We start from the raw sequence: 144179 nt of genomic DNA on the forward strand, positions 1-144179 counted from the left end.
GTTCAAATCATAGAAACACGTTACTTCTATACGGATTTGAATACTGCGTCGTGGATATCGGTGTTCTTTGGTGGTTGATTTCAATTATCCACAGATCTCAGAAATGGTCACTGTACAAGACTACATTTCACCTACACTCATACATATCATCGTCTGAAGTATAATACCTGACTGATTCCCTGAGGCTAAAAAAACCTTTTCTTAAATTTTACCTTTTTTCCCTGATAGGAAAAAAAGGTAATTTCATATTTGTCTGAATTTAGAAGGGTTTTATCAGTGGTAAGTGTTGACAGTTTGTTTGGTGTTTAATTTTTAATATTAACTGAAATGGTTAATGAAACTGCAGTACAGTTGGTGATGCCTGACCTGTTTTTATAATAATTTTCTAATTCCTAAGCAGAAATAACAGTGTTTTAATAAAGAACTTTTATTTCAAATTTAGAAATTTTTAAAATAAAATAAATTTTATTGCATTATTTATTATTAATGAAGCAATAAAAATAATTCAGCGATAATAAAATTCAACAATTTTTGCTACATTCAACAGTTCTTAATATAATATAATCTTAATTCTTCCAAACAAATTATCAAATCTGCCGTTTGGTCATCATAAATAATGGTTGAACCTACATGAAAAATGTCATATTTCAGTTTCAATTATTATTAATTTTATTTCACCAGTATTGTAGAAAATCATTTAAGTTAATATTCAAAATGTTGAATGCTGCCTTATTTAAAGATATACTTTAAAGAGTAATGTGTTTGTATTTAAAATTCTGAATATATATATATATATATAATTACTATTTTTAACCTATTCACATATATTTTTATTATTCCTACCTGTGATATTTTATTCATAGTTTTGTCTTTTCTTTTTTTTTTAAGTGTCCCTTTCAAATATTAACATTTGAAAAAGATGGTGAAATCATTCCTCTAAAATAAGAACAATTAAAATACAAGGGTGTGACCTCTAGCTATTCAAATTTGAAACCATTTATGCTACTATTAATAATCTTCTTACTTATCTATGTATACACATTGTATATAAGATATGCTTTTTAACTATTTAACAATTAGTTTATATTTAGCTGTTGTGACCGGTAATTTATTTTCTTTGTTCATAATCTAAAATTTGTTTTTCAGTCAACATGATATTTTATATAGTTCTTGTTATATTTATTTTATTGATATACATTGATACCAGGAAACCTGCTTATTATCCCCCAGGTAAATTTATTATTTTTGTTATGAAAATTTAATAAATGTATATAACAACATACATATAGATTTTAATTTTTTGTCAACATGAGTTAATTTTCTGATTTAACATTGGTTTAAGCTGTTAATAATTATTAAAATAGTATAACCAAATACATGTTAAAAACTGTGAACCTAATATCACAGGTTCATAGAAAAGTTGCATAAAAATAATGTGATAAAAAAGGCTAAAATGTTTGACATGCTCTTTTGTATATGTATGTCCCTAGATTTAGAACTAAAAAATTCCATGCATGATTGATAGTTTTATTTGTAATAGTCTTTGTGTAGATTCTTCCTTTAATAGTTGGAAATAATTGATCAATAGTCTTGTTTTCAGTTGAAACTAAAAAATAAAGCCTTTTTGTTCCTGAAACCTGTTTTTTTTCCACTTCCTGATTCTGTATCTATGATGCTGGGATCATTCTGTCCCATATAGGAATCGTGAATGCTAGAGATTTTCAGAATAGGCTTCCTTTTACAATTATTCTGTATAATGCTGGCAGATACATTTAATGTATATAGTTAGTGTTAATTAAAAAAAAAGGATTTGATGAGTTGGAATATTTAGAGTGTCTGAAGCATAATTAATGAATTAATAATACATTACTTTATTACCATTAGTCAAATGAAACAGGATACAAGTTGTTATAATTAAAAATAGTTTTATTTAGTGGAAAAATTAATTAAAAATAGTATTTTTTATCTATCATGCCAAATTTTACTGAATTTTATGTGATTAAGTAACAATCCTTCTTGTAGCCTAATGCCACTTCTGACATCAGTCTAATAAAGGGAATATGATATAGAAGTTTAAAGCATTTAAAAAATCAAGTGATAGGGTTCTTAACTGAATCTTCTAAAATTATAATTTTTACATTGAATTATTACATTGAACTAGAATTCTAATGTTTTGTACACTGAAAAACAAGATTAGGATGTTTACAGGCATATGTATGTAGAAGAGGGTTAGATGCAATACAGTATGAAGACCATTTAAATTTCAAAAACAGCTTGAAAGACATCCTTAAGACAAAGCTGTCTACATAGCTTTTGAAAATATTGAGATATCAATTAATGTAGAGTGGAAAAACTTTTCAAAATTTTATGAAAAATTAGTCTGAAATATAGGGAAAGAGGACTATGTAGTTGGTTGAAGAACTACAAGGGTAAGTCAATTATTATCTGCAATGTAGTTAGAAATCTTATTGCAATACAAATAGGAAACTTACATGTATATCATCTTTCAACATATTCCCCTTGCAATTCAATACACTTGGTCCATTGTTGCACAAGCTTCCTGATGCCCTTATAAAGGAAGGTTTTCGGTTGAGCTGCGAGCCAGGAATGCACCGCCTCTTTCACTGTTTTGTCCGAGGTAAATAGACGCCCCTTAATGCCTCTTTGAGTGGACCAAACAAGTGGTAGTCAGAAGGGGCAAGATCAGGACTATACGGAGGATGGGCCAGTACTTCAAAGTTGAGTTTCTGAAGCGTTTCAGCAGTGCGGGCAGCACTATGTGGACGGGTATTGTCGTGCAACAACACAACACTTTTCGACATCAGTCCTCGGCGTTTGCAGGCTTCAGCTTGGCAGTAAGCATCTTACTGTAACGCGCACTGTTTATTGTCTTGCCCCTTTCCTCATAATGTTCCAGTACTGGGCCTTGTGAGTCCCAAAAAACCATAAGCATCAGTTTTCCTGTGGACAGTTGGGTCTTGAACTTTTTTTTGCAGGGCAAATTTGGATGTTTTCATTCCATACTCTGCCTGCCGTCTACTCTCCGACTCATAATGCTGGATCCGTATTTCATCGCCGGAGATGATTCTGTCTAAGATGTCCCGTTCATTACCACAGTGATCCAAATGTTTTTGGCAGATGTCCAAGCGCGTTTGTTTATGCAACTGTGTGAGTTGTTTTGGGACCCATCTAGCACAGACTTTATGAAACCCAAGTCTGTTATGGATGATTTCGTAGGCAGAACAGTGACTAATTTGCAGATGATGTGCCACTTCATCAATAGTTACTCGTCTGTCTAAGAAAACCATGTCACGTGCATACTCAATGTTTTCCTCATTTGTGGCAGTAAACGGTCGTCCGGCTCCTTCATCGTACGTAACACTTGTACGACTGTTTTTGAATTTTTCAATCCATTCGTAGACACTCTGTTGTGGCAACACACTATTCCCGTACTGTACCGATAGTCTTCGATGAATTTTGGCCCCTGATGCACCTTCCGACCACAAAAAACTGATCACTGAATCTTCTTTGGTGCAAACTGAAAGCGGAGCAGCCATGGTTAATGGCAGGGCAGTGATAATGGAACTAACCTATGTTGTTATGTCTGTGCAGGTTTGATGCACAGACATAACAACAATTAAACCACGCATGCGTCATCTACGCAACATGACAGTACTATCAACATAAACAAAAATATAACTAAATTGCGAATAATAATTGACATCCTCGAATATAGTAATGATATGAGTATAAAATGAAGACAAATTTTGATTTGGAAAAGAGTTAGATGTATATAAATTGCCCCATTTGTTTCTCAACTGTGTGTAAAACCAATATAGGAAATTGAAGGAAACTTAATTTTAAACTAAAATTTGTTGATTATATTATTTTGGGGGGAAAAAAGTTAAAAGAATTCCTGAATGAAATGAATTTATTGCTAGGATCCATTTAAAATTAAGTAAGATTAAATCAAAGGTAATAAAATGTGTTAGGAAATATTTTAATAAAGAAGTAAGTGTAAAGAGAATGTATTGTACCAAAAATTATAAAATATTATTATTTTGGTAGTCAAAAGATGGATAAAGTAAGGCAGGCATTGAAATCAGAATAAGACAAGCAAGGAGAGCTTTTCTGCAAACATTTTTTTTAGTAGAATGATTCAGGGAAAGTTAAAGAAAAAGACATGCCATTTATGAATACAAATACAAAATTTATTTATTGAGATCACATCTTGTAGGTGAGCTCCATCTCTGCGTAGACATTCCTCCCTCTCTTTGTGAAATTGCATGGTTCAATGCAACATTTCAACAGGAATTTAACAAATGTTGTTTGGATCTTTGCTTTTAGTTCTTCTGTTGTAGCAGGTTGATTATATCACACACCAGACCATGTAATGTCACCAGTTCTTAAAATTATACAGTTGCCAAAAAAATTGGTGTACAGAAGCCATCGATATTCATGTTGTGCGTGATGTTAATCCATCATGTTGAAACCAAATGATGTCAATATTTATGAAATGTTTTGAGTTTTTGTGCAACAAAATTTTTCGCATGACAATGTATCAATCTGATGTGACTGTAGTCATGAAGCCATACTCATTTTCAAAAAAAATAAGGTCCTAGTATTACACCACACGATGAAACTGCACATTAAAGAGTAACCTTGAAAATTGCTGTGTAGGATTATCTTGTGCCCAAAACCTGAAGTATAATTCATTAACAAATCTGTTAAGATGTAAATGGGCTTCATCTGACATCCAAAGTTTAGTAATTGACCTCATTTCTCTTTACAACTATTTGTTCAAATAATTGATACCACATTTTACGATTGTTTGGTTTCTCCTGGCAACTTTGTACAGATGGTAAAATAAATACTAAACAGTACTTTTCAAACACTTTTAACCATTATGGTAATCTAGCATAGCAGAATTTCTCTGTTGATTTTCTGTGTATTAATTACAACAATTTAAAGTGTCCAGATTTTATATAACTGTAGATTATTAATTGTAAGTTATATTTTCTTAATCTATTATAAATATAAACAAAAAAAATTACTGAATTAACAGAAGAAAATTACTAGAACAGAGGTTTTCAAATTTTTTACAGTTCCATTCAATCTTTAGAATTATAAATGGTTCACTGTCATTAGTCTGGAAAATGATTATACGTAGTATTTTTCATCTTATGTAATGCATTGCGTCTCAACAAAAATGAAACAGCCAAATAAGTATGATAAATGTAAAAACATCAGAGTACAAGAGTTACTAGTCAGAATTATTTTCTTTGAGAATAGTATTCATTATACAGCCAATATTTTGGTGAACATAATGAAGCTGTCACTTGTAGTGTTGAATATTACCTGCCGTTTAATAAACTTAGAATGCTGATGTACAACAGTTTATTGGTTCATCAAAAAAGGTAATGGGAAATCACTTCACTTGCCACTTTCTGTAGAAAACCTGTGATGGGTTGCTTATTGTTATTGAAAATGATTACATTCCTTAAATTCAAATATTTCTTATGTCTCATGCTATATTGCCTATAGACATCTTTTTCTTATTTTGCATGAGAAATGAAGTGAATCCCTACAGTTACTTAGAACTTTTACGCATCTTTTAACCCAAAGACAAATAAAAAATACTAAAAAAGCAATATAGAATTAAAAGTAATTTCATTACTTTTAATAAATAACTTTATTTCTTGGATGTTTATTATTACATTATAAACATCAAAAGTTTATTATCCCATTAAATATGTACATGAATATTTTATAACAAAATTTGAACATTTATCAAATTATAAAAATTTGATAAATTAAAAAATTTGTTATTTTCTAAATGAATTATGAAATTAATAATTAAATGAAGAGTTACAGTAAATATATAAATACATATAACATTATCTTTTAATGTAGGTAATCTGTGAGTTTCTTCATCAATGAGAAATGTATTAAAAAAAGGGGGGGGGAAACAGTTGAAAGCGTTTAGAACATAGTTATGATATTCTACCATAAAGAATTCCAACATTATTATAATTTTTTGACATTTCACTTTCTCAGTTTTTAACTTTTATTTAGTTTTTAACCTTTAACCATTTTTTAACCTTTTCATTTATTAAGTTTAAGTACTTTTGATTATTAAAATATTGTATATGAACAAAGAAGAACAGAAAACTGGCTTGTTATACATTTAAAAAAATTGTTATTACTTTATTCAGAATCTACTGAAATTATTACTCTTTGCATGGTGTATTTCTATTCTAGAATTGTGTATTTATTTTAGGACCTCAATGGATGCCATTGGTTGGTAATTTTTTGCAGTTTCGTCAATTACTAAAACAGTATAAATTGACTCATCGTGTCTGGGAAAAATTAGCAAGCAAGTATGGATCATTACTTGGTTTGCGTTTAGGTTCTGATCGTCTAGTTATTGTATCTGGTTATAAAATGATCCGTGAAGTACTTAACAAAGAAGAATTTGAAGGAAGACCAGATGGATTTTTTTTTAGACTTCGTGCTTTTGGTCAAAAACTTGGTAATATATCTATCTATATACATTTTTTTGTTACAATTTATAATAACTGTTTTTTTTACAACTATTTTTTTACAAATTTGTTCAATTTCAGCTCATCTACGCTATTTTAACTTCATGCTATAAAATGTCACCGACAAGATTTTATCAGCTTTTAACTATTCTTGCATTATTTTTTTTATATTAATAATGTTCAGTTCAGTAAGGACTCTCTGAGTCCTTACATAAGGATTGTAACACTTATGTAATGACGCTATTGGTCTTAGCAGTCAGGTGTTTTCAAAAAATATATAAAATTGGCTTCCTCCAATCCTAAACCTGACTGAGTAATGGTTTATAAATTACAATACTGTGGAGAATAGTAATTTCATAAAGTACATTTTTATAATTTCAGATAATTTTTATTATTATCTAATACTATCATCATTCTCTAAGCTACAGAATCAAGATTTGAATTTTTATCCAGTTTATTCTAAATCTAATTGAAAGCACACTTACTTTTGATTTTAATTGAAATCTAATTAATGAAGTAACTTCTACTCTTGAAGCATTTGGATAAATACATTCTGACCCCGTAGGAGAAGACTGCCTTGTGATGTTCTGGTCACCACACCACTCCACCCCCTCCATTCTTAGCCTGATGGGCTTTACCAAAGGTCAACTTTTAGACCCTCTAAACCTGATAACACATCACAGTCATCAGTTTGGCTTCTGTCCACTTATGCAAATGCTTCTGCAGATATTTCCATCAGTGTAATTACACAATTTACTATCACCTTTGTATGGCCCCTTTCAACCATGACCACCTGTGATAACTTACAACCGTCAACAATCAGATTAACCAATTAACAGAAGTGTGATCCTCATGCTTTCCTCTTACACCAAAGGTTTCACACAAAAACTCTTCCCATATCTGTCGAATCATATGCCGCCTTGGTTCAATACCTCGATTAGGTTTAATTATTCAAAATATTTTATTATTTGGTGGTTCATTCAAATAATAAGTCTTTATTTCCTTTATAATATAGATTATTTTTATTATAATCTTTGGACTTGTAATTCATATATATAACATAATTATATTAATTAATATACATTACATTCGTAACAAACACAAGTTGAGTCTTTGAAGGGTGGAACAACATTGATTAAAAATAAAGCATTAGACAAATTCAATTAATAAGAGCAATAAAAAAGGCGAGAATTTAAAAGTCCTCCTTTAATAAAATTTAAAGTTCCTCCTTTTAATAAAAAAGGAGCAAATGAAACCTGAGTCTTAACATGCCAAAAATCATATCCTGCCAAAAATTACATCATATTAGTAGTTTAACATTATAAATGAAACTTAAATAACACGAATCATATGAATTTTGCAATTATAATAAGTTACATACTTGATACAATCCATAATGTTACAATTCAACAGAATAACAAACAAGTTTAATTATGAATAAATGAACAATAATATAATTAAATTGTTAATACTTATGTTTAGTGAAATGTTATTTACATTCATTTGTGATCTATTAATAGTACTCATATAAATGTATAATAAATTAATTAAAAAGCCATAATAGTATTATGAATAATAATAATCAGCATATTGCTTAAATAAATAATAATACAACTGAATATTTTAACCTATAATAGTTTGAAATTACATTCACATTAATCTTAAATAATAAATAAATCTAGAGAACCTTAATCCTCGATCAGTAAACTATTACTGTTGTCTTATTGCACCTAATATATAAATCCAATACATAATCATATAATGTGTAATATAAATGTGAAATCATAATTAAATTAATACAAAATGTAAATTAGGTTATTAAAATATTAATAAATATTTAAGCATGTTAAATTATATTATAAGAATATAACTCAAATGAAATTACAAGAACAATAGTATGAAAATAATTAAATCAATAAAAAATATTACTTAATATTATTATTTAAATCAGTCATTTTAAATTGGTAATAGACATAATTTATGCACAGGTCTTTTTAATCAACATTAACTACAAGTAAATCAACAACCCTTACTAGGTTGTCAGAGCCTAGGTAAACCTAGGTGATAATTCCATGTTTCCAATACATGGGTGAAGAATTTTCATTGGTAACTAATACTAAATTTCGAACACAAAGATTGCGAGATGGAAAACGCCATTTATTGTGTTGCTGTAAATAATGTAAATACTCCTTAGACCATCATCTCCAGATAGATTGTATAGATTTTTGGAATAATTGCCAACAGCCTGAGCAATTAATTTTAATTTATTGGTAATTGGGTTCAGGCAGGGAAGTGAGCGGATATCCTATGAGAAAGTGTCCAGTGGATAGAGATTCTGGGTCTCTATGATCTATTGAAATAACAAAGATAGGATGCAAATATTCCTCAAAATTAAGGATTGTTTGTACAATTACACGATTTCATTAGTATATTTTTGGTGCAACAGAAGTTGGAACTTTATCAGAAAAGACTTGAATGGGAATACCCCTAGTGATATAAATCTTTTAAATGTTACAGTAAATGACTGTGTAGTCATATCAGAAACTAATTCTAAATGAATAGCTTTAGTAATGAGACATATGAAAAAAGCTGTATAAGATTTACTTAAGGTCTTAAACCTCTGCCTGCCATGACAAATCATAATTGGACTGCTGTAGTCTACTATGCATGTAGAGAGAGAATGATCAGGAAGGAATAACACTGGAAGATGGTAACTGATCAAGCTGTTACCTAGCTTTTTGCATTATATCAAACGCATATCATACATTTACAAATGATAGAAGAAATAATTCTCTTACCAATAATTCTATTTAAAATCCAATATTTCCGACATAAAGAGTGATGTGTTAATTGAACACTCGATTGCAAAAGAAGCAAACGCTCAGCATTATAATCAGTTTTGTAATATTTGGATGTAAAATAAGAGGATGTTTAACATGATGATGTAATACAGAATGTTGAATCTGTCTCCTACAAGAAGTAAGCCTACATTATCCAGAAATGGATCAAGTGATATAAGTTTGCTATGACTAGAAATAGTTTGATTGTTTCTAACATTATTTATTTTGTTACTAAAATGCATGTGTTGTGATTGCTGAATAAAACAATTAAAGAGTATGATCTAATTCCTTTGTAGTTAGGGAACTAATGATTCGTTCTATTTTAATTGATTTAGTATTATGAAAAAATCTAAAAAAAAAACTAAATGTGCGAATTAAAGTGTGTAATGAAGAAAATTGTTCTATGTAATCGAATACAAATGTAGTAAATACATGTATGTAAATACAAATGAAGTTACTAAATTTTTGCATTTTTCTATTAAACATTGAGAATTCATATTACAGTTTAATAAAGTAATATTATTTTCTGGCCAATGGAAAGAAGATTGTGAAAGACATTGAGAACCATGTCATCAAAGTGACATGTCAAGTAATTTACTTGGTGTACAACCTTCCAATTAGATGGTTGTTCGTGAATCCAATGTAGTGCTGTTGTAGAATCTGTGTATATCTCATCAAACTGTATGTTTAAGTCAGTAACTATCTTAAATAATAAATGACTAAGTAGTAAACAACCACAAAGTTCATGTCTTGGTAGTGTAATTTGTTTTAAGAGTGCTAATTTTGATTTAGAACAAAGTAAATTGGAAGAAGTTGTGTGGTTGGTGTATACAATTCATATATAAATGCAACAGTCACAGCCTTTTATAGAGGCATTGGAAAATCCATTTATTTGAATAGAATTAATTCTATATTCAAAGTTAGGTTTGATGGTACAATCTATTTTAATTGTTTCAATCAAATGCAGCTGATTGTATAAATTGAGCCATTCTGTCAGTAACGTAATATTTCATCCCAATTAATTTTAAGTTGCACAACGATTGCATAAAACATTTATGTGAGAAAGCCCTAAAGGATCAAACATACTTGCTGTAATGGACAAAATATTTTTTTAGTGTTTTTTTTAGGATGAGTAATTTGGAAAAGTAGCATGTCTGAAGAATTATTCAGTAATAATTTAAAAATATAAATTTTCAATTGAATAACTTCATTTAAGTTACCTGAACCTGTTATGAGATCATCATTAAAATCATTTCAAATGGCCTTAGTGGTTTGTGGAAAATAATTCTCATTTTCATTAACCATTTGAATTAGACATCTAGTGGCTAAATATGATGCACAAGTGGTCCCATACATAATGGTTTGTAATGCAAAGTATTTTATTTCTTAATCTGAATTACTAGGTTTAACTAATACCTATGATACATTGTAGCTATGTCAAACGTAATTATGGATACTCAATCTAAGCAACGTGGAAAATAGGTCTTGTTGGATTACAGGTTCAACCAATAAAGTATCATTTAAGGGATAGGCCATTAGTAATTTTAGCTGAACCGTCAAAGACAATTCAAATTTTAGTAGTTGAATACTGGATAGTGAGGTAAATAGCACACATTCGATTTGTTAACAAATCATTGGAATTGAGTAATGACATGTGACCTAATTCTAAATATTCCTGAATGAAAGCAAAGTAGTCCTTTTAAGGTTGGCGGCATTGTTAATTAGTTTTCTATCTTAAGATAAGAATCTATTTTTAGTATTAACAAAAGAATCACCTAGTTGAATGTTACTATCTTTGCACAGTAACAACATGACAAATTTGCGTTGATTATTTTGGTAGTGTTGGATTGAACATTTTTTTCACATGTAAAGGTTTCATTAACTGAAGAATTTTTCCCAAAATTCTCGAGTATAGTTGGGAGATTTTTATGAGTGTTACGAGCAAGAAATGATGTGACAGTATTGTTGCCTTTACGTTATCAGTAAGATGACCACTACGTATTTGTCCTAATTTAGTTTCCTTAGGATATCTGGAATTTTGAATGAATTTCCAGGCAAGATAAGACTCAAATAGAATTGAGCTCCAATTAGTATGTCAATGTTATTTTCTATGTTGAACTTGGGATCTGCTAGAAATATATTATGAGGAAGATTAAGATTAGAATTGTCAAATGTGGTTGACGGAAGGCTTTCTGATATATCAGATAAAATAGCACATAGCACTTTGAATGAAAGTTCTTATATCAAGAGTGATGTAAGTGTAACATTGTGTTTGAATTGAGATAATGAGTTATTTATGCCTGAAATGGGGAGATCATTTTTAATAAGTTTTAGGTCCTAATTTTCAGGTAAATTTATATGTGCAAAAATTTGCCTGGCTACCAGAATCTAATAAGATTCTACATGAATGGTGAATCTTTTTTGAATCACCATTGAAAAAAGATTCTTACATTAATTCTTAAGATTCCTTACATTGCTAAATTTTGAATAAAAAGTGACATTATTTCCTTTAAATTGCTTGTTATGATTCAAGATAAAGCATTTGTTAAAAGCTTTGGTTAAATTGTTATAACACTATTTTTGTTTTGTTTTCTGTTTTCACTTGGATGTTTGAAGTGAATGCATTAATATTTTCGATTGTGTGGAATTAAGAAATTCGATAAAGTCTTTAAAAGCTGGAAATATTTGATTTGACAACTTTTCCTTCCATAATTTTGAGGTATTGTAGTCCAATTTAGATGTTAGAAATTGGACAACAATAAATTCATATGTGTTTACATGAAGTTGCATTGCTTCAAGCAAATTCATATACGAGGAAATTTCATTAATAAATTTGGATAAAGTATCTATGGATTCTCTTTTTATAGAATCTGACCCTTAAAATGCACTCAGCATTATGAAATGCAATTGTATATTTGTTGTCAAATCGTGTTTTTAATAATTCTAGAGCATTAACATAATTTTCACTTGTTATTAACAGATTTTTAATGATAATTAAGACTTCATCCTTCAAAGAGGAATGTAAATAGTGTAATTTCTGAATATTAGATAAATCTCTATTATGTACTAAATCAATAAATATATTAAAATAGTGTTACCACTCTAACACATTACCTCTAAATAAAGGTATATTAATGGGTTGTAATTGTGTTTGTTTAAATGTATTTGAACTAAATTCATGATTAGATGATTTTTTACTATTGTTTATTAAATGTTGCAATTTGGACTTTACAGTTCAATGGACTTTACATTGTGTACAATGCGAAGCTAAAACCTTATCAACAAATTCCAATTTAATTTCTGATTGAATGATGTCATATTTGCTTTCCAATTCAAGAAGATTCCTTATTTTAATTTGTAAGGTGGGAATTTCTCCTTATGAAGAATCATAATTATGAGTAAATGTGACAATCCTAGTTATAGCGGCCTTTATTAACCCTCTTTGTCTAATTAATTGTTCCCTATCCATATTAATAGTAATAACTTAAATTATTAATATTATTAAGTAAATTAAATATGAAATGAATCAAATGATATTACATAAATGATGAGACAATGTAAATTAAATGTATTAATAAATTAAAAAAGATATTTATAAATTATATAGATCAAATTGCTGCGAGCCCTATTAATGTAGTAATTTGTTGAACATTAAAATTCTTCAAAATTTCAGATTTTATCCATAGTTCTGGAAGACTGAAATGATGATTCTTCAAAGTTACAAATTATATATGTCCTGGAGAACCATAAATGTTGAATAAATGCCACTTTGGTTTAATACCTCAGTTAGGTTTAATTATTCTAAATATTCTATTATTTGCTGGTTCATTCAAATAAATAAAAGTCTTTATTTCATTTATAATATAAATTATTTTTATTATAATCTTTGAACTTTTAATTCATATATATAAAACATTATATTAATTAATTATACATTTGTAACAAACACAAGTTGAGTCTTTGGAGGATGGAACAAAAGTGATTAAAAATATAGAGCATTAGACAAATTCAATTAATAACAATAAAAAAGGTAACAATTTATAAAGAGTAACAAAAAAAGTGAGAATTATAAGTAAGAAAAAGGTGAAAATTTTAATTTTAAAATTTAAAGTTCCTCCTTTTAATAAAAAAGGAGCAAATGAAACTGAGTCTTAACACCAACTTCAATTAGACTACACACTCAGATCATTACTTGATGAGTGCTTAAACACTAAAAATCCTATCCTCATTCGAACAAAACAAGTTTTGATTGCAACAACAACAATTTTGTCCTGCAATTCAATTACACAGCCCTCTTGATTTACTTAAAAATCAAAAAACAGATTCACAAATTTAATAAGCCTCTAATGAAAACATAGCCTACTTATTTCTACTTTGGTCTACTTTAGGGAGCAAGGTCAGTGCCTAGACCCTCCCATATCACAGCTCCTTCACAGGGTTCTTCACATATCTGTTCTTATCCTAATAGCAAATATCTCCGCTAACTGGGACTTGATGCCAAAATACCTGTCTTGGCAAAGTAAGCATCCAGACAAGCCCGTAGCCACCCATATATCTATTCTATCCATACATTTTGTAACAGCATCAGACCCCTCAGTCATACTCCACAAGGCTAAGAATCTAAGGAAGCCAGTAACTACGTTCCATTGCCTTTTGGTTTTCTAATTAGATGAATACAACAAAAAATGTGGTAGTCGCTGAAAAAAACCCTTTCCTTTATAAAAAAAACAAACAGTCGCACCTACCTGTAATGTACAAATAAAACAAAAATGTTAATGAAACATTCATGTGAATACATATGAAAACTTTGTATTGTACGAGTATAGTATGTTATTATAGTATATTAAACACCAAAAATACTTATGATGAAGTACAGTCTATAAATAAATGATATATTTTAAATTAATAATAAATAATACATATTTATCTATTTAATAATGCATACTGCTAATCATAAAGTACTAATAGAATTAAAGAAAGAATTGAAAATAATTTGGTACAAAATCTAGACAATGTGGTGACCATAAACAAATGTTTTATTTAAATTCTCTTTGTTTAGACAATCCTGGATCTCTCTAGATTAGTGTTGCTGTACAGTAAGAATAATTTTCAAGCCATAAGTTCTGGATATTTTCATTCAATTTTAAAAATTACTTTTTAATTAAGAATTTACAATATTTCTCAGCCTTAATTGTAGTTCCACAGGTGCATAATGTACCAGTTAAACCCTGTAATACTTTTAAAACATATTTTCCATATCATTTGTTGTCTGTATGAGTCTTGTTTGTTTAGGAACTATTAGATGTGTTCCAAATTATACTGTCATGTTTTGTTCTGCAAGTTGAATTTCACACCTGAATTTTATTTACTAATAACTATCTCTACATTCAAGCATGTTTAATCGATACATTCTGTTCTTTGTTACTAGTAATCATCACTGAGTGAACATTGTATCCATCTCAGGCAATTTTTTCAGTAAAATGATGGTTTGTCAATTTTTTTTATGCTAAAGCACATATTATAATCTTAAAGGGTATCTGTAAAAAACATTTCATATATAACAATTTCTTCAATATTGAGAACTTCAGAAATGCCTTCATTTACAACTGTCATTACTAGTTCCTACTTCTTGCATTTTATTTCTTAAGTAATTTAGATTGTATTTATTAATTTAAAATATTATTTTTGTGTTGTAGACTATTTGTGAATTTAAAATTTCACAAGTGTGTCAAAGGGCACAAGTTGTTTAATAATCTGTTCACTTTGTATTTTATACACATCTGGTATTTATATTAAAAAAAAAAAACTGCTGTATGATGCAATGTAATTTATAAATAAATAATACAATATATTTATCACATATTTAATACAATATTTATTTATATATATATATATATATATATATATATATATATATATATATATTTATATATATATTTATATATTTATTTATATATTTATATATATATATATTATATATTTATTTATATTTAATACAATATATTTAATAATATAAATATATTTATATTTAAATAATACAATATATTTATCTGTGTAAAATGTACTACTAACCGTAAACTATTATATATATAATAAGTTTGAAGGAAGAATTGAAAATCTCTTGGCACAAGATTGTGGACAATGCAGTGGACATAAAAAATATTTTATTTAAATTTTCTTAGTTTAGACAATTCTGTATCTTTCAAGAGAGTGTTTCATAAATGCTGATTGAACAGAAATATTCATTGAGTATTTTATTTAACTAATTGGATCTGTTTGAGCAATAAAATGAGATCTAAGAATATTCTAGATCATAGAATATTGTAAGATCTTGCTAAGACTTAGGGAAAAGAGAATGTAGCTTTTTGTAAAAACGACACAGAAAATAAACAAAATTTTCATAAGTTATCTCAACGAAACAAGGGAAACATGCATAACTATAAGTAACAATGTGAAAATAATAATAAATAACAAAGGATACAAGTTTGACACACATGCGAAACTTAAAATATATAAATAGACTATAACACATAAAAATAACATTTTAAATGAAGAACTACAATCTAACTCTAAAAGTACTCTCAGTGGCAGTCTCTGAAGAAGCTTAACCTAGAGTAAAAACTAATTCAGACCCAGGTTAAGTTTTTCAACTTTCACATTTAGCAAAAGGTGCAGTGGAATAGATTTAAAAAGTTTCCAATCATATTTAATTTTGTTTAGGTGTTGCATTTATTGATGGGCCTATCGGTCAAGACCAACGTCGTTTCTGTTTACAAAATTTAAAATCATTTGGATTTGGAAGAAGTGCAATGGAACAAAGGATCATCTTAGAAACATCAGAGCTTGTTTCATGGTTGAAAATAAAATGCAAGGTTTGTACATTAATTCCCATATACACAAGATTTCTTCAACATTAATATATAAATTATAAAGTAAATAATATAGGAGATATACATACTTGAATAAAAAAGTAAACTACAAACTTTAGCATCTGATGTTTCATTATATTTGTGTAATGTCTCTAACACTTATTTATTGTCCTGGGAGTAGCCTTATTCAGAAAAATAAATATTGTGTAAAGACGAATGTCAAGGCTAAAATTACTTTTAATATATTTCTATTGTGATCAGATCTAGGCGATAAATAAAAGTGGCACATGAGGTCTGTAAATAAAGTCATGAGACTGATTCAGAAAAACTTTTTATTTATGATGGACTCTATCACCTTCGAAATAGTTCCCTTGGGAAGCGACACAACACTTCAAACAGTTTTCCCACTCTTCATAGCAGTGTTGGAACTCAGAAACTGGAATATCCTTCAGATGGTCAGTTACATATTTTTTTTAATGTTTTCTACTGTTGCAAAATGGTGTCCTTGAAGTGTTTTTTTTAAAAGTTGGGAACAGGAAAAAGTCGCAGGGACTTAAGTCAGGTGGTTAAGGTAGTTGAGGAACTACAGGAATGTTTTTCTTTGTCAAAAACTCATTAATTGAGGGTGCAGTGTGACAAGGTGTATTGTCATGATGCACCATCCAATTATCTTTTATGGCTGATCTCATGCAGGCAACTCTTTTCCACAGTCTTTCAAGAATTTCTTGGTAAACACATTAATTTTCTGTAGGCAAAAACAACTTATGGACAATGCCATTACTATCAAAGAAACAAATTAACATGGCTTGATTTTTGAATTGCTCATTTTTTTTTTTTTTTTTTTTTGCTTTTTTGGTACGTGGTGAGTTTGGAGTATGCTACTTCTTGTTCTGACGTTTTGTTTCTGGGTTATACTCAAATATCCAAGATTCATCACCAGTAATAACATTTTTTTAGAAAATCAGAATCAGTTTCAATTCACCCTAGAAGATCATGGCACATTTCCACCCTGTTATTTTTCTGTTCAACAGTGAGGTTTTTGGGATCAATTTTGCACAGATTTTTTTACGTCCAATTCATTTGTCAAAATTTGATGGATTGTGGTATGGTTAGATTCAATTGTTCTGCAGTCATTCTGACAGTTAGTCGCTGGTCGTACCATATCAAGTCTCTGATTCACACAACATCGTCATCTTTGACGTTAACGGTCTTCCAGAATGTGGATCATCCGCAACTGATTTCCGGCCATCTGAAAATGCTTTAAACCACCTAAAAATATGGTCTTGTGACATGAGTGTTATCTCCATATGCCCTTTTCAATTTTGAAAAAGTTTCAGTAGCATTCTCACCGTAACACAGCTTGATTGCACAACACTGCTCATAATTGGTATCACTCATTTTTATAACGTACAACAAAAACTCATTTCATGAAAAGTTTGTTTATGTCTCACATGGCAAAAATAGACTAAAAATATTAATACCTAATATAAATCAGCTGTTCATATAACCATATATTTACTTGTAACTTTACAGTGTTGCCACTTTGGCTGCCAAAAAAATTTAGTCTCATTACTTTATTTACAGACCTTGTATATGCTGCTTGTATATGTTTCTTATAATAATAGCAAAACTGATATGATAAGCAGGTTCTTCAGCCTTGACTGCTACTGCTACTGCTATTACTACTGTAACCATCTTTCCTTAAATGTAAAGTATTTATTGTAATAAATTACAATCATCAATTGCAAGGGAGCAGTGTTATTAAGGTAACAGATATAATTCCCTTGCATACTTTCTGAAAGATTACTCTACACATTTCTCAAGCACATTTTGCTTTCATACTTTATTAGTGAGGGGGAGTGGCTCTGTCTGTGGAGCTGTTTCCTTCTCATGAAGGGAGTACAAATTGTAATTGTAAAAAAGGTAATTGACATTTGTGACTAAATGTAGTGGAGGTCAGTGTCTTAGCTGATGTAAGTAGATGCAAAGGTCAACCATGATGATACTCCATGGCTGCCATTATAAAAATCAATATGCAAGAACACATAATTAGAGCATTTAATTGATGTTCTAGAGGTATACAATATGTAACTAAGATCATCCTGTAGGTTTGCTGACTTATTCTCTCAGACCCCTCTTCAACACTTCATCTCATGCATTGTGTAAGGTGGAAGTATTATATTCTTGATTCCTTAAATATCAGTTTGTTTTTTAAGTTATAAAAATTGTTATGATTGAAATATCTATTGCGTGAGTGAGTTTTTTTCTAAAAACTAATCTAAGGTAAAAATTCACACCTAATCTAAATAAAATTTATCAGAAATTAAGGAGAATAAATTTATTAGAGAGTTCTCACTAATGATTCTAAATAACATATTAACCATTTAATCATTAGTCAAAGACTCAAAATAGGTTATTGGTGAATATTACCTTCCTTTTTCCTGTTTAGCCTCTGGGAATTACCATCAGGTATTACTTCAGAGGATGTTATGTATGACCAAGTACCACCATTTTTTTTTCATCTTTTATGATGGCAAATGATCACTTTAGTCCGTCCATTATCCAAGTCCCTTCAAAGGGACTGTTCCGGCCTTGCAAACCTACCAGTACATTTTCATACATTCCAATCTCCATGCGCTTTTTGGTGTTGAAAATATTCATGTTGTATGAGTATCTTTCTTATGAGTATGAAGTGATTGTTTTTGCCCTTGATTTTTTCATTTAATTTTATTTTGTCTGTAGTGTTTTCTGGTTAAGGTCAATTTCCTTCAGATTCTCAGTTATTTCTCTGATCCATCTGCATCCTGTCTTGGTATTTTTTGAGTTGAGATTGTACTGTACCTGCTGTTTCAGAAGTCTGGAATCTTGCGTTCTCATGATGTGTCCAAAGAATCCTAGTCTCCTCTTATGCATGCTATCAGGATGAGTTCTAATTCTTTGCACACAACTTTGTCGGGCACGATCCACCACTGCCTGCCTTTTGGTACTTTTTATTGATGCAGGTTCTTCCAATTCTTCTTTTAATTTTTTGGAGTTTGTCGGTTTTTGATTGTTTCTTTAGGTGAAAGAGTGTTTCCGCTGCATATGTGGCTTCCACTTTTATAACTGTGTTCTAGTATCTTATTTTGGCATTTCTGGATAGACTTTTTTACTCTACGTGTACCAGGTTAATTTTTGTACTTTAGCTAGTTTGGTTGTTCTGGTTTGGACTGAGGTTATTTGTTTAGGTTGTTTATTATTATTTTTCCAAGGTATTTAAAGTGGGTTACTATTTTGATTTTACTGCTATGTTTACTTCTTTTAATTGTGTTGGTTTTTGGGGCATAATTTCTGTCTTTTTGAATGATATTTTGAGACCAGTATTATTTGCAATGTTTTGAAGTTCTTATATCTGTGTTTTAGCTTCATTGATGTCATTTGTTAGCATTAACTGATGAAGTTAGTGGCAAGAGTGACTGAGATACTGCTATCATGTAAGGTTTGAAAACATATTTATTGAATGGTTTAATATATCATTTAAAATTTATAGTTTTAAGTAATTAATTTTTACTATTTTAAATAGTAATCTATATTGCAATTCATGTCTTATATGAAAACGTAAAACCTAAATTAAACAAACAATTATTTTATTAGGATGAAAAGTCGCTAAGAACGGATTGCATGTTTGGAACATCAATTCTTAATACAATCTGGACAATGTTAGCTGGTCAACGTTATGACCTGGATGATGAACGTTTGAAAGAACTGTTACTCAGTATCACTAAACTTTTTCGTATAGTGGATATGTCTGGAGGTCTTATAAATCAAATGCCATTCATCCGTTTTATAGCACCTGGAAAAATGAAATATTATGAATTTGTCAATATTTCAAACAAACTAAATGGATTTCTAAGGGTATGTATTTTAATAAATCACTACATGAAATTATAATTAGAGTTGAAGTTATTCCAATCATAATATTAATTACAGGATACTTTAAACCTTTTACATTCATTTACAAATGCAAAACTTATCTTTGTCCATTAATGTAATTTTTTCTCTGTAATTTTTCTTTTTACATACAGATTTTCTTGTATAGATTTAAAATCAAATAATCTAAAATTTAGATAAAATTCTCTTTTATAGATGTAGTCAAAAATCTTTTTACTATTAAAAAAAAAAAAAACGAGAATGAAGTTTAATAGTTTTTAGAATTTTCAGTAATATATCATAATTTTGATTATCTCATAACTAATAAAAAAAATTAAACATCAAATATAAGCTTTTCAGACAAAAATCAGTCACTACTGATTTCCATAATGCCTTGGTCTACTGATTTGGAAATTGGGAAGATGCTGTTTTGGGATTTGGATATCCAAGAGAAGGAATTTTTATAAACTCATCCCCAATGCATTATGAAGGAATGATTCATTTATTCCATTCATTGGCTCAGTTCTTAGGCGATTTTTGTTATTAGTTGATGTTAAATCCTTTGTACCAGTTTAAGAAACTCTCCTACCAATAGATTTCTTCATTTCATACAAATGTTAAACTGCATCCAATTCCATATTGTTGACTTAATTTTTGAAAATGCAGCATTTTTGACGCTGTAATCTACAGTACAAATGATATTTATCTCATTATTACAGCTATAGTAAAGAGTACTTTTATTCTCTTTGAATGGAGTTATGGAATGGAGCATATAGTCATACCAGCTAAATCTACCACCCTTTACTCTATATTCTTGTTTTTACTTTGAATTTGTATTTTATTCTATTTAATTAATGCACACTTATCATTAGAAAAATTACTTTTATTTAAAAGCTACTGTGTTAATATTAATAAATCAGAGAGTTTTAAATATTAAATTCATGTGAAATTTCTCTTTTCAAAATGTAAATAATGTTTTAGGTTTGTATAACAGGCAGTATGTAATTTTGATATCTTATTATTACAAAACTGCCCAAAAAGGAATGTGATTATTTAGGGTATATGTACGAGGGTTATTTTTTATTCAAGATCCGTTCGGTCACAAAATTAAAACCACAGTGAAAATAAAAAAATTTTTTATTTGTAACAAGTACTTACATAGTTACGCTATTTCTCTACATAGTCACCACTCCAATTTAGAAATTTGTTGTAGCATAGTACCAACTTTCCAATACCCTCGTCATAGAACGGAGCCGCCTGTGTTTTCAGCCATGTTTATACGCTGGTCTGCAGCTCAATATCTGTGCCAAAATGTTGAAACGCTGGCTAGGAGAGAACTTTGTGAAAAAGCCACAATTCAGAATAAGTGGAGAGGAATGTTGTCTTCAGGCATTGTCTTTCTCCATGACAATGCTCGGCCGCACACTGCAGCTGTAACAAAGAAGCTTCTGCAGCGTTTTTGTTGGGAAGTGTTTAATCAGCCATCATACAGCCCAGACTTGGCTCCATCTGATTTTCACCTCTTTGCTCACATGAAATGCCGGCTAGGAGGACAACATTTTGGCACAGACATCGAGCTGCAGACCAATGTAGAAACACGGCTGAAAACATAGGCGGCTCTGTTCTACGATGAGGGTATTGGAAAGTTGTACCGATACCCTCATGAGGGTACCTTCTATGAGGGTACATTTGTTGTTCCATGCTACAACAAATGTCTACCACAACAAATGTTGTACCACTGTACAAGCCCAATGGCCGAACAGAATTAAATGTATGACTCCGCATTGGAATCCTTACATTATAAAAAGTGTCACAGGCTATGTAAATATGTATATATATTTATATATATGTATATATATAAATATATATGTAGTAGTGAAGATTTTCCGGTTGAAGCACAAACTTTAATGAATTGACTTAATGAACTCTGAGTCTCTATCACTGTGTTTGCTGGGTATGAACTGAATAACTCAAATCAATAGAATGAATAATATTATAAAAATAATAGAATTAAATTGATAAGTAAAATAAGACAATATTAAATAAATTAAAAGAATTTCTGTTTAATAATAATCGGCTCCCGTGAGGACTGCGTGTGAGGCTACAGGGGTAAGGTGATCTGAGCACCTCTTGAGAGGCTGACTGATCATCATCATCAACTGATAACAAATGAGTTGCCTCTGAGGCGCTATTTTGGGAGGTGCTCTTATAATATCTCTGCAGTCACCTAATTTTCAAAATTTGAATGGTGTTTTTGCTAGTATAATACAAAATCATGATTGAACCAAACCTGAACAAAAATTAACTGATATACTCAGAGAATTTGGCCCTCACTATGTCAAGACCAGCATGACATTGATGAGCTCACACAAATGATCTGTGTAGAGTTTGATGACAGTAAGATTAGAGGTAATGCTGTTGTCATCGGATTGAGCCCATATTGTTGAATTTGATGCTTTAGGGAGACAGGGCAAAGTAGAACGGCATATGTGCCACTAATATTGTGCTGGGCTGTGACTGTGTATAAACTAAAAGGGACTACCTTAGATAGAGCTGTCGTAGATCTGAGCACTCGCATCTTTTTGCCACGGGCCAGCCTACATAGCACAGAGTTGCATGAGACAATTGGAGATATTAGCCATTAGTTATTTGGATTCCAGAAAATTGCTGTGTAATCCGCATGGTAAAAGATTTCTCAATGAACTCACTCATTTGAGAAATCTGTAAGTTTAAATTGGTATATGTCAATTAAATAAATAAAGTGAAATGTTTACAATTCTCTTATTTTGCTCAGAATGTTAATACATTATATCCAAAAGTTTTTAAACTGTAAATTTTTCTCGATGATAACTAAACAGTATTAAATAATAAAAACAATTATAAAAATTAAAAAACACAACTACCAAAAAATAAAAAATAGAGCTATAAAAACAACAATAAATTGAACTAAAAAAATAAAACAAGGTGTGAAAATAAAGGACTAAATATTATCATAACCAGGATTGCTTCAGAGGATGAGATCAATGATATGTAGCATCTGAAAATGCCATGCCTGACTGGGATTCGAAGTCCCGGGTTTGAATCCTGATCAGGCATGGCATTTTTACATGCTACATATCATTCATCTCATTCTCTGAAGCAATACCTAAAATGGTGGTTCTGGAGGTTAAAAAAAAAATCATCATGCAGTATTTAATTAAATAAAATAATGGGTAATCAATCAACATTCACACAAATTTAATTTGTTTAAATATATTTTTCATGTTGTAGAAATAGCAGGTTTTAAGGTTGTCTAATGATTAAGTTTTCACCAGGTCTTACATTGATAAGAAAATTCTTTCCTTCAACAAAAATATTTAAATGCAGTTGGTAGGCTCTAAATAATAATTTTAAAGAGCTCTAAATAGTTGTAAAGAGTTCTGAATAGTCATTATTTTATATTAAAGAGCCCCCTGACTACATTTAAATATTTTCATTGAAAGACAAAATTTTCTTATTGATGTAAGACCTGGTGAAAACTTAATCGTTAAGACAACTTAAATGACTGCTATTTCTACAACATGAAAAATATATTTAAACAAATTAAAACTGTTTGAAAGTTGATTGGTCACCCATTATCTTATTTAATTAAATACTCCATAACAATTTTTAGTTCTTTATTTCCACATCTTGTTTTCTTTTTTTTAGTTCAATTTATTGTTGTTTTTTAATCCTATTTTTTTTTTTGGCAGTCGTGTTTTTTATTTTTATAATTGTTTTTATTATTTTATTTGCATAAAATAAATATGAATTTGCTTAATACAAGTCACGGTCATGGAATAAGTACGTTTGATGTAGAAATCTATTATTTCTTTATCCTTTCTTCTTTTGATGTAATCTATTCTAAATCAGAAAATGAAAGCATATTCTATAGCTGAGTTGAAATCCCATAGCTGTGAATGTACTCATTTATATTAAAGTATATAATTGATTACTTGTCCCACGATCATGATTTCTGATATTTGCCCATGATCTTATGTTTTTGTTTGCCTCATATCAAAAACACTCCTTTGCATACTCGGTTTATTTGCGTAATATACACCATTATTTATATGTACTATGTTATATGAGATAACAGTCTGGATTCAGTCTGTAAAGATACTGCTCAGAACTAGTTAGTACATGTCCAACATTGGAAAACATCTCTGAAAATAAAAAATTTGATGTAACAGATAATTCCCAGGTAACCAGTGCATGAATTACCGACAATTGACATCTTTTCATGGAGAAGATCCAGATTTTCAGAAATTGTATGATGTACAATTAATAATATTTTACATCATGCAATTTTTGCTAACATCTTTTAACTGATAAATCTAATAATTCTAGTACACTGTTTGAATTCTTTAAGCCAGTAATTCTTGTGTCATGTTTATAATACAGATTAATAAAATAAAATACGCCAAAAGAAATGTTGACAGGAATTTATTGTGTACTTAGTAGAAAATTCACATCATGGTTAAAGGAGAAAGTATAGTTTGCCAATTTCTTCTGGTAGTTAAGAATGATTAAAAAAAGATTTTTGATTTCAGTGAAAAAAAAAACCAAAATTATCAACAAATACGTGCTATTTCCAACAATGCTAAACATAATGGTGTACATAGGAAGCATTGATTTTATAAGACATGATTCACTTTCATTGAGAAGAATGTTTAAAAAATATCACTTATTTGAAAATTACAGGAACTTTTAACATTAATTAATCATTATAATAAATTTTAAAAAAGTAGTGGAATAAGGAAATACACATTGAAAAAGTAAATATAGTTATTTCTTTTAAATTATAGCAAATACATAAGTATGAAAGCATAATATTAGTGATAGGGGTTGGCAAGCAAAAGAAATGACAAAGAATAAATTATTACCAAAGTTTTTAATTTTTTGCAGATAAGGTTAAACAAGAAACAATGTCAATACAAGTTAATAAAGTTGTTCAATTGTTTTTCTTCTTTAATGTCAATAGACTTGATGAAAACATTCATGAATGTGTAAGAGCATTACAATTACAGAAATTGTAATAATTTTAGCCTGATGGTTGGTAGGGGTATCTTTAAAAATTTTTTTTTTTTTGAAAATTTAATTAATTTATAAGTAATGATTTAAAAAGAATAAAAAAATTAATTATCATGTCATTTTATACATTGAGCAAACAGTGTAAAGCAACTATACTAAATATGAAATAATTTCTTTAAGAGAACGTAAAAATGTAACATGCTATCATACAATTTCTATAATTTACATAATTTTATTATTTGTAGTATTTGATACTATAAAATTTTATAATTACAATTCATAATATTTGTTAATTTCAAGGAAACAATTGAAGAACATAAAAGAACATATAAACCTGAAGAAACAAGAGATGTGATAGATGCTTTTCTTCATGAAATCGAAAGGCACAAACATGAAAAGTTTACAATATACCATGGTATCAATTCTGTTCTTTCATATGTCTCTAATTTTAAATATTCCCTTACAAATGGGCACACAGAAATGGGTGTACTAATCTTTTTCTTTACATTATCTACCCCAGTTTTTCTTATGCAAGGAAATTATCTGCTGTATAAGTGACAGTAGTCACTTGTACAGCAGATAATTTGGTATTAATGGGATTTATTGTAGAGATATCAGAGTATCCACCTCATTGCTGATGGCTTTTGCATGCTGATATGTTCTATGCATTAGGTTTTGTGAAGAAGCCAGTGGAAACCACTTCACTTCTTACTCCCTCTAATTAGCTTACTGTTAAATTCTTGTTATTTTGGAAGTGCCTATGTTATTTGCATGAATGACTTGATTTGAGTTGTCTGCACCTGCACCTATTAGAGTACAGTACCTGATATACACAAAATTGACAATGTAATTATATTTAACAAGCTAATGATTAAAAGTTAAATTTTCAACTATTTTGTAATATGTACCATTTTTTCACATTAAAGAACATGTATTAAATGTCAGTACTTTACAAAGACAAGATAAAGACTGTTTATATATATATTAGCAGGAGCACTTACTTTTGTCTCTGTGACAATGTGCTACCATCATCACTCATATAATCTGTGAATATTGTTCTTGGAAAAAATTTGTAAGTACAAACTAATTTCAAAATAGAGTTTTCATAATGTATGTTATATACAGTGAAGGGGTCATTTTAATTTTTTTTTATTGGAGAATGTCCTCCCAGAAATATTTTGTCAAAAAAGGATACACTGCAATCATGGTTTACGATTTTAAATTTGAGTTGGTCCTATTTAAATTTTATAACAACTAGTATTATGGTTATTAGCTTACAAACTATCAGATAAAAAAAAATTAACTAATTGAAATATAAAAACATATTAAATATCAGACAAGAATATTTCTTGTGGAGAGAAAAAAATAGAGCTTCTATTACCAAATTAAACAAATCTCATAAAAATTAAAGAAAATATAAAACTGCCTTAATAGAAAGGAGATTTTTTCTAATTTAAAAAAGGATTTTTTTTATTGTTCAATGAATTTTTTACATAAATTTATTAGTTAATAATGTAATTGAAATATTAAATTTTTATTTTTCACCAAATATTTCATGATTTTTGTTCAATTGTTTAATGTATTTTGACAGAAGGAAGATAGTGCTAGTTCATTGATTCATTTTTTATTTTATTGAATAATACATTTTCAGAGATACTTCATCAGTAGTCATCATTATTATTGTTATAAATAATGCTATTGCAAAAGAATACAATTAATGGACAAAGTTGACAAATTAATATGGCATTTTAAAATTAAAAGAAAAGCTGGCAATGAATTGTATGTATTCATTTTTTCACTTCAATCATTTTAAGCCCTATTTGTATCCTCTTCCGTCCCATCCATATTATTTGAAATTGAACATATATATATCTACATAGATCTGTAGATATATTTTTCCATGTAGTATATTTTATCCATTCATAGACCAAGGAGAGAGATGGTCTTTTAATACATCCAGTAAGAGTAAGTGAATGATCATAGTTTGGCATCCAATAAGAATAAAATTCTTTCAATCTGTTTTTTAAAGGCTTAATAATACAAACATCTAAAGGTTGAAGGAGAGTAGTTAATCATCCTGTTACAATTACTAATTCAAAATTATTTTTTGATAGTGAATTTTTCACATTTTCAGTTAAATGTCCCCAAAAGCTGTCATGGATGAGCATAGATTTTATGTTTCACAAGCTTTTGGGTCTATGAAACCACACCGGTTTCAACAATTCATCCATTAAATGAATATCCATCCATCCATAACTGCAAAACAATTTTCCATTTTTTTTTTTTAATAATCAAACACAGTTAGTTGTTGCTTTAATTCAAGGGATTTTCTGAATTTCAATTCACAAAACGATTGTCTTTTTGAATAATCATCAAGCAATAAATCCTTTTTCTTTTGCAAATCTTGAATGCACAACTTATTGAATATTTCAGCTACTGACACAACATTTAATTTTTCAGCAATGGTAAATGAACAAAGTTTTTTTTGTTTGAAAACATAACTTTTAATCAAAAAATATTAAAAAAAAGAGAGAGGAATGTGACACATTTACAATTAATAGATAAAAAAAAAATAAATAAATAAAAGGAGTAATTTTAAAAACAAAATAAGTTAACAATTATAAACTAATCACTAAATAAAGGATTTTTTTCACTTTTGAAATCAACTGAATACTGAAAGGTAAATGAAAAGCATGAAGAAGTTAAAACTAAAAACGAATAAAACTAAAAACTACAATGTACCATACTTCCAGAAACCTGTTTTATTCTATGTACTTTGTTACAGAAAAAAGAACTAATAATGGACACATAACAATATTAACCCCTGTTATTATTCTTCCTCTAAATCAATACTTAAATTTTAAAAAAATTTTTGAAAAATTAAGAAGATATTTTTTGTTACTCCAGACCATTGGAGTTGGATGGCCAAAAAGATTTTATGAAGAACCTGTTGGTTTGAAGACCTATTTATGTAGAAAATATAGATTTAAAAAACTCCCTTTACACCTTTTCTCAAGCATTTCAAAGGTAAATAAGTAAAAATATATAGTCATTTTTCGGGGAGGGGGTGAATATTAAATAAAAATTTTTGGCAATTTGTGATCTTGATATAAAAAGAAAACTTTTGTAAGAAATTTTTTTTTTGCTATACCACCCAAATAAAAATTTGAAATTTTATTTTATTAAAACACCCTCACCCCTTTTCCAGTTTTTGCAAAAATTTAATAAATTTTCCCTCAAACAGGATTCAGAGTTACAATATAAGCCAACATAAATATGTACAAACGTCCATCTGACAAAAATAGATTTTTTGGACCTGGGAGCATTGGAATAAAAAATTTTTCATAAATTATTTACAGTTTACTTAAATGTACCTTTTTGTTAATTTTTTTTTAATGTATCCTTAAGGTCAAAACTTAAAACAAGACCTTCTTTTACTGATCTACATATTTCCCATTAAAGCTATAGCAGCAATAACTTTATAGCTGGGAAAGTAATGTAAGTATTTTTAATTTCAAAATTTGTCATGATTTGGATATGTTTACATAATATTTAATAAAACATGTCCTATGAATATACCAAAATAATGCTTTAACAGAATTATTGTGCGTTTTATATATATATATAAAACATGCTTGCACATGCATAAACATAATTTGACCTTTTAAAATGTAGTAACTAAATGACTGTAGGTGACTTGTCAGGAGTCATGAATCACATCTGAAAATAGATTGTAGCAGTTCTCAAGAAAATGGTTTCCAGACATATAAAGAATAGTTAGAATTGAAATGGTTCCCTGCCATCCTCACCTATGTAATAACATTAGTATTTTCAAAAAAATAATTTCTTAATGTATTCAAATTCTTTTTGTTTTATTTATATTAACAAATGCTAATTTTTCTTTCTTATTTTTTCAGAAAACCAACTGGTTGTGTTACTTCTTGATATGTTTATGGCTGGTGCAGAAACCACCAGCAGTACACTATCATTCGCAGTCCTTTATATGTTACATTATCCTGATGTACAAAAACATGCGCAATCTGAACTAGATATAACGGTTGGCAAAGGAAATCAACCCGTAATGCAACATCTTTCAAGGTTTTTAGTATTATTCATTATGAAATCTAAATAAAATATGTTTAATTGTTAGATAAGTGGTTAGTTAAAGGCAGGCAGTGGTTCCCAAACTATGCCCATGGACACCTTTTTATAGCAAAAACCTGACCATGAATCCCGAAGTGAAATAACTACATAACTGTGTAATAGAAAAATTACAAGTTTAACTTTGATGTCTTGAATGGTAAATGGTGATGTATTTATGCAAAAATAACTTATTAAATAAGTATTATAACTTATTATATATAAGTTATATATTATAACTTATTAATAAGTATTATATATGCAAATTATAACTTTTGTTTTAAAATATAAAATCATATTTATTTTTTTTGAGTGAGATGGGTGAACCTGATGGGATGATATGAGATTATGTTTAGCTCTATGTTTGTGATAACAGTCATAAGTCTCCACGAGCTCTAATTTCCAATCGATTTCTTTTTTTTGTGATGAGGATCATAATTGCACTAAATCCACGTTCTTCTAAATAGTAAGGTAGGAAAACAATTGACAGCTTCTGTATTGCGACCCATAATGTAGGATGTAAAGTTATCTGTTTTTGTAACCAGAATTTGTGGTATCCTTGTTCAAACATTGATTTCAGCTTCTCATTTGTGAATAATTCAATAAGTCCCTCTAGTATTAATATGGATTCATCTGAGTTTGTGGATCTACTTGCAAAAGGATTTAGCATCCAATTGGAGATAACCAAGTGAAGAATGTCTTAAAATTTCTGGCTGGAGTCAGAATGAAGACCGTTAAGTTTTGATAATAAGTAAGCAAATCTTCATCTTGTTTTTTGCAATTTTGAAAAATTTGGAAACTGAAAGCATTCTCCTCTCCCCTAGTTTTGTTTGTATAGAAAATGTTTTACAACAAACGCAGATATTATACCTTTAGTTTTAATTAAATTTAATTGATGACTTATAGCTTCAAATTGGTTTTGTTAAATCTGGCAAATAAGGCAGTCATATAAGCTATGTAATTTTTCAAATTAATTAAATTGAGCTATATATGTAATTTTCAGGAATTCCAACAATGAATCAAAAAGTGTATAAAATCTATCCAAACATGCACTTTTAGATAACCAGCAAACTTTCGTGGTAAGTAGTAAGTAAATGACTGTAATCTTCATTATTTTCCAAACAAAGTTGAGTAAATAATCTCTCATTTAAGGCATTCCTTTTGATTTTATTAACTGCTCTAATGACATAATCTGGTGAGCCATGCAAGCGTTCACTAATATTTTTGGCTAAACATTTTTTTTTGACTAAATGTTGTTGATAAATGGCATAATGTACAGATAATACATTTGGTATAAATTGTTTTAAGTATGCCAGAAAGCCTTGATCTTGTCCTACCATTGTCAGAGCACTGTCACTAGCAAAGGAGAGGATATTACTCAAGGGTATAGCTTTTACATAGAATAAGTTGTTGAATTCATTAAATATTGTTTCACCTTTCATATCAAGTTTCCAAATATTTGGCGGATAACAATTCTTTGGAAATTTTTTCTTCTTTCACAAATCTCACATAAGCTAAAAGTAAAGTTTCATTTCCTGGCAAAGTTGACTTGTAAAGCTGTATAGGGAATTCAGTTATTAGACTTATATAAAGAAATTTTTACACACTGAGCCATTTCATCAATCCTTCTTTGTACTATATTATTGCTCAGTGGAATTCTTTTTAAAACATCAAAAGCTGGTTTATACAGCACAGTGCATATTACCTCATTTACAGCTGGTAGAATAAGTTCTTCACCGATGGTGTGCGGCTTTCTGGACTTTGCAATCAGTAAAGAAATATTACAAAAAGCACGCAGTCCATCGTCATCTCACTCAGATGTTGTCGCAATGATTGTGTTTTCAAATATTTTTCTTTTACTGTTTCAAAGAAAATTAAATTTTTTTTTTTGTCGCTATAGACTTTTGTCTAATGTTCCTTATGCTTAAAAGGTTTCATTGATTTGTTTGATAATGTTTTATCGCATAGAAGGCACATAGGTAAAGTACTATTTCCTGATAATGGAATATAGCCATATTTTAAATATTCAATACTATATTGTCTGCATTTTTTCTTCGGCTCACTTATACTCTTATCTGTAAAAAAAGGACACAAATTTAAGATACAAGAAAATAAAAGAAATTATTTCTTTGCAAAAAACCACTATTTATTAATTTTTTGTTTTATTTTGAAAATGAGATTCTATTTGTGTTCAAGCCTGCAAAGATATATAGATAGATGGCTGTGGTCGGCTCGACTCCCACCATACAATATTTGTCATTACTGTTATTTTATGTACCCATCTATAATATTTTACTCAGGACATAAAAATTGCTACCAATTTATTTTAACTTTTATAATAATGAAAATGGGTTACAATTATTTTACTTTATATTAAACCTTTCACGAACCCCCTGATGTTGTCCACACACCCCCACATTAATTTTAATTTGCCACAGACCCCCTCAGCAGTCAAAGGACCCCAAGGGGTCCATAGGAACCAGTTTGGGAATCTACGGTTTATGCAAACATGTTTTAATGAGTCTGTATTACTCACTTCATAGTGTAATTATAATAATTAATTATTGACAATATGTTCACAGGACTCTCAGTTAGCTAGCCATTTGTGGTAGCCAACTCCCAATCCACTAACAACAGTAACAGATTAATAAAATGTTTATTATCAGTAACTTTTAGAAAATTTATTTATAGAATTTCCTTCTAAACAACTTTTTAAATTTGAAATGTAGATTTTCTCATCTTGTTTATTTCTGGCTGCTTACAATAATGCAAAGTTCAATAAAAAAGTATATATGATAGGAAGTATGTTCTTGTCTATGTTAATCAATAAACTAATGAAATTATTCAGCATTATTGAAAACCATAAGTGTAGCCTTTAAATTTCATTACATATGTAATTCAAGTTTCATTGAGTTTTTCAACTGAAATATCTGCAATGACATGTCCAAGATTATCCAGCATCCTTTTGTAAATCTCAAACACAAGTTCATTTTCTTTAAAAAAAGTAAGCATTATTAGTTAAAATTTAACATACAGACTAACACTTTTAATTTGTATATTTTTTAATAATGATTTTACACTGATATGTATATTTCTTGAAAGTTTTACTTTTGGTGAATATTATCTCTTTCTATATTAATATAGAATTATCTGTTAGTTTAGTATGTTTTTATTACATATACATATTTGTAATTTATTTTTATTTTTTTATTCTCTATATTTTTTTTGCATTTCTCCAGAACCCTGTTTCAAATTCAATAAAATATTTTATTTTTAGCAGGATTTTGATTCACCTATTATCGTGTAATTTGATAGTTTCGGGGTTCAACTCTCAGAAATGTTGTTCACCCTAAAGATCACTATTTCTTTCCATTTTGAGGTTGGACAAAAGAAAATTCAAATTGGGTTTTCAGTCTGTTATAAAGCAGAATAATTTTAAAATAAAAAAATTTAAGTCACCTTATTTACATCAAAACAATATATTAAAAACCAAAGTGATCCCAGGATAAGATTAAACTGCCTCACAACATTATCACATTTATAACATTTTTGCTATTGTTTCATTAGTTTTATATAACATATTAAATTGTAGCTAAAAAATAAAAATAAACTATTTTAGACAATTTTCTTGTTAACAAGAACACATAATTTTCTACAGTGTTTTAAGACTTTTTTTAATAATATGTACGTAAATAATCTGTAATTTATAATAGTATTATATTAAATTTGTATTATTCTGTTAAAGATTAAGTTACATTGAAGCTATAATAATGGAAGTTCAAAGAATTTGTAACATTGCACCTATAACTGCTGCACATCGAGCAAAATCTGACACTAAAGTATCTGGATATATTATTCCAAAGGTAATGAAAAGATGTTATTTTTTTTCTTTTATATTCATTGTCTCCAGATTTTTCATGCTTCTACAAGAAGGACCTGACAAAAACAAGTTGAATAAGAATTATTACACTTAAATTTTTGAACAATTTTTGTCTCAGACTTCCTTTTAAAACCACATTATAAGGAGTATTTTAGATAAAATTAAAAAAAAAAATTTCTCAGCAATAAATTTTGTAGCTTAGGTATTTTAACAGTGAAATTTTTTAATATATTTTGCACATTAATGTAAAACACACTATTTATTTGTATGCATTTATACAGAATGTATCACAAAATTCTCCTAGAACTATTCTATTCTTGAAAATAATGAAAAAGTTCATATAAATATATGTCCTAAAATGCTTTGCTAGTGAAAAATTTAGCTCAGGTTTCAGCTACCCTGGTGAAATTAGGTTGTACTGAAATTTTTAGGACATTAATTAATGGGTAGAATTAATGATTTTTCATGGGTTTTGACCTGAAAAATCAAATAAAATAGGTCCCAGAACCGTATCTGCAGTAGCTCTTGATAAATCTGGGGTCAAGACCAAAAATTAGGGTAAAAAACCTTGATTTTTATGTTTGATGTACAATAACTTTGTTAAATGGATGATAAACATATAAAACCTTTAAACAAAACTACTAGAGAATTTAATTCTAAAATAGTTCATTGTTTTGGGAGGACTTTCATGGTTTTAAGTATAATATTCTATTATTTAAAAAATTCAAACTTTAAAGAAATGAGAAAATGTACTATAAATAAAATATACTATAATAAATAAAATGTACTATAAATAAAAAAAAAAACTATTTTATCTTTCCTTAAAATATGGTAGGCCTACAAAAAATGCTTCCTCTATGAAAACAAACCATTAGAAAAAATAGAAAGGTCAGACACTTTTGTGTCTTGATAACAATAAGAAAAGGAGCAGAATAGAAAGAATATTTTTTTAAAAAATGTTTAGAAACAAAACAGTGTGACTGTTACAAAGTGTGAAGTAGATCCTTGGAACCCGTTTAATTTTTTACTCATAAGTTAACTAAATTTTCATGTAAAAGTACTTTGAATGTCTTCAGATCTAACAGACAGACAATATGACTTTTTGTTTCCATTTTAAATAGTTGGAACAACTTATAATAGGACTAAGTTAACAATAAATATTTATTTTTAAAAAAATTACAGTTGAATTGAGAACTTTCTCCTTTATTGAAATCAGTTAAAACAGCAATTATTCATTCTGCCATACAGTTTAATAAATTAAAATAAACTTTATATGGCATTGATTGATATAGTCATTAGACACTAATATAATAATATACCTTAATTCCTACTCTTCAGTTTCCAGAATTCTATTTCCTAATACATTGTAGATATTGCAGAAGACTTATCAGTTTCTACGTGGGGTACAGTCTTTAATAATACTCAGGACCAAATTTCTTATTTAGAAACTCATGTGTTTTTTATTTTGTTTTTACTCATACATTATACTGTTATGTAAACTATTGTTCATTTACAGTTATTACTATTATTTTTAAATCATATTAAAATTATGATTCTATGTTTAATTTTGAATATTTTTTCATTAAAAATAACTGCGGTATTAAATAACTCCAATTTTTAAAATGCTTTAAATATTGGAGTATTCTTTTTTATTAACTGCTGAGTGTGAATTTGAATGTTATGCACTCTATACATGCAATATTTCTTGTTACATTTATATATGAGTATCTCTCTATAATAATTATTATTATTTGTGTTTTAAAAGAAAATAAATTCATTTTTATAGAACTCTATGGGCATTTTTGGAAATATATGGTTTCTTAGGAAATTAATACAAATTACTATATATATTTTATATCAAGTGATTGATATTTCTGTTCTATGCTAATCTTCTCACCTGAACATATTTACTACATTGTACATCAGTACTGTTTTATAAAATACAATGTCTTGATGTATGACTCATTAACCTAATTCATCTTCCTCATAAGATTCTCAGACAAATTTTTCTCTTCTCTTATTCATTTTGAATTTATCGACAAAAGTTCATTTGAACTTTATCAACTCAGATGATTTCCAGCATCTTCCTATATATCATACTTCAAAGACTTCTTTCTATTCTTGGTCATTAATAGTTTTCCTCTTGTCAATATTTCAATACCATAATACTCCACAGATATTTTATAAAATTTCGTTGTAATGCTTTGATTTTTGTTTGCTAATAAAAATGTCTGTTCTCCTTGGAAGCTTACCTAAGGTTCTGCCAATCTGCTTTTAATGCCTTCCTTACTTTAACCTTTAAAATTTTACTACAAAAAAAAATAAAATTCTGTAACTTCTAATATAATATTTAATTCATCATTATACTTCTTTCCATACATGTATATAATTTTTGTTTAATATTGTTTATTTATTTTCAAATTAAATTTCTTTCCCAGAAATAATCAGTCACATTCAAAATTTTTTTTAAATTCGTTTTTGGTTGCACAAAAAAGAAAGCAATATAATGAAATATAACAAGTTTATTTTACCTCCTTGAAGATAAAATTGTGCATACCAAAAATCAAGATCCTGCACTGTCTTTTGAATATACAAATTGAAAAAACAAAAGGATTGTCTTACCTTTTAAATTAGGCTTGCATTTTTTGCCCTCCAATTTCAAAGTGTAAGTTAATAAATTGTAAATAATGTTTCATTCTAGTTTATTTTGTTAGCCTAAATAGTTTATTTCGTTTTATAATCATGGCTTCTCCAGACCTACAAATGCCATATAAACCTTAGTCTTCTTATGCTTGCTTTTCAAGATTAATCCAAGAGCGAAATGGCCTCCCTTGTACCCTTGCCCTTTCTGAAAACCAACCGCTCTTCATCTGCTACTTTTAACATTTTATCATCATCTGTAATCTAACTATGTATTTTTGTATGTGTTATTAAGACACAGTAATCTGTGCTTCTTACATTAATTATTCCTGCTTTTAGTAGTTATCAATAATTACCTTTTTTTAATGTGAGAACACTTTTCCTGTCATATAAATTACATTTACAAATATATACAAACTAATCTGTACAGTTTTATTTAGTCCTACTTTTGAATACTGAATTTTTTTGCTGCTTCATCTTATTTATTCACACTATGTTTTATGTGATTTGTGCTTCAGGGTGTATTTTACTTAACAATGATTTGGCACTATATGTTATGCTTAAAAACAAAATTAACCAAGTTTACTTCTGTATTTTCTTTCCTTTTTTTTAGGATACAACAGTTTTAGCTAGCATCTATAGTGTTCATATGGATAATGAACACTGGGGTGATCCAGAAAATTTTCGTCCAGAAAGATTTATTAACAATGAAGGAAAAATTATTCAAGATGAGTGGTTTATACCGTTCTCTTTAGGTAATGTATTACCTAAACAACAACAAAAAGATAATATTCTAATCATTAAATTAACTTATGGACATGACATGACATATTTTACAATTTAAACATTAGATACTGGTATTTTTTAAGAATATTATATTTTAAGTTAGACTAAACAATCTTTTGAGGGAAAAAATAAGTAAAATCAACTTAAAAAACCAAACTGAAGCCAGCCCAAATTAGAGGTCTGTAAGTTGTAGGGCATATTTGTTTTTAATTTGGTTTCAACTACAAAATGTCAAAATTTAAACAGTTAAAAAAGTACTTATTATTTTTTAGTTTTAGTGTTTTTAAGTTGATTTTATATTTTAGGAATTTTGATTTATTTAATATTTGTCAATTTGTACTAAAATTTATATAAGCCTACAAAAAAAGGGGATAGAAGATTAAAGAGGAATAAAAGGCCTGATGAAAAAGTAATGTCTGGAATAAAAGATAAGAATTTACATCTTGATAAAAGAAGGAATACCTAGAAGTGGCCAGAAGTTGTCTTTTTCACTCAGCAGTAACTGAATGTGAGCTAACACTCTAGAATGTATAGAGTTTTTTGAAAACAAAAAAAAACCTTAAGTTTATACACATACATTCATATAAAATACAAAGTGACAAATATTTTTATTTTTATTTCTAATATTATGTTGTAATCTGTTTAACTAGTGAACAGTAAGCAACCTCATCATGGCCCAATGAGATGAGGATGATCTGTGTGATATGTAATTGAGGTGTATATTTTCATACTCAGGTTGACCATTTCTGATACATATGGTTAACTGAACCCCAACCTCGGCCTTTCATCCAGAGGTCCCAGGTTCAAATCCTGGTCAGGCATGGCATTTTCACATGCTACAAAAATTGTCATTCATCACATCCTCTGAAGTGACTACCTAACTGTAGTCCTGGAGGTTAAAATAAAATCCACTTAAGTACACTGGTATCCACTATCTAGTATTCAAATCCATATAAAAGCAACTAACTTTTACTAGGATTTGAACCTCAGAACCTTAACTTCAAAAATCTGTTAAGAACTGATTTGTGAAGACTAATCGGTCTTCACAAAGACTAATCTTTGTGAAGATTAGTAAAGTTTGCTTAGTAATTGCTTAGTTGCTTTAAAGTTAATTACTAAGCAACTCTGGTGGGATATGATTTTCTTTTTCTTTTTTTTTTGACTGAAGGTTTAAATCTCTTTAAATATATTTTCATCAATTCAGGGAAATTGATGAAATTTTCTTTAAGTTTCATAAAAATACTTGAAAATATCAGTAATATCAGGCTTTAAATCAATAAGGCTTAAATACTATCAGACTTTAAATACAATGCTGCAGCAATACAATATTAAGGTAGCAGTCTGACAAAAAAATTTTTTTATGGAACCACAAACTAAAAAAAAATCATCAAAATTATTAAAATTGGGTTGAACTCATAAAAAGAAAAAAAACATGGGTTAAATTGAGGACCTCCACTTCTTTTTTGAAGAATTCTAGAAAATATATTTAAAAATGTTCCCTCCTGAGCAGAAATATATACGTAGTACATAGATTCCCAACAGAAAGTGAAACATTAATTTGATGTGTTAGTTTACATAACCTACTTTTTTCATCGAGACAGTTGTAAATTATATGAGGTATATGCAGTAATATTTGGATTTTTTTTTAAACAATGATTTTCATTATGCAGTCAGTCTCTGAGTAGAACAAAATGAACAATCACAATCATTTCCATTTTATGGCCAGTATGCTGTTACCAGCGTAAGCCTGGTTCCAGAGTAAGCCAGGCTTACTCTGGAAAGCCTTAGTGGGATACTTTTTCTTCCCGGAAATGAGTATACATTTGTCATATTATTTTTTAAAATTAATAATCAATTGAACTGTTTCAGGTAAAAGGCGATGTTTGGGAGAGACTTTAGCAAGAGGAAGTTTGTTTTTATTTTTTAGCACTATTTTACACAATTTTATTATTTCATCACCACCTGCTGAACCTCTTCCCTCACTCGAACAAATTGATGGAGCAACACTTTGTCCTTTACCATTTTATGCCGTTTTTACACCACGATTTTAATTAAATTTTAGCTTCTCTTTTTAAAATAATTCAACGAAATGTTAAAGTATTTATGAGTATTAATGTTTATAATTTTATGAGAATAATCTAATAATAAAATAATTACAATTTAACTTTATGGCATGTTAATATTTTTTGTTTGCTATATTAAAACATATTATCAACATATTTATATTAACATATTTTTTGGAATATCTCTTAATTTTAATTTGTTGAGTTTGTAAAGCAATTCAGCCTTTGATAAAATCTTTTCAAGAACTGAACTGATAAATAAACAATTAGAATTTGTAACAAGATAAAAATTATTTTTTATGTACATGTTTCTACGTAAAATACAGGACAAAAACATTACCTGAAGTACGTGTTGACTGTTGAATGAATTGTTTTTTGTTAATTAACAGCAAAAGCTGCCTAAGCAAGTGTAAAACATGCAGAAGTAAGTATTTCTAACTGTTTTATTTAATTTTTTAAGTCAAATTTACCCATCATTTTCATGTTCTGGAAGGAAAATAATTCATTGTTAAGTGAAAATTTAGTTAACACATCTGTGGTTTTTCATCATTTTTATAATTATAAATGATTATAATGATTTTTATAATATTTGATTGATTAATTTACCCCCTAATTTTGGGAAGGGTTCTTTTTTTGAAGTAACTTTAAGTTATCTTGATTTTATTTATTTTTGTTACAAAAAGACGTTAAAAAACTATTATTTTTACATTAAAAATAAAATACAATAATCTCCTCAATATATTTTTTTATAGAGCTCAATATTATTGTACAAAATACAATGAGATTTTAACTGTCAGAAGAAGTACAACCTAACATTTAAAAGTATTAAGTGATAAAAAGTTTGTTGAATGATAAAATTGTATAATAAAAGTACACAGCAAAATCAATACAAAAATTACATTAATGCATTTTTATAGAGGTCAGTATCATGGATATATATAATTTGGTTTACATTAAAGTTATATGTAAAATGTACAGTAGGATTAACACAGATGAAGTTATATATCTTAAAAAGCATTGAAAAGGTGTTAGAGATTTGTGTCTTTGAAAATAGTTTTTTGAACTCACTAAGTTTTACATTAAAAAAAATCAATCAGCCCAGCCTTTGAAATCTAGACAGAAGCTTGTTCTAAAAATACTGGTTTTTTAATATTGGTGGAATGTTTTTTTCAATTAACTTTCCTACTACATAATTACCCATTTCATATTTAGTACAAGTATAGATGCAATTGCACTATTCTTGCAGTTAAACAGTGTTTAAAAATGGTTAAGTTGAGTATAATGAATCATCCACCAGAGTCGTTTTTATCTTCTTCATCCTCCCATTTTCTAAAATTAATTTTGGATTGTGTATAGCTCTAACTCTGCTAACTTTTTCAAACACCTCTACTATGAATTCCACTTAATTACTTTCTCTATCACATTACCAATAAATAACCTCTCTCTTGATTTCTTTCTTTCAGTGAAGATTATTTGAATAAGTATGTGAGTTATAGTTTATAGATTCTGTATTGGAGAATTAAGAGGAGAGTGGAAGAAGTGTTAGGAGAAGACCGATTTGGTTTCAGGAAAAGTATAGGGACAAAGGAAGCAATTTTAGCGCTCAAATTAATAGTAGAAGGAAAATTAAAGAAAAACATACGAACATACATGGCATTTATAGACTTAGAAAAGGTATTTGATAACGTAGACTGGAATAAAATGTTCGGCATTTTAAAAAGTTTAGGGTTCAAGTATAGAGATAGAAGAACAATTGCTAACATTTACAGGAACCAAACTGCAGCAATAATAATTGAAGAGCATAACAGAAAGAAGAAATAAAAAATGAGTCCAACAAAGATGTTTCCTGTTCCTGTTACTTTTTAATATTTACGTAGAACTAGCAGATAATGATATTAAAGAACAATTTAGATCCAGAACAATAGTGCAAAGTGAAAAGATAAAGATGCTACGATTTGCTGATGATATAGTAATTCTAGCCAAGAATAAAAAAGATTTAGAAGAAAAAATGAATGGCATGGATGAAGTACTTCACAAGAATTACCACATGAAAATAAAAAAGAACAAAATGAAAGTAATGAAATGTCGTTGAAATAAAGTAGATGGACCACTGAATATATAAATAGCATGAGAAAAGACTATGGAGGTAGAAGAATCTTCTTATTTGGGAAGTAGAATTGCTAAAGATGGACAAATCAGGAGCAATATAAAATGCTGAATAGCACAGGTAAAACAAGCTTTTAGTCAGAAATATAGTTTGCTTACATCAAAAATTAATTTAAACATCAGGAAAGCATTTTTGAAAGTATACGTTTGGAGCGTAGCTTTATATGGAAGTGAAACTTGGATGATCAGAATACCTGAGAAGAAAAGATTAGAAGCTTTTGAAATGTGTTGCTGTAAGAGAATGTTAAAAATCAGATGAATAGATGTTGCGGCAAATTGATGAAGAAAGAAGCATTTGGAAAAATATAGCAAAAAGAAAGGAGAGACTTCTATGCCACATCTTAAGCCATCCTGGATAGTTGCTTTGATATTGACAGGTAGATGGGAGAAATTGTGCAGACAGGCAACATTTGGAATATGTAAAACAAATTGTTAGGGATGTAGGATGTAGCCAAGGGATGTACCGAAATGAAACGACTGGCATTAGATAGGGAATCTTGGAGAGCTGCATCAAACCAGTCAAATGACTGAAGACAAAAAAAAGTTTATGCACTAATTTGATTTTTGCACTGTTTACATATCGCAACACAATATGTACATATGGTGCATTGATTATTGTTTGTATATTATTGAATAGTTGTCAACTTCTTTTTTACAAAATCTTGAATTTTAAACAATAAATATATTTAAATAAATAAGTAACATGTTATATATCTTTTAAATAAAAAATTAACATGTTTACACTGGATTTTCCTACAATTTTAAAGGAGATGCCTCAATCAACATTACCATCTAAAACATGACTGACAAAAGTTTTGCATACAGTTCAGAAATTTGTCTTACAATTTGTTCAGAAATTTACATGCAATCAATGAGATTTGTCAACTATTAAGATTTAACATTACTGTGTATATAAGATAAATACAATAGTATTTGATACATATATAATTATATCAAATAGGTAGTAGGTAGTAACACTACCTATCGAGCTTTTTTGTAAAAATATATTAAATAAAAAAAAAAAAAAAAAAAACATTAAGAATATTTAATGTTACACCTGTTCTTAAAATAAAATAAATGTGCTTCATTCTGATGTTGAGCATACTAAATATATTTTTGAATTCTCAACGAGAACATCAAGAATGATCAACACAGAGCAAATCATACCTGCTGTAAAAAAATGTCCACTATTACAATTTTTTTAAATTTGTAGTTCATGTGTGTATGTGAACATTACAAAGTTAAGTGAAAAAGATCTGCCAAATTTAGGTCATAGGACATATAATTTTTTTTAATAACTGATGATATAGAATCCCCCATCATTATTTATTGCTTCTGCATGATTTGTAGATTAGATTTTGTGGAAACTGGTTAGTGGGGAAAGTACTAACAGAGCAGGAGTAAGTAGTCTAAAAGGTATATAAGAAAGAGAGAAAAGACAATCTCTTCTCATAGTGAAAGTGAAAGTGTGTGTGAAATATCAATTTTATTCCAGCAAGATCAAGGAAACATTGTCCATCCATCAGGTAATTTTAAATGCTATAAAACCTTTTTTTTTACCATTCATAAAATTATATTAATAAAATAGAACAATACATTTTTTTAACATCATATAATTATATTTTTTTATAAAAAAGAATAATAAAAAAATACAATACAAAAAGAAAATAACTAATATAAAAAAGGCAGTAAAAATTATTTATAAGTAAAATTAAAATATAATAATAATAAATAAATAAAATAGTTGGGCAGAAACTATGAAAAATTAGCTATAATTTTTTTCACTTTAATATTTATTTTCTAAACTGTTTTGTACAAACAAGCAAAGTTGAATAAACAATTAAGTCATAAGAAATGCTCAATAATTTTATATTTTGTATTTGTACACGAATTTTCATGTTAATCTCTACCCAAAAATAAAAGAAAACACTATTTTAATTGAGTTAAAATAAACAGTCACTTTGGTGTAATAATTTTCACAAAAATTATTTTATTTTATTCATTTAATTGTTTATTATTATAAAATTTTAGTTATTATTAGAGTACTGAATTTGCTTAAGTTCAGAACGGAAAATCCACAACTAATACTATGTTACAAAATTTTATTATATATATATATATTTTTTTTTCATTAGCCACTAAAACAGAAAATACATAAAACTGTACCCATTGTTTAAGCACAGTGATATATGGAAACCAGTTTATAAAATATGTCTTAGGGTAATGAAATTTACCATTACTTTATATTCTTCAATTTCCAGAATGCTATACGCCATAACGTTTCAGTTATAATGGAGCTATCAGATCTTAATTCAGATCCCTAAAAGTTGCCTAAGTTATTATTTTCTGGGTTTTTTCTTTAAATAAATAACGTAAATTTTCTCTTACTCTTTTATTGAATAAATGTAATAACTCAAAAGTCTCCAGTGTATTTCTACTACAAAATTTTAAATAAATTATTGAAAATAAAACAATTAAACAACTATTTATTTGAGATGTAAATAAAATATACATTTTTATGAATTCTTAATATGAACATATCAGAGACATATTCATTCGGTAGAGTTTATTCTTGTTTGGCTAATCATTTGGAAGTGCATGATGCTGATTTGGAAAGGAACTGGCCATAATAACCCATAATTCTTAAAGTAGAGCTTTCTACCTATTAATAATAATGGAACTTTATGATGGATTATTACCATAAATAAATAACATTAATGGTATTAGAATAATGTTTAATTCTATTGTATTTTATCATTTTTGTGTAGAGCTACATATTAATAAATTGTGTATTATTACAAGAATGATAGTAAGTTTAGATGATTCCACATGACTTAGGTTATTAACTTAAAAATTATATTATAACGGCTTTTAATACCTCCACAGAATTTTTTATTTTTCATCAATAAATATGTAAGCTTAATCTTAAATGTTTATTTTATGAATATAATTTTAAAGAATTTGAATGAGGTATTAAACCTGGTACAATTTACTTTTAAGTATCGTATTCAATTTCATTAATTAAAAAAAACAAAATTATACATAATTTTGTCTAAGCTCAAAAAGAAAGGCAGTTTTCGGTACTGTCTATTTTTTTCTACCCATAACTTCAGAAATGCTTATCGATTTGAATTAATAAGATTTTTTGTTATGCAAAAAGGATGCATTTCTCTCTTTTTCTGGATCTCAGGAATCATTTGTTTTTATTTTCTATTTTTATAAAAATAAAATTGATTTTAATTTTTAACATTTGTTTGTAATTTCTGTTTATTTTAATTGTGTATATAAATACTTAACTGGAGCAAATTATAACGTATGGCATTATGTTGGGAAATAATTTATTAAATACACATACACTTCTTCAGCTCAGAAGGAGAAGTAAGTAAAATACTAATAACAATTTTTTTTTTTTTTTGTCTTCAGTCATTTGACTGGTTTGATGCAGCTCTCCAAGATTCCCTATCTAGTGCTAGTCGTTTCATTTCAGTATACCCTCTACATCCTACATCTCTAACAATTTGTTTTACATATTCCAAACGTGGCCTGCCTACACAATTTTTCCCTTCTACCTGTCCTTCCAATATTAAAGCGACTATTCCAGGATGCCTTAGTATGTGGCCTATAAGTCTGTCTCTTCTTTTAACCATATTTTTCCAAACGCTTCTTTCTTCATCTATTTGCTGCAATACCTCTTCATTTGTCACTTTATCCACCCGTCTGATTTATAGCACCGCATTTCAAAAGCTTCTAATCTTTTCTTCTCAGATACTCCAATCGTCCAAGTTTCACTTCCATATAAAGCGACACTCCAATCATACACTTTCAAAAATCTTTTCCTGACGTTTAAATTAATTTTTGATGTAAACAAATTATATTTCTTACTGAAGGCTCGTTTAGCTTGTGCTATTTGGCATTTTATATCGCTCCTGCTTCGTCCATCTTTAGTAATTGTACTTCCCAAATAACAAAATTCTTCTACCTCCATAATCTTTTCTCCTCCTATTTTCACATTCAGCGGTCCATCTTTGTTATTTCTACTACATTTCATTACTTTTGTTTTGTTCTTGTTTATTTTCATGCGATAGTTCTTGCGTAGGACTTCATCTATGACGTTCATTGTTTCTACTAAATCCTTTCTACTCTCGGCTAGAATTACTATATCATCAGCAAATCGTAGCATCTTTATCTTTTCGCCTTGTACTGTTACTCCGAATCTAAATTGTGCTTTAACATCATTATGTGCTAGTTCCATGTAAAGATTAAAAAGTAACGGAGATAGGGAACATCCTTTTCGGACTCCCTTTCTTATTACGGCTTCTTTCTTATGTTCTTCAATTGTTACTGTTGCTGTTTGGTTCCTGTACATGTTAGCAATTGTTCTTCTATCTCTGTATTTGAACCCTAATTTTTTTAAAATGCTGAACATTTTATTCCAGTCTATGTTATCGAATGCCTTTTCTAGGTCTATAAACGCCAAGTATGTTGGTTTGTTTTTCCTTAATCTTCCTTCTACTATTAATCTGAGGCCTAAAATTGCTTCCCTTGTTCCTATACTTTTCCTGAAACCAAATTGGTCTTCTCCTAACACTTCCTCCACTCTCCTCTCAATTCTTCTGTATAGAAAACAAAAATTAATTAATGTATAGATTAACAAAAATTAATTTTAGAAAATTTTGTACACAAATCTTGTACTGTAAACAATTTGAGAAAAACAATAAAAATAATTAATTTACATGAAAAATAAAATTAAAGTCAAAGAAGTCTGATTTGTTAACTTTAGAAGTAATGTAGCAAAAATGTAGAAAGAGAAATAGTTTATATATTAATATATATCAGAGTTAGTCGGTTAATATAACTATTTTGGTATTATAACTCAATGAAAAATTCTACAACTTATTAGTTGGCACTTTGAAACTCTTGATTAAAATGGTCATAGTTGATAAGTTGGGTAAGCAGTTTGTGTAATCAACTATTTTTGATGCTACAAGTTGTTCATTTAAATCCAATTCTTACTAACTGGATCTAAGTATCCATATCACTAGCGCAGTAGTGCAGTATTGTTGATCAATGGCATTCAAGTAGCAGCTCTGTTTCAGTAATGATGGCCAAGACCAATTTTGATATGTAACTGGGCTCATAGCTTCTTGTGTTATGCACGTAGTTTTAATATATTAAGAAATAAATAAGCAATGTGCTTGCACAGGTTTTGATCTGTAAATTCCTTATAATTAATATTTTAAGTTTATTAAAATAATCTACTACAACAAAGTATTTCTAATTACACTGTCTGTATATGAATTATTTACTGTACTTATTGAGTACTGGGGCCTTGCTTCATTCAGTTTGTTCATTTTTGCTAGAATTAAAAAGTTATAATTTTAATTTAATTATAATTTTCTAAAAGTTTTTCTATTAAATGTTATCATTGTTTGAAATTAAATCAATTATTTTCTTTTAATTTTTTCCCAGTTATCTAATTTAAAAAAAAAATACTTATTTTAAGGAGGTAAAATTATGAAAATAAAAATATCTGATGTGAACGTGACTTCCTTGTTCTCCTATTAAATTACATTTACACATTTTTTTAAAAACAAAAGTACATAAAATTTTATTTCATTAAAAACTTCTAATATTTTTTAATATTTTTTTTTTTGTTATTAAATAATTATTCATTGTAAAAGTTTTTTTTTACAATAAGAGATTAATAATTATTAATAAATCAATATATTTAAATTTAAAAAAAAGAAGTCTGATTTAAACCGATTCGCCTTGTAAGATCCAAACATCTCATTAACTAAAGTTTTATTTGGATATAAGTCTGGAACCAATGAAAATAAGTACCACTTATGATATATCGTTGAAAAGCTCTCGATTAGGGCTTATTACTGCAGTTAAGAAAAAATCCAAAATCCAATTTATTTTTAGATTTTGGGCAATTTTAGTTCAGTTGATTGTGATCAAAAGGGAGATGCACAACTAGATGTTACAACAGTCATAAATCCAAAATATCAACATACTACGGCTAATCATTTGTGAGTCATGGGAGATACATACATACGTACAGGTATCAGCTGAAACTAGTCAAAATGGATTCAAGGATGGTTAAAATGGATATTTCCGTTGAAATCTGAAAACTAGAATTTTTCGTACTTTACTTTGTACAAGGAAGTAAAAAAGTATAAAATTAAAATTACCTATAACTCAACAATGAATAAACCAAGTTTACATTTCTTCTCACTAGATTATGTAAATAGTTTATAAAAAAAAAAACAAAACTTTTATTTTTAAAGAAGAAAACCATTTTATTATTCCTGCTGATGGGATTCACTAGATAAATTAAATTTTTTCGCAATATTTAATCAATTAAACATTTTATAATAAAAATAATTACACTTATGAAAAATACTTAAGTTATTTACAAAAATTGTTCATAGAATTCTGTTTATAAAACATGTTCCTCAAGTTCTAGCTGATAAGTAACTAAAATTATTTTTATGAATATAATTTATACTTATTTTCATAATCTTTATCGTCTGAACAAAGATATAATATACCACCTTCTTTTAGTTTAGAAATATTCATTCTCCAATGGTGTAATATAATAATGTAATCTTCATGTAAAAATATATTATCTAATTTTCAATCCTTACAGCAAAAGATAATGGTAACTGGAAGAAAAATTATTTTTAATTTTGTGGTTATATAAAATCAACTAAAATCTAATTACAGTTCAGCATTTGGTCTTGTCAATTCTATAGCCAACTTCTTTTGAAATAGTAACAGTAAATAGTTTTGATGTATTAATTTATTTTTAACAAGTGATAACAATTTTTTAATATAACATCCAATAATCCTCCATAAGAAGTATTTCTTTCTTTTTCCTTTTTAGCCTCCGGTAATTACCTTTCAGATAATACTTCAGAGGATGATATGTATGGAGTGTAAATGAAGTGTAGTCTTGTACAGTCTGAGTTTGACCATTCCTGAGATGTGTGGTTAATTGAAGCCCAACCACCAAAGAACACCGGTATCCACGATCTAGTATTCAAATCCATGTAAAAATAACCGACTTTACTAGGACTTGAACGCTGGAATTTTCGACTTCCAAATCAGCTGATTTGGGAAGACGTGTTCACCGCTAGACCAAACCGGTGGTTTCCATAAGAAGTCTAATAAAACTATTTATACTTCACTTAGAAATGTCCATATCACATAATTTTGGGGATTGCCTAGGGCTTTTCCTTATTAAACTTTCAACTATGATAAGCTCAGGCTTCCTCAAGAAGATTCAAAAAGAAGAAAAAAGGATGTGCAAGATTGTCTCTTTTTCCTCATTCACCTTTCATGGCCTTTCTGGAGCGACCATGAATCTAGACAAAAATAATAACCCCCACCCAAAGAGAGTTTAAGGAATGAGCATATCTTGTTCAGAATCCCTCAGGAGATGAGATATTTTCACCAAGAACAGCAACACAACAACCATTGACCAATGATTTTACATTGAACAGCTCAAATATATGTTAAACTGTTTTTCCTCTCTAAATTCTTTTCCCAAAAGGTGCAAGTGAACCATCTGGGGACAATATTTTGATTTATTTATCTGAAAGAAGAACACTATTTTGGAATGTGTGCTTGAGCTGTTTAACACAGAATAAGTAAATCAATAACATGTTGCTTTCTACATAGGGATAAAGATACCCTGATCTCCTGAGGATTGTAAGTAACCAGACTTCACGGCATTGAATCGCTAGTTTGAATGGTGTTTTTCATAATTGTGCTAAAGATAGATTGCTCCATTCTCATTTTCATCATTAACAACAGAAAATAATGGACATCTTCTTGGATACCAGCAGCGGCTGGCCATCCATTGCTTATAAACCTATATGAGGACTCTTTTCCTGTCTGTGAGCCTTACAAAAACCCCAACCTACAGTTGAGATGGTGATTCCATAAAGCCAGGTTTACAAATTCCTCCTAATTTATACAACATCCAACGGCTTGTTTAAACAAATACGGCATCACATTACATTTATTTATTTTGGTGATATGAAACCGTACATATGTGTGGATTTGTGTGTAGAAATTCATTGGGACATTTCTGAATGATTTTTATCTGATAAAAGTGTGATTTGATTGACTGCTGGTTATCGGTATACCAATTTTTCATTGCCTTATTACAAATATTAATGCTGAAGGTTAAATATGTACTTTTCTTTCACGCGCAAGTTTTCTTGATATTTACAAATCTCAATTTGAAAGTCTATTTTTATTAGCCAAAACATATATTGACTGATACATTGTTTTATCCGCAACTCTACGGTAAGCTAATTTCATCTAAAGTTTTCTTTTTATCAAAATTCATTATACTATAGGCAAATATGTTCAATTCAAATTTAATAGACACAAAAAATAGCATTTTGGATGCTTGTTCACGATCGGTTGACCTAAATATTGCCAGTCTTAGCGCTGATATAAAACAGAAACAAATCAGTTTTTATTAAAAAAAAGTATAATAATTTTATATTAACAATCACAATCTAAATTTTGACCAAACGTGGAGATATTCGGCTTTGGAAATAAACCTCTTACAAATAATTGTGAAAATAAATTTCTCGGAATTATGAATAAATTAATATTGCAATCTAGAGATCGGTAATAAGAGGTATTTACGAAATTCCATTAAACAGTATAGAAAGTGAATTTTTAACCACAAAATCATTCGATTAAACCGCAATATAATAGAATGTAGCAATTACCTTAAAGAGCACTTATCTTAACGGCCGTTGATTGAGAAATGCGGAATATCTATTTATAATTGGTGAACCGACAAATACCGCGTCACATTTCATTTATTCTGGTTATATAAAACTTTATCTATCTATATATATATGTGTCGAAATTCATTGGAACATTTGGTGTATTTTTATTATAGGTAAACAACCAACCTCAGTCGTTCCCCAAAATTTACGTTTCATTCCTGCTTTTGGAAGTTTCACTAAAGTCCGGTTTTGTCCCCCCCCAAAGGGGGGGGGGACAAATCCCTCAACTGTCACAATGAATTTCCTTTCTGAAAGAGTATATGAGTTTTTAAATATTTTTTTTTCATAATTTTTATTTATATACATGAACTTTTTAAAAAAAAAAGTAATAAAAATACAACATTCTATTATAAAATTAAACCGACTAATGAAATATTTAGATTCGGTATATTAAGGTAACGGATTATCCTCATCTTGATTATGTTATTAAGTATCACGCAGTAATAAAAGCACTTAAATTTGTGTGCTTAATTACATAGTACAGATTTAAAAATTTTTAATAAAAAAAGATTAATAAACTACAACTTTTAAGAAATCCATTAATTACGAGTAACATCAATGTATTTTAATTCCATAACCTTATATACGTAAGATATATGACTAAACTCTGTATTCCTTATTCAACGTGAAATGTGTCAAATGCATGAGTATATATATTCAAGCGTAGTTTTAGAGAATCGGTATAACTGTAATTAAATACTTCCGAATTTTAATTAAATGGAAATGCGAAAGAAGTAATATATATTTTGGAGAAAGAACAAAAATAGGATTTTAATTCAACGATCGATAAATTTCTAGTAATCTACCGATTCAGTTCGGGTTAATCTAGATTATTTCTAATTTAGATTATTAGAGGGGGGTCGGATTTTAAAAATGGCTTTTATAAGGCTGAAAATGCTTATAAGAATAGCACATGCCCGTATATGTAAAGAAGCTCGAATTCTGTCGATTCAGGCGACTTCAGAAAGAGAGAGCTGAATGATAGAGAAACGGAGTGGATTAGAGAGAGGTAGAGAGAGAGTGAGATAAAAATACGCGCGTCTCAATTTGTAGATTATTCCATCGTCCATCCACTTGATAAACAAGTTTTGTTCTGTTTTCATTAGATAAAAAAACTTCATAATGAAAACATGTGCTATGTAAAGATTATATTTTAAGACGATCATTTAAAAATTAAAATATAGAAAGTTAAATAATAAAAAAAGTAATAAGTTTATTATTTTAATTTAGCTTAATAGCTCTTATTTTTTAAAGAATAAAATCTAATAGTTTTTATTATTTTTCAGAGGAAAACAGTTTTTTTAAAGATAAGCTAATATTAGCTAATTATTAATTTGTGTTCTTATGTAAATACTTGTAAATAAAGTAATTTTTACCGATTGTATTGTTTCTAAAATGCAAATTAGCTTGATAACGAAATTTTTTGGTTTAGATAGACGGGTTAATAGCCTTCAGTACAGGTTATAATAAAAATAACCTTAAAAAATACATATTTAATGCTTATGAAAAAGTTATTATGTTTATCTAGTTTGCCTTATAAAGAGTATTTGAGATTACATCGTTATTTAAAGTTCTTAAATTCTGTAGGTTTTTACAAATTTTTAATATAGGAGGCGCGGTTCAAAAGTAACGGCCAATCGATAACAAAATGAGAAAAGTCGGAAAAATGAAAACTATTAATAATTTCAAATACTTATATATATTTATTTTATTTTTGTACATAATTACCGTTTCGTGATATCATCAAACATAATCACTGTATCACGTAATCACCAAACGCTTTTGATATCGAGAAAAAAGCTTCTTTAAACCCGCTGCATAAAATCCTGCCGCCTGAGATTGTAGCACTTCAGCACCGAAATTTTCAATTCTTCACTTTCCTCGAATCGTTGAGACGCAAACCAGTTTTGGGGTGTAGGAATCGAGATGGTAATCAAAGGGGGAGAGATCAGCACTGTAAGAAGAATTATAAAAAATCTCCCATCCGAATTTTCGAATCGTTTCTATCGTGCATGCAGCCTTGTGTAAACGTGCATTATCGTAAAGAACGATTCCTAATCTCAGCATTCCCCGTCGTCGGTTTTGAATGGTACGACGCATTTTGCAAAGCGTTTCACAATAGACTTGCGATGCGATGGATGTTTCAGGTTTCATGAAATCAATCAAAGCCCGACCTTTTGGTTCCAGAATACAGTTCTCGTGATTTTCTTTCCAGATTGAGCTCGTTTGAATTTTTTCAGTTTAGGTGAACCGGAATGACGCCACCTCATGAACTGTTGTTTCAGCATTGACATACAAAATCGACGGTTCGTCGCCAGTGACGATATGGAGAAAAAAAATTCGTCCCCCTCATGGTTAAAGAGGTCGAGAAAAACACGTGCGGATGTCATTCTGTTAATCTTTATGAGCACTTGTCAACATTTTCGATTCGTACTTACTCATGAAACGTTTAAATAAAACAGAAAAAAATAATAAAAGAAAAACTCTTAAAGGGTGATAATATTTTTAAAAGGTATACATATATTTTTTAAATTATTGATTTAAATATTTCTTAATTTATAATTTAAAAAAAGAAAGGAACGCGTAAAATTATCGTATTTCTCTCGTTTAATAATGGAGTACGCTCAATAAATATTTCAAATTAATTCTAAGACATTTTTAAGAAAGTAGATATACTTTAATTTTACCAAAAAGTAGGCTTTTTATATGAAACCCTAATCGACTGATATTTTATAGTAGGAGGCAATGGATTTTTTTACAAAAAAAAAGAAAAAAAATCAAATTAAGCCTGTTGACAAAATTACTGGGTTCAGATATTTCTTACTATATTTATTATGTAGTTACTTATACAATAAAAATCAATGAATTTTACAGTTTAACAATTGTGAGGTCTTTGAAAGAAATTAAATTACGTATCTTTTGATAATCATAAAAAAAGAATCCACAGTTGAAGGTCACACAATGAATCACACCTTCCTTATTGATTCTCATTAAATCCTATTAATTAACTGAAATAAGCCTACGTATTTTTCATACTAATATTAGTAAGAATAATAATAAATTCATAGTCATTTTTAAAAGAAATCACTCTTTAAAATACAATTAATTTTATTATTCCAGACATTCTCTATTCTAAAATTACTAAATCTATGATTAAAAAAAAAACAAAAAACATTTTTTTACTGCTATGTTATTGTATTTAGTTTTTAAACAGTAATAGCACTTTCTAATTTACAAAAAAAACTAACAGTATAAAAGTTAAAACGGGAAGTTTATTATAGTAGCAGTAATATAACCGTGATATTTAATACAACATTTATTCTGCTATATTGATATTTGTCATTTATTCTGCAAATAAATATCAAAACCATTTTCGTTTTTTTTTAATTTCGATTTTGTAAGAGGTGCGACGGTGCACGGTGCGGCGGCTCAACCAACACAGCCACTGCCACTGTTACTATACGTGCAACGCGACTGGCTGTACCTGCCTCCGGTTACTTTACTAAAAAACAAAACCTCCTAGAAGTGTTTGTCGTAGACAACGCTCACAAGCGGTAAAAAAATATTTTTACCCGTACTTCGTAGGGGTAACCAGTTATAACTAATATTTTTAAGATGGAGGTCGACTCTTTTGAAACCAACATTCTTAGATCGCTCAAATTTAAGGCTTGCACTTATTTTAATATTTTAAGGGGTTGAAAGAAAAATTATTTTTTACATCTGCCGTTTTATGCTATTTATTCAATCTTTATAAATTTGGTAACATTTTGATGGTAATTTACGTTTGAAATTCTGATTATGTATTTCGTGAATGAAGCCGCGACTGGAAATCTATAAACCAATTAGTGGGTCCTGTACTGACCGAACTGTTGCTTAGAAGAAATTGCAACAAAAAAATAAAAATTAAGTTTTTTTTTTAAATTTGTTTATAAAATTCAGTTTATAAAAATTTACCTTTAAATTAAAAACCTTTAATTTTTATTTATTATTATTATTGTCACAAGCAAGAATTTAATAAACCCAGGGGTTCGAGATGGTAAGGGTGTTTAGCCCTGACCGGTTAATCAAGCCCCGACCGTGACGAGAAACGCAAGTAACCCTAAAGCGCAGGCGAAGCCGCGACGGAGATGCTAATGTATAGATAAATTAATAATAAAATAGTATTTTTTTGTTAAAGACTTCCTTTAAGAATAACAATTTCCAATTTAAGAAAATGTTTTGCTATTTATGAAATGGAAGAATTGCATTTCAGAAAAAAGTTTACTTAATTCAGGATATGAGACACGATGAATAAAAGAGAGAGGGATTTCCCACTTATTAGAAATCCGAATCGTATGTAAGAAATTATTTCACAATTTTAAAATTAATATGAAAATTTGATTTAAAAAAATAAATTTTTTGACGACTGATAAACCTCGTTGTCAAATTTATTTTTAATTTATTCTCAGCTTAATTATTTGCGTTAAGAATAAAAAGCATTTTACAAAGATTAAGTGATAAGTACATATATACGTGATGGCTATACCGCTTCCAAATAAAAGACCGTATAAACGTAGAGAGAAGAATAATGACTTTTATGCTACGTAACTGTTTCAGAAGAAAATTATGTGTTTCAGTGTAAAAGAAAGTTAAAAGATAGTCGGAAGGACAAAACGATCGGAGGGATAAAATACTGAGCTGTTGGGAGAGTGGGATATCGAGGTAGATGGAGAAAGCAGCTGCTGTTATATTACTTGTATTATTAACGGCTAGATACCGAGAAAGAGATATCCGGAAATGACCCTGCGTTTGTATATAAGTATTTATTTGTATTAGTGTTATTTATTTTCTCCTTTGACGTGCAATTTTTCTACAAGTTTCATGTTGTCATTTACAAATTATCTATTGCGACCTCTTTTCAATTTTCGATGACAAACGGCTATTAAATAAATTTTAAAATTTAATATTACACGGTCACGAACGGAATCGATCATCTTACATCAGAACAAAAATTCCGATAAATAAAATAAATATTAATCGGCATTATTTAAAAAAATATATATAATTTTTAAATACTCTGAACCTGCTGGTCTCCGTGGGGCGAGTGTTAGCGTCTCAGCCTTTCATCCGGAGATCCCGGATTCGAATCCCGGTTAGGCATGGCATTTTCACACACGTTACAAATCATTCATCTCACCGTCTGAAGCAATACCTGACGGTGGTCCCGGAGGTTAAAAAAAATAATAAATAAATAAAAATACTCTGAATCTGATTTAACGACAATTAGCGTGGCGATTCAAAAACTTCTCGTAATTATTTTTATATCTTAACCGAATTAGAAGCGATTATTCAAATTAATAACCTAAAAAAATTGCCGAAAGAACTTCACAATTTCTTTCTCAAAAACCAAAATGATGATTAGCCACAGAGAACATCCAAAAACAGTAGAAACAAATACTTTAAAGTTAAGATGATTAACCGTTTTAAATATTTAGGAAAGATTATAAACATTAATGAAGGAAACAAACCGACATGGAATCTAGGAAACTGAAACTAGATAAACTAAATTTTGCGACTGAGAATATTTATGACAAGAAAACCCTGTTCACCTACGTCGAGATCAAACATCACAGGCCCGTAAGTTAAGCCAGTAATCCTGTACGGCACAGAGGCAGTCGGCTTACCCGATCTAAAAAAGAATCTTCTAAAAATCGAAAGAAGAATATTGAAAAGAATCGAAGGACCCAAAATCACAGAACAAGGATATCGCTTAAAATCGAACAATGAAAAACTAGAAAATCTGGAAAACCACAATGCGAAAGAGAAGAGTAATATTCTACGAACATATGGTTAAATGAGTCCTTCCAGAATCAACAAAAAGATTTTTTTTAAATTATTCAACATGAAAAGTATTGGAGATTACACCAAACAAATCAAAGAATTTAAAAAACTTAAAATTAATTACGACGACTGCTTAAATATAGAATTTAGAAAACGCATCAAAATAATTAAGAGATTTTTGGGAGATAAGAAAAAAAAGCTGGTAATAAACGGATTGAAGAAAGGAAAGTACTTCAGTCTTAAAGAATGAAAAACCTGTAGAAAAAGAAAAAAGAAGCGAAGAGAATCAAAAGGCGTGCTCCCTAGTGGCCTGTTCGCACAAAGCAAAAAGTATTTTAAAGATCTTTTACGTAACCATTTTCGTTTTTAATTTACTAATTGAACAAATTGCAACCGATATTATAAGGATAAGTCTTTTTAAGGTCTGTTGCTTTTAAGATTGGCGAATCAGTCATCAATTAATATAATCTTACAAAGTATTCAAATAAACTGATTAAATTTACGCGTTAATTTTAATTATTTAAGTTTTTACTTCATTATTTTAATAATTCATTGCAAAAATAACTCCAGTTTTTAATCTGATCGAATTGCTTACGAAAATTGATTGAAAATTATTAAACTACTATCAAAAATAAAAAACTAATTTGTTTTCTTTTTTATGTAAAAGAATTTGATATTTTTATAAATAAAAAGCTTTCTACGTAAATTCTCCCTTTTTGTATTCCTTCTTAATATTTTAAAATATTTTCTTCCATGACGGCCGACGATAAAAATGACTTCAAACTATAAAATTAACCCAATTTCATAAAAAAAGCCGTGAAATAAATTATTAAAAACGTTTTTTTATAACTTTTCCTACGATTTGTTGTCTCAGATTTTATTTATTTTTTTTTGTCTTCAGTCATTTGACTGGTTTGATGCAGCTCTGCAAGATTCCCTATCTAGTGCTAGTCATTTCATTTCAGTATACCCTCTACATCCTACATTCCTAACAATTTGTTTTACATATTCCAAACGTGGCCTGCCTACACAATTTTTCCCCTCTACATGTCCCTCCAACATTAAAGCGACTATTCCAGGATGCCTTAGTATGTGGCCTATAAGTCTGTCTCTTCTTTTAACTATATTTTTCCAAATGCTTCTTTCTTCATCTATTTGCCGCAATACCTCTTCATTTGTCACTTTATCCACCCGTCTGATTTTTAACATTCTCCTATAGCACCGCATTTCAAATGCTTCTAATCTTTTCTTCTCAGATACTCCGATCGTCCAAGTTTCACTTCCATATAAAGCGACGCTCCAAACATACACTTTCAAAAATCTTTTCCTGACATTTACATTAATTTTTGATGTAAACAAATTATATTTCTTACTGAAGGCTCGTTTCGCTTGTGCTATTCGGCATTTTATATCGCTCCTGCTTCGTCCATCTTTAGTAATTCTACTTCCCAAATAACAAAATCAGATTTTATAGTTGTAAATAATACTTTCTAGTTTTCCAATTAATTTATCGACAAGGGAAAGAAACAAAAGTAAAATCTCCGCAAAGTTTAGTAAGACTTTCAAATGAAATTTACAATTTTCTCGCTAAATTATAAACTAAAGCTAAATTATTTCTAAAATTTATTTAATAAAATATTATACGCGAGAACTATTTAAATAGCAAAAAAATAAAAAATAAGTAATAACCTAGACGTTTTCTACCACGGAAAACGTAGTTTTATGGAATCGGTGACAAAACCACTTAAATTTAAACACACAGATTTATACGGTGGATATATCAGACAGATCCAAATTTGTACGTACACACACTTTATTATAAATAACACTAGTTTTATTATAAATAAATAGTATTATCTAAATAGTTGCAAATATCTTACAAACATGACGTTACTGTCTTATTGACGTACGAATTAATTTTATTCTTGACGATTGACTATTATGAACATAACAGTTTATTTTAAAAACGATTATTGATTTGAATTTAAATTAATATCTTTTAGAAAATCCCTGAAGATGGAGTAACAGCTCTGAAAGTATTAGGATTTAAATTTTTAAATTGTTGGTAAGTGGAAATTTAATTTATACAATTGTATTAATACCAAATGCTTAGTAAATTAAATCTGAACAATATCTGTGTCAAGTTCCTATCATATCTGATGGACACAGTTTATTTATTCATTCGGGGATTTGTCTGCGTCTGTAGAACTTTGCAATGGACGACGATTGAAGTTCACATACACGGATTAGTACGGTAGACAGATCCGCAGCACAAAACATACGAAAATGATATCTTAATTTCTTATCAAGATCAACAAGTTTAAAACGTACTGTAAAGTATTTTTGTGTGTTATCGGTTCGACAAAATCGAGAGGTTACACATTTAAAAATTTTTGCAGATTATTCTTTAGTAATAAATAATTATTTAATCTTGCTATTTACAAAATAAGTAAATTATAAGTAACAAATAATAATTATGTTATGAAAGTTACAATAACAAATGAAAATTTATATAAAATTTAAGAAGTGATTATACTACAGTGAGATTACCATTATAAAATCATTAATAAACTTTATACAAGTATTATTTACAAATGATTCCTAATAAATCCTTTGTCAATGAACAATGCCACTTTGCCTCCTGTTCACAACGAACTCACCGAACAGCTTCTCATACTTAACCACGGACCAGCGTGACGCAATCTTTGTTTAAATGCCCGATTGTACCCCACTCGGAACGAAACATATTAAGTCGGAGGATTGTTTAATCACCTTACTTATCGTAAAACCTGGACATTCCAACGTTGCTGCTGGATTTTTCTAATTAAATGGCGGCTATTTGTTATTAACTGACGGGTAGAAACTAAGTTTTTTTTTTTAAAGGACAGAATTTGGCATCGGGACCCGATCCTTTTTTAGATCGTATGATAAAAATTAATTGGGTTTTTTTTTTGGAAGCGTTGCAAAATTTTTGCGTCCTTTTCCCGGCACTGATCCTCTTCAGTCCATCTCTAAGATGGAACCTTAGTTTTGTGTAGGACATAACGCATTCACGTCATAAAGTTCAGAATTTTTTTCTCCACACGCTGCCCTCAACGCTATTTAAATCCCCGGACCTAGGGGTTGCTCTGTCATATTAGCAACCGATCGCCTTGTTTATTCAACTTCATTTTATTCATTCAACTTCGCCTTATTTATTGTTCATTCGACTGATTTTAAAACATCTAACTGTCTGAAATCATTACTCTAAAAATTATTTCCATCGTTCCCCTTTGTTACTGTTTCTGTATTTTTCTCTTTTTAAATCTATTTCTCGCTTTACATTCTTCATTTTCTTTCTCGTTTTCGCATTTTTCATTACAAGGAGCTTCTCTACGCATCACAGTTATGTAATTTTCTTAGAACTTTATTATTTGGGTGAGGGAATTGGTTTTTCACCAGCACGCTTATATCAAACGTCAACTTAACCGTTCAGATTAAAGAATTATGCGCCCGATTAAAATAACTCGTCTCCCTTCGATCTTAAATGGCTTTTTTACACGTTTTAAAATAGAAACTTTACGACTACATTTCAAAGCCTTCATTTATTTTTTCTATAATTTCTCACACGACTAGTAATTTTTAAATCTTTTCTACACATCTACGTGAACAGTTTTATATTTATCACTTGAATGTGTTCACATTGTTTTCGTTAACTAACGATTTTATTTAGTATAACAATTTAAACGTAAATTCTCTTTTCTCCTTTACAAATGCTTAAAAGAAAGTCACAAGATTTCTATTCATAATATTTACCATATAAGTTTACTGTAATTAGATCTTACATAATTTTTATTATTCTTATATGAATAGACCAGGATGTATAACTACATATATTTTAATAAAATACCAAAAAAATAATTCTCAGGTTTAGTAATGACAATAAACTTCTATTTTTTGTTGATATATAGAACTAACATTATTTTGTGATGAAATATAATTAGATATTTGTAATATCGGAAGTGAAAAACCGGATGTAAAGGATTTTTTTTACTAAACGACTTTTGTGTCATTTGAAGAATTAAAATGTAATACCAGTATAATCTTTTAATATTATATACTCTATAACTACTGTTATTTCCTTCCTGTTCTTTCTTTATCCTTGAAAAAACCGGTTTTACTACCACTATAATCTCATCCGTCTGAACCGGTCTCATATAAAAAAAAAACGACACCGAACTTAAAACGTAGACAATTAATTAAAATTTAGAATCTGACCCGCTTCATCGAGTTTACGTTTTATTATTATTTCACAATATTTGTTTTATATTTATATATTTACTTAACAAATATGTAATGGAAGTTAAATAACAAATTCTTGTAATCAATCGAACCAGAGACAATCTGTTCTACAAGTTAGAGTAACGATGTATTAACCGGTTAATTGATAAAAAATGTAGTACCGTAAAATCTTCTTATTCGCGGGGGTTAGAGATCGTAAAAATACCGCGAATTCAGAAAACCGCAAATATAAAATAAAACTATTACTCGCTTAAGAAAGAACGGTTAGGTTCTACGTAAAATGAAAAAATTAATGCGTACTTACTTAGGACGATGTTATTGATGAAATACAGACGGCAACATTAATTATAAGCACTGGTTTAGTACAGTACATAGATTCACCGGCAAAAAAATATTTAAGAAAATACAGTATATTCCTAATTTACTCGTAAGCACTAACTGAACTGTTTGATTTAAAAACTCACTACAGTGCTTATAGTATGTACTGTATTAGAAAACGGTATTACATGTTCAAATTGTACTCGGTAATCGCCTAAAACAGTACTTAAAAAAAACTAAAATTACTGTAAAGGAAATTTACAAAACTAACCTACAGTATTTTGGATTGCACTTACAAAAATTTGTAATTTTTCCTTGTCTCGCTCTTGTTTTTAAATCCGTGTAAAGTTTTGTGTATCGTTGCACGGCATCATCAATTTTGCGCTTAAAGATTAAGCTTCTATTCAAAGATCGATCAGCATCTATAAAAAAAAACTGGATAAGATCACGAGATAGTTTAATGTTTTCGGTAAGCGTTTTGACAATTAACTGTTTTCCAGAGATCGTATCTTTTACCTCTTCACGTTCATACTCTACCTGCGCCGTTAAATCTTTTAATATTTTTATTTTTTCATGTCGCTACATAATGTAATGTACGCGAATACGGAGAAGTTTAGCCGCGAATATAAAAAAGACATATCAAAATATTGCACCGCGAATAACGAAGTCGCGAATAAGTAGATTTCATTGTATATATAAATATTTAATAAAAATTATCGTTGTGTGAAATAATGGTACGAAGGAAATCAGCCCGTTTGAAGTCTCTTAACAAATTATCAAAATACGCAAAAACAGATGAATTAATTTTAACGAAATTTTTGCGTGCGCTTAAAATATTTCCATTAATATTGTTTTTCTTTTTATTTCGATAAACTTTCTAATTCTTTTATTTTGACTCTACCTTAAATCGCTACAGGATTATGAATTTAATCGACTAAATTTCTCAAACTGGAAATTAAAATTTTCATATTTACCCATCATTATATTAAAAGAATAGATTATAGATTCATCAGCTGTTATGTATAAGTTGTAACCTCAATAGCATGATGAACTCCATCCCTCATTCAAAGAAAAAAATGTAAATAACGCTGCATTGAAGATCTTTTCAGTTAAAATTTAAACACGCAAAATGTATGTATTTAAATGTGGTAAAACAAAAAACGTGTTAAATTTGAATTATTTCTATCTTTAAGTATAGTAATGTTAGGTGAAGTATTTGTATATATGATAATTTTACTTTCCCGTCTAGACAACGCTATAGCTCTAGATTGGAAAGTATTGCATAATCGATCCGATTTTGACATATGCGGTTCTCACCGGATCTTGACACCTAAGGAACTCAAAAAACCGGATGGAAATTTCCGGATATTAATGTTCGTATATACGCGCGTGTGCGTGTGTTCGGTGTTAGCCTCTAAATCATTTTATATATCCAGAACTACTGGACCTATTTTAACCAAACTTGGTCTGATTACTTCTGCATACGGGGCAATTATGCCATTAAATTTTCAACTTAAAAGGTCAAGGGGATGAGGCTGAAAAGCGAGGTCACCCTCAGTATCATGAGATTTCACCTAGTTAATGGCATATTTTTCTTAGGCGCGTTAGTTAAAAATTAAAAAATAACAATATCTGTAAAAACGTTTTTTGTAAAATCGCATTTCCACCTAAAAAAATGCTTTAAATTACAGGTATATTATGACGTCACAGGTGAGCTATAGAATTAAATAAATGAATAATATTTAAAGTGTAAAAAAGTAACTCGGTCTGGCGGGGTCTCGAACTTGATCTTGCGGTCGACTAGGTATCCGGTGCGTTAAGCCTTGCGACTACACCGGTCTGGCAACCGTGTAAGCGAAATTTATTCTATGTAACTTGTGAAATTACATTAGTATAGTTAGTGCCGACAGTCGCCGCTAGTATCGTCACAACCACACAAATTAAACACGGTATGCGCGCGCGCTTTAATTAGAATTATTGAATTAAATAAATTAAAAAATATTACATTTAAATAAGATGATAAATATTTTTAATTAAGTTGTACGAGTAAGTTTTGCATCAAAAACAACCCACAACTGTTGGACTTAAAAAGTTATAAAATTTTATAAAAAGGTTCTACAACGGTGTTGTCGGTTTATTAGTCTATGCTTTACGTATGTAAGTATATTACCGTGTAGTCTGTTTTACAAATATGTGAAATACACATTATACATTCAGAATTTTTTTATAAAACTGTATCATTCTGTGCCATAAAGAAATTCAGAAAAATGGGACAATACGGATTTTAGGAAAAATTACATAGTGGATTACTGGAGGACACTCGGCTAAAAAACAGAATTACACCAGAATATAAAATAAACTGGCCTGATTATATAATATAAGTTCTACATTAGGTTCATTCATGAATGATATATATATATACTCGTATATTTAACCAATTTTATACAACAAAAAATGTTATAAAAATCCAGATTCAGCATTATTAATTAATTTGTTACAGGATGTGGTTAGCAGTGGTTTTGTTTTTGATAATTCTTGGAATACTTGTTTATTTGGATACAAAGAAACCGCCAAATTTTCCACCAGGTTTGTTTAGAAAAATTAAATTTTTTTTTTAGTAAATTTAATTTTGAAATTATCCTAAAATAATTTAGTTTAATGTTTGCTCAGTAATTGTCTCGGCTTCAAATATGAAAATTAAACAAATGACAATTAAACGAAGAAATAATTTAACAAATAGTTTAAGTATTGGTTTTTATTTTTTTTTGTTTTACATAAAATTTTTGCGTAATTGTGCTCATTAGTATAACTTATATAACATTTATAAAAATCTAAAAATGAAACCAAATAAAAGATTTATTTATACGCGTATGTAATTTCCTAAATTTATTATATATATTTTTTAACTGAATTATTTTGTTTATCTGTGTTTAAGGTCCACCATGGTTACCGATAATCGGAAGCGCTTTAACTTTAAATAAAATGCGTAAACATCTTAAAAATAATGGAGGTTTCCTTAGTCATGCGACAACAACGTTAGCAAAAAAATACGGGCCTCTTGTTGGAATGCGTCTAGGTAGAGATCGACAAGTTATCGCGTGCGGCTATCAAGCGGTAAAAGAAATGTTAACCAATGAAGATATCGATGGCCGTCCTCAAGGTCCTTTCTGGGAAGTAAGAACATGGGGAAGTCGAAGAGGTTGTTCATCATTTATTTACAGTAAATTAGTTATTAAGAACTGAAATGTAACTTCTATAACGCTAGAACATTTTACTGTTATTAACAGGGTGACCGAAGGGCTTGTTCTGAAAAAAAAAATTGAAATCATTCCATTGGAAGAAGAATAAAGATCTGAATGTAAATAAGAAATAAAAGTTATGCGGTGAAAACTTTATCATTTTGTTTAGTCGGTTTAGTTTAAAAAATAATAAATATTAAATTTCATGTTTATTTTTTTGAAAACTTACTACCGCTTTTTAAATTCAAATCGTAAAAAAAAATCTGGAAAAAGTTTTATTTTGTTTGCAAAAATATCAAAAAAAGAAATAACGGGTTTTTTTCAAATTAGGCATCCAATATTACAAAGTACAAAATTGTTTAATACAATCTTAATTAAAAGTCTGCTTTGTTACTAACCAGAACTCAGAATTTGTGTACATAAAACTACATTAAACAGAAAGAAAGAGCGATACAATTTTATTTTAATATTAAATTATATATTTTTTATTACAGTTTTATGCAAGTCATACAGAACAAAAAAGTATAAGCAGTAGATAAGATTTTGAGTAAGCATTTCTTTGTTAAGAAGAAAAAGTAATAAACTGCAGATCTTATAACTTGGAGGTTCTACAATACTAGAATACTTAACAGAGTTGTAATGCCTAAGAAAATAAAACTTTCATACAAGATAAAATTTTTATCTTTACTTTATTAAATAAAAATAATTTATTCAAAATTTTAATTTTTCAGTTTCAGAAAATTTTTCAAGACCGATTTGAATAATAAATGCCAACGGTCAAAACAATATTTAAAAACCTAGTTCCTTAACAGCATCAAAGTTAAACAAAATCGGGTGCATTTCCACCCGGCTGGAAAAGAGCACTTTTAGCATTTTAACGATCAATACCTTACAAAAAAATTAATTCTTGAGATTCCTTGGATTCTTTAGTTCAGTTAAGGAGAAGTGCAGTTTAGGCGTTTAATAATTGTAGCTTCTTCAGAGAATATAATATTTCATTTGTTCGATTTTTTATAATTTTATTCTGCAATTTGTACGTACAATAATAAATAAAATTTTTACAGGACTTTTATTAACCGATGAAGATTTATGGGTCGAACAAAGACGATTTGTTCTTAGACATTTAAGAGAATTTGGTTATGGACGTAGAACCATGTCCGGTATTGTTGAAGAAGAAGTGATAGAGATGGTCACATTATTTAAAAAAAAAGTTGAAAAAGGAAATGGTAAAATAGTTATGGAAATGGATGAAGCGTTTGGAATATTTGTAATCAATACGTTATGGAAAATGCTTGCCGGTCTTCGATACGATCCGGAAGATAAAAAAATGAAAAACTTACAATGTCTTTTAGATGACTTATTTAAAAGTATTACCATGGTCGGTGCCCTTTTTAGCCAATTTCCAGTACTTATGACTATCGCACCGGAAATCTCAGGTTATAAAAAATTTGTCAGCATTCATCAGAGCATATGGGTGTTCTTAAACGTAAGTAAATATTTTTTTTATAAATATGTTATGTAATTAATTAATAGTTGAAATTATATTTACCTCTACCCACGAATAATGTTTAAATTGTTATCAGAGCACGGTGCAATATGTTCATTTATCTGTCTGATATATAAATAATGAATGAAGTATACATTAAATGTAAATACATACTTCTGAGGGAGGAAGGAAACTAGCATCTATCATATTTGTATTAGTCCTGGTTCGAGACTTTTTTTTTGCGTTGTCTAGCTTTGTATAATCGATTGAAAAATGTAATCGATCATATCAGTGGATCGTTGACCAAATAACTGAATTTACATATTGAATTACCACAATACTATATTTTATACAAACATTTTGTGATGTATTGCAAAATATCTAACGGTTTGACTAAACTGTTGTTTCTCAAGAAACAAAAAACGAACTGTTGTTTCATTTTGGTACAAACTATTTTTTCCTACCCAATAGTAATAATGCATAGCAAACATGTTGACTCAACAAGCAGAGCTATTATCTCACGCTAATGAACATTAAGTTAACGAAAATAAAATTGAATAAACTGTTTGCTGAGAACAGGTTATTTGCTCAGCAAATTGTCATTTTATCAATATTAAATACCCTGTAAGTCTAAGATTGAACAGTTTCAAAAACCATACAAATTTTGTATATGAAAATAACGTAATATTAAAGTGCAAAATAAAAAGGTCTTAAAACTGTTAATCTTGTGATAAAATAATAAACGGTATTTCCCAGAGACAACCAAAGCAGCCTGCAACCAATGCCTTAAGAAAATTATTAAAATGAAACTGTTGTTTTTAAACGCAAAAAACATGCAGTTTAACAATGTAATGGAAGAAAGAGTCATGAACATTAACAGATTAATAATTCAAGCTGTTTTTTTCCCAAAAGTTTGTATGAACAGTTGTTTTTTTTTCAAGGAACAATTTGTTTTCGTTTAGCAGAAACAGTAGAACTGCTCACCTCTACAAACATTAATCAAAAGGTTTTTGTCATAAAGTCTGCAAGACACTATTAAAAAATTACATTTTGTTTCAATTTTAACTGTTTTTAATGTGATAAACTAAAAAAAGTATCAACACCCAATAAATAATTAACTATTTAGGATACCCACTCTGCTTGAAGATTACGTAGAATACATTTTACCTGAAGATCAAAAAGAATTTATTATCGTATAATACAGACTACACAAATATTTGTAACAACACATTCACTGATTGATTCACTCTTTTTAAAAAAATAGGTAAAAATTTTAAAATAAATAATGAATATAAACAAATCACAGCCACACCAATATGCATTAAAAAGATTCAGAAAATTTTTTTTTAAATTCTGAAAAGATTCAGAAAAAACCATCTATCAGTTATGGAGCACTTTCTAACATATACAGTACAGTCCACTGAATTATATAAACTGCAATCCACTGGCTGCATAAAGTTTAACATTAAGCAAAATAATAATGAATATTATGACTAAGCGACCTTCACAGTAAACAGACAGTTTGATTCAGTGTCATTATAAACCTTTAAATTTCAAACCCCAAAATTCTAATTAAACAAACAATTTTTTTTGTTCCAGTAATTTTTATATTTTGTGTGGTAAAAAATGATTAATTCATTATCTAATGGCATGAATAACAGTACAATAAAAGCAACTGTATGCTTTTTATAAGAATCTCTGCATGCTATAAATAGAAATACAGCATCCTTGTCTAAATAAACTACAGTTTTTCACATTATTCAACATGAAAAAAGGGATCACTTTTAACATACTCAGCACGTAGCATTATAATTTCAATGATAACTGCAGTTAATGTAAAACACAGTATTAGTTTATTGAGGTCTCTAGAGCGATTGAGATCATTAAAAAATATGTAGTAAATATTATGGTGAGTGTATAACATTCATACTAGTATTTTTTAGCAATAATATCTGTGAACAGCCAGTAAATAACACTAAGCACTTCAATATCAGTCCAATTAGATGCATAGTTTTAAAACAAATAAATGTTAGTTGTTTACATTATACATTATTAAATATTATTACAAAAAAATTTATTAAAACACTTATTTATTTATTTTCATTTACAGAATGAATTACAAAATCATAAAAAGTCATTTAATAAAAATGAGCCAAAAGATCTAATGGATGTGTATCTTCAAATTCTTAATTCACCAGAAAGAAAACCAAGTTTCACAGGTATAAAATAACTTGTTACTTAACTGTATAATAAAAATTTTCGTTTAATATATACTAGGGAAGGAACAATAAAATATCATATTCTCTATTTAATTACTCCATACATCAATTAGTTTATTTGAATAGTTTTATAATTTTTTCAAAGGTATTATTTCTAGGAATCAGGTAATATTAATAGAAAAAAAGAATAAATACTCAAAAATTGAGTATTATCAAAATGGCTGAAAGATGCAGATGATCTTCTTTATATTACAAAAAGAAGAAAAAAACTTTAAATTTTAAATCTTTTTTAAAAATATAACTTATCTGACAATAGTAATCATTATTACAAAAACGTTCATGAGTAAGAACAAAAATCAAATAAGTAGTAAGGTGAATTGTCACTGAAACAATATTTCTAGTGCTATGTTGTTATTATAACTTATTCATAAACAACATTTATAGTAAATAAACAATATTAAAATTCTTGTAATAACCCTAGATAATTAAGCAAATTTTTTTCATTCTTTGTTCTAGAACCACAACTGCTTGCTATCTGCATGGATCTTTTTATGGCAGGATCAGAAACAACTAACAAGACATTAGGTTTTGGATTTTTATACTTAATGTTAAATCCACATATTCAAGAAAAAGCACATGAAGAAATCGATCGAGTGGTTGGAAGAGACAGACTTCCATTACTAAGTGACAGACCAAAGTAATTCAATTATATTTATAATTTTTTTATAAAACATTTCTTTCCAACGTTTTACAAATAATCTTATTTAAATTTTAAAAAAATCATTAGAATACATCATCAGTTTTTAAAATATAAAAATTCTGATGATTAAACTACAAACTTAGTAGCTTATTAGAAAAAAAAGTATCATATTAATTAGAGCTGTAAATAACAAGACAACATACTGCAGCAATAACTTCTATGGTTAATGAAATTTATGAGAAGGGTTCTTGAAAAGCTAAGTATAGTCATTCTATTGCTCTTCTTTTCCTTGTAGAGCTCAATGTATTATAATCTATACATCTCGAGTCTAACCATTAACAAAAAAGATAAAACAGTACTGGATAAAAGTAGGGAATTAGTACTGACAGAAATTTTTTTTTTAAATTTCTCATTTTTCCATGAACTACAAAATTTGATTCTTAGTGGATCATCATTTATTTTAACAGGTACACCAACAATTTCATCTGAATTTGGTTATGTCACTGCTGATCAACAGCAATTTGATCATCTGTAAACTGCTTATGTAAATTTCTACGCGTTCTTAAAGTTTCTGAGGATTTTTAACATGACAAGGAATGTGGATTTTCAGCTATAATACGTAGTAAACGTTGAAATGTATCACTTTTTAAAGAATTTAAATTATTTTTTATATACACTATTAGCTAGAGTTAGATCAATTACGTGTAATCAACCAAAAGAAGAAAATAAATAAAAGAGGTCAGAAATATATCTACACACAGGCTTGAATTGTAAAGCAATGTGCCTCCCTAATCTCAGAGATGAGAACTGGCCTCCTATTTGCACTATTAATCATATTATACAGTATATATATTTACCCTGAGGTATTCTGAAGAGCCTAGCTTTAGATACATCCCAAATTATGAGACATTAGTTTTACATTCACAAACAAAAATTTCAGTACATTGGAAAGGGACTTAAAATCAATAAGTAAAAAGTAATTTTATACCTCCAACTAAAATTGTTTGTTTTTGCATTATAAAGGCTATCCTTACTAATATTATAAATGTGAATGTGAGTTTGTTTGTTTGTTACGCTATCACGCAGAAACTACTCAATCGATCATTATGAAACTTCGTACACATATTCTCAAAGGTCAAAGCGAAGGACATAGGACACTTTAGTAAAAAAAAAAAAAAACAATATTTTTTCGGGAGGGTAAAAAAATGTATATTGGTAGATATGATCGTCCGACAAAAAATTTAACCAAATTCAACGCCATCTGGCGTTCCAGTAAGTAAATGAAATAAAGTGCCGATCCAACACTGTAATACCGACGGTCAAGTCATTATTCAATTGAGTATAGTGCTTCTGCTGTTTCGAATCCTTTTATATTTGTTGTTATTATTCTGTCACTTCTAAGCAATACTAAAACTTTTGCAGTTTTTGAAGTTAGGTGCCTGTTTATTGTTTTACTTCTAACGCTATTTTCAGTTTTTACTCTGTTTTTTTTTCCTAAAATGCCTCGGAAGCGCAAATCTAACCTGTCCAGGGATTCATCACGGGTCCGGGCGGCAAAGTTGCTCGAACTCAAGAATCTTACGCTCACGCAGAACTAAGACGACAACAACAAGCGAGGCGACAATGTGCTTTGGGGGCTGGTGAAACAACTTCTCAGAGACAAGAAAGGTTAGATGAGCAAGCTGAACGCCAAGCTACCTTAAGAGCAGCTGAAACTCCAATTCAAACAAAAATTCGTTTAGAAAGACAAGCTGTACAACAGGCAGCTATAAGAGCGAGAGAAAATCCAGAACAATCGCAGGCGAGAAGAATCGTTCATGCAGAAATGCAAATCGCGCACCGTCGAAATTTCATGCGTAACAATCGGTCTGTATTTAATAATTCTGGATTTCAATATGATCCTTCACTTGAATACCATAAGAATTCTTTAATTGGTATTGGCTCAACGAATAGAAAATGTCAGCATTGCGTTGTTTTTAAATGGAAGGATGAAACTGCTGGAATGTGCTGTTCCAGTGGTAAAGTTTCGCTTCCTTTACTTGCTGAACCAGAGGAGACTTTGAAAACTATTTATTTACGTGTTACAGATGAGATGAAGCAATTTTTAAGTAAAATCAGAAAGTATAACTCTTGCTTCCAAATGACATCCTTTGGAGTAGATAAAGTGATAAGAATGCCCGGATTTTCACCAAGTACAGATATATCATCAAATTGGATCACTTTTTCCAAAAGTAATCCGGGCGATGAAAACGTCTATGCGTTATCATCGCCCGGATTTTTTTTGTTGAAAAAAAAAATAAAAGAAATTAAAAACTAATCTAACGGATAGATAGTAAAACTTAAAACTAATATCACCGGTAAAAACGAAAATAAAAACAAAAGTAAATATAATTTAACAAGGTCCGAGATGGGTGCAAAATGCCCATTCTCGGATAACAAAAAGACTAAAAGAAAAAAAGAAAAAGAAAAAAGCTGAAAAACACTAACATAAAACTTAAAACTAGGTTAAAAACTAAAATAGTAAAATTAAATAAAACTTAAAACTAATACAAATTAATAAAAAAAAATTAAAACTAAGTTAAAAGCAAAAATTACAAAGGTGAAATAAAACTTAAAACTATTATATTTACAGACTTACAACTAATATCACTAAAATTTTACAACTAATATCACAGACGAAGTTTTTAAAATATTAAAAAAAAAACTATATAAAATTTGACAAATTCAGATAGGGAGTGTAAAAGGCTCCCTACTCGGATAACAAAATCAGAACATAGAACCACAAAAATTAAATTTTTATATTAGATTTTTTGTATTAACCCAGCACTACGCAAAAACAGAAACATCTGATTCAAAATTTTATTATCGTTGCACAAGACACCACGGATGTTTCTGGGAAGTTTAAATTTACGACGCAACGTCGTATAACATATGCAATCCACGAGTATATGGCGCACAGTCATGCGGCAGTTGCATCGTGCGCGTGTCCTCTTGTCATCAGGTACTCGTGTGTCCTATCCGCAATCGACAGAGGACTACTTCCTCACGCCGAGATTTTCTACATGACGAGTCGCATGGCAACACAGAATCCTTAATCTGCCGGAGTTTATTATCTACGGTAGCCGTCCAGTCACCTTGCCACTTTGATCTTAGAGATTGTTTTATATAATTAGTAAAATCAGAATTAGCAACTCGGATGGTGAAAGGAGGTTGATTGCATGCGTCTCTGGCAGCGGAATCTGCATGTTCATTACCTGGAATCCCTACATGGCTAGGGACCCGGCAAAAACTTACTTCTGTGTTGCGATTATTCAACTCAGCGATTGCGATGTAAATTTCAATGACGATAGGATGTTTGGAATAAAAGTTTTTTAAGGCTTGGAGAGCACTACACGAGTCACTGCAAATAAGGATTTTTCTATATTTAGGGTTAATGATATTTAGAGCCTTATTTATAGCGTATAGTTCAGCGGTAAACACACTCGTAATACCGGGTAGACCAAACATATAAGTTATTTCATTGACAACAAACGCACAACCAACGGTATCGTTTTGTTTCGATCCATCAGTGTATACTACCGCGTCTGGGTTCATCTTGGAGAGAACACACTGAAACATTTGCTGGAAAACAATAGGTAGTGTTGATTGTATATTGTATGTGGTAAGGTCAAAAGTAAAATTTATAAGGTTTATTCCCCACGGAGGATATGCGCAAGGATACGTTGGAAAGAATGACGGTGTGTCAACATTTATATGCTGCAGCAGACGTCGGGTACGGACACCTACAGGTGCAGTGCAACGTGGATGGTCCTCATACTTTCCTAAATTAGGATTTCTAAAGACTGTCAAAAGCCGGGTGATTTGGCTGTTCTTTGAGACGAGCAAAATAATATAATAAAAGCCGGTCTCGTCTATCCCAAAGTGATGGTTCACCATAGTCTACAAGTAAGCTTGCGACAGGACTTGACCTAAACGCGCCTGTGGCAAGCCGAAGGAAAGCATGATGTACACCATCCAGCATTTTAAGCACGGTTTGACGAGCTGAAGAGTAGGCGACACAACCGTAATCTCTCCGTTCAGAAAAACTTGTGGAATAGAAGGGTTTCGTAACCGAGAAAAGACTACACATTTTGTTTTATCGGCTGAAAATGTGAAACCAGTAATGCTGGACCAAGCTTCAAGGTGAGATATAGTGTTCTGTAGTAGTCTCTCTGCCGTGGGTGTTGAACGGCTCTCAATGTAAATAGCAAAATCGTCAACAAATAGAGAATATGAGACAGGAGCCTGTACACAATTGGTAATACTGCTTATGGCTACAGAAAATAAGATGGCACTTATACTACCTTGAGGCACTCCATTCTCCAAGATGACACTACCGGAGTGCGAATCGTCTACACGAACACGAAACGTTCGGTGATTTAAGAATTCTCGGATAAAGGCAAGCATATTGTCCTTGATTCCCCATTCTTTGAGGGTGTTAAGAATACCACGTTGCCAGGCCGTGTCGTACGCCTTTTTTATATCAGAGAAGATTGTGACGAAGTGCTGGCGGTTTAGGAAAGCGTTTTGAATGGCCGTTTCCATTGACACTAAATGGTCAATGGAAGATCGTCCTTGTCGGAAACCACACTGTTCTGGAGATAGAAAGCCATGTCTCTCCAAGTACCATGTAAGCCTGCAGTTTACCATTCTCTCCATTATTTTACACAAAACGCTTTTTAAAGAGATAGGGCGGTAGCCTGAGGGGTTGGTTTTGTCTTTACCAGGTTTTAGTACCGATATAATAAATGCTTCTGACCAGCCGATTGGGAAGGCTTGTTCTGAGAATAAACCGTTGTAAATATTCAAAAGATGTTGTAGTGCGGAATTAGGAAGGTGTGAAAGCATGGCAAGGCGAATGTTGTCCGGTCCAGGGGAAGTGCCACGTGAGTTTTTAAGTGCGTGTAACAATTCCTTAAATACGAATGGGGAGTTTAATTCACCAACGTTTAACGATAATACTTCTATCTGTATCTTGTACCTTTGAAAATAGTTATTATATGATAGTGAGAGACACCGAGCGGAAAGATTTTGCTAAAGTATTTGCCACAGCCGAAGATGATGAAAGGACTTCTCCTTCATCAATAAGACCGAAAATAGATTGTTTCGGTGATCCGAAAATTGCACGAATTTTCTTCCATACAGTAGACGTGGGAGTAGTGCGTGAGATAGTGCTCACATATTTCGTCCATGAACTCTTAGCGTTCAAGATTACTCGACGGCATACCGCTCTAGCCCTGCGATATAAATTTAGATGTTCAGCTGTAGGGCTAGGATTAAATTTGCGTAGTGCCTGCCGTCGATTCCTAATAGCATATTTGCAATCATCATTCCACCATGAAACGGAAGGACGTCTAGGATTACCCGATGTTTGTGGGGTTATATATCTGTTGGCATTCTCAAGTATCATGGACGTAAAAGAGGAACATTAGTCAAGGATGTTCGCACCATCGTCATACTGTGATTGGAAGGCTTTATGTTATCCATTCGAATCCGCCTTTTCAACAATCCATCTCCGTGGCCTTCTTTTAACCTCGCAGTCTACACCGAAACCAATAAAATTGGTCTGTAATCACTGCCGTGAAAATCATCACAAACAGACCTATTAAGATGAGGGAGTAAACGGTGAGCATATGGAGAGATCGGTGTTAGATACAGTACCAGATGATAAAGACATGAATGTGTATGATCCATTATTCAGTAGACAAAGGTCCAAGTCTTGTCTCACTCGGTTTATCATATTTCCTCGAGTGGAGCAGAAGGTTGAGCCCCAGGAAATGTGGTGGGCATTGAAGTCTCCTACTATTAACGATGTAGATGGTATTTGCGTGAGGAGATTTGAGATGTCTAGAGCATTGAACTCAGTGTTTGGTGAGAGTGTTTGGTGCACCTTTACTGCAACAGCAGGAATGAGAGTGGTTAGTTGAATCCTTGTAGCCGACACCCCATTATTCATGAAAATAGCCACTCCACCACTCTCTCTACTGTCAATTAGACGGTCGTATCTCTCACAGAAGTATTCTCTGAGTGTTATTGGGTCATGTTGTAGAAGATCTTCAATGCGGAACGGAAGACCTCTAACATTCCACTGAATAATGTTCATAAGGGTAAAAAAAAAAATAAATAAATAATAAAAAAATAAAATAAATAAATTTAGGAAACTATATAAAAATTAGTTGTACGTGATTCGGTTTTTATTTTTTGTATTTTTTATTTTAAAGAACTCCGATACCCTGGGGTCGGGTGGTTCCTTAACTATATCCTCCAGTATATGAGGTGATGGTGGAGATTTATTTGAATGGGATGCCGCAGTTGACATCCCAGAGGGGATGGTTGTGTGGGTTCCCTTTACGGGGAGCTTATTAGGTGGTGGCTTACTGCCAGCCGTGATAGTCCCTACCCGAACCGGTAAGACTTTGGAAACAGGGACTTTCGTATGGATCGCACTGTTGGATTCACTAACTGCAACGAGAGACTTTTTATTCATCTTTGTCAGCTCTGAAATAGTGGCTGTAAGTGAAGCTACTTGATCAGAAAGCATCTGAACAAGTTTTCTAAGTTCACTGCAGGATCCGCACTGCTGATTACTAATATTTGTAGGAGTTTGTTTCGATGTAGCGGTGACAAAAGATACATCTGGTTTAACCAGGTTCCGTGAATTATTTATCTTTTTATATTCTCTGCGTGCAGCCGGGAAAGATAGCTTCTGCTAAGTACAGATTTTGAGAATTGCCTTTTCTTCTTTAAAGGTTTGGCAATCTCGGGAGCGGGCTGTATGTGAACCATACAGCCCGTTCGCACATTTTTACCTTCTTCGGAGTTAGTGTCATTGTGACCTTCTTTAGCACATCGAGCACAGATCTCCGTTTTCGAGCAAAATGTTGTAATGCGACCATATCCTTGGCATCTGAAACATCGCCGTGGGTCGGGTATGAATGGTCGTACCCGAACCGAGAGGTAACCCGCTTTAATCTTCTGTGGTGGAACAGGGAGGTTGAATGTCAGTATAAGAGACGGTGTCGGTTCTTCTGTTCCGCTCTGCCGTTTCATTATACGCTTCACTCCAACATCTTGGGGGCGAAGCTCATCAGCTACTTCAGTGATATCTATATCTAAAAGGTCTCGACAAAAAATTACTCCCCGGCTCGTATTTAACGTTTTGTGGCATTCTGCACTGATATTTACACCACCCATATTACGGAGACGTAAGACAGATTGACTCTGTTCATCGTTGAATGTTTCAATCAAAATCGATCCGTCACGTAATTTCATGATATTCTTCGGGGAACCACTTGTACCTGTTATAGTTTTGTTTATTAAGAAAGGTGAAACCTTTTGGAGGGAGCTACCTTCCTGACTATTTTGGAGAACAACGAATCTAATATTTTTAGAATTCAAGTCTAATGATTTGCGGTTCTCTTCAGTAGGACTTTTATCCTCGTCAGACAAAGCTGACCGAGGACTCTTCACAAGACTACATTTGGTAGTTTTTTCAGATGGACCACCAACCATCATTGTATTTATTGCTGGAACTGAAATTGTGGTCCCACGAGTACCGGCGAAAAATGGACGATAAAAAATATAAAATAGCTTACAGAACACACAATCATATAAAAGAAACATTTAAAAATGCATAATGATGATAATGATCCTAATATTTGTGTGGTATCTATGAAATAACATGCAATGATTGAAACAAAATTTATATTGGAAGAACTAGTAGATCATTTAAGGTAAGGTTTGCAGAATATTATAGATATTGTAAAATCAAGTTAAGGTTCTCCAATCTTGTAAACCATTTAATAATCAATAAACGTTCAATCACCGATTCAGATACAAATTTAGTTATAGTCGAAATTATAAAAGGGTGTGATAATAATAATAGAAAAATAAATATTTTGGAAAAATATTATATATAGAAGTGTAGACGAAAGTTTAATTTGATTAATGTTCAAAGAGAATTTGATAATGACTTTTTTTATAAAAACCGCCTTAGATAGAAGCGCATTTATATAATTCAAATAACTTCAATACAGTACAGTATGTGTGGCTACCCACAGAATAAAAAAATTTAAATTTTTTATTGTTTAATATTTATGACTATATATTTTTATATATTATAATTTTAATGGCTTGAATTTAATATGTGATTTGGAAGAAAAATTTTAACTGATGATGAGGGTAAACCCTGAAAGCACTATTAAAAAAAAAAATAAGCATAAGGTAAGACGCATTATCGAATTCTGTACTCTTGGTGGTAAACGGTTTTTATACTTTTGTCTTTGAGATATTAGTACAGAGGGGAATTTGGACAAATACAATAACAAAAAAATTATTTTTGCCAACTTAATTTCTTGCACTATATACTTATATATCAAGCTACAAAAATATTAAATGTACATGTTTTGATTACAGTATGCCGTATTTAGAAGCCATTGTACTGGAGTCACTGCGGATGTTCATGGGAAGAGCAATGGCAATTCCACATAGGGCACTTAGAGATACAACTCTAATGGGTTATAATATACCAAAAGTAATTAATACAAATATTATGTTTTAAATTTATTTTTACTAAATTAAAATTAAAACACAGTTAATGGCTATTTACGGAAAAAGTTATAAAACTTTACCTAACGCTGAGCTAGTTTTCATCTTTGATCATTTTAACTTTTCCAAAAAAAATCTTTGCATAAAGCGAAAGCTTGCTCAAACTCAGGTAACATTTTTGTAACTTTTATCTTAAATATTAGTGTAGTATAGTAAATTTAAAAACTTCTTTATGAAAATAAATAGGTTAAATTTTCAAAACTTATCATTAAAGAGATGTCTGTTAGTCCTTAGGCACTTTCAAACTAAAATTAAAAAATATTCATGATTTTGTATTATTTTACTTAATGTTTAATGTATATATATATATATATATATATATATATACACACACAAAGAATTAAAACTTTATTTCTGATCACAAACTGAATAATGAAATTTTGTTTTCAAAAATGTAAAATATGAATTATAACTGTAATGCTAGTTATGCTGCAGTTTGGAAAAGTTTGCACTAACAAATAAGTTTATGAAAACATCAAATTTTATTACCATCAGCCAATGATCAGATGCAAAAATATATATGATTTTTATTTACCTATTTTTCACATGTTATTACTACTGAATCACTGCAATAATAATAAATTAGAAATAAGACTTTTTTAATATAATCTAAAAAAAGGAAAGATTTTTATATGGTTTAAGGATAACAAAATTGCTATTTCATCTTTTAATACTTAGAAAACAAGTACATCATTACAAAATAAGCTTGTTTTGCATATCTGAAGGCAAAAAATAAAATGCAGTAAAGTTTTTTGAAAATTTTCTTTTAATTTTAGGTTTTAATGAAGGAGGTATTAGATTAAATGAAAACTTTACTTAAGCAAATTTGTTAAGTTTAACATATATATATATCTAAAGAAAATTCATATATTTCAGAAATATATTCAGAAATTTCATACATTATATAAAGAAAAAGAGGATTTTGTTTGTTCGGGATAAACAAAAAAACTACCTGATCAATCACAACCAAATTTTTACCCGTGTTTCTTGGTATAACTGAGAAGATTTTTAAATATATTTCATCTTGTAAAAAAAATATACATATGTAATAGTGATTTGGTGCTTGAAGCACTAACTAATGAATTGTGAACCGAGTGTCTATCAATGTGCGAGCGGGGTTTGAACTGAATGATTATGAATATCTAAAAAGCAACTTCTAAATTTTTTAAAATTCCCAAGTTTCAAGGATTAAAATGGATTTTTGCATTTTTTTTTGAAGCCCTGTTATTTTTTTAATTTCTTGGTAACAAATGAAGAAATCAACCTGATTTTTGGTGAGCGTAATCTTCATATCAATAAATCAATTTCTAGATTTTTGATAATTGACCTTGAAAGGGGATGAAGAAAGATAAAAAAAAAATTTGTACAATGCTTGTAAATTTTCCCAATCCCTATTATAGTAAATTAAATATTCAGTAGATTTTGGCAAGCAGATACTCTTCAGATAAATATTTAAAAACTATTTTGGGGTTTTTTTAGCTCCAATTTTTTTAAGGAGTGGAAAGGTATACGGCACTGTGGCTCAACTGACACTACCACTGCCACCATTACTGTGTGTGTGACTGGCTCCATCTGCCTCCAGTTACTTGATTAAAAAACATAAAACAAAGCGAGTGACTGCTACGGAAAATGCAAGTAACCAAATAGCACGGGCAAAGCTGTGATGGGGAGCTAGTATATATTTAGGTCCAATATATAGTCAATCCAGAAAGCCGCATGGAATATCTGGAGACTTCTGGAATATTCATACGTAAATAATGTTAAATTATGTTTTATCTGTTGAAAGTAATTCCTTGATTTCACCTTTTCTTCAAAATAATGTTGAAATTACTTTTAATATTCTTTATGCTTTAATAGAGAAAAGTAATTTAATCATAATTGAAATTTCTGAAATTTATGATCGGTTTAGTTACAAATCTTGAATTAGATATTGTTTTCAATCGGTAAGAATCTAATTCTTAGCTGATAAAATAAAAAGAGATCGGTATTTATTTTTACTGATCTGTAGTTTATTATGCATCACTTAATGCATTTGTTAATGACTGAATTATTTATTTATTATTTTCTATTATGTCACTTCAAGTAAAACTCTTAAAACACAACAACCATAATGTTACTGTTAGTCTCAGTACTCTTCTGGTTTAATTTTTCTCAATGGTAGTTCTAGTGTGAATAACTGATTTATAAATTATCAAGATTACAGAGGCTATTTGGAAAGTAACTTCTGAATCGTTATTAAAAAAACAATCTATTACAGTTGATAAAAACATAATCTATTACATCCTATAACTACTTTTCTAAATAATTGCTATCCAAATTAAGGCACTTGTCATATCTATAAAGAAATTTTTGAATATCCTCGTAATAAAACTCTGCCACCAAATATCGATTAACATATATCCAAATGATCAAAAATAGTAAAATAAAATTGCATTATTAAAAAAAAAAATTACAATTAAACAACCGATGATAAAAAACAAACTTTTACTTTTTATAATTATTTATTTAAATAATATTTAGAATATCTATTATACATAGTTACTTAAACTGATCTACTGTTGTTTGTAAGAAATTAAGTAATTACACCAAGATAAGCAAGTCTTTACCTTACTTTAATATGAGTATATTCATTCATTTTTGAATGCAAATTATGTTAATGTCACCGATGAAAATTAAACACTGAGGTTACAAAGGGGCCGATTCACATTTTCTTGGCAGCAAACAATTAGGAAAAAGTAATTAATTTCTCTTTTTTTCTTTATTTTTTACAAATGAAATGTAAATAAAACTGCCGATTTGAATTTCTAGATCAAAAAAATTTGTCAGTTGAATTTTAATATCATCAATTCCTGTCTTCATTCTCATTCCTATCTCATCCTTTTTTTAAAGTTGAGATCATTCAGATGATAAAAAATACATCTGGAGTTTGAAATATTTATACGTATACTGGTAGATTTTACAGACAAGTATCAGTATAGACCATAGCAAATCAGTGACCGTATAATGTAGGCTAACATATGAGTGTTTTCAGGATTAGGGGTAAAACTTACTCCTACTTTTGTCTGAAAATATTATTCATATTAAATAATAATTAACAAAGTCATATAAATGCAGTTAAGTTTCAAAAGTTCTTAAAAAGATAATTATCTGACTTTTTTAACATAAGAATTTAGCAATAGGATATATGTATGTAATAAATTACAATAAAACAAAAGTAGAACTACAGACATGACTTATTGAGGTTACAAGTCGCATTCAAAAAAAGTAATTGTTTTTTTAAATTCTTGTTAGGATACAATGGTTGTTGCAAATATTTCATCAATTCTGTTTGATCAAGAGTTTTGGGGTGATCCATCAGAATTTCGTCCAGAAAGATTCATTAAGGATGGAAAACTTAATGTTCCAGACAGATTTCTTCCATTTGGATTTGGTAAGAAATGTTTAATTTTTAATAAATAGCAAAGTGATAATTAAATAAATACTATTAAATTTACTTATTTCATAATTTAAAATCAGTTTAATTTTGGCTCCATTGAGGGATGCAAGTAAAAACTTAAAGTGCGTTTCCAGAAGGTCTTTCTGGAATTACGTAAAAAGGTGAATCACAAAGTTCTCCCAGGACTTTCGTAACCTATTCTACTTGTGAAAATAATGGATAAAGTTCATATATCCTAAAATTCTTTGTAAGTTATTGCTGGTGAAAGATTTCGCTCAGATTTCAACTACCTCGGTGAAATGAGGTCATACTGAAATTTTTAAGATGTTAATTAGGGAGCAGAATTAGTGACTGATTTCTTACAGTTTTTGAACTGAAAAATTTAATAAAATAGATCCCAGAACCGTATATGCAGTAGTTTTTTAAATCAGGGGTGAAAACCAATATATTGGGGTAAAACCCTGTCTTTTTTGTTTAAGTACAATAACTTAAATGGGTAATAAACAGATAAAACTTGAACAAAACTTGAAGGGAATTTAACTTTGAACAAAACGGTGTAAGATAAGTTGAATAAAACAAAGAAAATTTACAAAAATTCAAATTTTATTTAGAAACAGTGCACTAGACAAAAGTGCATTATACAGGGTCCGGCATATAAACCTGACGATTTTTGAGGGATAATAATTAAACTGTGTTTCGTACTATTAAAACGTTTAACATAACAAATTAAGATCAATTTTTGCAATTTATAGTGAATTACTAAGATTGATTTTTTTATTTGAATATTATGTCTTCCAAATGTTTTCCATTACTCCTTACACACTCACTTAACCTCATTCTAAAATTTGACATTGCTCGCTCAATCATCACTTGTGGAAATACTTCAATTTCTCGTTGAATGTCCTCCTTGAGTTCTGCGATTGACTGTGGTCGACTATTGAAGACTTTATGTTTGAGATACTCCCATAGAAAAAAAATCACAAACAGCCAGATCAGGTGAACGCTCTGGCCAAGAAATGTCGCCAAATCGGGAAATCAAACGTCCAGGAAAGGTTTCTCGCAGAACATCCATTGCGATTGTCGCCGTATGGGCGGTGGCACCATTCTGTTGAAACCAAATTTCATGTCCTTGAAAGTCATTCGGTTTCGATCGCAGAAATGCATTCAACATGTTTACGTATCGATGAGATGTTACTGTTACTCTGCGATTTAACTCCTCAAAAAAACATGAGCCGATTATGCCGAACTTTGAAATCGCACACCACACTGTAACATATTGACTGTGACGTGGTTTTTTAAGAATTTGCCGTGAATTAAGCGAAGCCCAATAACGGTAATTTTGTTTATTCACAAATCCTGACAGATGAAAATGCGCCTCGTCACTTAAAAGAATAACGGCATTCTGGTGGACATTTTCGAGGATGACCTCGCAAGCTGCTTTGCGAGACGCCCAATCATTTGCATTAAGTTGCTGCGCTAATATCATCTATATGTATGAAATTTCAGGTCAACATGAAGAATTCGTCGTAAGCGTCGATCAGAAATGGCTAGTGCAGCAGCATGTCTCGCTGCTGAACGTCGTGGAGACCGCGTAACAGCTAACCTTACAGCGTTAATGTTTTCAGGCGTTCTCACAGTCCGTTTTCGTCCTGTCGGTTTCATTTTTAAAGCAGACGATGTGTTCCTAAAATTCTTCACCTACAATATCGTATTCCTACTAGGAACAGACGCGTGTCGATTTAAATTGAAATGTCTGCGAAATAAACGCTGTTACAATAACCGAGTCATTATTTTTAATATAGGCTTCGATCACAAACGCTCATTGTTCACCCGACCACGACATACTGGTTACTGAAATAGCATGAATAGACCTGTCGATGTACAACACTCCTGCCTTCTCATTGACAGTGGTGCCAACATAACAATTACTACAAAATCGTCAGATTTATGTGCCGGACCCTGTACATACCAATTTATAATAAATGTTCAAAAATTAGCCAACCATGTTCAACAGGATTTTGCCACGGTTCTGTACTGCTTTTGTTGCTTTTTTAGATCTTCAAGGCTGTCCAATGTGGACAATTAATTCTTCACATGAATGTATATTTTATGCAATATTTTTCAACCATCCCCAGACGCAAAAATCTAAAGGTATAAATTAAATATGTATATATATTTATTTGTGTTTAGGAAAATCACATTTCACAATGCAAAATGTGATTTTCTTGTTACACATGTATTTTTTTATGCTTTTTTTTTTTAAATTTATGTTACGTTTTTTCATGACAAAATTGTAATCAGAACTGACATTTATGTCTTCACTCATTCAAAAACATCAACTAACAATTTTTTCCATGATTAACTTACATTTATTTATCAGCTGTACTTTCACATGAACACAGTAAGCTTTTTACTGTATAAGTTTGATTTATATAAAAAATTTGTCATAGGGATTATTTTTTAAGCAATAGCTAACATCATGTAATATACTTGGTTTTTTTTTACAGGTAAACACCGATGTATGGGTGAAACATTAGCAAAATCAAATGTATTTCTATTCACGGCAACACTTCTACAAAATTTTGAATTCAGAGTTCCACCTGGAGAAAAACCACCATCAACGATAGGTATTGATGGAGTAACACCATCACCGGGTTCATTTCATTCATATGTAACTTTAAGATCTTGATTTAATTTATATTTTTATTATAAAGTAAAAACTGTGCCGATGATTCATGACTGGACAAATTACCTCATTTCACTAACTTAATGGTAGTAAATAATGTCCATAAAATTATATTCTATAATTAGATCCAAATTATGATTATTATAGTACAGACTGCTTAATAAATAAACAGATGAGTTTCTTATAATATAATATTCATAGAATTTTCATCATCTTAAATAGTAAGCAAATCAATTTTACAATAAAAAACAATGATCAGAAAAATGTATTAAGACTTATTATGATAGTTTGTAATTTTATTCATAAATGTATAAAACTATTTGCTGTACTTTTAAGAAAAAATATCTTTTAAGATAAACTTTAACTGAGAAATGTTATTTATATATAAATTATATTACTTTTTAATTTGTTAAAATAGTCCTTAATAAAATAATTGTTATCAAAATGACAAACTATTTATTTAAATAAGATTTCTCATTAAAGAACCAAAAAAAAAAAAAACCAGCTAAACCACAAAATTTCTCAAAGTACATGAACTAAAACAATTAGGCTGTGTATGAGTTTGCAGTCCATCATAAAATCACTACAGCGGTGATTTTCAGCCTTTTAGCTCCACAGCCCCAAAAAGTAAAAACAATATATAATGAATGTTTCACAACAACCAATCCGAACCGCATGAAACCTAGTTAAAATTATTTAGCTGCATTGATAGCGATGAGTATGAACATGCATGTATGAAGTGTACAAACATGAGCAATTTACAGATTCCAAATTGATGTGTACATGCTCCTTGTAATGTGGTCTGCTTGCATAATATTTGCTGTAAGTGTCATGTTCAAACATGCATATACGGTACGTTTAAACACATCATGCTCTCAGGAGTATAAAAAGAGGTGTAAGGGATTAGAGAATGTCAGTTTAGTTTTGAAAACGAAGTGTGTATTTGATGTCTTTATTTAAGTTTTTAAAAGTTTAATTTCATTTAAGATAATAATAATTGAGTTTTTTTAGTGTGGTCAAATGGTGTAACTGTTTTTCTTTTTTTTCAATTAGATTTGTATCCAAAATGGATAGATTTATGAAAAAAATGAAGTGAGCCATCTACATCCAGTGAATCGATCGGTAAAAAGACAATGTTATACAATGTCGGTTATTTAAATTATGGTTTTACCTCACTGGATGGAAAGCCACAGTACATTTTTTGCTTTCAAGTCCTCTCTGATAAAAGCATGAAGCCATCAAAATTAATTCATTACTTGAAAACTAAGCATCCAGTTCATAAAAGCAAACACTTGAAATTTTTCAAAATAAATTACATACTTTGAGAAATCAACCGATCCAATCCCCCCAAAATCAGCTGTGAAGTAAAATGTCAAGACGACATACAATTAATTTCACATTCAGCAAAGATACATCTACAAATTTTCAACAGAAGACTTTAGTAAAAAAGTAGAGGAAATGGCTATGAAGAAGAAAATGGATTCAGGAAGAATTGGAAAAATATGAGTAAGAATTGGAAGAAAATGGAAGGAAAGAATTTAGCTAATAAGAAATGGGTAAGAAGTGTTTATAAATCATCAAAAGAATAAGTATGGAAAAGTATTCAACTCTGTCAAATGAAAAAAAGCTTATGGAAGTATTACACAGCTGAAGACTAGATTAGAAGACAGACTTAATTAAAGAATTGTTTCTCAATCAGAAAACAGCTATGAAAACAATGGATTAAACTGCTTTTATCTAAGAAGAGAGGAAGAGATTGGGTCTATCCCCAACCTCGCTTAACATGAATGTAAAGGGTAAGATCAAAATACTGTAAAAGAGGATGAAGGTACCAGTGTTGGAGAAAGAAAAATAAATTATGTAAGGTGCACAGAGGTCACGTTAATTTTGGGGATGAACCATATTGTTTTCAACAGATTATTTTACAATTAAAAAATAACATGTCAGAATGTGGTATGAAAAGAGGGGGTTAAAAAGCAAAATGTAATGATAATAAGAAACAACAAAAACAGAGAGGTATACCATCCCCCAAATCCTGTATAAACTTATACAAGGATCTATCCTTAGTTGTGGTTAATTTTGGAGTTATCTCTTAACATGGTACCAGAGTACCTTTTCTGTTTTGTTTGTTCTATTCTTTATCCTTTTGTAAGAACAATCATTGGCTTAAGGGCAACAAGAGCCCGAGTGCTCTCCAACCACGTAAATTTAAACCAATATTTGTTTCAGTTCCGCCTGGCAGCTGATGAGCTACGAGGAGGTCCAGTCGAACGAACACATGATGTTCGACTGCCCAGCTCTTGGGGGGGAGCCAGAACTCAGGCCACCCTGGAACTTAGAGGTCAATGGGAAAATTGGCCACTCACAAGCGGCAAGAGCTGCATTGTCAAACAATGTGAGAGTTCCTTGGTGTTGCTTTGTTTAACTGACATCAGTAGTTTACCTAAGGGAAAATACTCCTACCGCACTGCTGTAGAAAGCTAACCGAGAAATATGGCTGGCTACCAGCCAGATTAAGGCTCCAAGTGCTTTAATGGTGGGCAGGTACTTTCTAGCATTCACTGGCGTAGGCATGGCAGCGAATTGCTGTCTTTGACAAGATAAATTTAATTATATATATATATGTTTTAGTAGTTGACGGGGTGCACCTACCCATTTTGGTGATATATGAAAAGTGGGCGGTGGGACACGCAAGCGAATGGTGTATGATACCACGCTTATTCCACTCACACTTTTAGGTTAGCTCTAGGAGCTAGTTAGGACACTGGTCGCTAAACTGTTTCGAGGCTCAGTAGCCGTTTGTGGCACAGACATTCGGTCTTATGCTTTGGGGCAACTGAATGGGGTGGTGGCAGGAGAAATGCCAAGCAAACCAAAACATGAAATGTTTCAATGGATGGGCTCAAAACACATCCTGCACATTTTTAATTATATAAGATTAATTTGAATTGCATAAATAATCAAATAAAATTTCAAAAAGCTTTTTATACAGATTTTCTAGTTATAAAATTAATTAATATAAGTGTATATGATGTTTTATGCAGATAAAAGTAGAAAATGGGTCAACTCAATATTTTGAAAACATTACTTTTGTAAATTATGTTGACATCCATAAAAATTATAATACTTTTTTTAAATATGACAGGGGATTTTCAAAAAGGTTTATAATTATACTTAATTGTATTTTATAATTTTTGGTTATATGATGGTGGCTGAATATAAATATTAATAATGAGATAAATTTAAAACAGAGAATAGTATGTGAATAATTTCTTTTGTTTTTTTTTTTGGGAGGGTGGTAAAAAATGCTTGTTTGTTATAATCATCTGGGATAAAAATATAAGAGAAAAAAACATAACTAAAAATGATAGAATTAAACAAACACAACTAATATAATAGCTAAAATATATTATAACAAAAAAAAAAACAACCTAAAACTAGACTAAAACCAAAATAATAGAAATAAAAACTAAAACTTATAACATACTAACTAATAACGAAGATAAACTATCACAAAAAATTAAATTTATTCAAAAAGAAACAAAAAAAAATTTAAACAAACATAAATAAAATTTAACAAAGTTCGAGAGAGGTGTAAAGGACCCTTCTCAGATAACAGAATAAAAAACTATCATAAAAATTAAGTTAAAAGATAAAACAACTATATTAAAAAACTCTTCACAATACAAAATATGTACATAAAATATTAAATTTTATGCATAATACTAATATGTCATAACAATAGAAACAGGTGATCTAAAATTTCCTTGTTATTGACCAGAATTCAACAAATGTTTCTGGGCAATTTAAATTTATGACACAAGGCCGCATAACCATATGCAATCCACAAGGATGTGGTGCAGAATTAAGTGGCAGTCATATCTTACACAAGGTGGTGCATTTTCTGCTGACATCAGGTACCATGAGTAGCTCTCCTATGTCCTACCTGCAATCAGCAGAGGACCACTTCCTCTGGGTGAATTTTCCTGTGGGAAGTGTCCCATGGCAACACAGAATCTCTGGTAAGTAGAAGTTTGTTGTCTATTGTAGCAATCTAGTCATCTTGTCAATTTGTGTGAAGAGTGAGTTTCACACAGTTAATAAAGACAGATGTAGTAACATGAGTAATGAAAGATGGTTGACTAAATGTGTCTTTAGCATCAGAATCTGCACATTCATTACCTAGAATTCCCACGTGGCTAGGAATCCAGCAGAAACTTATTTGTCCGTTACAAAAGTTCAACTCAGCGATTATGTTACAGATATCTAGAACGATAAACTGTCTAGAATACAAATCTTCTAAAGCTTGGAGTGCAATACAAGAGTCGCTACAAATAAGGATATGATGGTACTTTGGGTTGATAATATTTAAAGTCTTATATATAGCTAATAGTTCAGTAGAAAATACTCTTTTAATATTAGGTAGGCCAAACATTAACATTAGGTTCGTTCATTAACCTAATGAATGAATTCATCCAAATGTGTATCCAACAGTATCATTCTGTTTCAATCCATCTGTGTCTGGGTTTATCTTGGAGAGAATATGACGAACATTTGCTGAGACTATAGGTGTGATGTTGATTATTTATTGTATACAGTGAGGTCAAAAATGAAATTTATAAAATTGATTTTCCACAAGGGATATGTAGAAAAATAGGTGTGTCAACATTTATATGGTGTAGTAAACGCTGGTTACAAATTCTCATAGGCCCTGTATAAAGTGGATGGTCCTCTTACTTATGTAAATAAGGATTACCAAGGACTGTATTAAAATTTGGTGATTTGTATGTGCTTTAAGAAAGGCAATGATGCCCAGTCCCATCTATCCCAAAGTGATGGCTCACCGCAGTCAACAAGTCAAGTATGGTTATGACAGGGCTTGATCTAAATGCACTTGTAGCAAGGAAGGAATGCATGATGTACAGCATCCAGCATTTTAAGCACAGTATGGTGCGCTGAACAATAAGCAACACAACCATAATCTAAATGGAACAAACTGAGAAATAATAAAAATGTAACATACTTGTATATGACTGATCGGTTCTCCAATTGGTGTTGCTAAGGACTCACAGCTATCTAAAAGTTTGGAACATTTTGTTTTTATTTGTTTGATGTGTTTGACCAACATAAGGCGGCTATCAAAAAGTAAACCTAAAAACTTGGCATCAGGAGAGATTGCAATTAGCTCTCCGTTAAGAAAGACTTGTGGAATAAAAGGGTCCCACGGGCGAGAAAATTTTGTTTTCTCAAGTGAAAAGATGAAAACTTGGACCAAGCTTCAAGGCAAGATATAGTGTTCTGTAGTAATCTCTCTGTGGTGACTGTTGAACGGGACGTAATACATACAAAAAAATCATTAACAAATAAAGAATACTAAACAGGTGGTTGCACACATTTAGTAATAATGTTGATGGCTATAACAAACAAGGCGGACTTAATACATTTCCTTGAGGCACTCCATTCTCAAAGGTAAAAATTGATAAAAATTCTCCAACATGAACTCGGAAAGTTCAGTCATTTAAGAAACCCCTAATAAAAGCAAGCATATTGCCCTTGACTCCCTATTATTTACGTGTTTTAGAATATCATGTCACCAGGCCATATCATACACCTTCCTTATATCAAAGAAAATAGTGAAATGGCTCTGGGCTTAGTAGTAAGCATTTTGAATAGCTGTATGCAGTGACACTAAATGGTCAATGGAAGATCATCCTTGGTGAAAACCACATTGTTCTGGAGATAAACCCAATGTTTTTTCTAAGTACCATGTAAGCTTGTGGTTCACCATTCTTTCCATCACTTTGCATAAAATGCTTGTCAAGGATATTGGGCGGTAGCTTGAGGGGCATGCCTTAACTTTACCAGGTTTAAGTAATGGTACGACAATGACTTCTGACCAGATGAGTAGGAAGACTTATGCAGAGAATAAATCACTATAAATAACAGGTGTTGTAGTGCTGCATTGGGATGGTGTGTGAGCACACACAGACAAATGTTGTCAGGTCCAGGGGAGGTGTCACATGAGTTTTTAAGTGCGTGTGGATAAATTTGGGTGTGCTGGTTAGACTGCCTAAATTTAGGAGCTAATTTTAAGGTTGACCTCTTGCTCTAGAAACTTTACGACCAGGAGTAGTTTATTAAAAATAAAAATACATGAACTAAGTAAGTAAAGATTAATACAAATAGTCACAGCTTCCTAGATCATTACAGTTAATAACTAGTTCTTGTTTCCATCTTGCTGAGTATCTATATACTAACGGCCAGTCCTCTGAGTCCATGATTTAAAAATAAAACCGTATGGAAACATAGTATCTAAAATAAAAGGTGTACTTTTGAGATGTATTATAAATATTGTGCAATTTATGAATCAGGAACAGCTTGTTCATTTTAAGCTGAAGAATTAACAAATGACAACCTCTGATATTTTTGTTTACTTAAAACAATACAACCTCAAAACAAAACCCGTCGAGTTGGTCTAGTGGTGAAGATGTCTTCACAAATCAGATGATTTGGATGTCAAGAGTTCCAGCATTCAAGTCCTAGTTAATCAGTTACTTTTACATATTTGAATACTAGATCGTGGATACCCGTATTCTTTGGTAGTTGGGTTTCAATTAACCACACATCTCAGGAATGGTCGAACTGAGATTGTAAAGACTACACTTCATTGACACTCATACATATCATCCTCATTCATCTTCTAAAGTAATACCTGAATGGTAATTCCCAGAGGCTAAACAGGAAAAACAAAGGTATAACCTCAAAACAAAACTGTACTGTATTAATAATAAATCAATTCATTGCCATTATGCATCTAGGCTTCATCAGCACAATACATCATCACTATTATTAGTTTCCTGTCTTATACTACTATAAAGAAATTTTCGCGTGTATTATTTTTTATTTACATCTAGAAAAAATATTCAGTGTTCTCATTGCATCTGTGGTAATTATGTAAATATATAATAAGTATTATTATTTTTTTATGTTTATGGCTGCTTCTATTAGTGTTTTTTAAACTAGTGTTTATGTTTTTAGTAATTTTGTTCAACAGTATCTTGATTTTATTTATACTTTGTTGTTTAACTTTTTAATGTTTCCTTTACAAGTCTAGATAATGTCTAGATTAGGCGGTAAAGACATTCATAGCTAAACAAACAAAAAACGTTACTGTAAATGTTGTGAAATTTATGACTGAAGAAGCAAGTCAGTACTTTTATTATTAATTTAAAAAAATTACAACAGACTATAAATGGTACCGGGATGTCTAAAAGAATTGTTGTAAGAATTAAAAGAGCCATTAACTTTAAAACCATTGTCATCTCAGAAACAGAAAAGCACTGAAAAGAAAGCAACTGGCACAAGCAATTTCATTAGTGCACAGTAATAAATTTTTATTCATCTGAAGATTGTTCAATTAATAAACACAAGACCAACCAACAGTACCATTACACCCAAGAAGATAAGGTAGCAAATTTTCCAACAAAAATTATACAGTTGACTGACTAAAGAAAAAGAAAATTAGTTTAGGGGAAGATTTTATGTTAAAAGTGGAATCTTGCAAGATAATGAAACGATAAGGAAAAGACAAAAAAATTCAAATTAGATGAATAGCATAGAACACAGAACTATATGCTTACATTTACCAATGCTACGGTTACACTTACCAAATTATCACATTGACTTAAATCCCATAGTATTAACAGGTAAGCTCAAGTCAAAAATAAGGTTGCATGTCATAATGTTCTATGTCAAACAGTTGATGCAGGTACGCCAAAATTTGAATACTTTACTGTAGATATTTGGAGAAAACGCTATCAACATGTTGAAAAATTGAAGGACAGTATCAACAAATATAAGGATCTATTGAAACTCAAAACAAAAATTATATTTTTAATTTATATGAAACAATAGTAGAACTAATAGTAATATACAAAGGTTATTTTTTTCAAGGTCCGATCGGTCACGAAATTAAAACCACAGTGAAAATAAAAAATTTTTTATTTGTAACAAGTACTTACATAGTTACACTATTTCTCTACATAGTCGCTACTCCAATTTAGACAATTATTGCAGCGTGGTACCAACTTTCCAAAACCCTCGTCATGGAACGGAGCCACCTGTGTGTTCAGCCATGTTTCTACGCTGGTAGGCAGCTTGATGTCTGTGCCAAAATGTTGTCCTCCTAGACAGCGTTTCACATGAGCAAAGAGGTGAAAATCGGATGGAGCCAAGTCCAGACTGTATGGTGGGTGATCAAACACTTTCCAATGAAAACGCTGCAGGAGCTTCCTTGTTACAGCTGCAGTGTGCGACTGAGCATTGACATGGAGAAAGATAATGCCTGATGACAACATTCCTCTCCACTTATTCTGAATTGCTCTTCGTAGACGTTGAAGAGTCACGCAGTATGAGGCTGCAGTGATAGTCATGCCACGTTCCATGAAGTCCACCAAGAGAACTCCATTCTGGTCCCAGAACACAGTAGTCATACACCTTCTGTTGGAGAAGGTTCGCTTGAACTTCTTTGGTCTACTGGGAGAATGAGAATGCATCCACTGTTTACATTGTTCTTTTGTTTCGAAATGGACCCATGTCTCGTCCCTGTGACAATTTTGTTCAAAAAATCTTCTCCTTCGTTGTGGTAGCGCTGTAGAAACGTTAAGGGGGCGTCCATTCTCATTGTTTTGTGATGGTCAGACAGCATCTTGGGAACCCATCTCGCACACAGTTTGCGGTACTGAAGTCTCTCACTCACAATGGTGTAGAGAGCTGACCTTGAAATTTCAGGAAACAAATCACTCAATACAGAAATTGTGAACTGACGATTTTCTCGAATTGCCTCATCCACTCGCTCAATGAGATCATCGGTTTATACTTGCTTCCTTCCCTGATCGCCTGCATCATGAACATCTGTACGTCCTGCTTTAAAGTTCCTGCACCATTGTCGCACTTTGCTGTCACTCATTGAAGTTTCACTGTTCACATTACTTATTCGTTGATGAATTTCAGCTGCATTACACCCCTCAGCCTGAAGAAATTGAATTACCGCACGCACTTCACACTTTGCGGGAGATGTTATTGTTGTAGACATGTTTACGTGCTAGCTGCATGTTCAGAACTAAACGAAGTGAAGCGGTGTGATTGAAGGCCACACTAGAGATTGAAGCATAGCATCAAGTGGTGAAGAGATTTGAATGCATGTGCTTAGGTTATATATTGAGTACTGAATGCGAGTGTGCAGCTATTGAGTGCCATCTGCCAGTTTGAATTGAACATACTGTTCATGAATAAGCCTATAGTACTGTAAATTAAAATTTATTAATTCTTTTCATGATTGAAGACCTTTTTTTTATAAATGTCAAATACATCCCACGATAAAGTGAGTTGAATACTGACCAATTAATAAAGAAATAAACAAGAAGAAATAATTTAGAATTCAGTCAAATGAATATATTCTTAAAATCTGATTTTTAAAAAAAATTATTACAAAGAATTACTTTTGTATGTTTAATTACACAACTCATCTTGGAATTAATAATATTATAAAAAACTAGTATATAAGTAAGCATAGCAATGTCTAACAGCTGTTAAAAGAAAACTGAAAATAATCTAAATATGAGGGTAAGTCAATTATTATCTGCAATTTAGTTATATTCTTGTTTATGTTGGTAGTACTGTCGTGTTGCGTAGATGACGCATGCGTGGTTTAATTGTTGTTATGTCTGTGCAGGTTTCAGCTGCTAGGTTAGTTCCATTATTGCTGCCCTGCTATTAACCATGGCTGCTCCGCTTTCTGTTTGCACCAAAGAAGAGCAACATTCAGCGATCCGTTGTTTGTGGTCAGAAGGTGTATCAGGGGCCAAAATTCATTGAAGACTTTTGGTACAGTACGGTAACAGTGTGTTGCAGCAAGGGAGTGTCTATAAATGGATTGAAAAATTCAAAAATGGTCGCACAAGTGTTACGCACGATAAAGGAGCCGGACGACCAATTACCACCACAATTGAGGAAAACATTGAGCGTGCAAATAACATGGTTTTCTTAGACAGACGAGTAACTATTGATGAAGTGGCACATTATCCACAAATTAGTCACAGTCCTGCCTACAAAATCATCCACAACAGACTTGGGTTTCATAAAGTCTGTGCAAGATGGGTTCCAAAGCAACTCACACAGTTGCATAAACAAACGTGCTTGGACATCTGCCAAAAACATTTGGATCGCTATGGTAATGAACCAGATTCTTCTTAGACAGAATCATCACTGGTGACGAAACATGGATCCATCATTACGAGCCAGAGAGTAAACGGCACAGTATGGAATGGAAACATCCAAATTAGCCCTGCAAAAGAAGTTCTAGACCCAAACATCCACAGGAAAACTGATGCTTATGGTTTTTTGGGCCCAGTAATGAAACATTATGATGAAAGGGGCACGACAAAACAGTGCGCATTACAGTGACATGTTTACTGCCAAGCTGAAGCCTGCAATTCAAAGCAAATGCCAAGGACTGCTTTTGAAAGGTGTTGTGTTGTTGTACGACAATGCCCGTTCACATACTGCTGAAACGCTCCAGAAACTCAACTTTGAAGTAATGGCTCCTCCGTACGATCCTGATCTTGCCCCTTCTGACTACCACTTGTTTGGTTGACTCAAAGAGGCATTAAGGGGCCATCAATTTACCTCAGATGAAACAGCGAAAGAAGCGGTGCATTCCTAGCTCGCAGCTCAACCGAAAATCTTTTTTTATGAGGGCATCAGGAAGCTTGTGCAACAATGGACCAAGTGTGTTGAAATGCAAGGGGGACTATGTTGAAAAATGATATACATGTAAGATTCCTATTTGCAATAAAATTTATAACTACATAGCAGATAGCAGGGCCATCAATTTACCTCAGATGAAACAGCGAAAGAAGCGGTGCATTCCTAGCTCGCAGCTCAACCGAAAACCTTTTTTTATGAGGGCATCAGGAAGCTTGTGCAACAATGGACCAAGTGTGTTGAAATGCAAGGGGGACTATGTTGAAAAATGATATACATGTAAGATTCCTATTTGCAATAAAATTTATAACTACATAGCAGATAATAATTGACTTACCCTCATATTATGAGGTCTATCTTAACTATGAGAGCTATTCTAGAACTGACTCTCAAAAGGTGGTAAAAAAAAAAAAAAGAAAAGAAAATCTGATTTTATGTATATAAATTAATTATGTATCTCTATTATTACTTGACACAGTTGCCATCCAAATTTGAGGCACTCCACTAGCAGGTTATCCATTCGTTCAGTTCTTCCAGCTAAATAAAAACAGGGTAAGTCATGCAGGATCACGTTTGGGATGTAGAGGAATCAAGAAAATTGTTTGCATAACTTGAAGGGAAAATGGGTAAGTTTTCCCTTAAAATAAAATCTGGATCTTTTTTCCCTTAAAAATAATCTGGAGTCCATACACAATTTTTGAAGCTGATGGTAGGACTGCCCGATTCTTATGGTATAAAATGTAGTAAGTTATTTGGCATATGTTTATTACCTTCCATCAACCTTGAAGGTAATGTTTATTACCTTCAATCGGTCTTTGTCATATGGATAATATTATATAGATAAATATTTTATCAAAATGAAAACTAAAATCAGAATAAATTAATAAATATTTCAAAATGATCGCTATTTTGCTGCCTTATTATTTTTTTTCTTGTTGCAAGCACCTTTACTCTGCATTACTAAATTCATTAACTATAGCCATAACTATAACTATAAGCCATAACTATAAGCCATATTTAATTAAAAATTTAAAATTTTTTAAATTACAAAACTGCATAGAACAGTTTTTGATGAAGAATTTGGGAATTATATGGGTGCTCAGAACAAAAAGTATAAAATAAAATAGCAAATTAGCGAATATTACAAAATATTTATTAACATTTTATTGGTCTGGACTGAAAATAATAAAACAAAAAAGTAATGAAAACACTGATATTAATGTCAACACTTTAATGCACTGAATGGTAATAATTATTAAGTATAATTAGTAATTAATTAATTAATAATAATACATAATAATAATTATTATTTATTATTATATTTATACCTGTTGCAATTTGCAATTATTTCTTAAAATTATAAATTTTAACTATAGTTAATTTTAATTTATACACATTAATAATAATAGTAAGTAAGTAATGATAAAATACTGGCAATTTATATTACATTATATCAAGTGTCAAATTGGACTGACACCACAATAAATTATTACATACAAACACATAACGACGATTGAAAAAGAATCACATGTGCATTCCAATTTGTGCTAAAGAAGAGAACTAAGTCGGCATCACACATAACTGAGATATGTCATAATACTAATACAATCAATTTATGTACATAATTAAAAAAATAATAATAAAATTAATTTGAAGAAATAAAGGACTGCCGAAATTTTTTTTATAAAATTTCTCAGGGCCAAAAAACAAAAAATGAGTGTATAAAAAGATAATAAAAATAAAAACACTGCTTGTCTGATTGTTGAGGTCCAAAATTTGGTTCTACCAGTATAATTCACTGACTCTTCAACAAGAAATGAAATAATGGTTTCTCTCCTTTTAATGCTTCCTAACAATGGCACGCAAACAGATTATAAAAAGTAAAATAAATAAATGTTACAAAATTTTACAACACTTTTATAGTTTTATTCATTTACCAATTATTAACATTTTTTCATCTGTAATTAATTTCTTCAATTCTACATTTATGCAAATAGTTAACATGTCATCAATATTCATAAATGTACTATGAATACTAATTTAAGAAAAAAAGGGAAACAGCAGTGTAAAATTGTTATGGCTAACCTCCTTCATAATAAACATTTTATTCCATTTAACACAGCAATAAAATTAATATAGCTAATGGATATTATGAGACTGGTTTTTCTTATGCGACAGTGAATTCAATTCAATTCAATAATCATTCAGAGATGATTGTTGCATTTAATTTGAAACTAACAGTATTTAACATGATTGTTTAATGATCAATAATCGTCTTCTACCTACTATTGTTTACTAATCAAATTTAGTATAGTTTACAAGCTGTACTCTTCTCATTATCATAATCTATAATATTCATGACCCACTACGTGATCGACATAAAAGTTAGCATGACAGTTTCTTGTTTTATTACAAAAGAAGCTATTCTTGTTTAGTAGAAATAAAGTTGGAAATAAAGAATCAATCCTTCATATGCAGGGAGCAAACCGGTAGTAATTTCCCAGTATAAAAGTTAAATTATAATCAGATTCTGTGTACATTGTAGATTGTACACAGTGTAACCCTACAGAATTTCTATTATTATTATTAGGACAGCTTGGTTAATAATAAGCCCAGTTTATTAAGATTTTCCCTTACTAAGTGCGATCAGATTTTCAAGTTAAAAGTTAACTAAAAATTTATGAACACTTAAATATGGAAACATTACAAAACAAAATTTAATAAATTTTTTTTATTTAGATAAAGCTATAATGTTCCTTACATTCTAAAAAATCCATTGTTATGTTACTCCACATATTCAAGAGCTTTTGTATTCTAGCATGCTACCTCGTGTAAAAATATTACATGCTACATCGTCATCTTGTTTCATTCCAATCAAACCACTCGTTGTATGTCTCAGAATCTATGATGTAACTTTGTTAATAGAACCTAGTTTATTTAGATATATAGTTTAACCCTATTTATCTGTATAATGTTCATGTGGAACACAATTTATTCAATGTTGGATTATTTTAAATAAATATATTATTTATTTTTTATAAAACTTAACATAAATTTATTTTTATAATTTTGGTTAGACATATAATTTCTGTTTGTTAAAGTAACTTAAAATGATTTATTAATTTTTTCATATTGGAGAATTCAGACTTTTCTGAATTGAGATATGTCTGTTTATACAGAAGCATAAGCTGTTGCAGCCACAACAGCACATTAAACTTATCCATCCCTTGTTTTATTTTAACTGAATTGTAGACCTATTTTCTTCAAAACTGATCTTACTTTAAGTTTGAATTAATAATTACTACATATACTTCTGAATTTTAAATTCTATGCTTATTGTGGTCTCAACCACATCATACATTTTTGATATTTCCAGATTATTCAGATTTTTATTCATCGACTATGTCAGGATGAAAATGGGTTAACCATATATTTTGTTTTCTTTACAATTTTTTTCAAAAAATATACAAAAATTGACTTTACAATTAATCATGTCCAAATTGGAAATTAGCTGAATTTTTAATTTAATTATTCAACTGAAAAAAAAATCACTCCTCCTGAAAATTGTCTGAATTCTACCCCGGTTTCTTCTATTTACATAAGTGTAATTTTATTTTTGTAGATGATTTCTAGATAAGCTTGCTTAGGTATTGAGATGAAATACAAAAATATAACGAATAAAAACCAAAAATAATGTTAACTTATATAAGTGGTAGTGCACAGAGAAAATTTTCAACTAATTAAAACTGAAAACTTTAAGCAAGAAATTAAATATTAGACCTAATGAACTATTTATTAAATTAGCCAGTTGTTCTACTGGCTGAGCTACCAAGATTACCATAATATTTAAAGAAGAAAATAACAGAAAAGTAACATTTTCAAATATTAACTTCAAATATACCTAAATTTATAACATCAACATAACATTCTACACTTTCTGAAATTTTTGTTATTTTTATCTGATATTTAATTTACAGTCTATATAATATCCCAAAAGTCACATAAATTAATTTGTAATAACTTGCACCGTACTAATTATGATGCCACTATTGTAGTAATGAAATATGTTCTGGTAATTTATTATTACAAATAAAATTATTTATGCCTAATATATTGTCCAAGATATATGAAACAATTTATTTTTTTTCAAGTATATTAAACTTTGGTTTTGCTATAAATCAATAGTAACAATGATGTAATAAAAAGTATATGAAATGAGTTGTTTATTTATTGTAGGCAATAATTTTATAATTTTCTTTGACGTGGCATCATAGTTATGAGAATTATTTTTTAATAGCATGTATACATTACTTTTGTTGCAACCAGTAGCACATGTTACACATGCCAGGTTAGAGGAGTAGGGTAGAAGCAGCTTAGAGGGAGAACCCGCCTTTAGATTTTACATATACTATAATAATTAACATAATAAATTAACTTTCTTTCAGTATTACAATAATGAAACAACTTTTAAATTCAGTTCACTAACATTTTAGAACTTCAGAACCAATAAACTTGTCCATTTTTTGTTTTAAATACATATTTTTTAATTCTTTGATTTTTTTTCTTAAGAAAGTTGCAATACAATCCAATCCTCTTTTCTAGGATTTTGAATTCAATAATTCAACTTCAGTTACCTCAATATAAACAGATCATCTGTCACTAACCGCGATCGATTACGATAATGATTGAAATTCTTGTGAGTGAAGTATTTATTGTCTGGTAGCTTTACTCTTTATCATATCCAATTTCTTCAACCTTTAGACTGAACAGAGGCTTAGGACTACATTCTATTTTTGTAATTGATGGAAATTGCCACCAATGAGATTCTTCTCTGATGTAAAAAAAAAAACTGGTACAGTTACAAGTATTTAAAAATTTAGGTCTCTGTTAATTATATTCTTTAGAGTTCCATGAATTTCCTCAAACAAATGAAATAACTATTGTAAATAAAAACATTTAAGATAATAAATATGTATTTATATAATCAATATATATAATTCCCTAATTGCAATTAATGTTTTATTTAAATTAATTACTTAGTTAATTTGAATAGCAATTAACTTAATTCAAAATTAACAGAATAGTATCCAATTGTGATTTGCTTCTAATAAATTTATAAGGTAAGTGTCCAGTATCCAGTACATATGATTAGGGCAACAATGTATGTCATACAGTAAAATGCTATCATTTAGTATCAAATTTAACAAAATATAAAAATGACTTCTTTACAGGAGGTAAAATATTTTACTACACAAAGGTGTAATAACTCACCCTGAATTCAAGAGATTATTAAAAATAATAATAGTGTGGTTCTGATGAAAGGCAGTACTAACTCAGGCTAAATTTTATTGAATACAACCTAATGAAGAAAGAGGACACAATCATCATTTTTTTGTAACATGAGTACTGTAATATTTTTTAACATAACATATTCTTCCTTTAAACAAAAGTTTGTTTAAATAAATAATTACATCATTTAAAGAAAAAACTGATTATATTCAAACAAAAATCAATACATCCATAACATTTTTATTAAAAGAAAAACCTGTAATTTTTGAAGAGGTGTTTTGAAAGCATCTTAAAACATATCAAATATAACTAATCTTCTTAATTCAAGAATTAACAAAAAATGTATAACCTGAAATAAATGTTAAAAAATAATAAGAACAAAAACCATGTAGTTATTTTTCTCCTTTAAAAAACAAAGAGCCGACAAAATTATATGCAACTAGAATAATGAATTAACAACAAATTTTCATTTTAAATAAATTTTAATATAATTTAAATTACTTAAGACAAAATATTTAAATTATAAAACTTAATTTATACAAGTACAAATTTTTTCTTAAGTAAAAAGCAACAGATCAAGTCATCCGCATTAATTGCATATATCACTTGCATCTATGCCTCTACATAAGTGATGTCATCAATAACAAGTAAAGGACATATACCTTAAAATTTAATTTTGTTAATGATGTAACCATTAACCAGTTAATGCAACAAAAAACATTGTAAATGGTTAATGACGTAACCATTTATCAATAAAAAGTAAAATTAAAATTTTATTTAATTTTGTTATGTTATATAATATTCACTCATTTCCTACTTAGAAGATGGCCTTCGTGAGAGATCACCTATTTTCCCATATATACCAGTTCACTTGGTGAACATCTCAATGTAGTACAGTAACTATGATAAAAATTCAAAAAAATTCTAATTATATACAAATTTATAAATAATATTGTATTGTAATGGTTTCAAGAAGACATGAGTCATGCCGATTCATGGCTACTGTTCAGAATGCAGTGTTAAAAGCAACAGATATTTCAGTAATGACTACCTTACCTCACAGTTTGGAAACAGTAGCCACCCATCCTGATGTTAATTTGACTTTATCACCAACAGATTCTTTGTTGTAAGAAAGAAATTCTATGAATTTCACATTCAATAAGATATGTTTGGTTAATATACAAAACTGAGGCAGCAAATTTAAACTGTTTGCATGAATATAAATGGCATTCTACATCAAATTATACATATATATTTGTTATTAAACTAGTAAATTCTGAAAAAATTATCTTCCTTCAGTGCATTTCCTTCCAGGTACAAAAGATAATGTTTTTTTAGTATAAGAGTGGATGTTAACCCTCGGGGAATTATTTTCTTCAAAACACCAAAGTAAAACTAAACTTAAACAACTTTCTCTTTATCTGTTATTAAAATTATTTTTTATCACATATATATTGTTTAAGATGTCTAAAACAGTCAGATGTTTACATTCCAATCAGTACAAAATTTCTGTGTAATACTTTTTTTTATTACAAGTGATAATTAATAACGATGATAATTAAAGCATTCTGTAGATGTAATTTATGAAAAGAAATTCTTTTACTGCCGACATAGAACTCAAAAAATAAAAATTAACAAAATAACATTACAAAATATTACTATTTTTGCACTTAAGCACCAGAAATCACAGTGACCTTTATTTTAATGCTGAATTATATTAATCTGCTACAATCAATCTATATATTAATAAAAAGACACAAATAAAATGAAAAATAATAATTATTACTGTTAACATCATAATATAAAGAAAGCCATACATGTTTATTTTATTTTAAAACAAAAGGTTTACAAAAAAAAAATAAGGAAAACCAAACAAAAATCTTAGTTTCAAATGATCATTAGGTTATAGCATAAAAATTTTACACTATTATTTAGTGTAACAATATATGCATTTTTTATGAGCACATCTGTAAAATTTTTACATACACGCTCAAATTAAGCAAGATTATTATCAATCACACTTAGTGCAATGCACACGTATGACATTCATACATTATACATTCAAGCAGATGTACATACATGCATCACATATACAATCGTACAAATGTACACATCCATACAAAAAAGAAAGTTTACAAATTTATTTATTATTATATATTATAATTATATATATATATATAACCAAAAATTAAAAGACTAGACATACAGAATACAAGTATCTTACTTAAAAATAACACTACCCAATATGACTAAAGCAATAATTAAAGTAGTTATTTAGTTAAAAACTGTGGCAGATAAGTCTGTACTTTTTCTCTTTTTTTATTTTTTACATACAAGGTTGATATGCTTAATAAGTTTGTTCTTTTTGCTTTAATCCTTTGTAATTTTCTCTTAGTAAATTTTCAAGTTTATTATTACTTATTTTTAAATAAAAGTTATTAATTTTAACCATTTTAATTTATACTTAATAATTTTTAATTTAAACTTAAGTACAACGTTATTAATTTGTTTTAATGATGGTACTAAACCTTAAAAATTGCATTAAACAGATCAATAAAAAGTAATTAAAATAAAAATTATATATATATAAAAACCCTGAGTGTATGTTAAATTTTTTTTTTTTTTTATGATAATGAAAGCACCAAAGCTGATTTTATAATAAACACCCAAGAAAATAACTAATGTTAAATGTTAACTAATTAACAATAATTAAATGTTAATTAACATTGAGTTATTAACTAATGTTAAAAAAAAGTACAGTACAATCCTATGAACTGTTTGAGGCAAAATAATATTAATTATGTTGAAAGTTTGGAATCGGCTAGATGTATTCTTTTAATACAATTAAGACTGATAACTATATTGTACTTGTAAGATTCACTCCCTCTACTGCTAGAACAACATTTCCGTTGTTTTTCATGGTTTGTCACGAAAAAATTCTTTTCTCACATAAACTAACATAGGGGATATGTATATATATATATATATATATATAGAAATATATTCTTCTTATTTGAATAACAAATATTAGCAGTTTACCTTATAAATAAGTAATAAGTTCATAATTTTGACTTGTTTTAGAAAGACAAATCTGATGGCTTGATGAAAAATTAATATGAAATATAATTATATCATTAAGCTGTCATTAAGTAATCTTTTTTTTGTCAAAACACTTAATTCAGATCAAATTTTCTGAGATTAGGCTGAAATGTTTAAAAGGAATTGTTAAGCTGAACTACCTACCTGATGCTAATAACATATTTTGTAAATTAATAAACAGTTACCTTTCCATTTACAAACCTTAGCTAAAATATCTAAACTTTAGTTTTTATGTGGGAAACATTGCTAATATTAGAATCATCTTACAATGCAATTGGTCATTAATTTTATAAAGAAATAAAACTACTAAAAGTGCTGGAACAAAATTGAAAATTATTAATTTAAGAGAAAAAATATACAGTATGCAATTTGCAGCTCATAATTCACATTGGATTATTACAGATTTTAAAAGATTCTATATAACTTAATTCAGAAGATTAATGGAAAGTGATTAACAAACCTGTTATTGGCTTCTTATATATAGAGGAACTCAAAAGAAAATGGAATGCATATAGTTTTGAGTTTCTTTATTCCCTTTTCAATAATTGATTATCATATATAAATAAATGCTTTAATTTTCATTTTTTATAATGTTTTTACAATGGTAATTTTGGATAATAGTTACCAATAAATTTAGTTTTTTATGCAAAAAAAATTTCGAACTGTACTTTCCTTGATACTATAAAAAACTAAAAGAGAGTAATTTAATTAAATTTTTATATTATACATTTATGAGTATTCAGGATTAAACAAAACAAAAATACAATACAGCATTACATCAGAGTAATATAATGGAAATGCAAAAGAAAAAGGCAGATCAATGATATGAATACTAAAGACTGTTCATAGATTATCATTCCATGTAATATTTAAGAAAAAAGGTTCGACAATGACAGACCAAAATTGAGAATGATAAACCAGAAGTTTATTATTACAAATTGAATTAAATATTAAATGAATTTTAAACAAATTGTACAAAAGAGGATATGTCTATAAATTGTTTATCAGAGCAATTTTATGAAAATTTAAGGAAAACAGAATAGATACATCCATGTGAAAGTAGATTCAAAACCAATTATAGAACAATAGATTATGTATATCTAACAACCTAGAAATTTTAACTGAAATACAATTAATTACATGAGAACATAAATGCGGCATTGGAATAATTCAAAGTAAAACGTTTACAGACATTATAAATTACTTTCAGCATCATCACCCAAGATATAAATTATAAATCTAAAATAGAAAGAGAAAAGTGACAAGGAGTTTCTCTACAACAAAAGTTTTCCCAGCTATCTTAAATTGGTAGCGATTGGAAAAATGGAACAGGATTTTGTTAAATCATTTATGATAAATTAGCTGTGGCAAGCTGTGCAGAAGAGATAGGTTTGTGATATTCTGAGATCGGATGAAGTATTAAAATAAATGGATCTTCCAAATCAGATAAAAACAAATGAAACAGAAAATTGAATGAAAATGGAGAAGTAAGTATTTAATTATGGAGCAAGAGAAGTAACTTCAAAAAAGGAGACGAGATTACAATTTTATAAATACGTGAATTACCTTGGGATGAATGCCATCTCTCAAAGTCTGAAAATTATTCTTTCACAACAGTATTCAAAGAGAGAAACAGGAAAGGATTGCTTAATTAGAATACTATTTCAATTTTAAGAAATGGGGGATATATTTTGAAAAAAAATGCAGAAAATTAGAGAGAATTTTGCTGGGAGTAAAGTTGAAAGACAGAAAAACAAGCAGCTGGTTGTGAAGTGAAGCAGGATTTGAGTAAACAGTAGCATGAAGTCCGATCAACAAATGGAAATGGGAATGGTTAGTTGAAAAAAAAATATATATATATAAGAGATGGAGATAAGAGACTGTAACAGTATATAGAATAGTAAGAATTTATATCCATACGAGGGGCAAAAGAAAATACTTTAAAGAAAATAAAAGATAAAGTAAATAAGTACTGCAGAAAATACTTGAATTGAAAAGTTCAAAACAAAAAATGGTGGAAAAATTTGGAAGAGGCCTATATCATGAATATTATGACTGAAGAAAGAAAGAGGTCCTTCTAAACAATCATAATTAATTAAGTTTTATTGGATTATAAAATGAAAAAAAAATTAATAAAAAATGTGTTCTATTGTAGAAACAAGATTATTTAGATTACTTCAATGATTATAGATTACTGAACATTAGTAACAGTTCTTAAATTTTTTGTGGAAATTTCTTCTGAATAAGAATAAGTTGATGAAATTTTACCAGTAGTTCACACAAACACTAAAAAAAAATTCTATTCACAAGGGATTTATGACTATAATGTGAACGTATACTCTCTCACTGTTCCAAAAAATTCAGAGGGATTGCACGAAATGTCAGGCTGTTTATACAGTAACTAAACCACACCTTTATTAGAAAATTTTAAATATAGAATAAGGTGTTTTACTAAGATTCCATGAATATTTAATATTATTTATAAATAAATAATTAGATGATAATCATCTCACTATTTGACCGTGAAAAAAGTAATTTTTACCATTAACAAAGTAAAAACCACTTCTTTTTAAATAAGACATTAAATGTTTATTTATCACATAACAATAACCTCTGCGCCCCTGGTACAGAACAGTTATATATACTACATATGATTGTATCTTTTTAAAGATCTTGTTTCAAAGAATTTAATTTTTTGGGTAAAGGATTGTACTGTATATATAAAAGCAAAGTACATTTTTTCTAAGATAAGATTTGTTAATGAATTTTAATTAGATTAATAAAACCATATTTTTTTACTAAGAATAAAAATGCAATGAAAACTTCATTTTTTATAATTTTCATAATACTTATTTAATTATGAAAATATATATCGATATCAAATAATCTGTACATGTAAATAAAAGTGTCTTTTTGCAAATAATATAATAAACCTGTTTAAAAAAAATATTTTATTAATTCGTTGTATTATATTGAAATCATAAAATTATCATGATCATTTTTTAATTTAATAATTATAATAATAAATTAAAAGCTATAGAACAATCGGTATCATTTTATTTTATTTTTCCATATAATTTTAACAACTTCTAATTCTACATCTTGATATACTGTATATTTATATGTACATATGATATATTATACTATAAAAATGTGCTACGCAATACTTTATTAAATTCAATAACTGAATTATTAATAATTCAAAAACATGTACAGTATAATTATGACAATTTATTAAAAAATATTTACCTATAATTATTTATTAATATCTGCTGATGTAAATTTCATCATCAATTATTATTTAAATTACTTAACAAATAAACAATTATAATAAATAACAATTCAGAAAATAATAATAAAAAAAAGGTTAGTGTTCACAAAAAAAAATCCCAGTTTAGTTAGTGATAATTTTTTCATTCATAACAAAATAATATTACAACATATTAAACTATCAGATAAAGATATCAAAAATAAATAAATAAACAAGTAGATTTAAACATATGTAATTTTGAATAAAGTTCACAAATTCACTAGAACAAATATCTGGAACAGTTTAAGCAAAAATGAATTCTTTAATGGCAATGGGGGTTGTATACATGCACATAACTAACCCATTTGTGGAAGAGAATGGTGTAGAGCAAAAGCTAGGATGGATTACTGGAGTGAAGGTAGGTAACATCTGGTTATGTATCCTTCAAAAATGAAAAATTCATTTTTGAAGGAAAATGACTTTTAATTAAATAGATATCTAAAAAAACTGATGACTGTATTCTTTCCGTGGTCAAACACACAGCCAGCCAGGTATATCAAAAGCAATAGATGGCTTTATTAGAAAATTATTATAAAGATGAGTAAATCTTTCATTGTATAAAGTTAAGTGAACTTTTTTTTAAAGGGATGTTTCTAAAAAGCTTAGGAGTAAAAATGTATTAAATGTCCAATATACGCATAATTTATCCAGAAATTAAAATCTAAATTCTATCAAATAAACAGAAAAAAGTTACTAAACTAACACATAAGCATCAAAGAAATAGAAATATAGATTTAAACACAGTACCTGGAATGGTTATAATCATTAAAAACCTAATGATGATAAAAACAATAGAGAAGAAGAAAGGATGAATGAAGATAACACCTGGCTTGGGCTATACAGCACCGCATACAACGAACACAGATTTCTTTTGGACTTGTTAAAATAAATGAAATTATAAAATTCTAAGAATACATCTCTAAGATAACATTATGATTGTGGATTTCAAACTTTTTTTATCAGACAGAAAAACATTCATTTCAAACTCAATGTAAAATTGGGTCAGGTTCTAAATTAAAAATTGATTTCCAAAGATATATTTTCATTAGCTAACCAGAATTAATGAAGAAATTTTCAATATTTAGAAAATTATACATAATAATCATGTTTATAACAAAAAAACATTAATGAAGTACCTTTGGAAAAAATTGCAACAAAACAATACAGAATCGTTTTCTTTTCCAGCAACAAACAACACCTTTTCATGTTTATTACAGCACATTTAATCCAGTAGTTATAAGTGAACAAACAAATTGTTAAAATGTATACAATTTACTCTGGCTCAATGCTATATAATTTTTTCATACTTCCAAAAAATATAAATCCAACTTGTAAGGAACACATTTTAAGAAAAACTGACAAACTAACAACAGGATGATGAAAAGGCTATTTAAGCATAGTTTTTTAGAGAATTAAAAACATTACAGTAGATTTGCAAACTTTATAAACATATTTTGTAGCAAATAATTAAATTTTAGATTACTTTCATAAGTAATGTTCAATGGAATTTTAAATAAAAGTATCTTGCAAATAAGAAGCCTTGTATTATTTTTTTAAATTTATTAATTTTACACATAAAACACATTCTTTTCCTTTAAGTTATTAATTTTATTCGTGTACAATAAGTTTATTGCTTTCTATTAACAACATTTAATAGACAAAAAACTGTCTTGATAACTACAAAAAAAATGTTTGAAATTCAAAAAAATGTTTTTTGAAAATTTGGCTACTCCTTTAGATATTTTAAAAAATAAGAAATTCTCTATCAAACATGACACACAAATTTGCGTTTTTTTGACAACAGAACCATTATTTTTAATTGGAAGACATTGCAATGAATAAAAGTACATGATAATAATCGCTAATAATAAATGACAATTATCATAAAATCTATTTTTGAAATTTATATGCAATTAATCCTGCAACTCTATAATATGAAGAACATATATAAAAATCTATATATTAATTTTGTAAAATAATAATTATTATTCATTTAAACATACACAGCAAAATAACAGATTTAACTTCATTAGAAAAAAGAAAAAGCAAAAATTAAGTCGCTTAAATGAACTCTTTACAAGAAAAAATAAATTAAATGTTATACAGGTATTTCACACATTCACACGCATACACAAAAAGAAAATTCAAAAACATTAACCTTTAATAATTATATCATTCATTCACTCGATTAATAAAACAATACTTAATTATTAACTTTAAAAAATTACAAATGTTATGCCTAATCTTAATCCAAGTTTACAGTGGAAGTCCATGAACATGAATAAGCAAGTAGTATGATAATGTAAGACAAGTAAACATATATATAATCAATACATTATACAGAAATACATAAAACTTTTCAAGAAAAAGATAAGAAATTAATATAATAATAATAGTAATAATAACAAAAATAATGATTACGATAATAATAATAAAGATGATGAGAATTTATGCAACAATTTAATATTGGAAGAGAAGTTGACATCATGAACCATTCAGACTGATTTATATATATAAAACACTTTTAACAATATTGAAAAACACTATATTAATAATGTTTAAAACACATAAGAGGTGCTATACAACACTAATATACGAGATGTGTTAAAATAAAAAGAATTGTAAAATTTCAATCAAATAACATATTTAACTTCATGATGGAAATGCCACAATCATTCTATCCTTTTTTGCCACAATCAAAAATAACCTTCATAATTGACATCAAAAATAAATTTTTTAACCCTCAAATTGTTCTAGTCATAGTTCTCTAGATTAGTGTGCTGCTCTTGATAAAACATTTATGGTTTAATTTATGTTGTCTTAAGCCACACAATTGATGATACAACAATTTATTTTAATATATATATATATATATATATATATATATATATATAAATAAATATATATCAAATCAGATTTCTGTTAATCTTAATCACACAAGTGAATTTGAGAGTTTAACAAAAACAATAGTGTAGTTACCACTAATTAAATGGAAGCTAAAATATATATTTTACATTCAATCAGTTTGTAAAATAAAATTGATTAAAATGGTGGCAGCCAACACATTCACATCATAAAAATACCCAAATAAGCTAAAAAGAATGTTGTGGTTTGATGTAGATAAAATCTCCAGTTCAATTCCAGTCTACACCACAGCTGGAAAATGCCACTATAATGAAATACTAATAATTTTTAAACACACCTCGTATATATAAATATATTTATATCTGTTATGTACTACATCAAAAAAATTAATTACTTTAAAAATGAAAAGAGCACAATCTTAAAAATTGTACATATGGAAAAAGGGCAACAATGAAGAATTTCAACAATCATTTTTTTTTAATATAATAACAACAACAACAAGTGCATGCTCAAATGTGATCATCAAAAATTTTTTACCATAGATTTGATTTTTTTGTGTTTTTTTAAATTTTATTTATTATTATTATATATATTTTTTTGTAAATGAGGAAGAGCACAAAAAACAGTGAATGAACAACAATAGCAAACAACAGATACAACAATCAATGAAAAATTATGGAAATATGGATTTAATAATTTTTTGGAGGGGGTATAAGCTTTTGTATTTTAAAATTAAGACATTACGTCATAATTGACATTTTCACCATAATCACTCTGTTATAATAACAGCTTAAATATTTTTTCTTGCTATTAAAGAAATGATTTTAATTTTAAATTAAATAATAGACTAACAAAATTAAATATAATAAAAGCTAATATCATTGATATCATATTTATTTTCATATAATGTCTTAATATTAATAGAACATAATTACAAAAATCAAATCACGCACTTTTCATACATGGCTTTACCTCCACCTATCACTTAGGTGTATTATTTGTGACAATAGGTAGCATTTAAGTCTCTGTAGGAAGACAACAAAAATAAATCCCAAACAGAGCACTACACGCTAATCATGCTATGTATTTAAGAAATGACGAACAAAAAGAAAAAATCCAAGAGGGAAATGTTTCTTTACTGAAAAATCTATCATTATTATTCATTTTCTTATTTTATTTCATCAATACATCATTTATTTATTAGTATATCTTTAAATTAGTAAATTTTATTGTGCCTGGGGATCACATTGCAAAAGTCTTACAATTGAAGGATCGCTTTTTGCACCTTCAATAAATTCTTCCAATGATAACTTTCCATCTTGATTTTTATCCATTTGTCGGAATATTTTATCAGTTCGTTTCTCTGGAGTGGATTCATCTTCAGGCATTTTCATTACTGATCCAACCATTTTGTAAATTGCCTACAAAAACAAAAAATATGCTTATTAATAAAAAAACAACTTTATCCTAGAACTACCCACAAATCAATTTTCTTTTTATTCACATTAAGATATCTTGAATAGTAGCATATAAAAAAAATAAATATATAAATTTGACATATATAATGGGTGATCAAAGTCAAGCAACCCAAATGATATCGAATGCATGCATCAACAAGTTTTCTTGTATTGCACATGATGTTTTTCAGTATAGCAGCAGTGATATTTATATACATTCCTCAATATTTTGTTTAAGTTCATCAAGTATATGCAGGTTGTTTGAGTACACATTATCTTTAAAAAAACACCACATATAAAAATCAGGAGGACTCAGGTCTGATGAATGAGGAGGCCATAGACCACAATAAATTATCCAGTTATTGAAGAAATCATGAAGAACTTGCATAATTTGCTGTGTGTACAGTTGCTCTGTCTTGTTGTAGCCAGCAATCACATTCATCAGCATGTAGTAAGGCTATAAACTGCATGATTATTTCTTGATACTATTCAGCGTTGCCTCTGAAAAAAAGATAGGCTCGACAATTCTCCAGCGACATACACCACATCCCAATTTTTTATGAATGCAATGACTGTTCATTGAGTATATGTGGGTTCTCTGAAGACCACATTCTGTAATTTTGGCTGTTAACATATCCGCTAAGATGAAACCATGCTTCATCACTGAAAAAAGCCTTTGTCTAGAACAGATGTGTCATTTCAAATGAAACTTCTAAACCGCTGACAATACTGCATTTGTTTCTCCTTATCTGGTTCTTGGAGCTGATGACTTTATTAATCTGATATGTAATTATAGAAATTTAGTAGCCTAATGAACACTTCTGTAAGATAGCTCAATTTGGTAAGAAAGATTTCGAAGAGAATATTTTGGAGAACAAAGAAGTGTTTCATTTATCGTCTGCAGACTTTCATCAGTTAAAACACTTGGGTGGCCGATATACTTATGATCATGCACACTACCTGTATCTTGAAAATGATTAAATAAACAACATATAGTGAATCTGTTTGGCATATTGGCATCTGGAAAAGCATTTAAAAATCCTCTTTTCTTGTCACTTCGTGTATGATTTCAATTCACAGTAACTCCACTAAACAAACTGCTTGGTGCAATGCCCACTGTTGCCTGGAAGTGTGATCTAGCAGAGCTAACATACACTATTCTGTCACACAAAAAATTACCCTAATTAAAACATCTTTTACAAATTTAACTATAATTCCTACAAAACGGAAAAATTTGGGTTGCATGACTTTACGATCACTCTGTATTTATTTATACATTGTTTTACAATGTTATAAACTATAATAAATATTACAATTTCTTTAATCAGGAAAATCTATACTGTAAATGCTCTTCCAACATTTTTTTTCAAAAACATTTATTTGATATTTAAATCTTGAAATTCACTTCATATTATTTAAATTATGAGTTCATGATTTTTCAGTTCTGCGTACATACAAATCTTCATTTTTCTTAGAAAAAAAGCTTTGTAAAACAGCTTCTCCTATTGAAATTTTAGAAAACGTATATAATTTGATGTATATTCTTTTTTAGTCATAAATTGTAAAACAAAAAATAACCAGTTTTTGGTTGGAGAAGATATGTTGCTTAACAAAGTTTTTTTGAAGATTGTAATATGATATTTATTAAGTAGATTGATAAATATACTTGAAAAAATAATTTTTTTTCTAACATGTACGTTGCAATCTGTTCAACTAGTGAACAATAAGCAACCCCTCCATGGCTCAATGTGATGAGAATGATTTGTATGATGTGTAAATGAGGTGGAGTCTTGTACAGGCTCAGACCAACTATTCTTGAGAAATATGGTAAATTGAATCCCAACCACCAAACTACACTGATATCCACTATCTAGTATTCAAATCTGTGAAAAAGCAATTACCTTTTACTAGGATTTGAACCTCAGAATCTTTGACTTTGAAAATCAGCTATTAAACAGGTGTTTTTCTGATGATTTTACCACCAGCCCAGTGGGCAAAATATATAAAGTATTTTGCTCCAACAAACATCTTTATTTTAAGATTTTTGAAAGGTGTTTTACAGCTGGTTAGCAGTATTTCAGCTGCTGGTTCTGGAGTTAACTTTTTAGCTGTTTGACAAGTATGCCTTTTGTAGGATTTTTGGGAACCAACCATTAAAAAATAACTTTTTGATAAATTCGTAACAGATGTGAAGAATAAAAAAAACAAATTTCATACTTTATGTTTTTAGTTATCACAGCATAGATGGTCAAATCTCTCTTTTTGGAAATTTAGAAATCTCTTCAATGCCAGGATTCTTAAACAGGAAATTTTATTATTTCAGTCAACGGATCTGCCACAATTTCTGTACAGGTTTGGCTGTATTTTTAACACTGTCAGCCAGTTTTATTAATGTTTACTTTTAGCTTGTTGTAATAGAAACTTTCTATTCAAGATTTTATGACTTGCATATAGATACGATTTTATGAATCACTGATGATACTTATTTTTCTCTTATACGAGGAGTGTTCAAAAAGTAACGAGAATTTTTGTTTTTTGGAAAGAATTTTATTTATTCATCTACATTAATGTTATCCGCATCAAAATAGTCCCCATTAGATATTATACACTTATGTCAGCGCTATTTCCAATCCCCGAAACTCGATCTTTGGAATAGCGTTTAGATCTTTCAGCTATTCACTTTTAATCTCATCTATGCTTGTAAAACGACGACCCTTTAAGATTCTCTTTATTTTTGAGAGTAGAGAAAAGTCACACGGAGCCAGGTCTGGCAAATATGGCGGCTGGGGTATCATTGCATTGTTGTTATTTTTGGCTAAAGATTGACGAACAAACAATGAAGTGTAAGCAGGCGCATTATCATGGTGCAAAAGCCATGAATTGTTTCACCACAAATCCAGGCATTTTTTTGGATTGCTTCATGCAAACGATGTTAAACTGGTAGGTAATATTCCTTATTGATTGTTTGACCTTGTGGCAAGAACTCATGATGCACTATGCCGTTAAAATTGAAGAACAAGATGAGTATAACCACATACGACCGTACTTGTCGACCTTTTTTTTGGTCTTGGTGATCCAGAATGCTTCCACTGGTACGATTGAGCCTTAATTTCAACATCATATCTGTAAATCCATGTTTCATCACCTGTTATAACGTTTCAGTAGTTCTGCATCATTGTTGACTTCATTTAGTAACTCCTGAGCAACATCCATTCGCCACTGTTTTTGTTCACAATTCAAAAATTTTGGAAAAAATTTTGCTGTCACACGTTTCATACCCAAAACATCTGAAAAAATTTTATGGCACTAGCCAATTGATATCCCAACATCATCAGCAACTTCTCTGATTGTGATTTGGTGATCATTCATCATGATTTTTTTTTACATTTTCCACGTTTTCATCGGTTGTTGAAGTGCTAGGGTGTACAGGGTGCTCTTCAAGGTCTTCACAACCTTCTTGTTAACACTTATACCACTCATAAACCCTTGCTTTACTCATAGCAGACTCACCAAAAGCAATATTTAACATTTTTAAAACATTGCTACACGTAATTCCATTCTTATAGCAAAATTTAAAACAAATTCTCTTATCCATTATTTATACAAATAAAAAATCGCAGATTGTATCAAAACATGTGTTATCCTTTTGACAGCTGACAACAAAATAAACATCAAATATGTCTAAAAATGTACAGATACTTTTCAGACATGTTTACCAATACAACAACGAAAATCCCAAGAATCAGACTAATACAACCCGCTAAATTTCAAAATTCTCGTTACTCTTTGAACACACCTCGTATCACCTAAACCCAGTCTTTTTAAAGACAGATTATTCTTTATTAAGGATATTTAAAACTTTCTATTTCTAAAAAAAGAGAAATATTAACATGATAACTGCTTTTGTTATTTACATACAAAGTACAATAATTATTTTTGCATGCAATTTATGTACAACATTAGGGGGGAGAAAAAAAATTCAGCTTACAGTAAGGTATAGAAAAGTTAAATCAGTAATGTTTACAGTAATGGAATAGACCATACATGATCATAAAGTAAAGAATTCAACACATATCATAAAAAGATAAACTGTTATGATACCACCATACAGCTTACAGTCTGACTTTGATTTTTAACATTATAGAACCATATAAATAATCCATCAATCAACTTCTTTGAAAAGTGATAATTTTTATAATTACAGTTAAGAAATGGCACAAACAAACTTACAGTAACAATTTCAAGCATTTCTTGTCGTGAAATGAACCCGTTACCATCAAGATCATACATACTAAATGCCCACTTCAGTTTCTGTTCGAGTTTTCCACGCGATGTCACCGAAAGGGCGCATAAAAATTCCCGGAAGTCAATTGTTCCATCTCCATTAGCATCAAACGTACGAAACACATGTTCAGCAAACTGAAATAACACAAAAAAACAAAAATTGTGACATATGTAAATCAACATGTCAATAAAAGAAAAACTACGAGAATCAGTAATGAACAAAATAAAATGTATAATTTTTACCGATTTCAATAACAGTTGATTTTCAGTCAACAGCAAAAACAGATAAATCTATAAATTGTTATATTAATTCTAAAAATTTTAGTATACTGCATGCTCAGTTTAGGGGTATGACATTGTCTTGTACCCAAATGACTGGGCTAGCGAATTTAAAGGACGGCATGAAAATGTAGCAAATAAGAGTTGGAGTAGATGTTCAAGGACAAGTGTGATGGATTACAACATTCAATCGATTCATGACCTCAATGAAGATGACTGGCACCTTAAGGTTGATGAAATTGCTTTGGAAGTGGGTGTCAATGTTTGACTGAAAATCAAAAACAGGACTGATAGGGAATTTTCCAAAGGCTCCTGAAATGATTTCATCAAGGGGAAATAATTGTTTTGCATTAAATAGTCACATATGATAAGACACTGGACTATGATTACACTTCTGAATTGAAACCTGTGGGTATGGAATGGAGAACTTTCTCCTGTAAAGGTAAAAACACATCCATCACCTGGAAAGGCCTTTGCAACCTTTTGAAACTGGGAGAGCTGACTGCTTGTCAAATTTCTCCATCAATTTCACAGTGAGAGTTCTGCATAGTACAGCTCTTTGACAGAGTGAAAGATGCCTATAGTAACAAAAGGTGCAGTCAGTCAATTATAGATGTGATTATTCTTTATGACCAGAACTGTATCAATGATTTTGGCACCCTTTGCAAATATAAATATGGTGCCCTTTATGACTATTTTTTTTTTAAATAGCTAAATGGCAAAAACATAATTAAAGAAATAATGTTATAATGAAATTTTTTATTACAATAAAATTAAATTGTACAAAATTAAGCTTGTTTTAAAACAATAAAAATGTGAAACACAGATTTACAATAAAACATACATTTATTTGTGGTACTAATTTGACTAACCATGCTTAAAATTTAAATAAAAATATTCATCAATAGTTTTATTTTTCTCACTTTTGAATTAGTGAAATCATTAATGATATCATCCAATTTCAAATCATTAATTAATTTACATTCTACTGATAAAAGGCTTAAATCTGAAGTATGATCCTGATTACTTGAAGCACTCAAATAATTTTTGTTTATTTCTGTCTTAACTATTTTTGTCTATTTCTGGGTATACAGCTGACAACAGATTTCCTTTTTCTTCTATTGATGATGAAATTAAGCCTTTTCTGGTTAAAAGAAAAAGACAACTCTTCCACAATCTGTTTAATGTAGTGAAAGAGTTCTTCCAATTGTGTTATTACTTCACCTTATAATGCTCTAACACTACATTTTAATGTAATCTAAACTCAGTGATTCATTATCGACAAGTTCATCTGTCATTTTCTTTTATCTGATTTGGTATTAATGTTTAATTTATCACAAAGATGAACAACCTTAATGAAAATTCTGATCTCTTTTCTTAAGTAATATATGAGTATTGACATTATTTAATGTATTTAGTACCAGATTCCAGAGCTTCAAAATATAAGAAATTTATAACTTTAAATTTGCTTGTACAGTGATTTGGCAAGCGAATGCAAGTCAGTAAAAGAATTGCCATCTTTCATATTTCTCAAGACTGAAACAATATCCTCAAATCAATCAAAAACTGCCTTGACTGCATTTCCTTGGTTAAAAAAAAATGACCTGCATGAATAGATACCCATTATGGTCCTTTTAAGTCTAAGCTTTGAACAAAACTTTTAATAAATGTACTGTTTACTGTTTATATTGTATTTTTCGTTGTAAAAAAGGTTTGTTTCATGTTCTGAGCGCCCTTGGTAAATGTTCCGTTGACAATGCCTTGGTATGGTCCTGTTTATGACTAACACATAGCCTCACACAGCTATTAGCATTTGATATAAACTGAACAAAATTTACTGGGAAATCTCAGAACATACTCCATATAGTCCAAATGTATCCCTCTGCAATTTCTTTTTATTTGGACCATTAAAGAAAGCACTGGAAGGATATCAATTTACAACAAATTGCGCAATTGGCTCATGACATGTCCTTAAACTTTTTATGAAGAAAGAATCCACAATCTCAAAATGTGTAAAACTTTAGAAAGAGTACATAGAAAAGAATAAATCATAAATATGTTTTATATTTATATTCTACATTAGTCATGTTAAAAACAAATCTCCGGTTTATATTTGATTGATCTAGCAATTGCATAGAAGCATGTATTGTGTGTAGTTATGTGTGTGTATAATTTATTTTAATTTATTTTTTCTTTTCCTTTCTTTTATTTTTGTTTAACTTTAAATTGAAATAAGAAAAAAATAACTGGTTTAATATTAGCTTAAAGTAAAAAGAAAAAATGAAAAAAATTGAGAAAAAAAGAATAATTTACTTGAATAAGCAAAGAAAACAAAATTCATTAAGGGAATCAATTAGTAAAAATAATGTAGAATATACTTTATATATTCTTACATTTTTAAAACATAATTAAAGTTAGAATAGAAATTATATTTTTTAAATAAAAGTTAATTGTAACTTTAAGTAAATTAACTATTATTGTATGAAACAGATTACTTACGTGCAATAAGTTGTGAGAAAATCCAATACTTTAAAAATAGTTATTCCTATAACTAAGTTTGGATCTATAAGTAAGAAAAATATCGAGCATATAGCATATTGAGTATTGAGCATATAATAACTCAATAACTCAATGATACCTGCTATATCAACATACATCTCTTTGATCAACACATTATAAATTCATGTAACTGAAATATATATTTATTTTCATATGTGAAAGAAGTCTTGTAACAGCTAACAGAAACTGTATTTTCTAAATATCTATTGTATTTCATAAAATATAATATTTTAATAAATATCACTGCTTTATTAATTTATTTATAATTTAATAATAGTAAATAATGAATCTTTTGCACAAATAAATTGTTTCAAAAATTCAATGGTTTAAAAAAGATGCATCGTCTTGATGAAGTTAAACCGGTGATAGAATATAAACTACATTTAAACATTTTCCTAATTGTTGCTTTTCTAGTATGTATATCTAATGAGTACAAAACAGAGATCTGTACTTCTTCAGAACAGATTTTCTTTTGTAAGCATAATAAATTAATTAAAAACATCAGTCTCAAAAATTTTAATTAAAAAATTATTAATAAATTTTATACATTAATAAATAAATATATATTTATATTTTAATAAAAAATATTTTAAATTGATTAAATTAGGATTATTCGGAAAGTTCTTGGCCTGACACAGAGATGGGACATCTCTGGAAACATGACTAGGTAAATATGTATTCTTAAACGACATGCTGCAAAGTTTCAGACATGTTGTTTAGTTGCTTGTGGAGATTGGTAAAGGAAACAGATTTTGACATTTTCTGAGAAATGTTGAAATAACTTCAATAAAATTGAAGTACGAGCGATTATAAAGTATTGTCTTGAAAGGTTTAATCCCTACGGTCAAACAAAATGAGTTACATAACACTTTAAAGAATTCTTCCTCTTTAATATCTGACGATAGAAAAATGGACTGCTGGATTTAGATATAGTCTACATTCAATCAAGATGATAAATGCTCAGAATGCACAAAAACTGCATTGACTGATGAAATCATCACAAAAATCTACAATCTGTATTAAATGATCGGCAACTGAAGGTACCTGGGCTTACTAACATTACAAACATCTCAATAGATTATGCCCACTATATTTTACATGATGTTTTGGGTATAAAAAAGCTTTCCACTCAATGGGTGCTATATTTGTTAACAGCTGACAAAAATGCATTAGACTGAACTGATTTAAATGTGGTTTCACAGAGTTTTTTTAACATTTTATATCAGTAGATGAAACACAGATTCACTATTATATGCAGAGATCAAACAGTGGATGAGAGCAGGTTAAAATAAACCAAAAAAAGCAATAACAGTTTCATCAGCAGGAAAAGTCATGGCTACAGTTTTTTGGAATTCTTGAGGTGTGTTGACTACCTGGAAAAAGGTGTGTTGACTACCAGATTACCTGGAAAAAGAGAGCACCATTACAGGAGTATTACGGTTCACTACTGGACTTATTGAAGGGTGTTGTTTAAGCTAAACATCCACATCTGGCTGAAAAGAAAAAGCTCTTTCATCATGATAATGCACCTGCACACAAGTCTTGAGTTACTGCTACATAATTCCATGACCTATGCTTCATAGTCCTTTCGCAAGTGCCAAATTCACTAGATTTGGCTCCCACTGATTACTTCCTCTTTCCAAACCTGAAGAAATGGTTTGCTGGACAAAGATTTACTTCAAATGATGAGTTCAAAGCTGAAACAGCCACTTATACTTGTAGCTGTACAAATCACATTATACTTGGGTAATAAAAAGTTAAAAAGTCATTGGTCTAAATGCATTGAATTGAAAACTCTTGTGCTTTCTTTGTAAAGCCAAGAGTTTTCCAAATGGCCCACATAAATAAAAAAAATGATTTAATGCATTTTAATAAAAAAGTTAAACACTAAATAAAAATAAGAGAAAAAATGTATTAATGTACGGAGTCTATCTACCTCTGTAGTTAGTTACTTAGTTCTTAGATGGTGCCACTGAAACGCTATTCTGAAATATGAAAATAAATAAATATAATGTAATCAAACTTCACCTATGCTCGCTTATTCAAGGTTAGTGAGTGAAGTTTAAGTTTGGTTAGATTATGTTAAAAATTTTATTTATTTATTTTCTTATTTCAATATAGCATTTCAGTGGCGCCATCTAAGAACTAACCAACTAACTACAGCAGTAGATCACCTTCTACATTAATACTGAAAAAAATTGTCGTTTTAATATCATTCTTTATTACTTAAGTAGAATGAATTTTCTGAGTAAATTCAATCATCAGATACAGTATTTCACATATTAAGTGTGCATCATGAAATTGATTGCTTAATAAAATTAAACAACCAGAGTATTACTATTTTAGTACCTTTGCAACAATACAGTCAGTATTTATTATAAATATGCGGCAAGTAATCCAGTATAATGAAATTTATTATCTTTTTCTGTTAATTTACATAAAACACACCTCTTATAGCCTATAAATTTATTAATCTGTGAGTATTGTTAAAACTGTAAAACAATTTTTTTTAAATTATTTTACTTTGTGCATTACTTTTTTAAAAAAATTACAAATTGTTCTTTGTACTACCTAGGACAGTTTAAGTTTTGGTAAGGTGCATAGTTAAGTTAAATATTTTTTTTTTTTTGAGCTCGCATATTTTCTAAAAATTTTGATTCAAATGACTTTACATGATTCAAAACTATTGACTTATATCAGTAAATGTCCTTGCATCAGTAATTATCTATTACACATGTATAAAATAAATGAATAAGAAATAGAAAAAATATATACAACAGGAAGAAGCATCAATAATAAGTGTCACAACAAGATTACCTTTGAAGCATCACCATATGGAAAGAAATTTCCATATATTTTTTTAAATTCTTCAACACTAAGATGTCCACTTGGACAATCCTTCAAGAAACCTTTGTACCATTCCTGTATTTCAGCATCTAAAATAAAAATAAATTAATAACAACATTTGTTTTGATAGCTAATTGATCCACTCTTTTATGACCTACAAATATATGTAGAAATATATGAAATGTATTTTACCTAATGGATTACCAATCAAAAGAATGAGGCTGCAATATATGTTTTCAAAGAAATTCATTTCCTCTACAGTATGCTAGAATCCAACAACAAGCATCTGAAGTGATTCCAGCTTTTTGTACGGTTGAGTATACTACTGTATACTGAACAGCATACTGTATACTGTACACTTCAGCATGCCTTCAATATTCCTTTTAGCAGTTGGTGTTAATCATGAACAATTAGGCATTTTAGGGGTCACTAAAAATGTGTAATTTTTCTTAAAATGCAAAGACTGGTATAATAACATTTGGTAACATTATAAATACATGGATTAAGTTGTACAAATAAATTTTATGTTGACAGTCATAATTTCTAAGATAAAATTCTGGGAAGAAATCAGCAAAGAATATCTTCAAATCACCAATATGTCATTTTCAAATTAAAACAGGTCTGGCACATGGAGATGGATTGTCTCCCATCCTATTCAATCTAGTTTTAAATAAAGTCATGAAAACCTTCTGGAAAAAAAATGAAAAAAGCATTAAAATTGGAACCAAAAACCAAAATCTAAAAATCAGCAGCCTTGCTTTTGCAGATGAACTAGCACTTCTCCCAAAATCAGAAGATGGGAGTTTCCAAAATTAACAACCTGCTAATTCAACAGAAAAAGTAAGCTTGCAAATTTCCTTCTCAAAAACAAAAATCATGTCAAACCTAAAAAATGTATGCCAAAAAATCAATAAAGAAAGTACGGAAAAATTAATGTAACAACTCAATTTAATATTCAGGAGAAGTAAGTAAGCAGTAAAAAAGAGTCACACAAAGCTGTCTGGATCCTGAAATCCAAAATAGAAAAATTGTATTTACTAACAATCGAAGATACCTAAAAAATAAACAAAAAACAACCTTTCTATAAATGTAAAATTCAGGTGTTACAATACTATAGTCAGACCAGTGATCTTGCTTGGAATTGAAACAGCAAATCTGGTTGCCCGTAAGAACGTTTTCTCAAAATCAAAACAAAAATACAAAGAAGAGTCTATAATTCCAGAAAAGCAGAAGAAGGGTACACACTAAAAATCAAATAATAACATTTATAAAATCCAAGATTTGAAAAATGCAATTACAAGCCATATTCATAAAGTAACGGCAATCAGCTTATATTTAAATATTAGCGGGTCTGAACACACTTACAAGTATGCAGGGCCATCTATCGGCTATTTACAAAGCCACTGTAGTTGTTATTTTGATTCAGTAATCATTTGCCTGCCGGTGAATGCAGATCGCAATGTTCACGACAATTGTTTCTCCCGCCAGTTGTGAAGTGAGTGCTGTGATTCAATTTTTGTATACAAAAGGATCTTCAGCTGCGAAAATTCATTGGGAGTTGTGCCTAGTGTAAGGATCTACATTAATGAGTGAAGAATAGGTTAAACAATAGTGTTGAGACTTTAAAAATGGCTGCACAAATGTGCATGATGAAGAGCGGAGTGGCAGGCCCATTATTCAGATCGATGAAATCATTGAACAAGTGAATTAAAAACTGCAATGTGATCGGCGACTGATGATTAGTGTTCTGGCTGATGAATCTCAGCATGTTGGACACATCTCTATCTACACAACAGTCACAGAAAAGCTCAGATATCACAAATTGTGTGGCAGATAGGAACTGAAAATGCTCACTGACCAACACAAGAGCAAAGAATGTGCAGTGGACGAGTGTTTTTGGACCGCTATAGAAAAGATGGCGATAATTCATTTTCCCACACTGTTACAGGCAACCAGACATGGATATGCTATACCAACACAGAATCGAAACAACAGTCAATGTAGTGGCGCCATTCAAGTTCCCCAAAACCAAAAAAGTTGGTGTCAAAAAATGTTGTTACTGTTTTCTGGGACGAAAAGGGCATCATTTTTGACACCCTGGATTCTGAATGTGTGCTGCAAAACACTCATCAAACTGAGATGTACGACCCAAAATCAACGACGCAGAAACTATCATCCGGCGTAATCCTCCTTCACGACAACACGCATCCTCATACCACTGCCTTAACCAAGAAGATTTGAGATTTTCATTGGGAACTTTCTGACCATCCTCCATATAGTTCCAACCTTGCACCTAGCAACTACTTCTTCTTCTTCTTGCATTTGAAAAAGTGGCTTGGTGACCAACAGTTTGAAAACGACAAGGAACTCAAGACTTCCGTTGTCAATTTGTTCAATTTCCAGGTGGCAAACTTCTATGCAGAGGGGTTAAAGAAACTGGTGCAGCGTTATGAAAAGTGCTTAGAACTGAATGGTGATTATGTGGAAAAGTGAAGTAGATGTGTAGTAAACTAAAACTGTAAGTAAAAACGTTTTCTCACGAGTAAATTTTTTTAATGACCAAACACTTCTTACTTTATGAATATGCCTTGTATAATTCGTCAGACAAATGAATCCAAAAAGACTAAATAAACAACATTTTGAAAAATTTTTGAAAATAAGATGCTAAGTAGGATACATAAAGCAGAAAAGCAGATGAAAGAAAAGATTAAAAGAGAGAGGGCTACTTGAATTTTAAAAAATTAACATACAATACAGCGGTTCTTGTTTGAAGTAAAAGCACCACAGAAAATGGACAAAGAAGAGAATGGGTGCTTCGAAGAAAATGCAAGAATATGGAAAAGAAAAAAAAATTATACTGGCATGGTCCCCAGTAGGCCACTTCAAAATAAAAAAATATCCAAAAATTTTACTTTGCTGCTACTTTTATCATAAGTATGATTAACAATGGTAAAACTACCTCAGAAACACAATCTATAAATTATTCTAGATTTGTTTGACAACAGATGTTAAAGGAGTTTTAAAATAGTATTTAATTGGACTCTTAACACCACAATTCGCCATTATTTTTTTTTTACAATATAAATAAATAAAAAGTGTAGGGAATTGTAACGAAAATTGTAAAGAAAATGGCTTCTACAGTTCTGGGTCTCATTGTCTGATTTGTAACAGTTCTAATTTACATTCAATAACAGTAGGTTTTTCACGCTCGTACTACTCAAATTCCTAATTTCTTCTGACTACTTGTTGCTTATTTTAGCTTCGCTTCTATGACTTATCTGATTTGTCCTCGGCCAAATTTTAAATATACATATAATTAATTAAGTTGATTATAATTAACATAAACACATATAAAAAAAAATTGTATTTACACATTATTTGTTAATTATTCAAGTGAGCAAATATCTAACATAAAAACTACAAAACAAAATAGCTATTCTAGTACCTATTTTTGGTTAATATAAAAGGCAGCTTCTTATAACAATACCAGTGCCACTTGTAAACATAGAAGGACTATATCACAATACTCGAAGAGATAGCCCCCAAATTTATGTTAGCGAATGTTAATTTCCACCTACAAGAAGAGATAAGGATGAAGAAATTGAAATATTCACTTCAATTGCTGAACAGTGTTTTAGTAATTCTAGAGTTTAATGAAGTTCTAAAAATTATTGCTAAAAAATAAGTAAATGCAGGAAGTAAGCATTAAAAGAAAACCAAAAACTCAGCTTTAATCAAGAGGTCTCTTAAATTTCAGGACACAAAATTTCACATGACAATACGCCTGTGGACATAACAATTTTCATGGGAGTAAATCTACAGTGATTTATTAAGTTTAAACTGATATAAAAACTGCAACTATAATAAAAAAAATTTGCTAGTCAAATGTACAGAGCATCTTGGCAATAGGTACTTGGTTTTTTTTGTGGTATTCACAATGAGACTTCATCTAAAAGAAAACCCTGATAAGTGCATATAATTTCAGTGTATGTAGTTTAATTCCATAATTACTTGCACATAAATGATAACCCTCATGTAACTTGACTTCAGATTTTAAAAAATCTGATGTGGATACCACATGACTTACTTGTACGCCAAAAAATAAAACAGTACATAAAATTTTATTTCATTAACAGCTTCTGATATTTTTTCATATTTTTTTTTATTGTTATTATTGAATTATTATTTATTGTAATTTTTTTGTGCAATCAGAGGTTAATAATTATTAATAAATCAATATATTTAAATTAAAAAAAAGGAGATGAAGTCTGATTCGAACTGATGTGCCTTCTCCATATAAGATTCAAATATTTCATTAGGCTAGAGCTCTCGAACCAATGAAAATAAGTACCACTTATGATACATCGTTGAAAAGCTCTCAATGAGGTTACTACTGCAGTTAAGTAAAAGTAAAAAAAAACAAAATGTTTTTGGATTTTGGGCTTTTTGGACCAGTATTGCAATGAAGAGGGGAGGCGCAGAACTAGATGTTACAAGAGTCCTAAATCCAAAATTTCAACATTCTATGACTAATCCATTTTGAGTTACGCGAGATACATATGTTCAGACGTCACGCTGAAACTAGTCAAAATGGATTAAGGGATGGTCAAAATGAATATTTCTGTTGAAATCTGAAATTTTTCATGATTACAATACTTCCTTGTACTTTAATGTTTTAAGATTACTGAGATTTAATTAAGCTTTTGTTTAAGTATTTATCAAGTGATTGAGGTCTTGTTCACAAAAGAGTTTATTTTTATCAATTGATTCTTAAAACAGCAAAAAAAAAATATATAGTTAACCAAATCCTGATCGATGACACTAACAATTATATCAACAAATAAAAAAAAATTTCTTTACCTATAAGGTAATGTTTGTTTCATGTGATTATGAAGGGACTAATTAAACATTTTCCAAATAAAAAAAGTCATGTAATTTGGTTTGGGGATTTTTGCCATGTAACAAAGACAATATACAGAGAAATGACATCAGCAATCAAATAGAATTTATAACACAAAATAAAAAAAAAATCATTACAGTACCAACCATTACCATATTAAAATTACATAATCTTAAGAAAATGTAGAATTATTTAAGTTTTGAACAGACAGTTCATTCTATCTTCTTTGTTAAATATTTAAAAAGCATGTGCTCCAAGAACCAAAATTCCAAGAACCTATTATAATATAATACAATCTTTAAAAAAAATACACACACACACACATATATATATATATATATATATATATATATATATATATATATATATATATATATATATAATATAATACTAACCAGAAAACTCTGTATTCTGCCTAAGATCCTCCAATACTTCTGGCTTAAGTTTGCTGTTCTGTTTTCCCATTGTCTGCTATATACAATTCTTTATCTATAACTGAAATGAAAAACAAAGCAAGTAATGAAGAGATGATACAGCTAGTATAATTTCATGTATGGAGCATATTTTATTTATTTTTAAGTACTAATACATTAATTTAACAATGTTTGATTACTCACCATTATATGTTAATACTTGCTTTAGTTTATTAACAGAATTATTTCCACTTTCTTTGTCTCCACTTTTCATTTTACATCCATAACACTAATCTGTTACCACTACAGTCATAATAATGTTTGATTAAATTGTGAAATATATATATATAATATATTCTTTTTAAAAAAATTACCTTTAAAAATAATTAATGTTTTCAAATAATCTGCAATATAATTAATAAAGAAATAAAAATAAAGAATATATAAATGATCTGTAAATATAATTGTCATTTTTATAATTTCATAGGGACTCCTTATTAGCAGACAGCTTCACAAGTACACAAAAATTTCCACAAGAGGTGTTTTGCACTCAATAAAAATTCTGATCTTGTAACATGCAGATTAAGTTTGTGATAATAAATAACAAAGTTTTGGAAAAAATAAAATCTAAAAGTTAATAAGCTAATAAAAAAAAAAACATTAGTAACTCAGCAAGTACACTTGCTTGAATGAACCTGTTATCAAGAATATGAGTGCTGCCCATTAAGTCTTTATTTCTTAGTCTTATTCAACACCATATATACAGAAGAAACCCAGTTTACATTTTTGGACAATTTCATCTGGGCACTCTACAATGAATTTAAAATCAATTTAAGGAAGGGTGTCTTTCATGGTCATAAGAAACTTCTCCAAGTCATTCATAGAAAAAAGGGAGAGAATTAAAATAGATCTGTACATTCATAGTTCCAGACCTCAAACAATGGAGTCGAACAAAATAAATCGTTTGAAAAAACTAGACAGAAATAAGGAAGACTTAGTAGGTTTAACTGTTAAAAAATTTGAAGGAAATAACTTTCCAGATATAACCAATAACCGAGTTAGATTATATTTTGAAAGTGAATAATAATATATATCTATAAAGCAAAAAATAAAAGAAGCAAAAAAGAATTACTAGTCCCAATTTACCAAGAGTATTAATTATGAGCACCAGAGTTAATATATCCAAAACTGTAGAATTCCTACCTGAAATGACTAAAAGAAAAGGCTAATTCCTACACAGATGACACAAAACTATGTTTGTTTTGATATCATTTAAAAAAAAAAACTAAATTTTAGACAGCAGTAAAAAGCAATTAGATATAAGTTGGACTTAAATGTAATTTCTTAATTTTTTATTCATGAATAATATGCTGACAGATTATACAAAAACTATAAAAAATGAAAAACTATTATTTGAATTCAAGTCATTGTTATGTAGGTCCAAAATTAATGGAGGAATTAACATATGAAATTAATACCACCAGTAACATAATTAAAAAAAAAAATAGTTTTTAATTGAAAAATATTTTTATTACTAAAAGAATTTGTTTCCCTCCTCAATACTCAATAGGTTTAACCCTAAAAGATTCTGCTGTATTCAGATATAGTATCACAAGGAGATATATAAAATTACAATCCACTGAGATTATAATGCCTGACCAAGATGTTAAACTTCAGCACTGGAATTTGTCTGCTATTGGGCCACACAGTTCTGAGTTAATCCTACAGAAAATGAACTCTTGGTGATTTACAGCTATTCTCTATCTATTGTAAATACATTAACCACAAACATACATCCAATTGTAAACGTACAGATGAATTTTTCTTAGAATGGATACAGAGTAGGTAGACAGAGAAAGTAAATAAATAGATTAATAAATGTATTAGAGGTAAATACGAGGGTTATTTTTTTTTCAAGGTCCGATCGGTCACGAAATTAAAACCACAGTGAAAATAAAAATTTTTTTATTTGTAGAAGCACTTTGATAGTTACGCTATTTCTCTACATAGTCGCCACTCCGATTTAGAAATTTGTCGTAGCGTGGTACCAACTTTCCAATATCCTCGTTATAGAACGGAGCCGCCTGTGTTTTCAGCCATTTTTCTACGCTGGTCTGCAGCTCGATGTCTGTGCCAAAAATGTTGTCTTCCTAGCCAGCATTTTACGTGAGCAACGAGGTGGAAATCAGATGGAGCCAAGTCTGAGCTGTATGGTGGGTGAACAAACACTTCCCAATGAAAATGCTGCAGGAGCTTCTTTGTTACAGCTGCAGTGTGCGGCCGAGCATTGTCATGGAGAAAGACAATGCATGATGACAACATTCCTCTCCACTTATTCTGAATTGCCCTTCGTAGACGTTGAAGAGTCACACAGTATGAGGGTGCTGTGATGGTCGTGCCACATTCCATGAATTCCACCAAGAGAACTCCATTCCGGTCCCAGAACACAGTAGCCACACACTTTCTATTGGAGAAGGTTCGCTTGAACTTCTTTGGTTTACTGGAAGAATGAGAATGCATCCACTGTTTACATTGTTCTTTTGTTTCTTCATTTTTAAATGGACCCATGTCTCGTCCCCTGTGGCAATTTTGTTCAGAAAATCTTCTCCTTCATTGTGGTATCGCTGGAGAAACGATAGGGAGGCGTCCCTTCTCATTGTTTTGTGATGGTTGGACAGCATCTTGGCAACCCATCTCGCATACAGTTTGCAGTACTGAAGTCTCTCACTCACAATGGTGTAGAAAGCTGACCTTGAAATTTCAGGAAATGAATCACTCAATACAGAAATTGTGAACCGATGATTTTCTCAAATTGCCTCATCCACTCGCTCAACGAGATTATTGGTTGACACTCCCTTCCTTCCCTGACCGTCTGCATCTTGAACATCTATACGTCCTGCTTTAAAGTTCCTGCACCATTCTTGTACTTTGCTGTCACTCATTGAAGTTTCACCGTACACATTACTTATTCGTCGATGAATTTCAGCCGCATTACACCCCTCAGCCTGAAGAAATCAAATTACCACAGGCACTTCACACTTGGCGGAAGATGCTATTGTTGTAGACATGTTTACGGGCTAGCTGCGTGTTCAGAACTAAACAAAGTGAAGTGGCGTGATTGAAGGCCATACTAGAGACGCTGTGCAATACATAAGCGCAAAGGTTCATCCGATTTTTGTGCGGGTTTTTATTTTGTGATCGATCAGACCTTGAAAAAAAATAACCCTCGTATCATGACAGGTATATCTTTTTTAAAAAAAATGTGTCTAAATCATTACTGATCAGTAAATATCACCTGCACCTAAAAATTTTGAACCATCACTTATTTTCAATCATTATTTACAGATTAAAATACAACTACTAATATTTTACATGAAACTAACAATTAAAATTAGTTCAGTACATATGTCAATTATGAAAAAAGAAATCTTTGTATATGGCAATGATTAAATAATTATAATACAGCAAATTCCATCACTTCAATCATTGAATAAATGTATCAGAAACACTACTAAATCAAATTGGAAAATATCAATTCATTTACACAATATAGCACAAGAAATTTTCATATTTGTCAATTTTTTTTATATTACTGAATCATATGTTTTTGGCAACTGTTAATAAAACTGGCAACGACATGTATTGCGATGAGTTTAAAATACTTTTTAGAATGAATTATCAAAAAATGATTAAAGACTGTAAAGAAAAAAATCACTTGAGTGATCGAGATATGGAAAATGAAGAAAATGTATAGAAAAAATTCATCTTAATCTAATGAATGTTAAAAAGTGCTTGGAATGAGCCGACACCTTCAACAATTAAACAGGTTAAAAGAATCAGTATTTTATTTAAAAGTAAAAACAAGAAAATAACTCAAGCTTCAGTTTCATAATAATAAAATAATTCTACAAAATACTATTGACTGTACCCATTAAGTTTGACATATCTAGAGACTGATATATTCCTAAAGTTTTAAATAAATAAATCCAAAATAGGATAATAATGATGAACAACAAATTGCAATATCAGCGTAAATTTGAAGGAAATTCATATTATTTACTTTTGTTACGTAGCAACTTACATAGAATTGGTATAGAGTTAAAAGGAGGAAAATCAAAAATGTTTATTAATTTTTAATAATCAGAATATTAGAGTGTTAATCTTCGAAATAACCATGTTCAAATCTTACGCACAATTTAAAAAATTGTTAGCTATTAAAAAGTAACAAAAATTATACTGTGTTGATTACTGAATCCATATTTGTATGGTACAGATGATTACTCAGGAAAAACTAAGTTAAAATTAATAATAAATATTGTTTTATACAATCTAAGGTTTTTGTACGTTAGGTGAGATGAGATAAAGTTAATCTCATAAATGAGATAGCTATTATCAAAAATAACAAGATTACAAAGTAATATGAGGAACAAAGTGGTTTCTGTTCCGACTGGCTTCTTTACTGAGTCTCACACACTACTTCAAATCAATAGGTCAAACCCGCAAAATGCAGATTACCTTTAACCCTAAAAGTCAAATCTACTCTCTGTTCAATTTTATTCTCATAGAGAAAGGAACTCTTATAGAGATTAGTACCTCTTATAATATATATGTTTCACTATGTCAGTCAAAAAAAAAGATGAACTGTGATATATTGTTTAAAGCAGCAACAAATGTACCTGTTTCTGTAGTAAAAATGTATTTTATGTATTTACTAGTAATAATAAACCAGTATTAGTTAATTGGACATAAGTGCATTCTAAGAAAAATACATCTGCAAATATGTATGTTATGATGTGTGCAATACAAAAAGTGGAACGAAAATTAAAAATAAAAACTCCCAAATCTAATACTGTAAAGAAAAAGTGGTAATTAATATAAATACTTAACAAGAAAATATGAATACATGTATAAACATTTTCTTTTTTTTAAATTAAAACTTTATTTACACATCACTTTATTTAATTTAATAAAAATTTAATAATTTTTAAAAAATATAAATTATACTAAATCATAATTATGGTAACATTAATTCAATTTTTTTTTCAAGTATCAAACATCCACACACCAATAAAAGTTATCATTAATTTTATATATATATATATATATAATGAAAATCCTGTTAAGTTTTTTTTATGACAAAAGTATTATTGAATAAAAACTGTGTTTACATGTGACTTTGTTTATCATTAAATTATTTAAACACTAAATTTAACTACAATTACTTTAAACATCATTAACCAAATAATTAAATGTTGATTTATTTCCAAAAATAATCTGAGTGTAAAAAAAAATTATAATAAAGAATATTTATCATAATTACTTTTTATAAAGATATAATTCACAGTAATATCTGCCCTTAACAGAAACTTTTGCAAGAATAGAAAATTTACATTAAACAGAATTTGTTACTTTGTAAGAAACATTCTTTTAGAATGTACTTCTGTATCAGGCACTGTTACTTCTCTACTGTACTAAGTTTATGACATTATAAAGTATCAAAAAGTTGTATCTGATTTGTTAATTTTGTCCATTATATAATATTTTGAAGTTTATAACATATAGCATAGAAAAGAAATTTAATACATAAATTTCAAAACTTACTTATCGATTGCATTTTACAAAGTTTTCCAAACATCCCATAAAACTAGTAACATCAAAACAAATATCATTTGGAAATATTTAATGGCTGATAAAGATTGGAATATAGTTCTAAAAAGAACTTCCCACTGGCAAACATGACTCTGAAAGTCAATCATAATAAATCTATTCAATTAAAAATTTAATAATATGACTTTTAATGATGAGTAAGACAAAACAAAGAATTATCATGTATCATGTAGCACATACGTTACATCACACTGAAAATATGGAGATTTATGCTGTGCACCACATGTAGTCAATACTTCTTTTACCTGACAATTAGATCCATATTCTTAAATAACTATTAATTAGAATGTGTTATCAGTGAACAAAAAGAAATTAATATTATTATTTACATAACAATTTATGAAAAATAATGATCAAACATTGAAACAAGTAGATTTTTTAATCTAACATAATAGTAAATAATTTATTAAGACTAAAACAGAAATGGTGTCTGCAAATAGTAACTGTTTACATATTCATTGAACTCAAACAATACTAACTACATTAAAAAACAGTTTTCTAAAATTACACTTATTACTTATAAACCCCCTCACGTCAAATCTGAGATCTAGTGCAGAAAAATAAATTCTGTTAAGGACAGCTTTTACAACTATTACTGTAATTGTTTTAGTAAATATGATTTATTTTATTTTTTAAGATAAGTTTTTATTACATTTTATTAGGCCATTATTTATTATTTTAATTTCATTATAAATGGAATAATTTAAAGAGATGAATGGACACTGTAGTAAAAGAATCAGAAGAACTGAATTGAATTTTAAACATTGAAATCTTATTTTACATTTGAAATATATGATACATATTGATTTTTATTACTTGTTTACAATTAATAAAAATAATAAATAAATAAAAATATATTACAAAAAATTACTTAAAAATACAACATCCAACACAAATAGTAATAATTAAATTTGTTATAATAAAGATGACAACAACAATAATAATAAAATAATACATTTCATTTTAAAGAGAAGTAAATTACAACAATCAATTAAAATGATCAATTTTATTATTACTGTACAATATGTATGTATTATAATATATATTTTTTCAGGAAAGTATAAAAATACAAAAAGTATCAGTAATGAGTGCTGCAGAATTCATAAATACTTCTATAATAATAGTAGTAGTAATAATAATAATAATCCACAAAACTCTCAGTGCAGTTTTAAATATTAAACAATAAAAATTAATAAATTAAAATAAACAATCATAATACTAAATTTCAGTTAAAAGTACTTTTAATACAATATAATAAATTCAGAACTTGACCACAGAAATCGCTAATTATTTTTATAATGGTATAACCCTTAATCAGTTGCTATACATCTAATGTCAATATGGTCTAATATTCATCAAGTGAATAGATTTAGCAATATAAACTGGAACAGTTTTAACTTTATAATAAAATTCACAGCTTATTTCTTACCAAGCTATGTTTTATCCTTAATTTAATTAGTCAACAACAATTAATATGTATACTGTTTAAAATATTTTATTTTTCCAATCATTATGTTATATATGAAAACTCATCATTATTCCAAAAATACTTCTTGTAGATGCTCTGGAACTATTTATAAAACAAGAATAGTTTGTATAGAATGTTTTGCTCATAGTTATAGTTATAGATATCTCTAGATTAAGTTTATCACAATCTAACAGACTGTATGTCTATTGAATTTTTTTTTAAGATTAGCAGAATTATAACAGAACTGAAACATTTTAAACGTTTGTAGTCTGTGGATCAATTTTTAACTCAAAACTCGAAAAAAACATTACTATAAAGAAATCTTTTCCGCAATATTTTGGATATCACAATGATAGTTTCCTAAAAAATAAAAGAGAATTTGTGAAGAAGGATTAAAATGCAAAAAGCAAACTGGTTCTTATAGATTACTTAATACATGTGATCTCGCTTATGTTAAATAATACCACATATGCAATCATACTTTGATAGATGGCTGCATGCCATACTTGTTACTGACCAATAATCACAGTGATCAGAGCTATATAATTCTTTAGTGAATTTACAACTTTGCACTGTGCATCTTTCCTTTTATTGAACAACTATAATGAAAAAACATAATTAAACTAGATATTATCTATGTTTTGTCTACTCCAGATAAAAAAGTTTATCAAGCCATCATATTATACAATGGTGGACTAATTTTTGTTAAAAAAAAAAAAACAAAAATAGAGGTTATCAAATTCTCTCTAGAAATGTGAAATTCTCTATGATATTTTGGAACAAGAATATTGGTAACACAATCCAAAATTATTTAAGCTCATATGATTAGTTTACATGAGGAATTAATCAAAATTTTATCTAATTATAGAAATTAATCAGATAGTAGGGTATGAGTAGGAAGGGAGATGACTCATAATCCAATCATAGTGCAAGAGGAACTGATGTTAGAATCGGATCAATCGCATTTTAGTTCAACATCAATGAAGTTATGTATGTATTAATTACATCTTGATATGTTTAGAATATTAACATTTTCAAAAAAATGATCCTAACTGATAAGGACTCGGTTCAAGACTGCAACATTGCATTAAAATAGTTATGTTTTTAGCTATACTAAGGTATCGAAGTCAATCTCAGAAAATGAAATAAATGACATATTTTACTTAAAATAATTTGTCTCATAATGTTCCTATGATATTACCAAAATCTGCAAACATAACATGTTACCATGTTAATTGGTAATACAACTGATTAAGGGTTAAAATCTACAAATGTGCATTTAATAATAATAATAAAAATTTAAAAAAAATATTAAAATGTATGTGGCAACATAATCAACTATATTAATTAATAAATTATTATATTAACAAATAATAAGATTTATTTAATTTATGAACATGATGATATTGATAATAATAACAATAATGATGACAACTTTATTAGCTTTATAGTAGGTTATACTATAAGTATATGGATTTTAATTTTATTTATTTATTTATTTATTATAATTTATTTTGTACAAAATAAAACAATTGACTGTACTAAGGCGACATGGATAAATATACTATGCATCCCCTTAGAATCTGCTGATTTGACATCTGGAAAATATCCCAGGAGGTGTACCATCCTGGAAATTAAAAGCTTTGAACTAAGGTTAACATACCAATGGCAAAAGACAAATAAAGTTTCCTTCATGCTGTTGTTATTTTTTATTAGCGGCTAATAATCATAACAGAAAAAAATTCTTAATAAAAATAATAATGCAGGAACAATTTCCATGACATAAAATAAATTATGTAATAATAATAATTATTATTTACTGAAAATATATTTATAATTTCAAGTTATTTTTCTTACAAAAAAACTGCCGGCAAAAGTTTAAAACCTTAATTTAAAACATCTGATGAATTAAAAAATATAAAATTACAAACAAAGGAATGACTAAAATCTCTGCAGCAGCTATTCAGAATATTTACTTAAATAATAAATCATGATTTCTGGTTAAAATACTTATATTTAACTATTTAAATATTTTTATTTCCAGTATGTGGGTACATGCAATTAGCCCAACGGCAGGTTTAACCTATTTAGTGCTACTATAAGCTGCTAACAAGCCTAAGCGAACTAGAAAGGTGTCCTTGGTCAGGATTAATAGGATGTGGCCAGTTTTTTCTCCCTCAGAAGCATAATATACTAACTAATAGTCCATATGTTCACCATGCTCTGAATAACAAGCACAGGTTAATAATCAGAGGGTATTTTCATAGCAAAAATTAAATACTCTGTTAGCAATTATATAAAAATCTATTAAAATGAAATAAGCAAAAGCTCTGAAAAAGATTATATATAAAAAGTAATTTCTGACTTATACTCATAATTATAAGAGCAAGTAAATAACAGTTATAACAAATTAGAATGTACAATACAAGATGTCAATAAAAATTAAAATCCTTAATTTGTCAGGGAACTCTCATTAAAAAGCTACAAAACTAATCTCCTGGTATCTGTGATAAACTCTTAAGAAAAAAATAAATTCCTATACATAAGTAATGCATCACAATACACTTTCTAGTGGAAACCCAATAGACAATTTATTTAGAAACAAATAGTGAATATTTGTATTGCCTGAAAATTCATCTTATAATAACAATTCTGGAAGAAGAAAATTACCCACTTAAGTAAATACACAATCAAATTTTTGACAGTATTTAATAATTTTCCTGGAAAGAATGAAAATCAGTTAATAATTTCTCTGATAAAGTATTCATCATACAATAGGCATTAAGTTTATTTAATAAAAAATTGATAAACCTCTGCTAAGTAGATGCAAGTGAAACAATGAATTTCAGATCTTGCGTGGATAAAAATTATATAAGAACTGAAATAAAACAAAATACTGAAATTTGTAACTAAAATTACAAAAGAGAAAGTTAGGAAGCTGTTTTGAAAACTGTATAAACTCTAAATAAAGTTAACAAGCCTTCTCTGAAATATTGCAATTTATTTATCTTTTTGAGTTTCTGTAGGAAATCCTGGAAAAATATTTAATTAAGATCAGATTTTGAGAATAATAAAGAGGTTGAATTGGCTACTGACTCGACGAATCATACTAGGATAATGAAAATTTGAGCAACAGAACTATCTTCTGATATTCACCACCATCTCTTTTTTTCTTTTTACAACCAAATAACCCATCAAAATCATAATTGTTCCTTTCATTTTATTCACATCAACAAAATTCAACAGATCTGGGTTATAAATAATTCCTGAAATACATCAATTATAAGATCAATCATACAACTCAGGAAAACATTACATTTATTTTTTTTTTCTACACCAAAGTAGGCATTTCTGCCACTTTATTCCTACAGCCCAATATACAGACGCCATATTAACACGGCTCTTGCCAGTTACCATATGTAAAGTTGCTGGACATAAAAATATATGATCCACTATCATTTCTTCTTCACTGCATAGGACGCATTGTGAAGTCTCAGCCACTACTCCTATTCTTAATCAGATATTAATTGCATCACGTTTATATGTAATTAATATTTCATCATTACAATTACTAGAGCAGACTAAGACCAAGTTTCAGGCATTATAAAATATTTTTATATAACCATAATTTTTATTTTAAAAATGATTAATCTTAATGTTTAATGATTATTAAGCAAACTACTTTTTAGACATTTTTTTTATAAGAATCTATAATTATTCTAATAAAATAATTATTTTATTAAATGTTTCCATTAAAATTACAAATAGGAATTACATTTAATAAACACATTTTAATATTTATTAATGTGATGGAGCAAGTTCTGAACTATATGCATAATCTGGTTTTATAAATATTTTTTATACAAGAAGCATTAAAAAGTTAACTTAATTTTTTATTAAAAAATAAAGTAATGAAGATAATTTAATTTTTCAATTATTAGTAAAACAAATAATTTCTAGTGTTTGTTTAACTGTCAATTATCATTATTATTTTTGGGTAAATTAAGAGATAGCCAGAAAGAAAGAAAGAAGAGAGAGAGAGAGAGAGAGAGAGAGAGAGAGAGAGAGAGAGAGAGAGAGAGAGAGAGAGAGAGAGAGAGAGAGAGAGAGAGTTCAAGGAAAATTCTTTAGTGGTAAATTAAAGTCTAATAAGTTCAAACAAAAGATAAAAATAAACCCTTCTACAAATGGGGTTATCTATATCTATTAGGCTATACAGTACAGCACAATAGAAAGTAGACCTACTGTCTTCTTAGTGTGAACGATACTTAGGTGTACTTATATGACCAATAAGTGGATATACAACCATTCTTAGAATCAGATACAAAAAAAAAATAAAGAACATTTTTAAAAATGAGGAGTAATAATAAAAAAATATAACTGTGTTTGCAATCAAAATGAATTTATATAATATTACTTGCTCAAAAAGACATTTTAAAAATTTATTTCTAATGTAAAGACAGTTACCATATTAAAAACCTGTAAAAGGCAGACAGATACAATACAAATTCTAGATCATGAAAATATCTGCATACCTACTGATGTATTTAAACTGCTATGAAGTATATTTTGGTCAGGTAATTAGTCTACTTCTGCAAGAATTTTGAGTTGAAAGCATTAAAAGCCATTGAAAGCCTTAAAAATACCCTGATTTTTCAAAGGAGTGATAGTCCAATATTATTAATATGCATTTTAAGAATCTGAGCATCCCATTTAAAAAAAAACATTTGAAACCAAGTTAAGAAAATCCTAAAGCAAACCAGTAAGCTACATCTTTTACAAACAGATGACTCTGTTAAGTACAGAATATTTCAGGAAGAAATTTCCTACAATATTTCAAGGCTATTGAGAGCATAAATGATAAAATACAAACTGCTGTAAACTAGTTCCTGAAAATAATAAAGTTTCATGGCATGTAAAGCTTCCCTATATGTGAAACACTCAAACACACTGACGATATCAATGATCTGCAGCAGTAACCCAACTAAGGACATTTAACATAAATTAAGAAAAAAATTAATTGAAAAGAGACCCTTCCTTCATGGTATCCCAATGTTTTATGTGACAATCGATCCTTTGAAGAGAATTGAAGGGAACCCTCATAAAATAAAAAAAGATTTGGTTCAAGATATAAAATATTAAAAACACTTTGTAATAAATGCATGAAAGATGAAAATTAATCTTAAAAAAAGATATTCAAATTCTTTTAATTTTGTAATAAAACATAAAACAAGATGAACATTAAAATTGTAATCAACTTTTTACAATGATGCTAATATCCTGTTTTTGTTTTAATTCTGTTAACACTTTTACAATGTTTTATAAATACTACTGAAACCATACAAAAATAAACATAGCTGACACTGTCACTACTTTAGCATGCTAAGGTGTTATGTTTTTTTTTTTAATTAATGTGTTCATAATTGAAAATAACTGAACTAATTACATATTTACAACAGTGTTAAAAAAATTTCTTTAGTAAAAATTCAATTGTGCTTTAAAAATATGAGTACAAATGTATTAAACAATAATACTGTAATGCAAAAATATTAAGTACACACAACTTTTAGAAGTTCTAATAACATGTAAAAAAAATACACACACAATTACTTCTGAATAAAATAAAAATTTGCATACTTACATTTAACTATACATTTAATTTACAAAATCTTACTGATAAATTGTTATAAATATATTAAAACTTGTGCAAAACAGAATAGAGGAGAACAATGCAAAAGTCCTCAATTTAAAAACAGTAATTTTCTATACAGCCTTACTTTGATGAAGTAAATCCTATCCTTAAATCCATGAAGTAACAGATACATGCTGAAACTGGTAATTACATTTTCTATGTATTTTAAATATGAATTACGTTTAAAAAATAATTATCAAATTAAGATATAAAGATTAAAATACATACACATGAAATCAGAATACATAACCTAAAAATACCTCAAGTTTAGAATATTAATAACTCCAGTATTTGGCATTAAGTTTTATTTCTCTAATTATAATTAAAAACTTTTTACGTTAATATTATTAAATTATAAGCATAATAATTATGCAAACACATAAGATGATAATACATAAATAACTGGTTTGTAATTCAGTAAACGATTTTTTGCAAGTGTGTCCCAATGTGGAAAAAATTGTATTTTTGTTTTATATGAAAACCATATGAAATAATGATTATGTACCAAACTTTCCAAGGTTTGTAATTTGCATAAAAAACTTTTGTTAACGGTAATCCCTAGTTTTGCACAAAAAAGATCCTCTGATCAGAAATTCTGTAATGGACAAGTTTCAAAAATTTTATATTAAAGAATTAATTTAAAATTAAGTAAAGTAATAAAAAAAAATTGAACTTCACTAAAGTATATAAATCTGTGCTTTAAAAAATATAACATCATTGTTTTTGGTAAGATTATTATTTTTATGATTTAAAAACTACAAAACCTAGTATGCTTATTTTCTAAGTACTGGATATAGATTACACATATAATAATTTAAATATAGATTCAAAATTCTGCATTACAGTACAGAGATTCCTCACTTATGGTGAATAATCAGTTTCTAAAAATTCAAGTGTTAAATGTGTCTACTAAACGAAACACTATAGATATATGCAAATTAAAAATAAAAAAAATATACTTTTTGAGGAGAAAAGATACATACAGAAATACATTACATTTACTTCTTTGCAAATTTAGTTATGATTGATAAAATTACTAACTGAAATTAAAAAAAGAGAATATTGTATTGTATATTAATCTATACTACTGTGAGAATTATACATTACTTAATATCCTACGTAATGTAATTTACAAATTTAGTGTTATAAATTTAAGTTTGTATCTGTGTATGTAGTTATTTCTAAAATAATTTATATGTTACACCATAACAAAAAAATACAAAATAATATCATCTGTGGTTTACCATGGTCTAATAATATTTAACAAAAAAGATTCTACAAGGTAAACTATTTATTAGTTTCAATGGTCGGTTAAATCCTGATTATTTACAAACAATAATTTTTATTTATGATAAAAGAAAATATCATATATTCTGTAACAAGAATTGAATATGCAAGTTGTTATTATTAATTAAACTCAAGGAAATTAAATATATAGCCATTAATTAGATAGCCAAGAAAGCAAATATGAATAGACGTTTTAGAGGAAAACTAACTGGTGCTTCGGTAATGCTAAGAGGGATAAGTATACTGAATGGGATGTTTAGTTGAAACTACAGAGTAGCACACACTACAGTAGCTGATAACTACTATTCACAATAAAACCATTCTATTCAGTATTGGCAGTTCATCACACCAGTGCCTAAGTTATCGATATAATTTCAACATCATATTTGTAACATTATAACTACAATATAATAACAAAGTATAAAAATACAGATTAAGATTTATATGTAAATGAAAAGATTTCTGTATGAATCTGAACATTATAATAAGTCGTTAATCACAATTGACTGTCAAAGTCTATCGACTGATTTATAAATACATATGTATTAAAAAGAATGATGCAATACTTGTTAATGTTAAAAATAAATTCACATGGAAATGTTAAACAATATGCGATGAAATGTAAACAAATCATTTCCTCTTCCCACAGCCAACCATAGATCGCAATCTTTTTTAAAAAGAATAATACTTCAAGTCATCTTCATTTCAACAACAGTTTCAACTAAACATGTCATTTAGTATAAAAGATGTCACAATCAAAGAAGCGATTAAATGAAACTCAGCAAGGGTGTTAATTTGTTACATATTTGGCTATGTGTGGAACCATATTAATTACCACCATTAAATGCTTTTGTTAAATGTTGAAATGAATTATCATTTATGAAATATTGTTAATCGCATAATTTATAGTAAATCATATGAAAAATTTATTAACTTTTTTTATAAAGCTATTTGAATCTTTAAAAAAAGATTATTCTTGTTAAAAATTATTATTTTATTTACTTACACACTATTCTTTCTTTTAGAAAATACATTTTTAATCATTCTCTTTATATAATTTTTAAGTTTTAAACAAAAAGTATTTGAATGCCTTTTATTATATAAACCTGCATTTAAAAAACAAAATCCTTAAAAACTAAGTTTTGTAGATAATTTGTGCAAACTCATATAGTTTATTATTCTATATTTCAATGAAGAAATAGAATTACCACCATAATTATTTAAAGTAAATTTATTAAACATAATGTATGCTATTAGTATTAAGAAACTAGTATTTTATTTTTAATGATTTCAAACATGTTATAACTTTTAATCGTCCATTTAACTAAATAAAAATAATATGTTATTATGTCATGCTAACATATTTTAAAGACAAAACATCTCATTTATTAAAATAATTTTGGTAATCTGTAACATATAACACAATTCAAGACATTACTATACTTTATACACATGCAGCAAAGTATAATTTTTTTATTTTTTTTTGTATGATTATACTGCTTTAGCATCATACAAACAAAACCACTGTTGCTTTCTCATCTACATATATATGCATATATATATATATATATATATATATATATATGTTTAGCTTTGTCACAAAATATGTATGTTTATAAACAAACAACAATTTACATATATGGCTATTTATATATCCCTGTTCATGTATCATAGGGCCTAGATAGGTCTTCTTCGGTGGATGTGAGAGACAACCATAAATTGACAACCAAATTGAATTCTAAAAGTTTTGCAAAACTAAAACTGTCAATTTCATGGATGGTTATAATTATTTAAGAGTAACAGGCTAATACTTTCAATTAGTGTTAAAAAAAATCTTTTTAAGTGCTGCTGTTGATAACTATTAATTGTACAATTATGCTGTGCTGTATATACTTAAAGAAAAAACATTATTTTGCTTCATTCTTGTGATTTTCAAATAAAAACTTATTTTTAAATGATTTTTTTTATACAAAAAATTTTAGTCTTATAAAAATTTGGTACTTATTTAAATTTCCTTTAAAATAATAATATTTTAAAGCTATCATAACTACAATTTAAAAATTTGTGCAGAAGTATGGTAATAATACATAAATTTTAAGATTCAATACAACCTAACTTTACATTATAGAACATATTTATGATGGATATTTAAAGTTATCAGTCAGGCAACAATCTCAAAATAATATTTCCAAAATAATTATTCTATTGGATAAATTATTTAAAACTGGATAAATAACTAAGATTAATCCAGAATGATAAAACTTCATTTTAAAGGAGGTTTTTTGCAATTAAAGAGATATCAACCATATAAATCAAATTTAAATTAAACCGATAACAGTATTTTTATGACAGCAGTAGCAACAGCTCATTTTACTATTACTAACACATATGCATATAAAAATAATAAAACCCAAAACCATCATGAATCCAGTTCTGTAAACCAAAGTGATAATTTGAACAATGTATAGTAATGAGATGAACCTACAGAGGTCTATCACCTTAAACCTTAAAAATATTCTTTTGTAAGTGAGATAGATAGTAGGTGGATTGTTAAGCTGGGAAGACCAGTGAAGACTATTTAGTTAATGATATATGACTTCTCACAAAGGAAATAAACATTTCAGGTTTTTGTTTCCACGCTGGAGATTGCAAAAAAAAATCTAACAAGTACTGTTACTTGATGGATAAACTGAAGAATAAGATTATTTTTTCAATAATCTCATATAATCAAATCCTTAACATGGCAAATATAATTAATTACTTTAATTCAAACAGCCTAAAAGACAAGCTATGTAGCGGTATAAATAGTTGAAACACCTACCTGACTGATCACATACTACTAAACATACAATAACACACACTATGTACAGCACATAACAAAATAAAAATATTATACTACTTCAAGAAACATTTTGAGTATTAATTAATAAACAGAGGGATTTCTCGTTCCCAAATTCCTATTTAAAATTTATTATGACAATTTTACAAAAGAGAAAGAATAATTTTAAAGTAATTTTACTGCAAATTAATAATAAACATTTTCTATTATTTTGAAAAATATAATAATTAAAATCATTTAAATAAAATGATTTAGTCTTATAATGTTTTAATCAGTCATTATTTACATTAACATTTTATTACATATCATATATATATTTTTTCAATCAATCCCTGTTAATGACAACAAACTAATTTTTAACATGGTGTTTAAGTAATCAAGCGTGAAAAAGAATCTAGCAAAAAAGAAATTCACAAGACTTAATTCAATCAATAATTGTAATTATATACATATAATATAACAAACACAATACACCAAACTTATTAAATGTATATTAATATGACACTTATATACAAAATAATGTGGTGTTTGAAAAACTCATTAATCTTACATAAAAAAGGGATTACTATATATATATATATATATATTTCTTAATATACACTCACAAATGACTTTTTTTTGAGTAGTAATATTATTATATATTTCTTTTTTTTATAGGATAATTGTTTGCAAATAAAGTTTGACAAGGTCATCATATGGATAGAGCCATTAAAATAAATTAATATGACTGGTGATATCTGTAACTGATCCCACACATTCTTAACTAAAAAAAAAAAAAAAAGAAATGGAATTTATTAAATATAAACTGTTCTTGAATTCTAATAAGATATATTAGTATATATATTATTTCTGATGTTAAGAATTAAATTTTTAAATAAAAATTTACGGCTCATAAAAATTTTCCCCAAAATATTTTCTGTAGATGAAAAATCATCATATAAAAAGGTTATTTACATACTTTATTTTACATTATATCGAATTATAAAAAAAAAAATTAATTAATAAACCATTTTGTATAACTCTAAATGAATGTAAAAACAAAAAATAGTAAATACATATTAATGAAAGACCCTCGGTGATTTATATTTTACAAATGGCACAAAGTTAAAAATATCTATGAATCAAACATGAACTGTTAAACTAACCATAAATTCAAATGCATTTAACAAATTTTATAATTTTATTTAAAAAAATTGTATAATAAATTATCACAGCTATAAAATTATATACCTCTTTTAACCCTTAAGCTGGTTAGTATCTGTTACATCAGGTGACATGCATTTATTCAACTACCTGGCGTCAATATTTTTAAAAAAATTACTACTAGTTATAATTATATATTGCTCAAGTAGTACTGTGAAACAATTAAATACATATTTCTTGCATTCCACTTGTTTGTAGAAACTTTACTTCTAAAATTTGATAAAAAAAATTTGATATGAATTGATCAAGAACTCTTTTCAATGCGCTAAAACTAAATTACACTATGATAGCTATTTTTTTAGAAAAGAGAAGGTTCAATCGTAAAATTTGCAATACACAAACTTTAATTTTTAATTTACTGTAAGTTCTACAATACAATCTAGCTTCACTGTTAAGAATTAGCTTTCATTTAATTAACTTCAAATTACACAGGATGCCAATAAACATTTTTTTTGAATTAATGAATCAAGGTGTTTTATAAAACTAGTAGACATGCTGGCCCAGGATATTTGATTAATTTTATTTTTCAGAGCATTTAAACATTATGAAGCATTTAATACAATACATAAAAAATAAAATAAATAAATATACATACATTTCAGAAAGATTGTTTGTGTTCAATAATGGATATTTAATAAATGTATTAGTATGGACATTATTAATACACAATTAAGTCAATAAACATGTTTCATAAATTGACTGCTCAAAATATGTATATTTCAAATATTATATTATCAAAAACACTATTCTGTTATTTTAAAGCTGGAACAACACTGTGATCAGATATAATTTTAACTTATTTTTAATTAAAATTAATAGAACTGAACCAGTCCAACAGGATTAGTACAAAAAAGTAACAATTTTTTCTTCGGCTGTTTAAAATAAAATTTATATGTTAAAACATAACTGGTTTACATACTGAAAAAAAACAGAACAAAAAAGCAACAGTGGGTTAACTTTCGCTATTAAATGCAACCGTGACAATTTATAAATCAAGTGGTTTGATTACTCAAAAATCTGTTTATATGGTAGACAAGCTTTTGAAAAGGTGAGCTCATAAAACAAAAATTATTATAGAGGAAATAGTAGAACTCCATCAGCAAACTATTAAGACTATTACTGATGTAATGGATATAGACAGAGGTTAATTAGATGAACAAATACCAGCTCAAGGATAAATGATTAAGAATATAATATCTTTTTATAGATAAAATTTTTATTTTTTGTTATCACTTTAAAATATTATTACTTCAATTTTTTTATTAAAGCAAATTAAGATAAAGCTAAAAAAAGGAGATGTGATAATATATTTTACTATATGAGATGCTTCTTAACATGAAATTTAAAAAGTGGAAATTATAATAAAATATTTAAAAATAGAATGTTTATCAGTTTATATTCAAGTTGGACATATACTAAT

General features: G+C 29.0%; 2 protein-coding genes across 4 annotated transcripts in view; one reads left to right on the plus strand and one right to left on the minus strand.

Moving 5' to 3' along the window:
- The first annotated feature begins 1070 nt into the window (after positions 1-1070).
- Positions 1071-82624, plus strand: LOC142329107 (uncharacterized). The gene is made up of 18 exons (XM_075373442.1): positions 1071-1230; positions 6281-6532; positions 16103-16254; positions 19885-20145; positions 25513-25627; positions 29130-29310; positions 33098-33215; positions 36486-36627; positions 38528-38707; positions 42383-42413; positions 62626-62711; positions 63061-63324; positions 64429-64850; positions 66961-67069; positions 67586-67766; positions 76224-76341; positions 79707-79845; positions 82359-82624. The coding sequence occupies exons 1-18, from the start codon at positions 1152-1154 to the stop codon at positions 82538-82540; spliced, it is 3012 nt and encodes a 1003-aa protein (XP_075229557.1). The 5' UTR covers positions 1071-1151; the 3' UTR covers positions 82541-82624.
- Positions 82625-109017: 26393 nt separating this feature from the next.
- The window catches only part of Nca (neurocalcin homolog), an 84852-nt gene continuing 49690 nt past the window's right edge, over positions 109018-144179 (minus strand). For 2 of the 3 annotated variants that reach the window (XM_075373086.1, XM_075373085.1), the window contains exons 2-5: positions 124586-124685; positions 119261-119379; positions 113552-113740; positions 109018-109285 (exon numbers count right to left, since the gene is read on the minus strand). In XM_075373086.1, the coding sequence (XP_075229201.1) occupies positions 109091-109285; positions 113552-113740; positions 119261-119379; positions 124586-124655 (573 nt within the window). In that variant the 5' untranslated portion in view covers positions 124656-124685 and the 3' untranslated portion in view covers positions 109018-109090. Of the gene's footprint in view, positions 109286-113551; positions 113741-119260; positions 119380-124585; positions 124686-124807; positions 124892-144179 lie in introns of those variants that run through there. The other variant, XM_075373087.1, reaches the window with a different exon arrangement.

The sequence above is a fragment of the Lycorma delicatula genome, chromosome 8, assembly GCF_047948215.1.
Source record: "Lycorma delicatula isolate Av1 chromosome 8, ASM4794821v1, whole genome shotgun sequence".
NCBI classification, from domain to species: Eukaryota; Metazoa; Arthropoda; class Insecta; order Hemiptera; family Fulgoridae; genus Lycorma; species Lycorma delicatula.

Coding starts and splice junctions, on each gene's coding strand:
- LOC142329107 (XM_075373442.1), top strand. CDS start 1,152: ATGATATTTTATATAGTTCTTGTTATATTTATTTTATTGATATACATT. Junction 29,311..33,097: donor GTAATGCAACATCTTTCAAG/GTTTTTAGTATT, acceptor ATTCTGTTAAAG/ATTAAGTTACATTGAAGCTA. Junction 64,851..66,960: donor GCATATGGGTGTTCTTAAAC/GTAAGTAAATAT, acceptor TTTCATTTACAG/AATGAATTACAAAATCATAA.